We start from the raw sequence: 121,791 nt of genomic DNA, 5'->3' as shown, positions 1-121,791 counted from the left end.
GTTGGGCCAGCAGCCCAGTGAAGACATCGCAAGTCCTTGATTCTCTCTCCCAGTCCAGACTGAGAAATTGTTGGAAATCCATTATTTTAGCTCAGCATAATGCAGACCATGGTAATACTCATCAGCTTAACCTGACTTTTATACATTCTTGCATGTTTTCTTTCTACTTTTTAAGCTTCAAAGTTCTGCATGTGCTGCAATGAGATACCACTGTACACCCTCTCAAACGTTCACAACTTAAAAGACTGACGATACCAAATGCTGGTGAGGATCTGGAGCAATAGGAGCTCATGCATCACTGGTAGAAATATGAAATGGTACAAACATGTTGGGAAACAGTTGGTCATACACTCACTACATGACCTAGAAATTCCACTCCTACATATTTATCCAAAAGAACTGGGAAAAAACCCCAAAGTCCATTAACAGAATGAATAAACCAATCTTGTTATATTCACACAATAGGATACTACTGGCAATAAAAAGAACAAACTGCTGATAAATCCAAAAGCCAGAAGCAAAAAAGAACATACTGTATGAATCCATCTACATGAAATTCTTTAATAGGCAGATCAATAGTGAAGGCATATCTTGTTGTAATCACACTCTAAACTCTCAAATTGGATACTCCAATTATATACAATTTATTCTCCAACAAATCTTCATGATGTCCATGTGGATTTCCAAGTGACTTTTTTTCAGAAATCACGTAGAGAACTTTAAAATCAACTGTATTGAAGTATAAGTTGTAGAACATTTAGAGTGTGTGTGTGTGTGTGTGTGTGTGATGGAGTCTCACTCTGTCACCCAGGCTGGAGTGCAGTGGCGAGATCTTGGCTCACTGCAACCTCCACCTCCCAGGTTCAAGCGATTCTTGTGCCTGAGCCTCCCGAGTAGCTGGGATTACAGGTGTCCGCCACCATGCCCGGCTAATTTTTGTATTTTTAGTAGAGATGGGATTTCACCATGTTGGCCAGACTGGTCACGAACTCCTGACCTCAAGTGATCGGCCTGCCTGAGCCTCCCAAAGTGCTGGGATTACAGGTGTAAGCCTCCGCACCCAGCAATATAGAATATTTCTGTCATCTAGCAAACAAAGTCCTAACTGGAACCCCAGAGGATCTCATTAAAGAAGCAAGGCTAAACTAAGGCTGTGGGTTCCATCCATAGTGCCCTCTTTCTACACACACACAGTTGCCCCTGCAGTTACCCACACCCTGCATCCCTAATTTCTACCCACAAACGGCCGGGCGTGGTGGCTCACGCCTGTAATCCCAGCACTTTAGGAGGCCGAGGCGGACGGATCACCTGAGGTCAGGAGTTCGAGACCAGTCTGGCCAACATGGTAAAAGCCCGTCTGTACTAAAAATACAAAACTTAGCTGGGCTTGGTGGCAGGCACCTGTAATCTCAGCTACTCGGGAGGCTGAGGCAAGAAAATCGCTTGAACCGGGGAGGCGGAGGTTGCAGTGAGCGGAGATCTCGCCACTGCCTTTCAGCCGGGCGACAGAGAGAGCCTCCATCTCGGGGGTGGGGGGGGGGGGGCGGGAAGTAGTAGTAACCACACCACCTGTTGCATAGGGATGTTGTGAGGGTTAAATTAGGTAACGTCTGTGATGTTTGTAGATCAGCACCCAACACTTAGTAAGCCCTCAATTAAACATTAATCATTATTATCAGTGTTGCTACAATTCTGTAATTTCAAGGTGTTGTGGGTTTCAGATCTGCCCACAAGAGGGCACTGGTGACACAGCTCTGCCTCAAAAGGTTTCCGGTTGAAAGACCAGGCAGCTTTGCTTGTGTCTAAGGAACTAAGGGTCCGATTTCTCATGAACTGCTGAACCACAGATTTTAGAGCTGAAAGACACACTGCAAATGATCTAATCCATCATCAGATGTTGCAGTTATAAGCCACAGGCGGGTAAATGTGGACCAGGTGAGTACGACTTACAAAACCAACAGTCACAGGAAAAGCAACTTCACATGCGTTCTCTGTGGAGTTGAAAGGTAGGACAGAAACACCATCTTTCTGGGAATAAAAATGCACCAAAAGTGTTAACAGCAGTGCCAGGCTGAAATGAAAAGAAGGCACTGACGTGTATGTATGTGTGTGTCTGTGTGTGTGAGAGAAAACCAGAGAGAGAAGAGAGAGGTCATGGAGATTTTTTTTTTTTTTTTTTTTTTTTTAAGATGAAAACAACAGATACTGGTTCTTTCTTCTGGACTAGCTCAGGAGACCAAAATATTCAAGATTGTCTTTGACAGGCTAAGCCTGAGAATGTCTTCCACACCCTTTCTCTTCTAAGGGGGAACTGTCCCACTTGCAGCCCCTGAAACTCAGCACCTGTTGGATCCCTCCCGCTCCTCTTCAACCGCACCTGACCCCAGGGTTCCCATTCCTTAACCTGGCCTGGGACATTCAGCTCATCACCTGGTCTGAAAGATGCGTTGGGCCACTGAGATCCCTGCTTTTCAAGATCTAAAGGATCAGAAGATGGCGTGGTGAGCAGTGGGAGCACAAACTAAAACTTCAAGGAGCAGAAAGGCCGCAGGGTGACCTGGTGGCCTCACACAGGCCAGCGCATGAGGGAGCCGGCCTAGGTGTCAGCCATAGAGGAGAATATGCCCACTGCAAGAAGCAGAAGGGCTGCGAGCCGACACCAGGCTGTATGCCCCTGGAAGAACTGGAGGAGGTAGCAGGGCACCTAGTCCATCCCTCATTCCCCTTTTTGAAGCAACTTGTTTGGGTCTCTAGTTTCCCACAACTAAATTCCATACAGAGAAAGTTGTGAAAGCGTGATCCGATTGAAAACCACGTGGCAAAGGAACATTGTGTTTATGTAGAGACATCTCATTGTAAGAGAGCCTGCAGGGGTGTGTGTGGAGAGGGAAGAGAACAGGAGATGCTACTGCTGCTGCTCCTCCTTCCCCTCTTCCTTGTCCTTTTCCCTCCTTCTCTTCCTCCTCTTCCTTGTCTTCTTTCCCCTCCTCCTCCCCTCTTGTCTTTTTCTTCTTCCTTCTCTTCCTCCTCTTTCTCTCCCTCCCTGCCTTCTTTCTTCCCCTCCTCCTGTTTCTTGTCTTTTTCCTTCTCCTCCACTTTCTTATCTCCTTCCTTCTCTTCCTTAACTCCTTCTTCTTCCTCTTCCTCCTTCTCCTCCTCCTCTTTCTTTTCTTTTCTTTTCTTTTCTCTTTCTTTCTTTCTCTCTCTCTCTCTCTCTTTCTTTCTTTCTTTCTTTCTTTCTTTCTTTCTTTCTCTTTTCTTTCTTTCTTTCTTTCTTTCTTTCTTTCTTTCTTTCTTTCTTTCTTTCTTTCTTTCTTTCTTTCTGTCTGTCTCTCTCTCTCTCTCTCTCTCTCTTTCTTTCTTTCTTTTCTTTCTTTTCTTTTTTTTTTTGAGATGGAGTCTTGCTCTGTCTCCCAGGCTGGAGTGCAGTGGCACGATCTCAGCTCACTGCAAGCTCCGCCTCCCAGTTTCACGCCATTCTCCTGCCTCAGCCTCCGGAGTAGCTGGGACCACCGGCTCCCGCCACCACGCCCCCCTAAATTTTTTTTTAGTAGAGACAGGGTTACACCGTGTTAGCCAGGATGGTCTTCATCTGACCTCGTGATCCGCCCGCCTCGGCCTTCCAAAGTGCTGGGATTATAGACTTGAGCCACTGCCCCGGCCTCTTCCTCCTTTTTCTTCTGCTTCCCCTCTTCTTCTTCCTTAGCTCTAAGAGGAATTAAAAAAAAACTTTTTACTTTAAAATTATTTCATAATTAGAGAAAGTTGCAAAAGTAGTACGGAGAATTCCCATACCCTTTTGCTCAGATTCCCCAAATGTTGACATTTTTATGATTAAGGAAATTGTGAAATATTTGTACAATGCAATACAAACCGTACTTGGCCACATTAGCTAATACAAACCCTAATGAGCATATGGCTAATTAGCATATGGCTAATTAGCGTTTGTATTCTATTGTACAAATTTTAACACTTGACAAATGTTAAAAACAAAGTTGAGCAAAAGAGTGGAATCATGGAAGACATTCAATAGCGATCACTTAACATAAATTTCACAGACAAAGCCAAGCATTACGTTGTTTACACTAGAGATCTATCCATAGGTGGTAGAAACATTTTTTGTTTTTGTTTCTCAAAGCAAGTGAATGATGAACATAATGCAACATAGTGGTTGTCACAGGTGGAGGGTGGAGGACAGGATCAGGGAGAGGCACTCCAGATCTTTGAAGGTACTGCTGCTATTCTTTATTATTGACTGATTTGTTTTTAATTTAAAAAATTTACACATAGTAGTATGTATTTTAGGGGCCCATAATGATGTGATATGTGTAATATATAGTGATCAGATCGGGGTTAATTAGCATATGCATCATCTCAAACATTTATTATTTCTTTGTATTGGGAACATTTAATATCATCCTAGCTATGTGAAGCAATATTGTTAACTACAGTGATTCTACAATGGTATAGAACACTAGAGCTTGTTCTTCCTGTATAGCTGTAGTTTTGCATCCTTTAACAATCTCTTCCCCTCCCTCCCTCACCTCTACCTCTCCCAGCTGCTAGTATCCTCTGTTCTGCTTTCTACTTCTATAAGAACAACATTTTAAGCTTCCACACATGAGTGAGAACATGTGGTCTTTAACTTTCTGTTTCTAGCTTATTTCACTTAACATAATGTCCTCCAGTTCCACCTATTGTTGCCACAAATGACAGGATTTCATTCCTTTTTATGGCTGGATAGTATTCCATTTTGTATATGTGCCATGTTTTCTTTATCTGCTGTTGTACACCTAGGTTGATTCCATATCTTGGCTGTTGTGAAAAGTGCTGCGATAAACATGGAAGTGCAGAAGTCTCATCAATATACTGATTTCCTTTCCTTTGAATAAATACCCGGTAGTGAGACTGCTGGAGCATATAGTAGTTCTATTTGTAGTTTTTTGAGGAACCTCTACACTGTTCTCCACAGTGGTTGGACTAGTTTACACTCCCACCAACAGAGTGTATGAGTTCCCTTTTCACCTCATCCTCAACAGCATTTGTTATTTTCTGTCTTGTTAGTAATAGTTATCCTAACTGGAGGGAGATGATGCTTCATTGTGGGTTTGATATGCATTTCCCTCATCCGGGAAATTAGTGATGTTAAACATTTTTTCACATATTTGTTGGCCATTTGTATGCCTTTCGAGCAAATGTCTGTTGAGATCATTTACTCATTTATTAATTGAATCGCTTAGTTGAATTAGTTGAATTTTTGCTGTTGAGATGTTTGAGTTCCTTGTATATTCTGGATATTAACCCCTGTCAATGAATACTTTGCAAATATTATATCCCATTCTGTAGACTGTCTCTTCATTCTGTTGATTGTTTCCTTTTCTATGCAGAAGCTTTTTAGTGTAATATAATCTCAGGTGTTTATTCTTGCTTTTGTTGCCTGTGCTTTTGAGATCTTATTCATATAATCTTTTCCCAGATCAATGTCGTGAAGTGGTTCCCCATTGTTTTCTTCTAGTAGTTTTATAGTTTCATGTCTTCCATTTAGGTCTTTGATCCATTTTGAGTTGATATTTATATAGGGTGGGAGGTAGGATTCTAGGTTTTCTTCTGCATGTGGATATTCTCTTTTCCCAGCACAATTTGTTGAAGAGACTGTCCTTTCCTTAGTCAATGTTCTTGGTACCTTTGTCAAAAATCAAGTGGCTGTAGATACATGAATTGATTTCCAGGTTGTCTATTCTATTCCATTGGTCTATGTGTCTGTTGTTACACCAGTACGATGCTGTTTTGTTACTATAGCTTAGTAGCATAGTTTGAAATCTGGTAATGTGATGCCTCCAGCTTTGTTTATTTTGTTCAGGATTGTTTTGGTTATTCAGGGGCTTCTGTGGTTCCATACAAATTTTCGAAATTTTTTTTCTATTTCTGTAAAGAATGTGATTGATATTTTGATAGGGATTGCATTGAATCTTTAGATTGCTTTGGGTAGTACAAATGTTCACATTTGTGTGAACTTCTCTCTGTGTTGTATGTGTGTGTGTGCATATTGTACTTCTGAGATGTCTGAGTTGAGGATGCGAAATGAAGTTTTTTACCTCCAAATATTTTTATATTTCAATGAGTATTGCTGAAAGATAAGATATTCTTTTACATAATGAGACTTCAGTGATCAAAACCAGAAAATTAACACTGGTATGATAGTATTATGTTTTTAAAAATCTATACATTATTCAAAATTTGCCACTTGTGTTCTAATTCAAAATTTGCCACTTCTAATTCAAAATCACACATCGCATTTTTTGTCGTAACCCTTTAATCTCCTTTAATGATCCCTCAGCGGTTCCCTTGTATTCTAAGAGTTTCTGGACCTGACTTCTCATGCTTTTATCTTCTGCTAGGTTTCTACACCTGTGTGTGCCACCGTGCTTTGGCCTTGTATCAGATACAGGCATGAGGCTCATCTCTGTCACCATTCCCAAAAAAGGAATATGAACATACCATTTGTGAGTTTAGGAAGCTCACTGCAGATGTGAAATCCCATGAGAAGAGACCACATGGCCCATTGCCAGGCCTCCTGCCCATCTGGGGCCAGTGTGCTTGTCCCTTCACACAATGCTGCCTCTTGAAGTTTATGCATGCTACCATTCAGGCTTACTTACCTATCTGAACTGTCATTCATTTGTGGAAGCTGAAGACTAGGAGTCGGAGTTGGATCAGGCAGCAGGTGTGGTGGGTAGTGGGAAAGGTGGCTCTGTGGTCAACCAGCGTGACTGGTATACAAGCAACTTGTTAAGCTTGTCCAGACCCTGCACCCATGTGGGTGACCGCCCCTGCCCTGCCTTCTACTTTATCAACCTCATTGCCTATAGTATTTTGTTTTTCCACATACCTCATGCATGCACTCCTGAAATCACACACTCCTGAAATCGTGATATCATCATCACCAATCATTGCATCACCTCTGAAACCTCAACTCCAAGCCTCTCACCGTCTGAGCACTATCCTGTTACCTCCAGCCCATTCACTCTTCTCGCCTCACTCAGGCAATTTGACATTTTTGAGCCCTTGATATCTTGAAACTTGTGCTCTCTCACCATCAATAACCCTATGTATTTCAGCCCCTCCAACCTCATTTTTCTCTACCCTGCCCTGCTTGCTTTGTTCCAGCCATGCTGGCCTCTCTTCTATCCTGGGAGGCGTCTAGCTTGTCCCATTTTATGGGCTTTGTACTTGATGTCTCCTCTGCCCAGAATGTTCTCCTTGCATTATTTTTGGTTTTGGTTAAAAACACTTTTAAACATCTAGTTAATAATTAATCCATACATTAATGAATTATTAATCCATAAATTAATGAATTATTAATCCATAATTATAACTTATAATAATAAAATAATTTATATTCTTATTTATAATAATATAACAGAAGCTAATCATTATATATAAAGACAAAAAATTTATAATAAATATATTTATAATTAATGAATTATTAATCCATTAATTTATGAACTAATGTATTTATAAAATGCACATCACATTTAGAGAACAACAACATATCTTACATTCATGGACCTGCTAACCATTTCAGTCATTTACCATAAACTCTGTGAGTTCCTTCCTGATCTCAGCCCCTCTCCTACTTAGTCTGAGATAAACATTAACCTAAGTTTTGTCTTGAGATTCTCTTGTTTTTCATTATAGTTTTACCACATCTGTTTCTATCTCTAAGCAATATGTTGTTTGTATTGAATGTTAGTGGAATCACAATACTTCTGCCACTTTCTTTTTCACTCTGCTTTATGTTCTTAAGGTTCATCATGTTTGTGTGTAAAGCTGTAATTCATCCATTTTCACTGCTGTGTAGTATTTCATTACATCAAAATACAATTATCTGTTCTACTGTTGATGGACATTTGAAGTTTTCCAGCTTTTTGCTATTACAATAAACTAAACTTTCTGAAACATATCTCCTAATACACATGTGCAAGATTGATTCCATATAACTAGGTATAGACTTATGGGTTCTAGGATGTGAGCATATTCCTTTTCTCTAAGTAACATAAAATTGATTTCAAAATGGTTATACCAATTTACAATCTTATCGTCAATGAAGAAGCATTCCTATTGCCCTATACCCTTGTCAATATTTGGTATCACCTAACTTTTCAAGTCTTGCCAGTCTGGTAGGTATAAATGGTATCTTGTGGTGCTCTCACTTGCATTTTGCTGATTATTTGTCATGACTTCTGCAGGGCTAGCTGCTTCTTGTCATTCAAATTTGAGCTTAAACACCTGGAGTCATCTTGTCCTTCTTAACTATATCAACCTATTTTAATTCCCACTATCTGATATTTTCCTCCCTCTCTTTTTCAAAAAATGTTTGTTGGTCTATTTTAGTTCCTCCTTACAAAGCTTGTAGATAGTGGCTGCTCGATAGATACTTATTGACTATTTATTAAATAAATAAAATGTGCTAACTTTAGTTCTGTTCAGATCAATACTTGCTTTCTTCCTGCTTGGTATGTGTTATTTCATCTTGCTTTCAGTTTCATCTTATACTTTCTCCATTGTCTTTTACTTTCCATTAATGTCTACTTTTGTGTTTATTCTCATTCTTGCTAACTTCTTTCTTCCCAGAGAGGTCTCTCTCTTGCTTCCATGCTTGTTGCCAGACTTGAAACTTCAGGAGAGCTTACTTACATTTTTCAAAGTCAGCTTTTCAATTTAATAACCCCTATACCTAGCTCCCACCCTGCTATTTGCCACCCCTGGGCCTTGGTCAGTCAGAAGCAGCCTGACTCTAGAAGACACAGGAGACAAGAGCCAACAAAAATCATCAGTCATTCAAAGCATCTGCCAAGGATCCTAAAAGAAAGAACCCTGAGGGTCCCTAACTTTTGTTAGAGGTGCTACACTCTAGAAGCAAAAGGACGTCTTGTCTAGAGCTCATTTCAATGTAGCCTTCCCTCACGTTTCCTGTCAAATTTCACAACTTTGATATTGCAATAGCAGCAAATTAGGGTAAATGTGTGTGGAAGATAGAACCACATATCACCCAACAAAGTTTTAAAGATGAATGAGGCAAAAATATAACTTGTCTTCTGAAATAGTGAAAGTAATCTTTTTTGTGATACCTTTTATGAAATATGATCTCGTGTTACTTCTATATTTGAAATTATGTAAGACAAAAATTCCATTTTCATCATATATTTAAATATTTTTTAAAAAGATTGTTTTATGTTGCATAAGCATGGCAAATTAACTAAATGTGCTTTCCCCCTCCCTCCTAGAACTTTAATAAAATATCTGTAAAGGAAGTAAAAAAATACAAAAGTCCAAGAGGACAAAGTGGATTGAATATGAAACAGCATCTGGTGAGAAAATTTTCAACAGAAAATTTGATTGATGGAAGATTTGTAACAATGTTGGTGTCTATAGAGGGGAAGTTTGATGGGAAATGAGTGATTCCTCTTCAGAGGCACAAAAAGGCTTAAAACAGGTGTGAGATACCATGAGTCAAAGGTGGGAATGGGGGCATTTTCTGGAAGGCTGTATGTGGAGTGGTTAGACATCCTCCCCTGTCCTCATGAAGCTAGGCAAGTGCCCTCTCAGAGCCCAGGCTGGAGTGCAGTGACGCGATCTCAGCTCACTGCAACCTCCACCTCCCAGGTTCAAGCAATTCTCCTGCCTCAGCCTCCTAAGTAGCTGGGACTGCGGTTGCGTGCCACCATGCCTGGCTATTTTTTTTTTTTTTGAGACAGAGTCTCACTCTGTCACCTACACTGGAGTGCAGTGGTGCGATCTCAGCTCACTACAACCTCTATCTCCTGGATTCAAGTGATTCTCCTATCTCAGCCTCTTGAGTAGCTGGGATTACAGGCACGTGCCACCACACCCGGCTAATTTTGTATTTTTAGTAGAGATGGGGTTTCACCATGTTGGCCAGGCTGGTCTCAAAGTCCTGACCTCAAGTGATCTGCCTGCCTCAGCCTCCCAAAGTGCTAGGGTTATAAGCAGGAGCCACGGCGCCTGGCCTGGAGGTTTATTCTCTATGGAAACTGAACTTGAGAAACTCAGGAGAATCATGATGAACGTGAGTGAGAATAGATGGGTACAAGTTGAAAACAAGGAAATTAACTTACAATCTGCACATTGAATAGTAGACTCTCAATACCCTCCCACAACGCTCTGCTTTAAGGAAGCTAGCAGTCAGGATTACAATTCTCCCCATCCCTGGGGAGATTGGAAGCATCTTCTCTAGACTATGTGAATGAATCTAGAGAAAACATCTCAGGCACCACCATGTGGAGGACCCTCTGGCAATGAAGAAGTTGATGTTCCAACTGGTCTCCCTGTGGTGGGTCCTACAACCATACACAAGCTGACCCTGCAATTCGCTTCAAGCTTGAATATGATTAATAGTCAAGACTGCCAGACATTTGTAGGTAGCTTCCAAAATGAAAGAGCACTAGAAAAAAAAAAGGACAGAAAAAAATAGAACATGAAGAAAAAATATCAGGCTGAAAACAGAAAAAAAATACATTAATTTTAATATTCTGTGGTGGGGGGAGTGAGGGTGAGTCTCATAAGGGATAGCATGAGGGAGATCTTTGTGGCGATGACACAGCCAGGTGGGAAGGGGTCCCCAAAGCAATCCCAACTGACCGGTGCACTGGAGTTCCGCCGTGTGCACTGGGGAGGAGCTTGGCCCCTCCTCTTCCTGGGTGGAATCTGGAATTCAATCTGCGAGGCGGGAAGCACACTAGCAGGGACTCTGGATTTGCAGAGAGGCCCTGTTTCCCTTTTTTCCTTTTTGCCCAGTAAATTCCATTATTCTCACCCTTCAAATTGTCTGTAAGCCTAATTTTTCATGGCCATGTGACAGGGACCTCGTCTTTAGCTGAACTAAGGAGAGAGTCCTACAACAGTGATGTAACATAGAAATATACATGCGCATTGCTCCAGTATCAACTTCCTGATTTTGATATTGCATTATAAGTATGTAAGATGTAACCATTGGGGGAAACTGGGTGATGGGTACTTGCGACCTCCCTGTACTATCTTTGTAAATTTGAATCTATAATTATTTAAAGACAAAAAGCTAAAACAATAAATATCCCCAGTACATTAAGATATTGCATCTAGAACAAGAACCGCTGTTGGATGTGGTTTGTTAATACTTTGTTGAGGATTTTTGTATCTATGTTCATCAGGGATATTGGTCTGTAGCTTTCTTTTTTGTTATGTCTTTGCCAGATTTTGGTATCAGAGTGATGCTGGCTTTGTAGAATGAGTTAGGGAGGAGTCTCTCCTCTTGCATTTTTTTGGAATAATTTCAGTAGGATTGGTACCAGCTCTTTTTTGTATTCTGGTACAATTCAGCTGTGAATCCAACTGGTCCAGGGCTCTTTTTGGTTGGTAGGATTTTTTTATTACTGATTCAATTTCAGAACTCAATATTCATCTGTTCTGGTTTTGATTTCTTCCTGCCTCAGTCTTGGGAGGTTGTGTGTTTACAGAAATCTAGAGATTTCCTCTAGATTTTCTAGTTTGTGTACATACAGATGTTCATAATAGTCTCTGAAAAGTCTTTGTATTTCTGTGGGATTGGTTTTGATGTCACCTTTGTAGTTTCTGATTGCACTTATCTGGATCTTCTCTCTTTTTTTCTTTGTTAATCTAGCTAGTGGTCTATCGATCTTGTTTGTTCTTTAAAAGAACCAGCTTTTGGTTTTGTTGATCCTTTGTGTGGATTTTGGGATACATGAAAAATAAAAAGAAATATTTCTTTGAGATTAAAAATGAGACATTTCTAAAAAGTGAGAGAACTGAAAGATAATATTGAAGAAATCTCATGTAAAATAGAAGCAAAGTTAAAGTGATAGAAAATATGAAAGGAAAGAAAATTAGAAAATCAGTCTAAAAAGTGCTATAGGAGCTAATAGAAGTATCATAAGGAGAAGTAAGAAAATAGGAGGAGAAAATTATCAAACAATAAAATGAGATCATTTCCTGTAATTGAAGTCTTGAGTTCTAGGTGACAGGACTCACCAAGGGTCCAGCACAACAAATGACAAAAGACTGTCAAAACTTGCCATTATGAAATTACAAAACACAAAAGATAAAGATTCTAAAAGCTTCTAGAAACAACAACTCACAAAAGAGTGTGAGTCAGACCAATAGCAGACTGCTGACATCAAAAGTTGGGAGACAATGGAGGCCTTTCTTCAAATTCTGAGTGACAATGATCTTCAATCCAGAATTCTGGATTCTAATATACCACATACACTGATATTAGAATCAAGGCATTTTCTGACATACACATCCTCAAAACAATGTTCTCCCATTTACAAGTTATTGAGAAGTTACTGGAGGATGTGTTCCACTAAGACAAAAGAGTAAGCCAAGAAAGAGGAAGGTAAAATAAAAGATCTAACACAGGACAATGGCATAAGAAAAGTCCTGAGATGACAGTGAAGGAAAGTGGCAGGATAAAACTTGTATAACCAACTTGGGAAGAAAACAGTCCAAGCTGAAGCAGGAGGACAGAGGACCCCAGAGAAAACACAAAAAGTAATTGATGCAGTTGAGTATCTGGAAAATATTACCAATGAGTATATAACAATGATAAAAGAACATTAAGAAAAATTAGCCACCGGTGCATAAAGTATCACAGATGAAAACAAGCAAATGCTTATTCTTAGTAAAATGGAGGATTATATGATAAAGAGACCTAGTCATAGTTCACAAGTCATGGACGGGGGATGATATTTGACTTCACCAAAAGCTGTGTCATAACTATACCAAGGTAATGTTAGGAGGGGAATTGGGAGTAGGAAATGTAATAGGTGAGTTTTTTTCTACAATGACAGAAAGTCAATAAATACTACCTAAACCAGATAGAACAGAACATTTATAGTTTAAGCATTTATAGTTAATCATTTGGAAATATCGAGGTAAATACCAGTAGAAAGAGCTAGAAAAGTCGAGAGTGGTTGCTGCTGGAACAGGATGTGGGGAGACAGGGCATATGGCTATGGATTTCATTATAAGACTTTTTTTTTTTTTTTTTTTGAGACAGAGTTTTGCTCTTATTGCCCAGGCTAGAGTACAATGGTGCTATCTTGGCTCACTGCAACCTCTGCCTCCTGGATTCAGGCGATTCTCCTGCCTCAGCCTCCCAGGTAACTGGGATTACAGGTGTGTGCCACCAGGCCCAGCTAATTTTTGCATTTTTAGTAGAGACAGGGTTTCGCAATGTTGGTCAGGCTGGTCTTGAACTCCTGAGCTCAGGTGATCCACCCCTCTCATCCTCCCAAAGTGCTGGGATTAGAGGCGTGAGCCACCACGCCTGGCCAGCCTTTGAAATTTTTTTTTTTTTAAGTTTTAAAACTATGGATCTATATGTGTTTAAAAAATTAATATTGATAATGTCACCAAAATCTGTATAAGTATTGTGTGTAATTAAAATAAATAAAATAAAAATTAAAATCACTTAAAATAAAAATGAAGTAAAACCTCATGTTTCTATTGCATTGCTATAAAGAAATACTGGAGGCTCGGTAATTTATAATGAAAAGAGGTTTAATAGGCTTACACATCTGCAGGCTGTATAGGAAGCATGGTACCGGCATCTCCTCCTGGAGAGGGCTGCAGGAAGCTTCCAATCCTAGTCAAAGGTGAAGGGGGAGCAGGCATGTCACATGGCAAGAGAGTAAGCAAGAAAGAGAGAGGGAGGACATACCACATTCTTTTAAACAACTAGATCTTGCTTGAACTCAGAGCAAGAACATGCTCATTACTATGAAGAGAGCACCAAGCCATTCATGAGGAATCTTCCCCCATAACCCAAACACCTCCCACCAGGTCCCATCTTCAACATTGGGGACCACACTGCAATATGAGATTTGGAGAAGACAAACATCCAAACCATATTCTGTCAATTACTCAAAATTAATTTTCACCGGAACTTCAATAAACATTCTTTTTATCTCTGTACGTGAAATATAAAGGAATGATAGAAATTAAGACCAAACAGCTAATCCAAGAGATTGTATTTTTAAACAGCAATTTCCTGAAGAATCTTGTGGGATCGTCAGTCCAGCTTCCCCTGTCTTCTTCTCTATTGTATTAAATCTATGTCTTCAATGAGATTATTTTTAACATTTTCAGTCATCAAGAAAACTCCAAGTACGTTCAATCTATTTACTTCAGAGAACAGACCAATACATTTAAGACTTTAAAAATATCAATAGTTGATATACAAAAGGACAGGGGCCACTTCTATCTTATGTGTTTCTGTAATCCCAGGTCTAGAACTGTGCCTGGTGCATTGTAAACACTCAATAATTTCTCATTGGGTCAATGATTATTATGAACCAAGGAAGTCATTTGACCAGAAGATCCTATTCTCTTTGCATTACGCTTCCTCAGACTTTTAACAAATGCACCAAAGTGACATTCCATATTTCTGACTTTAATACAGGTTTGGTTTTTGCCAATTAAAGAAATTATTTCATTTTTAAGGATTACAACAAATAAACCACTAATCTGTCACTCTTCCAAGTCCGCCTGAAAATAAGACTAGTTTCTCTTGCACGTGCATTGCCCAAGTTTCATGCTACAGAAATCTGCCCTCCGCAGCCCTGCAAGTGTGAGTCAGTGGAGCACCAGCCGCATCCTGTGGCATGCCACACTTATTTTCTGGCATCTGCTAATCTGATGAGAAAGGGAACCTGACCTGAGGGAAGGCAATCCATTGGCCAGCCAGCAACCTCTGGTACATTAAAATGAACTGAGCCAGTCGAGTGCTCTGTCTTAAAAACTTGGACTCAGATAAGGAGAAATGTAGTCAATTTGTGCTAGTGACAAACACGGAAAAGATCACAGGACAAACACGGAAAAGAATAGAGTAGGGACTGTAAGAAGAAATGGCTGTGTTCCAGTCAAAGTTACAAAGAAGCGGAAACTGAGTAAGTAGAGCAGTTAGTACTAGGACAAGAATAAAAGAACCCAGATTGTAGATAAAGTCGTACCAAAACTAGAGCCCTAGAGGGTATGCCAAGGTGTAGGAATGTCTGAGTGGCAGCTCAAGTCCCTAGAGCAGCCACAGATCTAGAAACCCTCTCTCAATCTAGTCCCTATAACAGTTTTTGTTTTAAAATTTCAGAGACAGTTAATCTTTCCTATTTGTATCTTCATATAAATTCCCTTAACTTGAGCTATCTGGAAGAGCTTATGTTGCTTGCAACCAAATGAGTCTTACCAGAAGTAACTTGGAATACGTTATTGAGGCTGCGTCATTTTGATGTTGACAAAGATATTTTTGTTGTGGGTTTCATACAAGTAGAAAAGGATAGCAAATGCAAATGCATATGCAGATAATATTGTGGTACAAAGAGGACAGCCAGTACAGAAAGTATTGATTTCCCTAGGCAAGTGAATGGTAGGTATTCTCTTTCTGTATCACAGGAAATCACATCGATTCTCTCGTAGGTTGAGGGAGATATATACTCTTTCACTGTTGACTCCAGGTACCTGGCATAATGCCTCACACATATTAGTTGCTCAATAAATAGTTGGGGAATGAGTGAATTCTGGTGTGTCCTGACTGCATGTTATGAGAAAACAGGTGCAGCAGTATTTTATTTGCTGAAAAGAAAGAAAGGGGGCCGGGCATGGTGGCTCACACCTGTAATCCCAGGATTTTGGGAGGCTGAGGCGAGTGGATCACCTGAGGTCAGGAGTTCGAGACCAGCCTGGCCAACACGGCAAAAACCCCCGTCTCTACTAAAAATACAAAAATAAAAATTAGCCAGATGTGGTGGCAGGTGCCTATAATCCTAGCTACTTGGAAGACTGAGGCAGGAGAATCGCTTGAACCCAGGAGGCAGAGATTGAAGTGAGCTGAGATCACACCATTGCACTCTAGCCTGGGCGACAAGAGTGAAACTCCATCTCAAAGAAAAAAAAAAGAAAGTAAAAATTCACATATAGGCCGGGTGTGGTAGCTCATGCCTGTACTCCCAGCACTTCGGGAGGCCAAGGTGCGAGGATCACTTGAGCCCAGGAGTTCGAGGCTGCAGAGAGCTATGATTGCACCACTGCACTTCAACCTGGGTAACAGAGCAAGATCCTGTCTCAAAAAAATCCCCGAAAACAAAAAAAGGACATTTGTCAGGAGTCATTGCAATGGTTGCTCATTAACTCATTATTTATTTATGAAGCAGCTTATGCTGGTACTGTGTTTGAGGCTAGGGCTAGAGAGCAAAAAAGCCATCAGTGGTCCTGGTCCTCAAGGAGCCTATGACCAGTAGGTATCACAAGAAATTGAATACATGATTACACGGGCTCTGAGTATGTAAAGGAATGAACAAGGTGCCACAGAAGCATCAAAAGGGGAAGTTCTAATCCAGTCAGGAGGCCAGGGAACTTTTTTAAAAAAAAATTTGTCGGTATACACCCCATAGCAAGTGTATATGTTTATGGGGTACATGAGATATCTTGGTACAGGCATAACAATGCATAACAATCACGTCATGGAAAATTGGGTATCCATCCCTTCAAGCATTGATCCTTGGTGTTACAAACAATCCAATTATATTCTTTCAGTTATTTTTTAATATACAATTAAATTATTATCGACTATAGTCTCTCTGTTGTGCTGTCAAATACTAGGTTGCATTATTTCTATTTTTTTGTACCTATTAACTATCCCCACTTCTCTCCCCTTCCCGCTGCCACCTCCCCACAACCCTTCCCAGCCTCTGGTTACCATCCTTCTATTCTCTATGTCCATGAGTTCGGTTGCTTTCATTTTTATATCCCACAAATAAATGAGAATATGTGATGTTTGTCTTTCTGTGCCTGACTTATTTCACTTAACATGATGACCTCCTGTTCCATTCATGTTGTTGCAAATGACAGAGTCTCATTCTTTCTATGGCTGAATAGTACTCCATTCTTTTTTATGGCTGAATAGTACTTTATTTTCTTTATCGATTCATCTGCTGACAGATATGTAGTTTGCTTCCAAGTCGTGGCTATTGTGAACAGTGCTGCAGCAACACACGGGAATGTAGATGTGCCTTTGATATACTGATTTCCATTCTTCTGGGTATGTACCCAGCAGTAGGATTACTGGATTGTATGGTAGCTGTATTTTTAGTTTTTTGAAGAACCTCCAAACTGTTCTCCATAAGAGTTGTACTAATTTACATTCCCACCAACAGTGTACAAGGGTCACGGAATGTTTCTTTGAAGAAGTTATGTTTAAGCTGAATCAAACAAATTAGTTAACTGAAGTCAGGCATGGTGGTTCACACATGTAATCCCAGCAGTTGGGGAGACCATGGTATGTAGATCACTTGAGCTCAGGAGTTAGAGACCAGCCTGGGCAAGATTGCAAATCTCCATCTCCACGAAAAAAAAAAAATTTAGCCAAGCATAGTGCACACCTGTAGTCCCAGCTACTCTGGAGACAGAGGTGAGAATATAGCTTGAGCCCAGGAGATAGAGGTTTCAGTGAGCCGAGATCACACCACTGCACTCCACCCTGGGCAAAAACCAAAGAAACAAACAAACACCAACGTAAAAAGAAAATTAGTTAGCAGAGGCATGATTCCAGCATGTGTAAAGGCCTGGGAACTGGAAAAGAGTGGCCCATGTGATGAACTGGAAGAAACCCAGAATGATGCAGTCATAGACTGTGAGATGAGAGTGGCATGAGATGAGGCCAGATGAGGCTGAGCTGGAGCCAGAACAATCATGCTGAGAAAAGGTGTTGGAAACCCACTGAATAACTTTTTACAACAGAAACTGTATTTTATTAGGTATTTTAAAACATTTTATTCAAAAGACATGTTTATTTTTAATTAACACATAATAATTGTACATATTTATGGAGTACCTAGTGATATTTTGATACATATGATGTGTAGTGATTCAATCAGAGTAATTAGCACGTCTGTTATTTCAAACATTTATGATTTATTTGCATTGGGAACATTCAAAATCCTGTCTTCTAGCTATTTGAAAATATATATCATTGTTAACCAGAGTCATCCTATACTGCTATAAAACACTAGAACTTGTTCCTCCTATTTGGCTATAATTTCACGTTCTTTAACAAGTCTCTTCCTCTCCCCCTCTTCTCTTTCCTCTAGTAACCTCTGTTCTGCATTTTACATCTATGAGATCAACTTTTTTTCAGTTTCCACATATGAATGAGAACATGTGGTATTTAACTTTCTGTTTCTGGCTTATTTTATTTAACACAATGTCCTCCAGTTCAATCCATGTTGCCAAAAAGGACTGGATCTCATTCTTCTTATGGCTGAATGTATTCCATTATGTATATATCCTACATTTTCTTTATCCATTCATCTGCTGCTGTACACCTAGGTTGATTCCATAGCTTGGCTACTGTGAATAGTGCTGCAATAAACATGGGGGTTTAGCTGTCTCATCAGTATACTAACTTCCTTTCCTTTGGTTAAATACCCAGTAGTGAGACTGCTGGATCATATGTTAGTTTGGTTTGAAGTTTTTTGAGGAATCTCCATACTATTCTCCATAGTGGCCGGACTAGTTTGCATTCCTGCTGACCGTGTATATGAGTTCCCTTTTCTCCTCATTCTTACCAGCATTTGTTAGTTTTTGTCTTTTTGATAATAGCTATTCTAACTGGGTGAGATGATTCTTCACTCTGGGTTTGATTTGCATTTCCCTCATCAGAGGAATTAAACTAATTAAATAAAACTTTTTTTTAAAACAAATTTGTTGGCCATTTGTATGTCTTCTTTTGAGCAATGTCTGTTGAGATCATATGCTCATTTATTGATTAGATTGTTTAGGGGATTTTTGTTGTTGAGATGTTTGAGTACCTTATATATTCTGGATATGAATCCCCTGTTGATGAATAGTTTGCAAACATTGTATCCCATTTTGTAGACTGTCTCTTCACTCTGTTGATTATTTCCTTTGCCATGTAGAAGATGCTATAATCTCAGATGTTTATTCTTGCTTTTGTTGTCTGTGCTTTTGAAGTCTTATTTATACAATCTTTACCCAGACCAATGTCCTGAAGTGTTTCCCCATTGTTTTCTTCTGTAAGTTTTATACTTTCAGGTCTTCCATTTAGGTCTTTGATCTATTTTGAGTTGATTTTTACATAGGGTGAAAGGTGGGACCCTGGTCTTTTTCCTTCTGCATATGGAAATTCTGTTCCCAGCACCATTTATTGAAGAGACTGTCTTTTTCCAGTGAATATTTTTGGCGCTTTGGTCAAAAATCAGTTGGTTGTAGATACATGGATTAATTTCTAGGTTGTCTATTCTGTTCCATTGGTCTCTCTGGTTTTATGCCAGTACCATGTTGTTTTGGTCACTATAGTTTTGTAGTATATTTTAGTGTCTGGTAGTGTGATATCTCCAGCTTTGTTCATTTTGTTAACGATTGCTTTGGTTATTCAGGGTCTTTTGTGGTTCGATATACATTTTAGAATTATTTTTTCTATTTCTGTGAAGAATGTCATTGGCATTTTAACAGAGATTCCGTTGCATCTGTATATTTGGGTAGTATGGTCATTTTAGCAATATTCTTCTAATCCATGAATATGGAATGTCTTCCCATTTTTTAAATGTTCTCTTCAATGTCTTTCATAACTATTTTATAATTTTTCTTATAGAGATCTCTCATTTCCTTGGTTAAAATTTATTCTGAGGTATTTGATTTTCTTTGTAGTTATTGAAAATGGGATTGCTGTCTTGATTACTTTTTCACGTAGTTTGTTGTTTGTGTATAGAAGTATTAGTGGATTTTTTATGTTGATTTTGTATGCTACAATTTCACTGAATTTGTTTATCATTTCCAAAATTTGTTTTGGTAGACTCTCTAGGTTGTTAAATATATAAGACTATATCATCTAGAAATAAGGATAATTTGACTCTCTCATTTCCAGTCTGCATGCCTTTTATTTCCTTTTCTTGCCTAATTACTTTGGCTAGAACTTCCAGTACTATATTGAATAAGAGTGGTGAGAGTGAGCATCCTTGTCTTGTTCCAGTACTTAGAGGAAAGCTTTCAGCTTTCTCTATTCAGTATGATGTTAGGCTGTGGGTATATCATATACAGCCTTTATTGTTTTGAGATACTTTCATTCTATACTTAATTTACTAAATATTTATTATGAAGGGAAGTTGTATTTTATCAAATGCTTTTTCTGCATCTATTGAGATAGCCATGTGGTTTTTGCCCTTCATTCTGTTGCTGTAATGTATCACATTTATCAAGCTCAATCAACATTTGCATATGTTGACTGGGCACAGTGGCTCATGCCTGTAATTCCAGCACTTTGGGAGGCCAAGGCGGGTGGACCACTTTGAAGTCAGGAGTTTGAGACCAGCCTGGCCAACATGGTGAAACCCAACCCCATCTCTACCAAAAAAATACAAAAATTAGCCAGGTGTGGTGGCAGGCACCTGTAGTCCCAGCTACTTGGGGAGGCTGAGGTGGGAGGTTCCGTTGAATCCAGGAGGAAGAGATTTCAGTGAGTCAAGATCGTACCACTGCACTCCAGACTGGGTGAACAGAATGAGAACCTGTCTCAAAAAAAAAAAAAAAAGGTCAACATTTACATATGTAGAACCATCCTTGCATCCCTGGAATGAATGCCCCACTTGGTCATGGCGTATGATGTTTTTGGACGTGCTGCTGGATTCAGTTTGATAGTATTATGTTCAAAATTTTTGCATCTATGTTCATTATGGACACTGGTCTGTAGTTTTTGTTGTGCCTTTATCTAGTTTTGGTATCAGAGTTAAGTTTGCCTTTTAGAATGAGTTTGGAAGAATTTTCTGCCCTTCAATTTTTTAAAATAGTTTGAGAAGAAGCAGTCTCATGTCTTCTTTAAAAGTTTGGCAGAATTCAGCTGTGAAGCCATGCAGTCCTGGACTTTTCTTTTTAGGGAGACTTTTTATTGCTGATACAATATTGTTACTCATTATTGGTCTGTTCGGGCTTTCTATTTCTTCTTGGCTCAATTTTGATAGGTTATATATGTCCAGGAATTTCTATATTTCCTCTAGGTTTTAAAATTTATTGGCATATAGTTGTTCATAGTAGTCTTCAATGAGCATTTGTATTTCTGTGGTATCAGTTGTGATGTCTACTTTTTCATTTCTGATCTTGTTTATTTGGGTCTTCTCTCTTTTTTTCATAGTTTGTCTAGCTAATGGCTTGCCAATTTTGTTTATCTTTTTAAAAAATCAGATTTTTGTTTCATGGTTCTTTTTTGTTATTTTTAAGTCACAGTTTTATTTCTGCTCTGATCTTCATAATTTCTTTCCTTATAATTTTAAGTTTGATTTGTTCTTGGTTTTCTTTGAGATGCATCATTAGTTTTTTGTTTTTTTAAAAAAAATTTGAAATCTTTCTTTCTTTTTTTTTTTTTTTTTTTGAGACAGAGTCTTGCTCTGTTGCCCAGGCTAGAGTGCAATGGTTCAATCTTGGCTCACTGCAACCTCTGCCTCCTGGGTTCAAGCAATTCTCCTGCCTCAGCCTCCTGGGTAGCTGGGATTACAGGCATGCACCACCAACTGGCTAATTTTTGTATTTTTAGTAGAGACAAGGTTTTATCATGTTGGCCAGGCTGGTCTCCATCTCCTGACCTCAGTTGATCCACCCACCTTGGCCTCCCAAAGTGCTGGGATTATAGGCATGAACCACTGCACCTGGCTTTTTTCTACTTTTTTGATGTAGCTATTTACTGCTATAAACTTGCCTCTTAATCCTGCTTTTGTTGCCTCCCACATGTTTTGGTAGGTTATGTTGCTATTTTCATTGATTGCAAGAATTTAAAAAGTTTTCTTTTTAATTTCTTTCATTACTCTTTGGTCATTCATAAGCATGTTGTTTCATTTTCATGTATTCGTATAGTTTCAAATGTTCCTCTTGTTATTGATGTCTAGTTTTATTCCAGTACTCAGAAAAGATACTTGATATGACTTCAATTTTTTTAAAATTGAAACTTGTTTTGTTTCTAAACACATGGTTAATCCTGGAAAATATTCCATGTGCTGATGGAAAAAATGTGTATTATTTAGCTATTGGGTGAAATATTCTATAAATGTCTGTTAGGTCCATTTGATCTAGGATGCTATTTAAGCCCAATGTTTCTTTGTTAAATTTTGTCTAGATGATATATCTAACACCGTCAGTGAGATGTTAAAATGCACAGCTACTGTTGTATTGGAGTCTGTATCTCCCTTTAGATCTAATAATTTGCTTTATATATCTAGACTATCCAGTATTGACTGCATATATATACAATTGTTATATGTTCTTGCTGAATTGATCCCTCTATTATTATATAATGTTCTTTGTTTCTGTGTAGCTTTTGAATTAAAGTTTGTTTTATTTGATATAGGCATGGCTACTCCTCCTTGCTTTTGGTTTCCATTTTCATGACATATCTTTTTCTGTCCCTTCACATTAAGTTTGTATTTACAGGTGAAGGGAATGTCTTGTAGGCAGCATATAGTTGGGTCTTACCTTTTTTCAATTTGGCCAACCTATGAGATTTAACTGAGTAATTTAACACATTTACATTCAAAGTTATTATTGATAGGTGAAGACTTATTCTTATCACTTTATTGATTTTTTTCTGGTTGTTTTGCATATTATTTATTCCTTACTTCTTCTCACTGTTTATTTTTGCAGTTTAGTCATTTTCTGTAGTGATAAAGTTTGATTCCTTTTTTTTCTCCTTTGTGACTACTGAATGAGTTTTAAGCAGGGCAATAATGTGATTAACTTTACATTTTGGAAAACTGACTTTTGTTTGCTTGTTTTTGAGATGGAGTCTCACTCTGTCGCCCAGGTTAGAGCACAGTGGCGCAATCTTGGCTCACTGAAAGCTCTGCCTCCCAGGTTCACACCATTCTTTTGCCTCAGCCTCCCGACTAGCTGGGACTACAGGTGCCCACCACCACATCCGGCTAATTTTTTGTATTTTTAGTAGAGACAGCATTTCACCATATTAGGCCAGGATGGTCTCGATCTTCTGACCTTGTGATTCACCTGCCTCGGCCTCCTAAAGTGCTGGGATTACAGGCATGAACCACCACACCTGGCTCTGACTTTTGTAGAACTATATAGAAAGCTAGCTAGAGTAGGGGAAGAGTTCACGTATATGGCCATACCACTTAGTAAATTATCACAATTGTTCAGATAAGAGATAATGACGGCCTGGAATGGAATAGCGGCCGTGGAACCAGAGACATTGGAAAGACATGTAAGAGGTAGAGGTAGAACTGACAGGACTTTGTGAGTTATTGGAAGTGGAGCATGGCTATGAAAACATAAAACACTTGAACCATTAAACTTAATCCATATCCTGTATGTGTGTGTGTTGGAGGAGGTGGGTATACTGTCAGCAATAAAAAATATATTTGCTTGGGGGTAAATAATGCTACTTTCATTGACTTCATAATAGCTGTAGTTTCTGCTTTGCTTTTTGAGGTAAAGCAGTCCTGACTGGGCCATGAGGCTATTGAGGTAAAAGCTTTGTTGTACTTACTAATACAAAGAAGAATGCACTACTAATTATATAAATGCAAATCAAAACAACAATGAGATGCCATCTCACACTGGTCAGATTGGCTATTATCAATAAGTCAAAGAATAACAGATGCTGGTGAGGTTGCAGAGAAAAGGGAATGCTTATATACTCTTGGTGGGAGCGTTAATTAGTTCAACCATTGTGGAAATCAGTGTGGTGATTGCTCAAAGAGCTAAAAACAGAGCTACAATTTGACCCAGCAATTCCATTATTGGGTATATACCCAAACAAATACAAATTGTTCTACCATGAAAACACATGCACATGTATGTTTATTGCAGCACTATTCACAATAGCAAAGACATGGAATCAACCTAAATGTCCATAAATGGTACAGTGGATAAAGAAATGTAGTACATATATACCATGGAATGCTATGCAGTCATAAAAAAGAATGAGATCATGCCCTTTTCAGAAACATGGATGAAGCTGTAGGCCACTTTTGTAAGTAAACTAATGCAGGAACAGAGAACCAAACACCACATGTTCTCACTTATAAGTGGGAGCTAAATGATGAGAACACATGGACACAAAAATGGGAACAACAGACACTGAAGCCTACTCAAGGGTGGAGGGTGGAAGGAGGGAGATAATCAGAAAAAGATAATGATTGGGGCCGGGCACGGTGGCTCAAGCCTGTAATCCCAGCACTTTGGGAGGCCGAGACGGGCGGATCACGAGGTCAGGAGATCGAGACCATCCTGGCTAACACGGTGAAACCCCGTCTCTACTAAAATACAAAAAAAATTAGCCGGGCGAGGTGGCGGGTGCCTGTACTCCCAGCTACTCGGGAGGCTGAGGCAGGAGAATGGCGTGAACTCGGGAGGCGGGGCTTGCAGGGAGCTGAGATCCGGCCACTGCACTCCAGCCTGGGCAACAGAGCCAGACTCCGTCTCAAAAAAAAAAAAAAAAAAAAAAAAGATAATGATTGGGTAGTAAGTTTAGTACCCAGGTAACAAAATAATCTATACACCAAACGCCCATGACACAAGTTTACCTATATAAAAAACTTGGACATGTGCCCCTAAAACAAGTTTTTTTGTTTTGTTTTGTTTTGTTTTAAATAAAAGATGAATAGAAAATACAAAAAAAAAAAAAAAAAAAAAAAAGAATGATAGTGTAAGTTAGAGCCTGTGACAGATAACCTCCATTTACTCCTCCATATCTACTCACTGCCTGTCTCCACTTTGCTGTCTGCCTCAGGAGGTAAAGGTGTAAGTTCTGTGTCGATAGATCCCTACCCTTATAGCTTTCAGGAGGGTCTGGACAATTAGAAACCCTGAAAGGAGACCTAAGAGGGGAAGGAGAGGGAAGTCATGACAGTTGTTCACCCTGGTTTTTACTTGTGAGGCTGCCTTGGGATGGTCATGCTCCTTAACCGAAGGTCTCAGCATCTTTCAAGGTAGTTATTCTACACAGATCTCTCTACTTTTGGGTTTTGGAAACTTTCATTCCTCTCATCCCTTCAGGCTAGGGAGTAGTGAGAGTTCTGCTGCTGCTAGTCCAGGTTCCTCCAGCATCTCATGATCAACAGTTCCCTGTATATACCTTTGTGAGCATACGACATTTATGTCTGCCTCCCTACCTCTAAGTCTCCAATCCTGTTGCTATGGATGATTTGCAGAGAAGTGTGTGCTTCTGCTGTGGAGCTGTACTCATGCCTAGTACAGAATGTGGTGAAACTGAAGGAACAGTCGTGTGGGAGCTTGAGGAGCTGTGGACCCAGCCACTGCCCATACCATCAAAGTGAGTCAGTGGATCCATGAAAATGTGCATGAGGGGCAACAGGGTCTGACCTACATCAATCTTCAGAGAGGAAACCTGGCTAATGCCTCATGCCAATATCTCTTCTGGCCATCCCTAACTAGAAACACACAGGAAGAGAATTCTGAAAAATAGAGTTCAGCTTAGCAAACTTGACACATAAAACCACCACAGGAGTGCTGCCATTATTCATTTTTAACGTTTCTCATAATATTTCTAAGACACCAAACTAAGATGATGAATTAAAGGTTAAGAAAATGTTTGGTTTTAACAAAACCTTAGAACTGTGAAGGAAGTGACCGGAGGCTGCCAACTCTGGTGAGAAAACTTCGGGATAACAAATTTTCAAGCCTCAAACACAGCAGAATCTGGATTTTACCTTAAGAGAGAAAAATATAGGAGCAAAATCCAATACACATTTGAAAAATTTTATCCATTTGCTTGAAGAAGTTGTGAGAACTTTTACCATATCTTTGGGCACATAGGGAAAAAAGTCATCTGTGAAAAGTAAAAACCCTGTACATTATATCGAAATATGTCCTGTTTGCATGCATTGGGAAACTCAAGCCAAGAGATGAACATGCATAATGAGCCACAGCCATTGAATTTTTAGAGTTCTGACCAAGTCATATGAAAGTTTTTTATCACTCAAGACTAATAGGACTACCATGGGAAAAAATCCCTACTAAATATGAGTACAATAAAAAAAAATCACTAACCCAAACAGGAAATCATACACTATGAAGGAGAGTCAGCATGCATATCAAACGGGAGGTCAGCACATTGAGAATTTGAAATAACAGGATAATCTGAAAGGCACTATAAAAGAAGCATATTTGTAATGATTAAATAATTTTAATAGGATTAGAAATCATAAAAGAATAAGTGCTCTGAAAAAGAGGGTTGAGAAAGAATCAAATAGAAATTTGAGAAATAAAGTCATTAAAAATAAGAATTCAGTTTGTGTATTAAACATCTTATTAGAAACAGCTGAAAAACTGGAAGATAAATATAAGGAAATTATCTTGAATCTAGCACACTAAAATAAATAGGTGGATATGTAAATGAGAAGGTAAAAGACATGGAAGACTAAAGAAAAGGCTTCAAATTACATCTAGCAGGAACTCTAGAAGGAGAGCATAGAGAGAATGGGGGAAAAACTAATGAAGAGCCATTAGCTAAGAATTTTCAGGAAAGAAACAGAATGTGGCTTTAATTTGAAGAAGCACACTAAATACCCAAGCATAATAAATAAAACTAAATTCACACTAAACATGTCATGGTGAAACTTTAGAATGTTAAAGACAAAGAGCAAATATTAAATGCAAGGAGAAGATGCACAGGTTACCAAGAAAGGAATAGTAATGAAACAAAAAAAGACTTGTTATTAATAACAATAGATCCCGAAGATGAATGTCAAAGTGCTGAAATGAAATAGCCATCAGCCTAGAATTCCATTCTCAGCTAAATTATACTTTTATAGGTGAAGTGAAATAAAGGCATTTTGTACATAAACACCTGTCACATAAGATAACTTTTTCCTGTATTGAAAATATATTTGCTTTTTTGGCTGGGCACGGTGGCTCAAGCCTGTAATCCCAGCACTTTGGGAGGCCGAGACGGACGGATCACGAGGTCAGGAGATCAAGACCATCCTGGCTAACACGGTGAAACCCCGTCTCTACTAAAAAATACAAAAAACTAGCCGGGCGAGGTGGCGGGCGCCTGTAGTCCCAGCTAGTTGGGAGATCCGGCCACTGCAATCCAGCCTGGGTGACAGAGCCAGACTCCGTCTCAAAAAAAAAAAAAAACAACAAGGAAATATATTTGCTTTTTAAAATTAATTTTCTCCCATAATATGCTTTATACGTATTAGTATTGCTGATTTAATTCTCTGAAGAAAATAAAAGCTGAGATAAAAAACACCAACTTTCCCAAGATTACTAAACAAATTGAGGATAAAAAACCTTGGATTATTATGTTCTGAACCACAGATAGAAAAATATCAGAAAGATCTTTCCTTATCACAGATATACAACCTGTATTAGTCAGCATTTGTTAGGTTAGGTTGCAGTAACAATTCCAAAATCTCAGGGACAATGACAAAGGATTATTTTTTGCTTACAATACATGTCAGATAGGGTTGGCTGTAGCTCTGCTGTACATGTCTTCTTCATTCTGGTTTATAAGCTGAAAGATTCACCCCTACCTAGGAAACCCCCTTCCTTCCCCCGCAACCCCCACATTTTTTAAGAAAAGAAAAAAAGCCATCGCTGAACTATGCAATGATTTTTGTTGTTGTTGTTGTTATTGTTGTTGTTGTTGAGATAGAGTCTTGCTCTGTCACCCAGGCTGGAGTGCAGTAGTGCAACCTCCACACCCTGGGTGCAAGCAATTCTCCTGCCTCAGTCTGCCTAGTAGCTGGGACTACAGGCACGTGCTACCACACCCTATTTACCACACAGCTAATTTTTGTATTTTTAGTAGAGACAGGGTTTCACCATATTGGCCAGGCTGGTCTTGAACTCCTGACCTCAAGTGATCTGCCCGCCTTGGCCTCCCAAAATGCTGGGATTACAGGCGTGAATGACTTCTAAAATTTCTGCTGAGGCATGATATAAGTTATCTGATCACATTCCATTAACCAAGGCAAGTCCTTGGACTCAAGTCTTACGTAAATAGTGGGAAGAAATGTATTCCACAGGAAGGCTCATGGCAGTAGACCTGGATGTATAGTTTTCTTACAGGGAGAGTGTAAATAATCTGGAAAAAATACTGCAGTCTATCACAGATCCCGAAGATAGTTTCATCATTTGTATTTTTACAAATACTTACTGGATACTATTCCTGTCTGTGAGGCAAGAACAACCAGCTGTCATTCTCTAAAACTTTTCTGATATTAAACACATATTCACCTCTGAACTTTGAAGTTTTTTCTACATCAGCATTATTCAGAATCTGATCCAGGAACTACTTGCTAACAATCTGCAATGAGATGATAAGATTGTGCCAGGAAGTCAATCAACACACTGCTTCCTTCATCACGAAAGCCTTGCTACAAAAAATCAAATGGCAGCAGAACTGAACAGCGCACTTACTGATGTAGTTGGTTAACATTTTGGTTTAAGCTCCTTATCTTGCCATGGATAGGTACCAAATACTCTGTTGACTGACAGAAGTCGACAAACTATGCTTTGAGTGGCACTGTTCTGCAGCACGGTGGTTTTACCCATAAGACCATTCAATTACAGAATTTTAGAACTGACAGGTGTCTTAGACACCATCTAGTCCAAGTTCCTGGTTTCACAGCTGAAGATCCTTAGAACCTGAAAGTTTTGGCAAACTTCCCAGTCACGTTGTGGTTGTGATGCAATAAGAAGTAGAGGCCAATTGTCCTGACTCTTTCCGATCACCAGCGTGTCCTGAAATTCCTGAAGGAAGAAGAATTTCCTCTGAGGTTCCTGCTGAGTCATATGCAGGTTCCATCTGATGTGGAGATTCAGTAGAAGGGGCCAGTTTGCCTTCTAATGGCGGCAGCGTGTGGAGGATAAGCCTGGGCTTACATGGCAGACAGATCTGGTCACGTTCCAGCTCTATCTCCTACTTGCAGAATGTCTTTGGGAAAATTACTTACATTCTCAAAGCCTTAGATTTTTACTTTGTCAACATTCCTTGAAGACTGCTGTGAGGATGAGATATGCTAAACTGAAGACTCTGGTGTTCCCTTTTGTGGTAGGGAGAATAATAGCCCCCCAAAGATATCGGCATCCTAATCCTTGGAACCTGTGACTATGTTATGTCACATGGCAATGGGAGACTTGAGGTTCCAGACTGAATTAAGATTGGTAATCAGCTGACCTTGAGATGGGGAGACTATCTGGGATCATCTGGGTGGGTCCAATGTTATCACAATGTTCCTTATAAGAGAGAGGCAGAAGAGAAAGAATCAGACAGACAGCAGCATGAGGAAGGCTCAGCCTGACATTGCTGGCTTAGAAGATGGAGGAGTGAGGCCATGAGCCAAGGAATGCAGGAAGCCTCTAGAAGCTGGAACATGTCCCTGCTGACACCTGGACTTGCACCTAGTGAAACCCATTTCAGACTTCAGACCTCCAGAACTGTGCAGTAATAAAGCTGTATTGTTTTAAGCCACTGATTTGTGGTAATTTGTTAGAGCAGCGATAGGAAAGGAATTCACCATTCATCTGAACATTGTTATTGCCTCCCTAGAGCAATTGTTACATCATCTTTTGGAAGATACAGCTTTTTTGAGGATACATTTTATAGTGGTATTATTTGGCAGAATCTGCCCTAACACAAGCTAGCCAAGGCAGGAAGTCTGCTTCTTTAGAGGGCATAGTTTCTCTCTTGCTGTTTCAAAATCCTTTTTAGCTATTTTAGTCATAGCTGGTCAAAAACAATGGTTTGCATTTAGGGGTCATTGCACTTGGGAATTTAAATGTACTCTAAAATAGCTGATAATCTGATTTTTTCCTCTTGCCTGATCATCAATTTTAGTTAGAGCCGCAGTCTTTCTAAAAGTGCTGCTCTTTTGCACTGTGTCAGACACTATTTGCCAGGAAAGAATTGAGGTTACATGGTGCCTGGCAGTGGTGGCAGACAGTTTGTGGTCTCCACACCTTGCAACACTCATCATCCTGTTCGATGCAACTCTTTGACGCAGTGTGAAAGGCACTGCAGCAAGAGGAGGCGTCTCTGTTTGACCTATTTCCTCATATTTGAGCAGAAGTATTAGGATTTGAATGCTTGATAATCACATATTCACTAAGTTGCATAAAATTCTCAGCATGCACTGACACAGTAACACCGGTGATGAGTCTGTTAGAAGAAGAGAAAAAACACAGAGTGAGGCTCAAACCAGCTTTGACACATACATACCCACATGCTTCCTATCACGCGTTCTGGACTCTTAGCTTCTCTTGATAACACAGATGCTAGCGCTGAAGCTCTGACTGTTGAGAAGAGGAACAGAGCAAGCTTCTTTCTGGTTCCTCAGAGTAAAGAAGCTGTTCCTTTTTCTGGAGCAAACCATAGAAGTGTGGGAGGGTCTGACACTTTTAGATTTTCCCTTTTCTAAGTTTCTCTTTCCTTTTAAAAACAAAATACCTATGTCCATTTCCAGGAAAAATAGTGAAGCATTTCCTCTTTTTATTTAGGATTTGTGCTATACTTACTGCCTACAAGACTCAGAAGGACTAGAAAATCGAACAATTGGAAAACAGAGAATTTAAAACAAAGACCATTAAAATAACCACAAAAAGACACCACTTTCCCATATGAAGACATTAAATATTTCAGAAGACAATCCTTAATGTCTTGCTTAGTGTGACAAGTGTTCTTGTAGTGGGAAGAACAAGTATGTAGCACACTGGGAATGTACGCTAGCAGGAACACAGTTATCAAAAAACAAATTGGCTTCTCGTATGAAAAACCTTAAACATGCTTACATTTATAACCTTGAAATTACACTGTGTGGAATCCACTCTTTTTTTTTGAGATGGAGTTTTGCTCTTTTGCCCAGGCTGAGTGCAGTGGTGCGATCTTGGCTCACTGCAACCTCCGCCGTTTTAAGCATTCTCTTGCCTCAGCCTTCCAAGCAACTGGGATTATAGGCACCCCCCACCACACCCGGCTAATTTTTGTATTTTTAGTAGAGACGGGGTTTCACCATGTTGGCCAGGCTAGTCTCAGACTCCTGACCTTGTGATTCACCCGCCTTGGCCTCCCAAAGTGCTGGGTTTACAGGCGTGAGCCACCGTGCCCAGCTGGAATCCACTTTTTCTTAACTCTACTTGCTTCAGTTTACTGACCTATAAAACAGAGATATTAATAGGAGCCATTTCATAAAGTGATGTGAGAATTAGATCATAGATAACTGGCACAGTGTGTGCCCGACAAATGTGAGACATCACTATTAATAAAAAAGTAAAAATATTTTTAGGCAAAAATTATTACAGCATCGTGGCATAGAAATTTAGGACACTGATAGCTCCATGTTCTGGAGTGAACCTGCAGCCCAGGTTCCAGGGGTTTTGAGGTCCTTGGGTACACATTGTGAAAAAGTACCCACTTGTTACTGCTGCATCTTGAGTTCCTGTTTCAAAAAGTCCCAGAAAGAAGCTCAGCCTCTGCAAAACAAAAACCTGGTTGAATCGGGAGATGCCTGCTGTGTTGGAGATGAAATTTGGGGAACTCTCCTCATTCCCATACTTAAAAAACCTGCCCAGGGAGGAGCCTGTTTGCCATTTTCTGAACATGCAACATTATTTTATTTTATTTATTTATTTTTTTGAGACAGAGTCTCGCTCTGTCACCCGGGCTGGAGTGCACTGGTGCGATCTCGGGTCACTGCAATGCCCACCTCCCAGGTTCAAGCGATTCTCCTGCCTCAGCCTCCCAAGTAGCTGGGACTATAGGCATGCCCAGCTTTAATAGAGACGAAGTTTCACCATGTTGACCAGGCTGGTCTCGAACTCCTGACCTCAACTGGTCTGCCCGCCTCAGCCTCCCAAAGTGTTAGGATTACAGACATGAGCCACCGTGTCCGACCACATGCAATATATGGAGAAGCATGAACAGCGACTGCACCTGTGTGGCCTAGACTCCCCCTTTACTTACAGTGACTCAGCTATCCAGCCCAATTAAAGCCCCATTTTCACTTTTGTTATGAAAGGCACCGTTTTGGGGAACTGGCTGTCTTCCTTACTTGTTGCAAGTAATAAAATCCCCTTGTTAAATCCTCCTTGGTTGTGGTCATTGGACGGCCACCCACCAAGAGATCATACCTGCCCATTGTGTGGGTAACAAACATAAAACCATTTGAAAAGAGCTCCGGCTGTCTTGTGAGCTTTCCACCCACCCACTTCCCACTAAGTTCTGGAATAGGTCTCTTTGGACGTCTGAAAGTTATGTAAATTGGTGATCACAATTTAATTCAGAGTTATAAGAAAAGTTAAGGACATCTTTGATATAAGAAAACTACACATGTTATTTTTATGGATTGCTTTGGGGGCATACAGTGTGCTTCTGAAGGAACATTCTAGGGTGGACTCTGTTACCTGGAATTGTGTGGTTAGTGTGGGCTTATCAACCTTCACAGTGGGCTCTCTTGTAGAAGTCTATTTCTCTTGTACGAGTCTGAGTCTATTTGAAAGTTTTCAAGGGCTTTGAAAATGGAAGCTTCTTGGTTCTTAAGGAAAGGGGGTCCAGATTGTTTTGGGCTAGCCATGATTGGGCTGTGGTGATTGGGCTGTGGTGTAGACGAGCAACTCAAGCTCTGTTGTGAATGAAGGGAGAATACAGCTGTTTAGGAAAGCTGTGAGAAGGGCGTGCAATGAAACCCACAGGATAGAGAGGAGGGAGATGCACCAGTGGCTGTGGGATAGAGACTTAGTTTTCTGACACTTGAGTGAGAGGGAATTGTCAGAATGGGGAAAGAGGCTGTCCATGCAGTGTGGGAGTGGGACAGCATGTTGGGAAGGGTAGACTCACAGGAGGCCTCATGCAGGGTCCTCTTCTCATGTGCTCAGGAGCTGCCTTGAGTAGTGTCTTCATCACTGACCACCCAGCCTTCATGCATGTGGAGGTCTCCCTCACCTCCTCCAGACTATACATGGACCTTGGCTCCACCCACCCCTCTGCCTTACCAGTTAACTGACTAGCAAAGTGACCCCAAGCAATGCCACAATCTTCGTCATGTGGACAACTACCCAAGATATCTACAAACCCCAAAGGGGACCCTCATAGCTTAGTGTTTTCAGAGTTCCCTGTCCTGTGCTTGCGCCAGAAGTCCTAGTGAATTGAGCAAAATTTAGACCCTCAAGTTGGGACAGTGCTTAACAGGATTCCATCACCTTTTTAAGGTAATGCTGTTTTTTTGTTTTTGTTTTTTGTTTGTTTGTTTGTTTTTTAGAGCTAGGGTCTCCCTTTAGCATGTAGGCTAGAGTGCAGTGATGCAATCACAGCTCACTACAGCCTCTACTTCCTGGGCTCAAGCAGTCCTCCTGCCTCAGTCTCCCAAGTAGCTGGGACCACAGGAATGTACCACTACACCTGGCTACTTTTTTATTATTATTTTTTGGAGAGACAGGGTCTTGCTTTGTTGCCCAGGCTGGTTTCAAACCCCTGGTCGAGCAATTCTCCTGCTTTGGCCTCTCAGAGTGCTGGGATTACAGGCTTAAACCACTGCAGCTGGCCTTGTTTTCATACTTTTAAACTTATTTGTCTTACACAGGACACCTTTTACACTTGCGTCTGCTGAAGACTACAAATAGCTGTAATTCCATTTGCCCTGTATAAAGTGGGGGACAAGGGGATAAACCTAATAGCTATGATGATAAACACCTCTAGCATCATCATGAGAGGAATTCAGGTGGAATCAAAATACAAGAACAGTTAAGGGTTCTTTGAGCTTTGCCAAAAGGAATACCGTAGATCATTTCTTTTTTTTTTTTTTTTTTGAGACGGAGTCTTACTCTGTCGCCCAGGCTGGAGTACAATGCTACTATCTCGGCTCACTGCAACCTCCGCCTCCCAGGTTCAAGCGATTCTCCTGCCTCAGCCTCCCAAGTAGCTGGGACTACAGGTGTGAGCCACCACACCTGGCTAATTTTTATATTTTTAGTAGAGACCGGGTTTCACCATGTTAGCCAGGATGGTCACGATCTCCTGACCTCGTGATCCGCCCGCCTTGGCCTCCCAAAGTGCCGGGATTACAGGCATGAGCCACTGCACCTGGCCCCGTAGATCATTTCTGAGTCTCTTTTTGGTGTATTGCCAAACAGAAAAGGAAAATAAAATTGTAAAGTTCCAATTAGGCAATTTGTTCTGGGATGTATGACGTTACAGAGAAATGCCCTTGTCGGAATGCTGTTTCAAGGATAATCTATCATCATGCTTTCTGGGCTAAGAGAATGTCCAGTTAAGGTCAGCGGGAAATCTGGTGTCCCAGCAGATATTTCCAATTAGATAATGACTTTGTGAAACTGTCTGTATCTGGCCCAGGCCTTATGGAGACTATTGATCTGCTTGTTGAGCCAAATTTTGCATTACTATAAATTACTTGGGCAATGCTTACATCTTATTACCTCACTCCTGAATTAAAAGTGTCTGACAGAAGCAAGAGTGACCCAGGGATCAAAAAGTACAGTTGGCGAGCACCTCTTTTTAGTTAAAAAAAAAAAAAAAAAAGAATACAACCCATAAGCTATGTGCAATTGGGCGAGAGAAAAGTACAGGAAGAAAATCAAACTGACTATTATTTGTACAGTTTCGGGTAAGCCCATGGTTCTCACTAAGCTTTTTATAATTATGGCAAATGGCTTGTCTGAGTTCCCGCGGAATATACCAATTGGCCTCAGGAAGTTTCAGCTTAAAAGAAATCTAGTAGTAATAGTTTTCTGGAGACGCCTCTGACTTCTGCAGAATTTCTTAACATCAGCTTTCTTTATTTGAAACATAGCGAAAATTTAACTTGTTTAGATTTTCCCAGTCATCAAACAAATGTATGTGTTGTTGTTGAAATGTTATGAAGGGGTCAGACATTCTAAAACTGATGTGGCACTGTTGAGTAGACTGATTCTTATTCTTCTCATGCTCTAGGCATCAGGAAATAGCCTTTCCCACATTGAGGGGCAATCGTGGAGGAATTCCCTCAAAAGGGACAGGTAGCTCCAGTTCCTGGGCCCACACATTGCCTAGGGGCCACATGGGGACTGAGGGAGAACGCAATGTGGCTGCTTTTTTTTTTTTTTTAGCAAGTAGGACCTAAACAGGGGTGAGGCATGGGAGGCAGAATGGAATAACTTGGTCCTTTGTCTCATGGCCCTTTATACCAAAGGCCAGTTCCTTCCCTGCCTGTGCATGAAATCTCTGGTGGAGCCCAATGCTCTACCTGCTTTTTTGTGTCATAAGAGCAGTATCATTGCAGCAACAAAATGTCCAGTCCAGTGTAATAATCACACTCCAAGCTCTTAAGCAGGTGAGACCAGTACTAAGTCGGACAGGAGACTAGAGTGAGGTAGAAGTGGTGATCAGCTGCGTCTGTCACCCCCCGCCCCCCAGTCCCATCTTGCTCACCCATTGACAGGCTGTAGTTTCTGACCCTTTCAGAGTGGTGCTCCAGGGGCAAAGGAGATTAGGAGAAACTGGCACAATCTTGCGTCATGATCTGGCATTGTGTCATTTGGGTCTGGTGGATGCTCAAGGCCGATTGTCTCCGGACAATCCTGTGGGTTTCTTGAAGAGTCTCCTAAACTCACCCCACCAGGAATCTCCCACTGCAGCTCCCACCATCCTGGTGGTACTTCCTTCAATTGCCACTTTCTGTCCCCTCCATTAAGCCCTGCACCTCCAGTAGTAGATCCCCCTGTAGCGTTTGGCTCAATCCCCAAGCAGACCTCCTAAAGAGAACCCTCTCAGGGTGACCCCAGGCCTGATCCTCCCTCTGGTCCACCTGACTCAAGGGAAAGCTGACACATCCTTGCCTCTCTTTGGGGTCTTGCTGCTTGTGCCTAAGCTGACCTGGGTCTGTTCTTTTTACTTGGCCATCTTAGGCCAATAGCCACAGTCTCCTCCCTTTCGATTTCTGTGTATGTCCTGCGCCAGTGCCATGTTCCTGAGCTACAGGGAACACATTAAAAACTCATCAAGCAGACCTTTGAAGTCTCTCCCACTTGGCTGAGGGAAAGGGGAAGCAACCACCGTGATTCCTGGAGCTTTAGTTCTGCAACTGTTCTCTCTAAAGGAATTAATTTTTGTGTCTCTTCAGGTCTTGGTGGACCTCCCACACACCTCTTACGTGTTTTTCAGATTTCTGGAATATATGTGTTTTATATATGTATGTGTGTGTGTGTGTGTGTATATATATGCCACACAGACACACACACACACATATATATACACATATATATGACTAACTCACAAAACTAGTTTTAACCACCTTCTTTCCAAGTTCTTTACAACATATCATTCGTGAAACTTATCATCTTATTTTAAGCATTTGGCCCCCAACTAAAATGAAGAGAATGCAAATCTTATTTTAGTATCCTGTTTGAGTTGCTAACCATGACCAAACAAGAGCTTAGTAACCTAAAAAGAGGTCGTATAAAATGCACTTGTAAGCACTAACATGTAAACAAAGAGAAGCTTAGTCTGATAGGTTATACTGACAAAGATTCAGGTGCACATCAGGGCCTAGCAGGCAAGAGTGTCAGGATTGATTAGGAATGTCTATAGTAAGCTGGAGAATATGATGATACCTGGCTAGAAATTCACCATCCCAGTAGATGTTGGGAGACTCAATAACAAATCAGATTTTGCATGCAGTTCCCAGGTTTTCCTGGTTTGCTGATTTAGGACTTTTTTTTTTTTTTTTTTTTTTTAAGAGGTATACAGAGATACAAAAAGGAAATATAAGTTGACCAGAAGTGTTGATTTCTCCCTGGCCAGTAGGTCATATAGACCCGTGTCTGGGGAGGTGGAAAGGCCCAGCCCCCTGCCCCACCCCACAAGTGAGATCACAAAGAAATCAGTTTGCTCAAGTTTTCTCCAGCCTCACATGTAAATCTGACTTATAACAGGTTTAGAAGATAGCCAAGAGCCACTTGAAGGGAAAAAGGAGTGAGTTAACAACAGATTTCTCCAGTAGGGGGAGTCTAACTCTTTGCTGGTGTCATTGATTAGTGTCTAAAGCAGTATCTGTTAGGATTAGATTTGGCTGGATAAAACAGAGATCCAAAACATCAGTGACTAAAACAAGATAAAAATCATTTTCTCTCACATGTACAAGGTAGGGAATACCAGGTCTGATACTGTGGCTCTATGATGCCATCGGGGGCATAGGCCTCTACTCTCTTTATTCGCAAGGTCACCTTGTAGTGCAAAATGACCGCTGGAACCCCAGTCATCCTGTCTGCATTTTACACTGGAAGAAAGAGTAAAGACAAGAGGGTAAGAAAGATCCTCCCTCAAATCAATCGCCTCCCTTTCAACAACCTTCCTGGAGTCTGACACATACTTTCACTCATGTTATTGGCTATTGTATAGTGGCCAGATTTAGCTACAAGGGAGCCTAGGGAAAGTAGTAGTTTCTACTAGGAGGCAATTGGCCCTATCCAAAAATTGGATTCTGCTCCTAAGGAGGAAAGAGAGAAAGAAAATGCCATGGGTCATCAGTCTTCTGCACCACACAGGTAATACTAGAAAAACAATGGCTTTCAAATTTCTCCCCTCCCTAGGTACATGAAAGTGCTTTGCAAAACTCTGAACTGTGTAGGCAAGGTAACTTGGTTTATATTGGTATGTAAGAGTTTGAAGTGATGCAAAGGCAGCACATTATTTGATGAGAGATTAAGGGAGGAAATTAGGAGTATTCAAATCATAGTGTCTTTTTCTCCCAACAAATGACTGTATATCTGATTTAAAAAAAAATACATAGTCTGGCATCTCTTCTGAGTCTGACAATAAATCAGAATATTAAAAATGGTGAAATCGTTTACACAACATATTATTGGAGTCACTTTCTGGTTTTGAGAATTTATTCAGCTGAATAAATCTGTAGAAAGTTCCTGCTATGTGCAAAGCACTGTGCCAGGAGATACGTAAAATTGGCAGAATGAATAGCATATCCTATTTCTTAAAAGAAAAAAAGTTATAATCCATTAGAGTATACATTCCATGAGGATAGAAAATTTTATCTGTTTCATTCACCGCCATAACTGAAAAGTATAAGATAGTGTCTGGCATGGAATGGGAATCCAGCACGTATTTCTTAACTGAGTGAATGAATGAATCCTAGAGAATACTGATCTGCCACTTACTTTAAAAAAATAAAAATATCTTGGGAAAAAAAATCAGTTTGAAAGTATGTGTATGTCAGTTTTTAGAAAATGAATATGTTTCTGAGGAATAGTACATTAAATCATATTTATAGCTGACAGTTTCAAAGTGTCATATAAAGATTTATTTCCTAGAACAAATAATCGTTTTATAAAGAGAATAATTACCTTTGTTTACTTGACAAATCTGGATTTTTAAAAATCTGTCACATTTGTATAAGGTGACCTAAAGTCCACTTTAGTACCGAGAAGAGAACAGAATATGAATTAAAACTAACTCGTAGTTTTGCAATATCAATCCTATAAAACTATTTTTTCTATAAGAAATCTATAGGTTTAGTGAATTGATGAGTGAAGTAAAGCTTTTCAAAAAAAATTTCTTCCTCCAGAGGATGCAAATTAAGCAAATAGTCCTAGAAACTCCCCTTTCTCCCTCATGCTCTACATCCAATCTGCCAATTTTATATTCAAAACATTTTTTAAAATTTCTGCTCCTTCCTACTACTACTGCCATGCCTGGTTGGAAACCTTAACATCTTCTCTGAATTTCCTCCGTACATCTACCAGACTAATCTATTCAGAATACACATTAGATGATATTATTCCTCAGTTAAAACCTTTCCGTGACTCCTTAACAGCTAATAACAGTCCTTACTTGGTACGTGACAGCCTTGTGACCTGGCCCTGTTTATTTCACTATTGTCTCCCGTAATTCTCTGCCATGCATTTTACAACAGCAATATTGCTTTAACTAATGCTCCCTCAGAAAGTGAATCCCTGGCGGTGGCTCTGTGCTGTTTCACTGTGCTTCTGTGGCATGCTGGGCACACCTCTGTCATGGAAATTCCACATTACACTTTATGCAAAGGACCTAGCATGGTGCCAGGCATCTAGAAGGTGCTTAATAAATAACTGATGAATTGAACCCAGCTTTAACAATTGTGATCTCCAGAGAACACTAGTTTGGAAGTTTTACCCGATAGTTAATATAGTTGTTATTTTCTTCCACTGTAAAGCAACGAATCTCCACGATTCCCCAGAGCTATACAGCAAAAGAACACTCTGAACCATTTGGCCTCACTGTACATATGTCCTCCTACAACTGTTTTCTGATCAAACACACACCGCATTTCTTGATGAAAAATAGAACTTCCTGATATGTCCTAATGGAAATATTAAAGAGTGGCTAGGTAGTCAAAATGAGTTGGTATTCTTGATTTGTGGATGTATGGATTTCTGAGATTAATTACATTTAGACCATTTGCATTGCTTGCTAGCTAAAGGAATCCCATTTAAAGATTAGAAATGCTTAACTAAGCACAGCTTGGAGAGAATATAAAGAATCAATTTTTGTCATTAGTCTCTACCTCCTGTCCCTCCCCTAAATGTAATGAAAACAACGAATGAAAAAATCAGAGATCCTCAACCGACATTCAATCATTTGAAAAGGTCATTGTGCTTATCATTTAAAAGTAAAAGAAACTGGGAAAATGCATGTTTAAAATCTATTTTAGAAAAACAAACCGTAATGTCCTTGAAGGCAGCCATCATGGTACAAGAGAAAGGAGGATGGGCTGGGCAGACACAAGTTCTGACATTAAAAATAAAAGCTACCCTTTTCTGAGTCCGTACTCTGTGCCAAATCCTGCATCAGGTGCTTTGCAAGTCCTGTAAGGAGATGAGGAGCCTTGGATTGTGACTTATTTATTTATTTATTTATTTATTTATTTATTTATATTTTTGAGAAGGGCCTTGCTCTGTTGCCCAGGCTGGAGTGCAGCGGCACAATCATGGCTCACTGCAGTCTTGACCTATCGGCTCAAGCGATCTTCCTGCCTCAGCCCACAAATGTCTGGGACTACAGGCATGCACCACCATATCTGGCTAATTTTTGTATTTTTTTGTAGAGATGGGATTTCACTATGTTGCCTAGGCTTCTACTTTACCTTATTGGAAGTGAGGACCCTGAGTCTGGGTTCTGGAAGGGGAAAGAATCAACTCCCATCCGCTCACCTCCTCACCCCCAGGGGCTGCCCAGGTTGACTTGTCCATCTGCTGAAGAACTCCACATGTATTTGTGACTCTGTTGGAGGGTTGTTTTTTTTTTTCCTTTCTTTCTTTTTTTTTTTTCTTTTTGAGACGAAGTCTCACTGTGTCGCCAGGCTGAAGTGCAGTAGCGTGATCTCAGCTCACTGCAACCTCTGCCTCTTGGGTTCAAGCAATTCTCCTGCCTCAGCCTCCTAAGTAGCTGGGATTACAGGCACCTACCACCACGCCTGGCTATTTTTTTTTTTTTTTCGTGTTTTTAGTAGAGACTAAAATAACAGGGTTTCACCATGTTGGCCAGGCTGGTTTCAAACTCCTGACCTCATGTGATCTGCCCACCTTGGCCTCCCAAAGTGTTAGGATTACAGGGTTGAGCCACCGTACCCGGCCTGTTGGAGGCTTTTTAACTGGGTATTAACCCACACTTGTGGGAGCGGGGAGGAGAGAGAATTTTGGGAGGGACCAAGCGTCAGTAGAAGAGGTGGTTGGCCTGGAGAGGGCATAACCACCACCACTACAGAAGGGAACCTCATCTTGCCCTCCTGAGTAAGCAAACTCCATGGCGTCAGCAGCTGTCCTCCTGAGCCTGCAGGAAGCCAGGCCCTTGGGTGGTGGCACCACGAGCTCTCATTGGTGCTGCACCAGCCTGGCTGCCTTGGTTGAGGTTTGGTCCTTCCCCATCCCTAACCCCACCCTGTCTCTGGCAGACAGTGACACCAGGTAATATCTTTAAATCGTCATTCATGGTTGGTTGGTGGTGGCAGTTTATGGGAGTCAGATTATCAGGGTAGAGGCTCAGGCTGCATGACGTCAAAGACGTGAAAGTAAAGCACTGCCTTGGTGGGTAGCTTATGTTTAAACAGTGATACCAGTAAGCTCCTTTATTTTATTTATTTATTTATTTATTTATTTATTTATTTATTTATTTATTTGTTTATTTATTTTTTGAGGCAGGGTCTCCTCTGTCACCCAGGCTGGAGTGCAGTCTTGACTCACTGCAACCTCTGCCTCCTGGGTTCAAGTGATCCTCCCACTTTAGCCTCCTGAGTACCTGGGCCCACAGGCACACACCAACACGCCTGGCTAATTCTTGTATTTTTTGTAGAGATGGGGTTTCGCCATGTTGCTCAGGCTGTTCTCGAACTCCCAGGCTCAAGCAATCCACCCACCTTGGCCTCCCAAAGTGCTGGGATTACAGATGTGAGTCACCGCGCGTGGCAAGCAAGCTGCTTCTTGAGTGCCTGCAGCTTGGAGGATATTTAATATCCCTTGTGAGGTACACAGGATATTATACAACCCTTAGATTCCAAGCACAAAATGATAATCCCTAGTGAAGGGGGCTCAGAACACCTTGCCCTGCCTTCTCATCCTTGCTTTTCACCACAGTCAACTGAGAATGCCCACTCCACACAGAACTCTGATAATGGACAAGAGGACAGAGAGCAGGCAGAGCTGGCATCCAGTTTGTCAGAACAAGGCAGAGTATTCCATGGAGATATATCGGGCAAAACTCTGAGCTTGGAAGTTATATGGTTTTTTTTCTTTTTTATTTTTGAGACAGAGTCTTGCTCTGTCACCCAGGCTGGAGCGTAGTGGCACCATCTCAGCTCACTGCAAGCTCCACCTTCTGGGTTTACAAGATTCTCCTGCCTCAGCCTCCCTAGTAGCTGGGACTACAGGCGCCTGCCACTGCGCCCTGCTAATTTTTTTTTATTTTTAGTAGAAACGGGTTTTCACCGTGTTAGCCAGGATGGTCTCAATCTCCTGACCTTGTGATCCGCCCATCTCGGCCTCCCAAAGGGCTGGGATTACAGGTGTGAGCCACTGCGCCTGGTTGGAAATTATACTTTTTGAGTAAATGCATAAGCATAATATCCAAAAAAGATGCAGACAAAAACCGCAGACTGTATTGTTTTTACCATAAAAAACATGGATCATAGGGAAGTGAATTCCCCAATGACTGAATTATCACGATCATGATCATCACCTTAGTGAAGCTACACAGTATGTTACCGGATGGGAGACTCGAGCCGGTGTGGCTCTCAGTTCTCTTCAAACCGAAGTAATCCTAACCACAATCCAAAACAGTTTACGTGGTATGGGAAAGGGAGATAAAACAAATTAATTGTAAGGATTATAATCATTATTATAGAAAAACAAAGTTACAAGAATAGCTAAGAAGTTTTGCATAAGGAAAAGAATGAGTTGGAACTTGATAAATCAGATATATTGAGGCTTGGTTTTGGTTACAATAATTAAAACAGTGTGGTATGGGCATTAGATAAACAAGTTAATGAAACAGAATAGAAAGTGGAGGAAAAAAATGGCCTAACCATGTAAGAATTTAGTGTATCATAAAGTGGCATTTCAGATTGGTAGGGTAAAGATTGAGCAGATAATGGCTGAGGGCACAGCTTCCCAGAATTCTAGAAAGACTTGAATTTTGGAAGCACGCATCGCGTACCATGCTGAGGTAATTCTGAGGTGAATCAAAGACGAATTCTGAGGTGAATTAAAGATAAAAATGTAAAATAAGTAAAATTTAGGTCAATATGTAATTTGAGGATTGAAGAAGGACTTACTAAGCTTAGCAGTAAGAAGACACACAAAAACTAGATCGATAGATTTTATCATCTAAAATTTACATTTTTCTTTACATCAAGAAATCTCACTTCAAACAGGCAGGCAGTAAACTGAGAAAAATATTTTCATCACACATGACAGAAGGTTAATACTCTCTTTATCCATATATATATAAGCTGTTACAAATCAATAAGATGAACAAGCCCACCAATAGAAACGTGAGAAAAAGATGTAAAAGGAAAAATCAGAAAAGATCATAGGATCATGATTATTCCACATGGAACCCAAATCAACTTTATTAGTAATAAACAAAATCAGTCACATTGTCTAATTGGCAATGAATATATTAGTCAATTAATTAATACCAGTAATGTGGGCTTAGGCAAAAAGGGCATTTTATACACTACTGGTGAAGAGGTAAACTGATATGAAGAACAATTTTATCATACAAAATTTATATCAAGCCGGGCACGGTGGCTCACGCCTGTAATCCCATCATTTTGGGAGACTGAGGTAGGCGGATCACCTGAGGTCAGGAGTTCGAGACCAGCCTGACCAACATAGAGAAACCCCATCTCTACTAAAAATACAAAATTAGGCAGGCATGGTGGTGCGTGCCTGTAATCCCAGCTACTGGGAAGGCTGAGGCAGGAGAATCATTTGAACTCGTGAGGTGGAGTTTGCAAGCGAGCAGAGATTGAGCCATTGCACTCCAGCCTGGGCAACAAGAACAAAAACTCCATCAAAAAAAAAATAATTATATCAAAATCAAATGAAAATGGGTAGAGATTTTGGCAATGATTTAGTTTTAGAAATTTTCTTTATCAAAATGTTGTTTATAATGGAAAAGAAAATGAAGGTAATTTAATTAGAGAATATTAGATAAGTAAATTGGGCACTTCCATAATGACATATCAATATTGGAATGTAATAACAGAAAGATATTTGTGATATATGGTTGAGGAGAGAAAAAAAGTATCACCATTATACGATCCCATTAAAAGTTAAAGCATTTTTTATTTTCCTAAGAGTAATACATAATTATATTAAAAATTCAAACAATCAGAAGTTCATCTAGCCAAAAGCAAAGGACCCTATGATCAGACCCTAGATTCTGTTTCCCAGACACGACCGTAAATTCATTGTTTACCCTTCAGGTGGCTTCTCTCAAGCTTTTTCTTTGTGTATGCAGACGCTTGTATGCACACATACTCTGTTGCAGGATGACTTTGCAATTCTCTTGAGTATTTTACAGACGATTTCCATTATTCCTAGTCCCCTTACATGTCTTAATTTAACAAAGCACACTTTGCACTAGGAGTGAGAAAAAGATAGAAAAAAAAGAATGAAAGAAAGGAACGAGGAGGGCAGGAAGGAGGCTGGAAAGAGAAGGAATGGAAGGCAAGCAAGTCAAGGAATAGGAAGGATAAAAAAGAGCCTGCATACTGAGATGTTTTCAACAACAATCAAGAAAACCTAGAAACAGAAGCATTCACTCATCTCTCTTCTTTCTCTGGTGCTCCTAGAGTTTTGGAAGTTACAGGTAATGTGGGGCCTATGGTGATGACCCAGTGGCTTACACTGGTTGATATGTGAATGTTTAACCAGTCCTGCAGCTGGGCACAGTGACTCATGCCTGTAATCCCAACACTTTGGGAGGTGGAGGCAGGAGGATCTCTTGAGCCCAGGAGTTCGAGACCAGCCTGGGCAATATAGCAAAACCCTGTCTCTACAAAAAATAAAAAAATTATCTGGATGTGGTGGTGCCTGCCTGTGGTCCCAGCTACTTGGGAAACTGAGGTGGGAGGATCCCTTGAGCCTAAGAGGCTAAGGCTGTGGTGAGCTGAGATCGTGCCCCTGCACTCCAGCCTGGATGATAGAACAAGAACTGTCTGAAAACAAAGAACAAAACAAAGCAAAACAAAAACCAGTCCTGCATTCTTGGGATCATTTTTATAGATGAGATCGTCAGTGATGATGATGTATAGTTGAGCCTAATGAGAAGATAATGAGGTATGTTACAACAACACCTACCTCTCTTCAATCAACACTTTGGTGTGAGCGTTCTGACCTCTGGAGAACAGTGATTCTCAATCTTAGCAAGTATTAGAGTCACCTGGAGACTGGATAGTAATTAAGATTCCTGGATAGTATTCCCAGAGATTTTGATTTAGTAGGTTGGAGGTAGGTCTGAGAATCCATATTTTTAACAAGTGTATGAATGACGCTAATGCCGTTCTTAAATTATATAATGCAAAAAAAAAAAAAAAACAACCTACTGGAATAAGGAAAATTCTTCTATAAATAGCTGCATGCTTATAGGTACTTAGTGTTTAAGTAAAGGCAAGAAGCTGGTTAACAATATTTGGGCATCTGAAGGAAATTAGTACGAAATAAACTTTTCACTATTAAATATTTTTTGAGCTGGGTAAAGTATGCTGGTATTACCTATTTAAAAAGCAAATACATATTTTTTCCTAATTCCGAATTAAATATAAATGAACATACCTTTTGACCCAGAAATTTACTTCCAGGGAAATGTACCACAGATATATGTAAACATGTGCAAAGGACAAACTTATTCATCACAACATTTTTTTCCAAGCAAGAGGTTAAAAAGTTAAAAGTCCATTAAGTAGTAAACTAGTGAAATAAGCTACATATGTTACTCAATGGAATAATATGAAACCATAAAGAAAGAATATAAACTAATAATGTACTGATCTGGAATAACCTCTATGACATAATTTGAATGGAAAGGTGCAGAAAGGAGTATATATTATGCTAATATTATACAGATAAGGAAGAAATATATGTATATGTCAGCATACATATGCATAAGCTATCCTGGAATACAAAATGATTGATATCATTGGTTGTCTCTGAGAAGGGAAAAGGATGCCAGGCATCAGGGTTAAAGAAAGAATTTTTATCCTATATACCCTTTTGTACCTTTTGACTTATGTGACTATGTTACCTAGTAAATATTTTCCAAAAACTACTTGGTAGATATCTTTCCATTTAAAGAAACAGAGTTATCTAATTTTTAAATAACTGAATGATATTGCCTCGTATGGATTTACCAGATTTAACCAATTCCCAGTTGATGAACTCTTTGAATGTTTCCAGTTTTTCACTATTGTAAATATCCCAGTGGTAAATATACTTGAATATATTTTTAGACATACATGCAAGTATTTTTTAGCAGAAAATTATTAGACTTATGGTAAAAAAACAAAAATTAGGCTGGGCGCGGTGGCTCACGCCTATAAACCCAGTGCTTTGGGAGTCCCAGGTGGGTGGATCTCCTGAGGTCAGGAGTTTGAGACCAGCCTCAACATGGAGAAACCCTATCTCCACTAAAAATACAAAATTAGCTGGGCATGGTGGTGCATGCCTATAATCCCCGCTACTAGGGAGGCTGAGGCAGGAGAATCGTTTGAACCTGAGAGGCAGAGGTTATGGTGAGCCGAGATCACATCATTGCACTCCAGCCTGGGCAACAAGAGCGAAACTCTGTCTCAAAAAAAAAAAAAAAAAAAATTAAATTTTGATTGTTATAGCTATATAAATATTAAGCTCACCTTTTTGTTGTTACTGTTACTTGTAACAGCTAATTGGATGTTAGGAAGTTTAGAGGTCTCTGACAGTTCCAGTTTTAGCTGCCCAAAACACTTTTTCTTCCCCTAATTTTCAGTTCTAGAATTTTTCTTTCTTGTGGAGAATCCAATTAGCATGTTTTGGGAGGGGCTAATTCTGCCTTACCTAGTTCCAGAGATGGGCATGTGACTCAGGCCTGGCCAGGGTATGCCATCCATGAAACTCCAATGATTTGTTTGGATTCGTGACCCAGGTTGAGCCAATGAAAATCATCCCTAATGTATTTTACAGTAACAGTTGGGATAGATAGTGTGTTTTCCTCTGAGGTTCCTGAGATTCTTGTACATGAACCTGGAATGATTAGCGGCCATCCATATTACTTGGATATGAGACAAAATTTTTAGAAAGTATTGGTAAGAGATAGATGATAGATGATGGATAGATAGATAGAGTGAGCTAGATTAGACGGAAAAATAGATAATGCCTTGATGACACAATTTGAGTCCTGAATGAGTTATGTGCCAGGAGGCACATGCACAACATATATAAATATATAGTAGTTGTTGTTGTTGAAAATCTCATTCTTTGCTGGTCATATATACTATAGATATTTTCCCCAGTGTGCTGCTTGTCTATATTTTTGGTTATTTTTGCTCGACAGACATTTAAAAAATTTTTACATGGTAAATTTGTTCATCTTTTCTTTGAGGTTTCATTACCCACTTAAAAAAAAATCTAAATCTGATTTTTTAAAGACCATAGTTATTTATTTTCATGCTTTCAACTTAGACCTTTAGGTCTAAAATTGGAAATTAATCTTTGGTGTGGTGCGAGGCAGATAATCCCAATTTTTAAAAAAGAGCAATACATTATATAAATGTGTGTATACACACATACACATGTTGAGATGATTATCTCTGGCTTTCATTGGGTGGTGGTGTAGCCGAGTACCCCATTTTTAAAAGGAAAAAATGATTTTTTTTTCTTTTTCCTTTTCCCCTAGTTCCTACCTAGCTCTTTAGGAATGCAATTATAACCTTTACCTTCTCTCCATCCCATCAGGTGTGGCAAGCTTATCTATGTGTTTACTTAGAAGCTCCAGAGACCAAAACTTGAAGCAAATCAGGCCCCTCTGGAACTCTCACCCACTAGGAGATTGCCTCAATTTACAACATAGCTGCCTGCCATGGCACCAACCAGACCACATGATAGATAAGACATCTTAAACATGTCACGCAGACCCCACACCTCCTCCCCTCCTCCCCACCCCATTTAAAAGCCCTTGTCTTCTGCCCTGAAGGCTGAAGTGCTATCTCAAGGCAGGAGCCTGTACTACTTCCCCTCGGGTAGCTCTTGAATTAAGTCACTTTTTTTTTTTTCCGCCAGACCTTGCTCTTGTTATTCAGACTCTGCAAGCAGTGGATGACTGAACCTGAGTTACAGAGGCATTACAAGGAGGATTTTGTTTTCTTCTTAGGTTTAGTTGTATTTTCTAATATTTCTATTAAGGGAGGAGACCACCCCTCATATTGTCTTATGCCCAATTTCTGCCTCCAAAGAAAGAAGTAAAAACTAAAAGGCAGAAATGAAATCCACAGGCAGACAGCCCGGCGCCGCACCCTGGGCCTGGTAGTAAAGATCGACCCCTGACCTAACAGGTTATGTTATCTACAGATTACAGACATTGTATAGAAATGCACTGTGAAAATCCCTATCTTGTTTTGTTCTGATCTAATTATCAGTGCATACAGCCCCCAGTCACCGTACCCCGGCTTGCTCAATCAATCATGACACTCTCATGTGCACCCCCTTAGAGTTGTGAGCCCTTAAAAGGGACAGGAATTGCTCACTCGGGGAGCTCGGCTCTTGAGACAGAAGTCTTGCCGATGCCCCTGGCCGAATAAACCCCTTCCTTCTTTATTTCGATGTCTGAGGAGTTCTGTCTGCGCCTCCTTCTGCTACATTTCTTGGTTCCCTGACCGGGAAGCGAGGTGATTGGTGTCTGAGTTTTGTCTGCGGCTTGTCCTGCTACACTATAATAAATATGTCTTACTTTCATTAAAAAATACTGTAAGTTACTTTTTTGGAAGATCTATAAGAGATCACTCAGATTCAAGGTTTATACTAAGCATGAAGAGATTGGGTTCTAGGTATATTTCATATGTGTCTAAGTATCTAGGCATATTTAGTTTTGAAACATCCCTCAGAATTTGTCATTTCCCTTGAAAGCTATTCGTTTTTTATTTCCTATTTCAATGTGAAACTACTCAGTTAAACCAAAACTCAACATGTTTTGAATAAATAAATAACATATTTCTTCCCCAAGAAATATTTGAGGAACAAGGGTATTAATAAGCTATATGCCACAGGGAGTTAGTATTATTTTCTTCATCTTGTTTTCTAATTATGAGTATATTACATTTTAATGAATTAATTTATCATACTATAAATATCCCTTTCTGTATACATGTGTAATATGGTAGTTACTTCTTTCATTATAAATAATTTTATTCTTACCCTGGAGAATACAGTGTATATTTATCAAGCAAAGCAAAGTTTACCTGATTCTGCTGAAAAATGAAACAAAGTCTCAAGGAAAAGCATGTAAGCATCGCAATTTATTGAAATCAATAGAAAAATTATTTTGCCTGATTTATCTTTATTTAAATGATATCACTAAAAGATACACACAAACATGACATAATGTATTTTTCTGACATTAATGATAAGAGAGCTGTGTAAATTTAAATCATTTCATATCACGAAATTTAATTAGCAATGATATTTGAGATTTAAGTGAACTGCGTGTAAAAGATACGTGAAATAATTCTATGCCATTGTAAAGTTGTTTGTATATCAAAATGCCCTTTTATCTTTCTCTTACCAAACGTTAATTCTTAAAGGAAGTTTTACTGTATGCAAATTCTGCTTTGCAATGTTATTTTGTAAGTTGTATTTTATTTTCCTGTTGGGCTATCACTGTAGGCCTTGGTAGATGCTGGTGCTAGCCTACAGAATCAGGCTAATGTCCAGTTTCTCAGCTTTAGGAAATGAAGTGCAAGGTAACAATTCAAGACTGTACCAGTTCTCTAAGAACCTGGGAAATTAATTTAAACAAACAATTGGGGATAGAATTAATCTTTTATTCCCCCAAACAACCTACAATTGAGATGGTAGGCACTGGTCAGATTTCCGCAGAAATGCACAAGCATTGAGCACTTGGATGTGTGACGTTGAAGCTGTATGCAGCACAAACCCCACTGATGACTCTGCAATGCTATCTCGTCACTTAGTATGGATGCATGAAAAGACTAGTAAGATATAACCCATTTTGCAAAGGATTCTAACATTTTTCCTTTTATAGTAAACAGGCTCTGAAAGAAATTTTCTAGATCTGTATTCAAATCTAAAGGCTTTACTAATCCTCCTTGAGTAATTATTCTGCAACAATTCCCTAACAATCACAAACTTTCATAAGGAGTTAGAATTACAAAGATAATTCATATGAGAAGACACTTATATCTTCCAAACAGAACCTCTACTTTCAAAGAGATGAATTACTATATGTAGATATATATGTAGTAAAAGCCAGTAAAGTTTATATATACATATGATAAATCATTGTACTATAATTCTTTTGACAACTCCACATCTAGAGCTATTCTTCTACTAGGACTACCATCTAAAATAAAACTGCTTTCCTTTATTCTTCTATAGCAAGAAGAAGAACAGACATGAAACATAACTGGAAGCTGTGATGCTCCAAAAATATCACAGGATCGGATGACACGAAAACCTTCACCAAACTTGGGACCATGACACCATTCACACCTGGATGTGCTGAAATGTAGGAAACAGCAAGTCAATATTTAATACATTTTTACTAAAGACTTTGTGCTACGCAAGACTCTAAACAGTATAAAATACAGCCCTTATCTTCATTGAGCTTACCACCTAGATGAGTGCTACCCCTTAAGTGAAAGACTAAATGCTAAAAGACCTAAACAATACAGTAGATATATTTATAATTCAATCCTAGCTTTTTAAAACAAAAAAGTATATATGCATAACAAGAAAAAACTCTAATGATAGATCCCAAATTGAAAATAGTTATTATTCTTGGGAAATGTGATCACAGGGGATTTTACGTTTCTTAATAATGTGTTTATTTTCTAATTTTTTATAATAAACATGTAATTTTTTATGATACAAAATAAATATATCATTAAAAAAAAGGTACTATCATAACCCAGTATAGAATTAGAGTCCATAATGTATTTTTAAATGGTTAGAAATCAGTTACAAAATATTAATCCATTAGTACATTAACAGTACAGGAATAGACTATTCACAGAAGAAAAAAATGAATATCAAGAGAACATAGGTAAAGCTTCTCAATCTCCCTAGTAATCAGGGAATACAAAATAAATTAGCAAAGAAATACCATTTCACAACCATTAGATTATAAGAATATGTTTAAGTATTTAAACAAACTATAAAACCATTAGAAGAAAACATAGGGGAAATGCTTCAGGACACTGACCTAAGCAAAGATTTTATGGTTAAGACTTGAAAAGCTTAAGCAACAAAAATAAAAATAGACAAATGGGACTAATCTCAAATTAAACACCTTCTGCACTATTAAGGAAAAATCAACAGAATCAACAACCTACGGAATGGGAGTAAATATTTGCAAAGTATTCATCTGACAAGGCACTAATGAATATATGAGGAACTTAATTCAACGGCAAAAAAAAAAAAAAGAGAACCAATCTGATGTTAAAATGATCAAAGAATAGATATTTTCAAAAGAAGACATATAAATTGGCCAATAAGTATATGAAAAAATGCTCAACATCACGAATATTTAGGGAAACGCAAATAAAAACCATAATAAGATATCTTGCCCCAGTGGGAATGGCTATTATCAAAAAGATAAAAAGTAAAAAATGCTGGTAAAGATGCAGAAAAGAAGCAACTTTCACACACTTTCAGTGGTAAATGTAAATTAGTACAGCCGTCCTAATGGAGTATGGAGGTTTCTCAAAAAACTAAAAATAAAACTAACTTACTATCCAGCAATCTCATTACTGGGTATTTATCCAAAGCAAAGGAGATCAGTATATTGAAGGGACATCTGCACCCCCATATTTATTGCAGCACTATTCACAATCGCCAAGACACAGAATTGACCTAAATGTTTACCAACAGATGAATAGATAAAGAAAATGTGGCATATACATACACTGGAATACTATTCAGCTTTAAAAAGAATAAAAGCTTGTCATTTGTGGCAACAGGGATGATCCTAGAGGACACTATGTTAAGTGAAGTAAGTCAGGCACAGAAAGGCACTCACATGTGGAAACTAAACACAAATTGAGCTCATGGAAGTAGAGAGTAGAATTGTGGTTATTAGAGGCTGGGAAGGGTAAGAGGAAGAGGAGGATAGGAGAGGTTAAAAATGGAAAAAAAATCACAGGTAGATGGGAGTTTTAGTGTTCTATAGCACTGTAGGTGAAAATAGTTAACAATAAATTATTGTGTATTTTCAAAAAGCTAGAAGATTTTAAATGTTAACAACACAAAGAAATGATAAATAAGGTGATAGATATATTAAGCTGATTTAACATTACATACTAAATACATGTATTGAAATATCACCCTGTATGTTATAAATATGTATAATTATATGCCAACTAAAAATAAAAGAAAAAATAAAAACAAACAAAAATTTCTATCATTCGAATGCACTAGGAAGTCTTCTCACCCCATTCTCAATGGAAGTGGATTCTCTGTCTGAGGTGATACAATGTGGGTAGAGAGACAGAGAGAGGCAGACAGCAATGATAAGTTGTACAGGACAAAAATGACATACATAGCTGCTAATTGAGAGGGCAGCCATTGAAGTGAGAGCAGTAGCTGAGCTTGGAGTGACTTTAGTGCAAGCCCACAGCTGAGCCGCAATCCAAAGAACTCAGCAAAAGTAGGACAGTACCGAAATTTTCAGTAGTTAGAAATTCAGGATTAAAGCCAAGGGTAGACATTGGAGGATGACAGTGGTTGGGTGACAAATCCCTCCCTCACTGTTCTTATTTTTACTAATATCACAGTCGTCTATGATGAGATTGAACCCGTAGTCATTTTTCATCCTCCCTTTCTCACTTGGCCCACATACCAAGTATGTTAATTTTACCTCCATAGTTTGTCTTGTTGCATTTCCCACCTGTACATACCCTTGCTTATTACTCTGGATCAGTCCCTCCTTACCTGTTATGGACATGAGTGTTTTAACTGACCTCCACCCAGCTTGCCCTGCACTAGTCCATCTTTGACATACTGCCAGGTCTATTTGTACTATTTGGACTCAGTGACTCTCAAGGCCTGAAGAAGAAACTTCCAATGCATTCAGTGATCTCTAATGGACAGCTAGCTAACTCTATTTATTTCTTCTCCGTCTTTATTTTTTTATGAAATGGAGTCTTGCTCTGTCGCCCAGGCTGGAGTCCAGTGGAATGATCTCAGCTCACTGCAACCTCTGCCTCCTGGGTTCAAGTGATTCTCCTGTCTCAGCCTCCCAAGTAGCTGGGATTACAGCATGTGCCACCACGCCCAGCTAACTTCTGTATTTTCAGTAGAGACAAGGTTTTGCCATGTTGGCCAGGCTGTTCTTGAACTCCTGACCTCAGGTGATCAACCTGCCTCCACCTCCTAAAGTGTTGGGATTACAGGTGTGAGCCACCATGCCTGGTCACCACTACTGTTTTTTTTGTTTTGTTTTGTTTTGTTTTGTTTTGTTTTGTTTTTTGAGGCAGATTCTCACTCTGTTGCCCAGGCTGAAGTGCAGTGGCACAATCTCGGCTCACTGCAACCTCCGCCTCCTGGGTTCAACTGATTCTCCTGCCTTAGCCTCCGGAGTAGCTGGGACTGCAGGCATGTGCCACCATGCCTGGCTAATTTTTTGTATTTTTAGTAGAGACGGGGTTTACCACATTCGCCAGGATGGTCTCGATCTCCTGACCTCATGATCTGCCCGCCTCAGCCTCCCAAAGTGCTAGGATTACAGGTGTGAGCCACCGTGCCCGGCCCACTACTCTTTATGGATGTTTTGTTCTGGCTAAATATTCATGTTTCTCTTTGTCCACATCCCTCTTCCCATTTTGTTTCCTCTTTCTGGAATGTCCCTTGAACACAAGACATAGTTCCAAATTTTACTGGTCCTTCAAGACCCTTCTCAAATACTATTTCATCCCTGTATCTTTCCCCTGTGTCCCCAACTATTTGTCATTAGCTCCTCCTCCAGCTGCTTTTATTTATAATTCACTTGTGTCAGTTTTTATTTACATGAAAATGAGTCCTTGTAAAATTTCCAAACAATATAGATATATAGAGAAAAACACAGAGATTCCTGCTTATTCCTCTCTTCAGTCACTGCAACTCCTCTCCCTAGAATAACTAAAGCTCTTGGCTTGGGTTGCCCCCTCCAGCTCCTAGATACGTAACTGTTTCTTACATAAATGGAATCTTTCTCACATGTGTGCTCCCTCACTCTGTATGTATGTGTCTGTGGGAATAACTTCCTTTTTTAATTTAATGAAATATCTTGGACAACTTTCCAAGTCAAAACATTTTTTTGACTTGGAGAGTTTAATGAAATGTCTTGGACAACTTTCCAAGTCAAAACATGTTTTGACTTGGACAGCATTTCCAAGTCAAAACCTAAGAATAAAACTTCATTCTTATTAATAGCATCATAATGTTTTATAGTATGAATATGCCATAAGTTATTTTACCACTCTCTGACTGATGCAGTTTTAGGCTGCAGTTATAATCCGCGTATCTAACTTTGTGTTTACATGTAACTATTTCTGTAAGACAGATTCCTAAGATTTAAGGTGCTATTTTAAAGACTAAGAAACTGTCAAATTGCCTTCCAAGAAGCTTTCACCAATTTATAGTACCAACAATGATACATGATGATAGTCATATTTTCGGTCATCCAAAGCTAGCACAATATCAATCTTGTAAATTTTGATAAAATAGGTAGGTTAAAAAAAGCTTGTTGCTATTTTACATTGCAGTTTCTTGATTACTAGTGAGATTTCACATTCTTCATGTTTATTACCTGTGTATTGTCATCCATGAATTTCACATTCCTATCACTTATCTACTTGTCTATGGTTTATATCTTTTCTTATTGATTTATGAAAGATATACAGTAGTGTCCTCTTATCTAAGGTGTTGCTTTCCACAGTTTCAGTTACCAACTGTAGTCCAAAAATAATAAATGAAAAATCCCATAAATAAGCAATTTGTAAGTTTTAAATTGCCCACCTGGGACAGGAATTGTATCTCTTTGTCCAATGTATCCACATTGTAGACTCTACCCATTGTTGCCCTCTGAGTTATCAAATCAACTGTTGTGGTACTGCAGTACTTGTTTAGGTAACCTTTATTTTACTTAATAATTGCCCCAAAGAGCAACAGTAGTGATACTGGCATACTGTTATAATTGTCCTATTTTATTATTAGTTATTTTATTAGTTATTATTGTTATTATTAGTTATCTCTTACTGTGCCTAATTTATAAACTTTTTTTCTGTATAAATGTATGTTTTATTTAAAAACAGGGATATTGAAATGTATTTATGTGTTACAGCCCTTACAGAAAAATGACAAGTTTTATAGTCCTTTTATTTGAAATTCAGTGTAAATCGATCTTAAACTATAAAATCATAGTTGTTGGAGGGTTTTTTTTTTTTTTTTTTTTTTAGTTTAAATGATGTGAAAGCATTTGTTCCTTTCAAAAGCTTCCATGCCTTTGCATGACATATTCTCAGTAACTTATTTGCTGGTAACTAGAGTATGTGAGACTGAGTGACTACAATATGCATATTTCAAGAATTAGCTTCCCACTACATTATAATACATTTCCTAGGAAAGCTGTTGTATTTTTCAGAGCCTTTTCCCATGTCCCTCATTTCAGCAGTCACAGTGTTGCAGTTTTACTTTGTTTCAGAGGGGAAGGCCATCTTGTTGGCATAAGGAGGGCAGAAGATATAGTCTGCACTCTGGTCTCTTCCCTACAACCTAAAAGGGAGAGGTGTTGAGGCAGATGGGCTGGGACTAGACTTTTTGGTAGTCACATTATATAGCAGATTGGGTAAGAAAGGTGGGTTAGGTTTTTTCAAACTTCAAATAGGACAATGAGGCAAAAGCAATAACCATACTATAATGTTCAAACAGAAGTAGTTAAAATGTAGTACAGTTATCCCTTGGTTTACATGGGCGATTTGTTCCAGGACCTTCCACATATACCCAAATCCACACATAACTCAAGTCCTGCAGTTGGTCCTCTGGAAACTGAGTATATGAAAAGTCAGCCTGCTCTATAAGTGGGTTTTGTGTTTGGTTAATGATACATTTTTGATTCGTTTGTGGTTCCCTCTCACAGTTCAAACCTATGTTGTTCAAGGGTCAAATGTACTTACTGCTGGATTATGAGATAATGAGTAAATTATTTTTACTTGGCTACTTAAAACTTCCTATATTTTCTAAATTTTCTTCAGAGAGCTTTGTTTGCTTGTTTTTTAATCAGAAAAACATTCCTTGCACGCCAGTTGTTAGAGAGATGAAAGAGAACAGGGTGAGTACAAGGGCAGGCCAGACCTGGCAGGCTGAAGACAAATGGGAACCAGGGCTCATTACGAAGGCCAGAGAGGGAAAACGAAGTTCAGTGAAGCACTAGGCCTCCCCGGCGTATGGCTGTGAAGTATGCTTCACATATACTGGTTCTCCTTTCATGCACTGATGGTTTAGGCCAGGTAACAAGAATCCCGCTTTGCTTTTTGCTCCATGTCAGTCCTCGTGACGTTGATGCATGGCATTAATGCATTTTCACCATGACTTCTTCATACTGTTTTTGTGTCAGTAACCCTTCTGTTATGTTTTTACTTTCTTCAAATTCGGGTAACTCAACTGCAATGTAGCCTTCAGTGGATGGCTTTTCTTGAAGAATAGATGGCTTATGGAGAATGTTTTCATTCACTTCCATCGAACATCCTCTAACACAACTAGATACAGTATATGCTTCGCCATCTGAACAGTAGATCTTACAGAGAGGTGCAAGTTCTGTTAGAAACTGTGCCCCCCGCTTAAATTTCCCAGAGACCTTGTTCTGAAGTCTGCTACAGTTGGTACTGATCTGACAGGGAATGCTTTTAATTGTTTTTCCACTTTGAAGAACTGGATGAGATTCTGCCAATGTGGTGACACATATTCGGTTAGAGTGCTGTGGTATACAGTGGTCCTCACAAGATTTTCCTTTGACATCTGATTTGTACCAGCGAATGAAGTATCGATCCACAAGCAAAGGTATCACTGGCTCTGCGGTTTCACGCTTGGTAGCCATGGTGACCTCAGGCGCCACCACCCCTATAAATTAAAATTTATCATAGATATGCATGTATAGAAAAGCACAATGTATATAAGGTTCAGTGCTACCCATGGTTTCAGGCATCCACTGGAGGTCTTGGAATGCATCTCCCAAGGATAAGATATGACTACTCTCTCTCTCTCTCTCTCTTTATATGTGTGTGTGTGTGTGTGTGTATATATAGTAATAATATATATATTATTCAACTATTTTAAGCATTGCAATATCTTCTTCCAGTTAATGGCTTGTCTTTTAATTTCATTGATAGTATCTTATATTTATGTAAATATTACTTTTGTCAAATTTATAAAACTTTGCTTTACTGTTTATATTTTTTGCATTGCGTTTAAGATATGTCTGCCTACCATGAAGTCATAGAGAGCCTTCTGCACTTGCTTGTAAAAGCTTTAAAGTTTTGCTTTTCATATTTAAATCTTTAATCAAAATGGAAATGATTTTTTGTGTGTGTGTCTGATGGTGCTATATATATAGCAGGAATCTGATTTTATTGTTTTTTCCTTGTGGATGACCAAATGTCTCAGCATCATTTATTCAAAAGTCTATTCTTTCACTACTGATCCACAGGGCTATTCTGTCAAATGTCAAGTTTTCCCACATGCATCAGAACAAAATAACTGGGCTGTTTTCTCTTCCATTGGTTGGTTTGTATTTCCTTGAACTTAATACCAACCTTTATTGCCTTCTCTAACTTTGTAGTAAGTCTTGATGTCTGGTGGGCAAGCCTCTTATGTTAGGCTTCTTTTTCAGGTTTCTTGTTTGTTTTTTGTTTTTTTTTGAGACGGAGTCTCGCTCTGTCACCCAGACTGGAGTGCAGTGGCTGGATCTCAGCTCACTGCAAGCTCCGCCTCCCAGGTTTATGCCATTCTCCTGCCTCAGCCTCCCAAGTAGCTGGGACTACAGGCGCCCGCCACCTCGCCGGCTAGTTTTTTGTATATTTTTTAGTAGAGACGGGGTTTCACCATGTTAGCCAGGATGGTCTCGATCTCCTGACCTTGTGATCCGCCCGTCTCGGCCTCCCAAAGTGCTGGGATTACAGGCTTGAGCCACCGCGCCCGGCCTCTTTTTCAGGTTTCTTTTGGCTATTTTGGAGCCTCTGCTTTTCCATATACATTTTAGAATAAGCTTATCAAGTTTCTGAGAACATTCTATTGGCATCTTCACCAGAATTGCATTGAATTTATAGCTCTATTTGGGAATAACATGTGTTTTTAGTACTGAATCTTATTATCCCTAAGTATCTATATCTCTTCCATTTAATTCAGCCTTCACTATTTTATAAAGATTTAGCTTTTTTTCCATAATGTTTCGCACATTTTTCACTTAATATATTTATACATTAGGTTTGTTTCTTCCTATCATAAAAAGTATCTTTTAAAAATTATATTTCTGTTTGATGTCTGGTTTTAGTTATATTTTTTAAACCCCGTATTTGTTATTAGGATTTCATAGAGATCATGTTTGTTTACCTACATATTTTCCAACTGCTTTTCTCACCATTCCTTCTTGCCTCTCAGAACTTGCTTCCGGAATCATTTTTCTTTTGTCGATGTACACCCTTTGCAACTTCCTTTGGTGAAAATTTATTGGGAGCAAATTCTGTTTTGGTTTATATAAAAATACCATGTTTTCTCTTGTTCTTGAAAGCTTTGCTGGGCAAAATAATATTTTTTTCCAGTCACTGGTCCACTGTTGCTGGCAGTTGATTTGTTGTTTTTTGTGATTTTTTTTTTTTCCTGGCTGATTTTAGGTTCTTATCTTTGTTTTTGGGGTTCTTCAGTTTTACCACAAGGTATTTTACTTAGCTTTTATAGAGCTCCCGATGATGTCTGTGAATTCACATCTTTTACTTCTAAGAATCCGTAGCCAATATCTCATTGAATAATGACTCCCACCATTCTCTCTGTTCTCACTTTCTGGGTCTGTAAGTGTATGTTAAATCTTGTCCTTTTTTCTCCAATCTCTTTACCTCCTGTCTGCATATTTACTATAATTTCTTCAGATCTCTCTTCATGTGTATATAATCTGCTGTTTAACTCACGCATTGAGTTAATGTTAACTATTATTTTTTAGTTTCTAGAATTTCATTTTACTTAACATTTCTTTCTCATGTTTTTCTGGTCACAGTTGCAATACTAACATCCTAGGTCCTTGGAAATTAGTATCTGTTTGATTGTTTGGCTTTTTTCTTGGTGGCTTGTTTCCTCATATATTTGGAAATTTCTTTAAGCTGTGAGCTAATATTCATTTGAACATAATTTTCTGGAACGTTTACAGTCTAAATGGAGGATGTCTCTCTCAAAAACATTTTTTTCTGCTGGGAGAGTTAGTTCACTGCTCTGGGACCATTAAGCCTCTTTTGGAGTCCACATTTAATTCAGGAATCTCAAATTCAGCTTCCCAAGTACCTTGTGGTGAATCCAAATCTCATGATCCCATATCTGTTTACCACACACAAGTTAGGTTATAATTCTTCAAAAAAATTACTGCCTTTGTGATTTTTCTTACTTTCTCATGTGCATTCACTAATATTGACATCTTAATACATGAAAATCAAAACCTTCTGGGCCTAGTTCCTTTTTCATTGGTAGATTTTTAACCACTGTTCAATTTCTCCAATAGTTACTAGGCTGTTTAGGTTTCCTGCCTTTTATTGAGTCAATGTTTATAATTTATATATGCCTGGGAAGCCATTTTACTTAGGCATATAGCAAATATTTGTTAAATTAATAACCTAAGCACTGATGGCCAGTAATTCAATAAAAGTGGTCTTCTACCGTCTGAAGAAAGTAAGCGACAAGCCTAAGTGGACTGTAAGGTTGTGGGAGTTTAAGTCCCCTGGTCTTGAGATTAGGCAATGATTCCAACGCTGGTCATTGATACCGTGAGGGAGGTTACTCCATGCATGCCTGCTCTATTCCTGGTCTCCATGACGTCACAGTGGAGTGAAACACCTCCCAGAATAGTGTGCCTGGAGCCAAGTAATTTTTTTGGAAGAATCCACTTCTATGAACTCAGAAATTCATAGAAAAGATTTATGCAACAGCCATATAGACAACTCACATTTCACACTGGATTTAAGTAACAACTTGAGAATATCACACAATGGGGTCGGATTCAGACTACATTATTATACCTGAAGAACTGGGTGGAGCGATGTGAAGAATTGTGTGTATGGTTTTGTGTGTGTCATGGAGTACGTGTGCGTGTTAGTGACACTGTCATCTAAGCCTGTAAGGAAGAACGTTTTAAATGCTTAAAGATATATTTTGGTTAAAAGGGCTTCAGCATTTGCTCACCAGTTTAGTAACTTCTGAACTTCTACTGGGATCTTATCATAAAATTCATGTAGTTTATTTTGGACAATGAACAAAGAAATAATTTGAGTAAGTTGTTGTGGATTATTCAAAGAATTCTCTCTCCAAAAACAAGGATGAGTGAAATTATTCTCAAACTGAATTTTTGTCAGGTTAAGCTTCAAAATTCCATGTGGGAAAAAATACAGCTCATTCCCATCAACGGTCAGTCTTTCAAGTGATCTGTAAATAAAGGACACCATACTTTAAAGGTATTACACAATTCATAATATTAAAGTAAAATTCTGCCTCAATCGTTCTTAAAAATTGGCATCAAACCTAGTACCAATAAAACACAAGTATGAATTTAAGTAATTCTTTAGAATCAATAGAATTAACTTCTAAAGCAACTGAACCAATATAGTATTATGCAAATAAGTGCATTTGAGCGAATAGCACAGTTTAAGTATATAGTTTGGATTTTTGCAATATGTCATCACTATGGAACAAAAAATATCCACAAACACAAGACTAATCAATGTCATATTACATAAAATATAGTATAGTATGATTCACAGAATATATTTTCATAGACAAATTAAACATCAATACATATATATTTTTTCATTCAAGCCCAATCAAATTGTGAAATTTATGCTATCAAAACATATTATGTGCTATTTTGTGCTTTAACTTTTCATTAACTGGGTCCTCTGGGTTTTTTCTGTGTCAATTACTTCTAATAACCCTTATTCTTTATTCAAACAGAGCCAACATTACTGATTTTCTTATTTTCATTTGCCTCAATGGTATTTTTGTACAGTCATGTATCTCCTTTCTAATTAGTCCTAGAAGCAGACAGAAAAGAGTCTATTCATGAGAGACCCATCAAAATCAAATCGAAGGCTGGTCCAACTTGTCAAACGTATTAGAGGTGAAAAGGCTGATATATGAACTTTAGGAAACAAATTGCTGAGGGCCTCTAGATTCTCATTTACAGTCTAGTTTCACATCTTATATCCACACAGTGTAACTTATTTATGACTCCTGCTGATAACATTAAAATGTGATCAACAAGGATATTTAAAACAATGAGGCTAGGAAGATGGCACCTCAGCTCTCTTCATCCCTCAACCAGAGTTTGACTAATTCACCTCTCATGGTCCGAAAAAGGTGAGCAAGATCCTGGACTCTGCCACAGTCCTGAGAGAGCTGGCATGGCCACCTTTTTCTTCTGCACAAATCACAAGCCTAGGGGCCAGCAGGAGAGAGTCCTACTCTGGTCTGAATGTTTCTGTCCCCTCAAAATTTAAATGTTGAAATCTTCACCTTAAGTTGATGGTATTTGGAGGTGGGGCCTTTAGGAGGTGACTAGGTCAGGGTGGGAGCCCTCATAAGTGAGATTAGTGCCCTTATAAAAGAGATTGAGAGACCCCTCACCCCTTCTGTCATGTGAGGTTAGAGTGAGAAGATGGCTATCTATGAGGAAGGGGGCTGTCACCAGACACCACATCAGCTGGGGCCTTGATATTGGACTTCCCAGCCTGTGGGAAATAAATTTCTGGTTTTTATAACTTCCCAGCCTATAGTATTTTGTTATAGTAGCCCAAGCTGAGAAATACAAACTCTAAGTGGACAATCACAATGAGCGTGGCACACCCTAGGCAAATGCTAGTGAAGCTTCACCACGGCTCACCAGAACAGCCATGGTGAGGCTCTCCCTGTCTGAGTTGGTCTACCTTGGAGGACATACCCGTTTAGCTGCCTCCTTCCCCTCAATGAGTTCTAAGAGAGTTAGGGGGAGACTAAACTTATTTTTTTCTGTTTTGTTTTGTTTTTGAGATGGAGTCTCAATCTGTTGCCCAGGCTGGAGTGAAGTGGCCTGATCTTGGCTCACTGCAACCTCTGCCCCCTGGGTTCAAGTGATTCTCTTGCCTCAGTCTCACAAGTAGCTGGGATTACAGGCGCCCGCTACTGCCACGCCTGGCTAATTTTCGTATTTTTAGTAGAGACAGGGTTTCACCATGTTGTCCAGGCTGGTCTTGAACCCCTGACCTCAGATGTATACCACCATGCCTCGCTAATTTTTTAATATTTTGTAGAGATGGGAGTCTCACTATGTTGCCCAGTCTGGTCTCAAGCTCCTGGCCTCAAGTGATCCTACCACCTCTTTTTTTCTATCTTATTAATTTTGGCATTCTATTGTACTTCCCTAATCTGTTAGTGGTTATCAGGCAATCCACCTGCCTTGGCCTCCCAGAGTGCTAGGATTACAGGTGTGAGCCACTGCACCTGGCCGCTAAACCATCCTTAAAGCTAGAATAGCTCTGTGTTGAGACAGCCTTGGCAGTTGAGCATCCTGGGGTGCAGAGAAGCTTCCTCCTGGTCCACCACTCACTTTCTTAGCATTCTGAGTGGTGTTCTGTGACTGCCATTGGACTTGCATGGAAAAAAGAGTGGCCAGAAGAGAAAAACACATAGAATATACAAAGCAAAGGTCCTGGGACAAGCACCTTCTGTGGAGGGATGGATAAAAAGTTGGGGAGGGGGGGTAGGCAAACAAGATTCAAATACAGCACACACAGAGATGTTCTGGAACCAAAATGCATGATTTGTAAAACTAAAAAGTTAAGTGGATGAATGAAAGAAGAACATGGTCTTCATGGGGATCCAAATTAAAGTCAAAGACAAAGTAGAAGAAATATTTCAAAACAAAAAAAGAAAGAAAGAAAGAAAAACCACGAGGAAAAATCTAGTACCATGGAAGACAGATTTAGGAGATCCAACATGTAAATATAGGCATTTTAGGAAGAAAATATGAAACAGATGAGGAAATAGTTAAACATAACCAGAAAAGAGAAGTTTGAGCTGGCTGATTAAAATAATTCACTGAATTCCAGGAAAGACAGATTTTAAAAAAGACAACTTGTAAGCATAATCTAATACAATTCAGAAAGGTCAAAGATTATGGGAGAATCTTAGTCTTTCCAGTTAAGAATAAAAGTCACTTAGGGAGAAAAAAGAATCAAACTGGCATCAGGTGCCTCCCCAGCACCCTGGGAACTAGAGGAGGACACAATCATGGAGGTTACTGTGAAACACGCTGAATGCAAGCTTGTCCATTCACTCCGGACATCATTTATTTGTCAGGGTTAAAGATTCCGAGAAAAATTACCTATGGATTCCATCTGAGGAAAATACTTAAGGAAAAAAGCTAAACAGCCAATGAATCAAAAGAGACACGGCCAGGTTCCAGGTGACAGGAAAGGAGTGAAACAGCTGTAAACAATGAGTCTTGAAATACATACAGACAAATATAAAAGGAGAATGAACTAAAATGCTTGTAAGATTTAAGTGCTAAATAAACATTCTTTAATAAAAAGAGACATGATGCAAAGGAAAATACTAATGAGAATCTGAAACAAAAGTTTCTAAACTATTTCAGCAAAGCCTAGAGTTGGATAAGGGGAAGATGAGTTTGGAAAGAAAGCAGGAAAATAACAGTGTTCTAAAGGTCTCAACGAACAGCAGAAGGCGGCAGCAGTGGGGAGATAGACCATCATGGTGGGGGAAGTAGTTTTTATTTTGCCTTTGTAAAACATTAAAGAAAATGTGTTTGATTATGAGTTTGGGAAAAGGAAAGATCGCCACTAACAGATTAGGGAAGTACAATAGAATGCCAAAATTAATAAGATAGAAAAAAAGAGGTGGTAGGATCACTTGAGGCCAGTAGCTTGAGACCAGACTGGGCAACGCAGTGAGACCCCCATCTCTACAAAATATAAAAAAATCAGCGAGGCATGGTGGTGTACACCTGTAGTCCCAGCTATTCAGGAGGCTCAGGCAGGAGAATTGTGGGAGTCCAGGAGTTCAAGGCCATAGTGAGCTATGATCGTGCCACTGCACTCCAGCCTGGGTGACAGAGTGAGATCCTGTCTCTAATAAAAAGAGAATAAACAGCATCCTAAAAAACTAGGTAGGAAAAGGGGAAAGTAAATAAATACTAAGTACAAAGTAAAATGAAAAGCAAAAAATTAAATATGTTGGTCATAATAAATATGAACAGGCTGAATTCTCCTACTAAAATATAGAGATTCTCACATAGGAAATTAAATAATTGATTTAAATATTTTAAAAGCAGAGGTAAAATTATCTCATTCTGCTAAATGGAACATTACGTTCCTAGGAAACAAAATAAAATGCAGTAAAACTAAATCAGAACTAACAGGAGAACTTGGTTGCATAAATTAGTTTTAAGTTAATATAAAGAAGTACATAGCTTTTCTCTATTCTGTGCTGAAAATAGTTAGAAACAAGTGGAAATAAGAGAAATATTACATTACATTCATAGTAACAATCACAATTATAAAACACTTAGAAAAGGTTATTAGGAAAAATATGAAGTGACTCATAAATTCTTATGAAGAACATAAAATGAGATCTGAAAAAATGAAAAAAATGTTTTAGAGTGGAAAAATTTATCATCAAAAATATAAATTCTCCCAAATTTATGACTAAACTCTATGCAATTGCAATTAAAATTCTAACTTTGTGATTATGTGTGTTGCTGGATGTGCTAGAAATTACACAAAATGATCATAAGGATTATGTTCTAAAGAGAACAGTTAAGACACTATTATTGAAAAATAATCTCCCTACTAGTTATTAAAAACTATTCTGAAGTCACAATGAAAACAGTATGATACTGACCTATAAGGACATAGGTAAACCAGAGTTTTATTAATGTTAGAACTGAAGCTTTGCACACAAATTATATTTTGTATTATTAGCATTTTGCGTATATGTATTTCCTTACAAAAAATAAATGAAACAGTAAGAGTCACAGGTACACACAGAGACAAATGGACGTAAGTAGCTTATCCATTCTGTTAAGTAGTCATCTGTACTGTTCTTTAAAACCTGAAAATGTTATGTCTTAAAAATACTGTACACCAATCATTCAAATTACATGTTTGGTAAACTTTGTACTTCATAGATTACATTTTATGGCTATTAAATAAACGAAAGGACTCAATTTTCTCCATCACAATCATTATTAAATATATAATTAAGGGGCATATAACTTTCTATGTACTTCCAAAATACCTGAGTTTCTGAATTTCATTTGGAATAAAAGTAAGTTCATTATAGGAAACATCAAGTTCTTCAAGATAAGACAAGGAAAATAACCTTAAATAGAAAGAAAAAATTGATTGTAGAAATGATTATGTATCATCACTGGGAATAAATAAGTACTTGAGTAAGTAGGCAGGAGTATAGAAACCAGATTTCTAAGATCTTGAAATTTATATCCACTTCTTTTCATTATAGATGGTGTAATTACTGTGAAAATTCCTAAGAATTACTCATCTATCCATTAAGACCAGTTTGAGATTTTTGGAGGAGACAAGGCCCTATTTAGAAAAAGTCACCTGAGAAGTTTTCATTATCACTTACTTTTGTTTGTTTGTTTGTTTGTTGCATTAGTTTCCTAGAGATGACATAACAAATTACCATCATCTGGGTGGCTTAAAGTAACAGAAATGCATTTTCTCACAGTTCAGGGGGCCAGAAGTCCAAAATGAAGGTGTCAGCAGGGCTGGTTCCCTTCGGAGGCTCTGAGGGAGAAACTGTCCCTTGCTTCTCCCCCAGCTCCCAGTGGTTGCCTGCGACCTTTGGCATTCCATGGCTTGTGGTAGCATAATTCCAACCTCTGTCTTTGTCTTCACATGACTTTCTTATAGAGACAATAGCCATCGAATTTGGGGCCCACCCTTAACCAAGTTAGTATAAGTATGACCTTATATTAACTAACTGCATCGGCAAAGACCCTATCTCCAAACAGGGTCACATTCTAAGGTTCTATATGGACATGAATTTCTGAGAGATGCCAGTCAACCCACTACAATTGCATTAAGACTTTTCTAGTAAAATACCTTTGATCTTTCTTTCCATCAAGACAGGTACTTAAAGGTGAGAACCAAAGAATACAAACAGTCTGTAAAAACATAGTTGTGCTGTCACAAGCTGTGACTCCTAGGGGATGGAAGTGGGAATTGCTTCTTGAAGACTGGAATTCAAGGCCTCAGTATCGTAGTCATCATAACCCCTAGTAAACACCCCCTTCTTTGTATGTGCGGTTCTCAAAGACTTTCTTGTTTTCCATATAAATAAAAGCTGAAAAGTTATTTGTATGATTTTTAAGGCATCATGAGCAGAATTTTTCACTAACTTCTTACTATCTTAACATGGCATATAAAGGTCCTCATGATCTGGTCCCATGCTACTTGTCCCCCATATTCCTCTGTGGTCCAGCATTTATTTGCTAAACTTCCCTGAATTAACCAGTTATCACATATCTCTAAATAACACGTAAAATTTCCCCAAGCTTGACTCTTTGATCATTGTCATTTCATTTTTTGTCTTGGCTCAGATATCATCCAACAAACTCTTCCCAAATCCTTCAGACTGGGTGAGATGCCTCTTCTGTACTTCTCTGCTTACCCTCTCATAGTACCCATCACATTGTGCAATAAATGTCTGCCTCCTAAAATTATGAGCTTCCAGAGGACACGGATTCAATTTTATATTTCTATATATCCAATGCCTTACACAGTGTCTAGTACATGGTAAGTGCTGAGTAAATCATAACTGAATGAAAGGAATGGTGACCCCAGTTAATTTAAAATAATTTGCTCTGAGAAGTTAATGAGATTGACTAGGAAAACAAAAGAAATGCCTTTTCAATGCAATGTTCATCTCTGACTTCTTATCATCTCTGTAAAGAAAATGTTAATACCATTTGCTCTGTCTTTCAATTCAATATCATATCATTTTCTTGCCTCAGGCAGTTTCTGGAGTCATTCTATCTTCCCGTATTTCTTTGGCTCTGGCAACCTAGTTTAGTTCCAGGCTTTCACTATGGATGACATATTCCTGCTGACTGTGAGATGTAACAGGTGTAGGCAGCACTGAGGAAGCTGAATAGGTTCTAGAGTTGAAGTTTATGTCATTTATATATGGTTTTTACAGAGAAAATCTGTTCCGACACCCTCAGTTTGGTCTGATACTCTATGCCCCATCAGTACCAAATCTATCACATTTTTTAGTATATGTAAAATTTTTTACATTTATTTCATTGCTTTATTTAGTAGCATATTATTGGCCAATGAGCTGCTTAAACTAGAGCCCTTCTGTTAGCTTGCAAGATTAGACTAGCATTAATAATTTCATGTATTATCAGCAATGACCACCACACTGATATAAATATTTATTAAAAGCCAACTATATGGCAATTTAGAATGATCTTTTACCATACCAATATAGGATTGTTGTTTTTCACAGATTAAAAAAAATGGAAGCTGTAAGAGGTTAAGCAATTTATCCAATTTGGTATGAAATAAAATGTAGCTCTCCCTTTTCATCAGATATGTGGAGGCAAGGCAATTTAATCCCCTTCTTTAATAAATAACAATATGGGGAAATAAATGTGTACAATTTCAGAATCTGCTCTTAAGACAGGGCTTTCAAGTAGGCTGTTAGGTTCTTTTTGTTTCAAGTAGTTTCTCTTTCCCAAAGAACGTACCTGCCAATTAAAGCAAATTGAGTCAAACAAGTAAGGCAAAGATTTGACTCCCTTAGTTGAAGTAGCTATTTTCTATGTCATTTGTCTCCTGCTATCCACTGAGGAAAAGATAAAGACTTTTTGTTTTAACCTTTGCCACAGTTGTTTCTGCATAACCTCAGGGCATGAGTCTAAAACCTGTCTCTGTCCTTTACTTTTCTTCACCCCACCTCCCTTTTTCTCCTTTTTTTATCTTTTATCTTTTCTACAAAAGCTTTAGGAAGAGAAAAAAAAATTTGGATTTTTGAAGTGATTCATTAGCTTCATTTTATAAGAGAGTTGAAAAGACAAATCAAAGAGCTTTTTATAGTAATAAAGTTCCAAGCATAACATGGGAGTGTCCATCCACCTGCCCCCAATAGGAGGCCCCTGTTCTTCCGCAGAAGCTGAGCTTTCCTGCCTCCATGCTGCCTCACACAGTATGCCCTAAGCAGCTCAAAGCAAAACCTTAGGAACAAAAATGTAGGCCTCAGTACATGTGTGCTTTACTCAAATAGAATTTTTATTTTCTTTATTAACTTCTAATTTGCCCTACATTGAAACAATCGTTACATAATTTCAAAAATATTGCACCTTTTATTTTATTTTAGAAATAAAGGAAAAGAGACAAATCTGGGAAAATAATTGAAAGGATTTTTAAAATAATTTACGTTTTTTTTTTTTTTTTTTTTTTTTTTGAGATGGATCTCATTCTGTCGCCGGGCTGGAGTGCAGCCGCGTGATCTCAGTTCACTGCAACCTCCAACTCCCCTGGTTCAAGCGATTCTCCTGCCTCAGCCTCCTGAGTGTTACAGGCACGTGCCACCATGCCCGGTTAATTTTTGTATTTTTAGTAGAGATGGGGTTTCACCATGTTGGCCAGGATGGTCTTGATCTCCTGACCTCGTGATTCGCCCACCCTGGCCTCCCAAAGTGCTGGGATTACATGGTGAGCCACCATGCCCAGCCAATTTACAAGATTTTCTTACCTAATTTTTGTAACATCCTTGAAGACAAGTGTTAGTTTTCTAAACTTTCAGATGGAAACTGAAGTTAAGAGTAGGTCAGGGTCTGGCACGGGGGCTCACGCCTGTAATCCCAGCACTGTGGGAGGCCGAGGTGGGCGGATCACGAGGTCAGGAGTTCGAGACCATCCTGGCCAATATGGTGAAACCCAGTCTCTACTAAAAATACAAAAAATTAGCCAGGCATGGTGGTGCATGCCTGTAATCCCAGCTACTCAGGAGGCTGAAGCAGGAGAATTGCTTGAACCTGGGAGGCAGAGGTTGTGGTGAGCCAAGATCCTGCCACTGCACTCCAGCCTGGGCAACAAGAGCAAGACTCTGTCTCAAAAAAAAAAAAAAAGAGTAGGTCAGTAGCTTGCCAGAGTCTATTGCACATAAGGGGCAGAGCTTGCCTCTGAAAGTATCTTGCTTTTTCTACTCTATCACTTTGAGTCTCATGAAACTTAGCAAGATCTTGTTAGGAATGCAAAGATAACAGTGAAAGTACTCCATTATACTTTTAGTAAAACTTTGAGAAGGTACCAAAATAATAAATCTGGGTAAAAATATGTATGCATATTTTAACATACGGAAACTATAAGAAAAAGACTAATAATGAAAAGAATTAAAAAGACAATCTTTTAAATACAATACTTAGCCACCAAAATAAACAAGAGTTTCAACTCCCCACAAGAGTTGAAATCTTTGACTGGTTTAGTTTTAGTTTCAGTTTAGCTGTTACTGCCATAACAAATTGCAACACAAACAGTGGTGTACAACAACACAGATTTCTTAATTATAGTTATATAGGTCAGAAGTCTGCACAGGTCTCACCCTACGAAAATTAAGGCATCAGTAGGACTGCATTCCTATCTGGAGGCTCTAGAAAAATCTGTTTCCTTACTCATGCAGGCTGTTGGTAGAATTCAGTTCTTTCCGGCTGTAGAACTGAGGCCCTTGTTTTCTTGTTGGCCGTATGCTGAAGGCCATTCCCAGGTTTTCAAGCTGCCTCATTCCTTGACTCGTGGCTCCCTTCCTCCATCTTCAAAACCAACAAAAGCAAGCCAAGTCCTCAGGTGGTATCTGACAGATGCTTCTGCATCCCCTTCCATTTTTAAGAGCTCATGTGATTTGATTGGGACCACTCGACTAATCCAGAATAATCGCCCTACTTCAAGATCAGCTGATTAGAACCCTTAATTTCATCTCCAAACTTAATTTCCCTTTGCCCTGTAATATAACATATTCACAGGTTCTGGTAGAATACAAACATCTCTGGGGACCATTATTCTGCCTATCACAGTTCATCCCTAAAGATTCACCTCTATCCCACATGCAAAATACATTCACTTATCTCAATCTCCTGAAAGGTCTTAACCCTTTACAGCATCAACTCAAAGTTCAACATCTCATCTAAATCTCCAAAGTCCCATATCTCATCATCTAAATCAGGTATAGGTGAGGCTCCAGATATAACCCATCCAGAAGTACAACTTTTCTCCATTTGTGGATCTATGAAATTAAAGAAACAAGTTATCTGCTCTCAAAATACATCTGTGAGACAGGCATAGGATAAGTTATAGATATTCTGGTCCAAAAGGGAGAAAATGAAAGGTAAACAGGAATTACCAATCCCAAGCAATTCTGAAATAGGACTGAGTAAACTTCATTTGGTTTCCAGGCCTGGGAATAATGAGCAGTAGCTCCCAGCTCTGCCGCCTACTTTCCAGTTTCTGCCCTCCTGGCTCCTGGCTCTGTCTTTTGGAATCACATCTCCACCTTCTGTGCTCCTGGCTTCATCCTCCCCGGTTCCTGGCACCACCCTCTGAATCATCCTCCCTTTTTCATGAAAGTTGGCACACATATTCAGCTGTTTCCTGACCATGGAATTTTGGAGATCTGACAGCGTTTTTTCATTTCATACTGTCTTTGTCCTTAATACACTCTGGCAACATTTCTATTAGTATAAAATCTTCAAGAACCTGTTGGGGTTCCCATGTATTTCATGGGTATCATTCCATAAGACAAAAGACTTGTCCACAGATTTCATTCCCAGTTAATCCCATTTCTATTTTTGACTTTGCTGAAATGGCTGAGGCCATGTGACATGAGGTCATCATTAAAAAGGAATGGAATACTAATATATACAACATGGGTGAATCCCCAGAATTTATGTTGAGTGAAAGATGTCAGACTCAAAAAATCATTTGTTGTATCAATCAACTTTTAGAATTTTCCAGAACAGTCTCAGCTAAGCCCACAGCATCGTCTCTCAAACATTCACTTTTCTGTGCTCTGTTCTTTTCCATTCCTCTCAATATCAATACTAAATCATCACAATTTTCTTTAAAATTTCTTTTCAATCATTATTCTTCTTGCTCTCAAAGATTATCTGAAGTTATTTCATAGTAATCTCTCTCAACTGATGCATTATAGGAGCTAAATAAATCTTTGCTGACTAAATGAATTTCCTGTTTTCTTACCCTTATAACTATATATTTTACATGTTCATTTTTAGGACCTACCTCCAGTTTTAGAAGATAAGGGTTACTCCTCCTGTTCAAGACCAGAATCTCCACCTGAGCTGATGACTTCTTCCCCTCCCATCTCCTGTGAAATTCTGCATCATCTATCATCCTTCCACATCTTCCATCTATTCCCTATTGGTTTCTTTCCAACATCCTGTAAATATGCCTGAGTCTTTAAAAATCTAACAACAAAAATGTTTCTAAGATCTCACATTCTCTATAGCTTTTATCTAATTGCTCTTCTCACATTGCCTCTAAAGTTCTACAAAGAATGGTCTACACTATTACCAATTTCTCTCTTCCCATTCCATCACAACCCACTGCAAGCTGGCTTTTATTGCCATCATTCCACTAAAACTGTTCTCACTTTTACTCTTACTGAGCTTCTCTATTGTATTTGACACTGTTGGTCATCCTTCTTTTTCAAAATAATCCACTTCCCTGACTTCCATGATGCACTTGGTTCTCTTTATGCAATTTGAGGCTTTTCCTCAGTCTTTTATAATTTCTTCTTTATCTGTCTGTCTTTGAAACACAGACGTTTCTCCAGAAATATCTCCAGCACGAAACTCTCCTGTGAGGTTAATATGTCTAAGTCTAGATTTGTAATGGAAAACAGAAATCTAAAACCAACATGTTAATCTAAAACAAAACTCATTATTTTTCTTCATTCAAACCTCCTCAGCCTTGTCACTCTTGTGCTTAAAAAACAACCAGTGGCTTCTCAATGCACTTTAAATAAATTATAAATGTCTCACCTGACCCTCAAAGCTTCATGGGATATAGTCCCCATCCAACTCCTAAACCTCACCTGGGTTTTACTCTAAGCCATGCTGGCTTCCTGTAAGCCTTTGAGGAGTCCAAGCTCTTTTTACCTCACATGTTATTCCCACTGCATGAATATTCTTTTTCCTATTCTTGGCCTGGATTCATAAACTTCTGCTTAAATGTCATTTCCTCAGATACGCCTTTCTTAGTGACTCAATTTTTTTTTCTCCTGACATCATATTGTTCTTTTCAGTCAAAGCCCTTAGAATGTTTTATATTTATATATTCATATATTTATTATGGCGTTTATTAAAATGCCTGTATCCTTCTCTGGATTCTAAACCCCATAAGGGAAAAGATCATGCCCCTTTCTTTTAACAATCTAAACCCAATGCTTGGGACAGAGCCCAGTATTTAATAAATACTCAATAAATATATTTTACATGATTGAATTGTTTCACTCTAATTAGAAATCTGGGTGTTACCTTGAATGGACTTTTTTTTTTTTTTTACTTTGATTCTTCTGTTCCTTATAACCTCTGTGTCTCAATTCTAGGTATTACAGGTTTTACTTCAATTTCATAACAATTCATTCCTTCTTCTCCATGCTCACGACCATTGCCTTGGTCCAAGTTCTCTTCATCTCTTGCTTGAACTACTGCAATGGCTTTCCAACTGATCACCTTTAATTCTGTTTATCCCCTCACATCCATCCTCCACACTGCCACTAGAATAACCTAAAATGTAAGTTTGACTCTACCACACACTTATGGAAAACCTGTAAAGGTTTCTCACTGCATACAGCATAAATTCTTTACCTTCGTTCACAAGGCTTCCCAGATAATCTGTACCATTTATTACCACTTGGCATTGCCCTCTAAGCTTCAAAAACAGCAAACTGCCTGTATTTCCCATCTCATGTTATACATGCTGCTTCTTTTCATATACGTTGTAACTTTTCATTGAAGAAATATCCACCCTATCATTGGCCCAAATATCCTTTGTCGTCTCTCCTGTTTAATCTACCTAATTCACACTCAAACATCTTTGGATCAAATACCACATCTTCCAGGGAACCATCTCTTACCCTTAAGAATGGGCTACATGTAACTCATATATTTTACTGTGTACATCTCCATTATTTTACTTTACTCAATTGTATTCAATTATCTGCCTTCCTTTTAGGTGGTGAGCTCCTAGGAGCACACGGTATTAAAATAGATGCTTCATGGACATCTGCTGAATTAATTACAAGAATGAAAGTATAACAGTCAAAGTGTATCAGTGCAATTGCTTGTGATGGTAATAATGTCCAAACTCCAGAATTTACATGGAGCTAGAATATCTCAAATATATTACATAATTGTTTAGTTCACTAAATTTCACTCAATTTAATTCAGTTACTGATCTCTAAGTCTCACCACACTGTGTGAGGTCTTCTTTGCTCAGCAAGGTAGAGTTCTGACAACAACCCTTAGATATGAAGAATTCAGCACCTTCATTCTTCACTGTATAAGTACCCTCCTGGTGAGTTTTCATTGAACAAGCTTTGCAAATAAAATTTTTATTATGTCAGAGCTTGCTTGAAGTCTTTGAGGCCAATAAAGTTAAGTTTTCCCCATTATGTTTTTCATTCTTGGCTTTAATATGCTGTCACTCTTTCCTTGTTATTTAATAATAAATAATCCTATGTTATTTAATAAAAATACAGTGCTTTTAGAAACACTAATATTTTTTTTAAAATAGCTTCCACAAACTTTTTGAAAGTATGAATAATCAACAATTCATACTTATTTGCCCAATATCTAAACAAGGAACAAAATGTTGACCTTTTAGTTATAATCACATTTCACTTGCTTTAGGAATTTATTTTGCTTAAATGGTAGTTATGATTATTAAAAGTGTATAATTATGATTATAGATTTTTCAGTAGGAATTCATGTTTAGATGCTGTATATGCACATATTTATATAGAAGTAAAATACCCTATGTAACATTCTTACTTATTTAGTGTTTATTCTTTCTTTTTATACGTGTGATGTGTAATGTGTGATATGTATATGTATTTTACACAGAAATGTATAATTTTTTAATATAATTTCTTATTCTTTTAAATAACTGAATGTTTATGAATGTACAATTTGTTAGATCATTAATTACAAACAATACCAAATGAACATCTTTATAAATGAATTTGGATGCAATTCCTTAGTTACCATAAATAAAACTTTTATTTTGCAAAGTATTATTCAACTATTTATGAGTCCCTTTCTCTTTGCGCTTAGAGATTCAATTTGTTAAATTCTAATTGGAATAAGTATCTTGTTTGACATTTGGTTAAGGTTTTGGTTTATAACTTTCATTAGGAGTTAAATAATTACTAGTCCATACGTGGGAAGAAATCCATCTCTTTTATGTCCAAATATCAGCATTCCTATGGAGTTGAAAGGGTCTTAGATATCATATAAGCCAATCTTCTTAGTTTATAGATTAGGAAATTGAGGCCAAGAATGGTTAAATTACTTTCTCCAGATCAAATATATAATTATCATCAACTTTAAAGCCAAAGGTCTAGATTTCCTCATTCCAAATTCAGTGCTCTTTCCATATCCAAAAAAAGGCTGTCAAGAGATAGATGCAAGACTCTCACCTGAACTGCTTTAGATAATTCCTGTTAATTTAACCCATACTCAGATAACATATTTCTAGATGTATAGTCACTAGACCCATATTAATTGCTCTGTATGTGGCTGGTAGGATTGTTTTTAACACCATAAGAAGCAGCATATTAGCTAATTGGAATAGAATACGAATTACTAAATAGAAGTTACTAGCTGCTTTCAAAGGGGAAATCGATCTTTTTCAAAAATTATAAATTATTTTCTGTGTTTATAATCTCAGACCATCAACCTTACCCAGTTGGAAGAACAGTAATTAAATTAAAAGCAATGGTGAAAATTCTAAGGAACGCAAGTTGTTGAATTTCAGAAGGAATTTCTTTGATAGGATTATTTCTCAGTTTCAGTATTTGTAAATTTTTAAGACACAATATCTGGGGAACAGAAAAGAGAAACAAACATGAGCAGAATAATAAAGTATGCAAATTATTATTTGTTACCTTTTATAAACTCTCTGAACTAATGTAGAATCATTATAGCAACATCAATTGGCTATATCATGAACACACCCTCGGTCAACCTTCAAAACAAGTGACCAGCATTAATATGTATGATATGGTGAAATAGTGATATGGCATGATATGGCAACCACTGTACTCATACAACTTTGACTCAAGAATGGTCCTTTTCTAAGTGTGAAAGTCACCCTTTCTGATCAAGCTCACGGTTTCATATGAGGCAATCACGGAATAATGAAGGAAGAAGGAGATATCTGCAGAACCAGGAAGATAGGTGGAATTAACCTTAGTCATCAGAGAAGTGTCAGATATCATAGCCAGATTATTTTTGATATCACGGTAATTTCATATACACTGATTTTTCATGTGAAGTTTTAAAAATAGAATAAACCATTTAAATCTATTATCTTCCTCTTAAATGTATACAAATTTTAAAAAGAAAAACAAATAACTAAATCTATGATCTTTACTTGATTAGTATATTTCTCTCTGGTGAATATTAAGAAGGTCTTATATTAGTTCTCTTTAATATTAAATTCAACCTTGTTATCATCATAAAGGTCCAAAATTGGTGGAGTACAGCAAGTTCATTCGTGTAATCAGGAAGCATCAGTCTCCATGTTTGCCTTTCTTTTCAAAATTATTTTGGCTCTTTGTAATCCTTTGCATTTTTATACACTTTTTAGGATAATGGAGTCATTCATATTTTCTAAAGTCCCTTCTTGTGCCTTTGTAAGAATGTGTTCATTTCACCTAAGTTATTTAATTAGTTGGTATACAGTTATTTATAGTATTTTCCTTAAATCTTTTTAATTTCTATAAGGTCAGTAGCGATGTTTCTTCTTTCATCCTTGTCTTTAGTAACATAAGTCTTCTGTCTTTTTCTCTTATGAGTCTACATAAGGTTTGTCAATTTTGTTGATTTTTTTAAAGTAATAACTTCTGTTTTTAAATTTTCTCTATTTTTCTATCTTCTATTTCACTAATTTCTATACTAATATTTACTGTCTCATTGCTTATTCTTTGTTTAGGTTTAGTTTGCTCTTTTTTTCTAGTGGCTTTACATGAAAAGTTAGTTTGAGATATTTCTTCTTTTTTAAAAGATTTACATTTACAGCTATACATTTCCCTCTGAGTACTCTGTAATGCAGCTCAGAAATTTTGGTATGTTGTGCTTTCATTTTCATTTATCTAATAATATTTTCTAATTTCACTTATAACTTAATCTTTGACTCACTGGTTATTTAGGAATATGTTGCTTAATTTCCATGTATTTGTGAATTTCCAAATTTCTTTCAGTTTTTGGTTTATAATTTAATTCCACTGTAGCCAAAAACAGACTTTTGTGATTTTTCAATCCTTTTAAATTTATTGAGACTTATTTTGTAGCCTAATATACGATTTATCCTGGAAAATGTTCTATGTGAACTTGAGAATTGTGTATTCTGCTGCTGTTGGTTTGAGTTAGACTCTAATACATTCCATACAGATTTATTAGGTCTAATTGGTTTATAGTGTTGTTCAATTCTATTTCCCTCTTGTTCTTCTGACTAATTTTTCTATTCATTATTGAAAGTGGGATATTGAAGTGTCCAATTGTTACAGTTGAATTTTCTATTCCTCCAATTCTTTTGGTTTTTGTTTCATATACTTTGGGGGTTCTGTTACTAAATAAACACTTGTTTATAATGTTCTGTTATCTGATAAATTGACAAATGTCCCTTTTTATTTCTAGTAACTTTTTTTGCTTTAAAATATATTTTGTCTGATATTAGTATAGTCTCTCCAGCATTTCTATTGTTGCTGTTTGCATGATATATATTTTCTCATGCTTTTCGCTTCAACCTCTTCAATCTTAAGTGTGTTTCTTTTAATCTTAAGTGTGTTTTCTGCAGACAGTGTATCACTGAATCTATAAAAGAACTTGTATAATTTTGTACAGTCTATCTGTATCTTTTGAATGGATTGTTTGATATATTCACATTTAATGTTATTATTGACATGATTGGATTTATATCTGTCATTTCACTTTTAGCTTTCTATATGTCGTATGTTCTTTTAATTCCTCCTCTACTACCTTCTTTTGCATCAAGTGAATATGTTCTAGTGTAACATTTTATGACTTCAATAAGTGTTTTTAGTATGTTATCTTGCGTTATTTTCTTAGTGATTGTTTAGAGGTTATAATATATACCTTATCAGAATTTACTTCAGATTTATACTAACTTAATTCCAGTGAGATATGAAAATGTTCTTCATACACATTCAATTCCTTCTTCCTTTTGTGTCTATAATTTCCATGTATATCATATCCATATATGTTACAGACCTAACAACACTTTATTATACTTAGTATTATATTTGATTTTATGACTGTTTAAGAATCTTAGAGAAGAAGACCGAGTATATGTATATAGAGTTTGCTATATTAATCTTTATTTAACATTTCTGCTTCTACCTTCTCCCATCCTAAACTATTTTAGTGGACACTGCACTCTGCCTGATTCAACCATCTTGAATTTTCCATGAAACTGGTAATAATTTGAATCACCCCACTTACCTCAGTCCCCAGCCTTCTATTTATTGCCTTTATGCCATGCTAACAACTGGGCCTCATCAGCCTGTCCCCAAAACAGCCCCTCTAAGCCTAGATAGTACCATCTTCATTGGAATATTTTACCTATAGCTATATAACACAGACCTACATTTTAATGACAAGTTGATCTCTGTCACTTTAATAATGAGCACTTCATATCTTACATGTGACTAGCCCTCTTGTCTTCACACATTTATTTTTTAGTGGATGGAATTCTCTTTGGCAGATACACAAATATTACCTGTATCTACTTAGAAGAAAAGTTAAATTAGTGTGAATAACTCAGATCTTTATATTCCTTGGGAATTCTTGTCAATTTCTCCCAGTCAAATTAATAAAACTGGTGTTACATATTAGAAAAGAAATAATTTCTCCAATTGAAAATAAAAACATGATATTATAGAGAAAGTATGGAAAATATATGTTTTCAATAGTATATGATTGAAATAGGAAGAAAGTACATTTGCCAAAAATCAACTCGCTGAAAGACAATACTCTGGAAATCAATTCACAAAACCACCAATTACCCAGTATCAATGAAACAATGACTAAAGACACTAAAAACACAATTTGTCCTAATTATTCATAATGATTCATTCACCTAAAATGATATTAAATTAGCTAATCCCATATCTGATTATCCTTCATACATTTTATTAAGCAGAATATTATATTTTATCCTTTGGTAATTAAAACTTGTTACAACACTACATGTTTACTTTGCTTTTAAAGCTTCCAATTAGAATATAAATAAGGTTTATTTTAGATTACATTCAGAGTTAGAAGAATAAATATTTAATATACATTACAGAATTATGAGAACACATTTGAGAGCCTCATTATAACATATTGTTTGAGGATTACATCATGGGACTTCCTAAGAAAGATGTACTGTACATTTTGTGCTTCTGAAAATAAGCCATTCAAAAGATGCAATCCAAAGTACATTTACAGCACTTTATAGTAACTTCGAGGTATTAAAAGATGTCTATTTTTATTATAATTATTATACACAATAAGTTACAGCAGTATATAACAATAAAAATGGACTCACTTCTGTGGGAAAGTAACGAAGATCATTAAATGACAAATTAAGATATATCAACTGGAAAGCTAAAGGTGTTAAGTCTGGACAATGTAGTATAAAAAAGCCCTAAAAGAAAGTGACAAGAGATAAGAAGTTAATCATTAACAAGGCACAAAATAGTTCATACAAGAGTAAAACAAAATCAGCACATAATTTGAATGAGAATGTTTTACACAACATACTAACAAGCCTATACTCGTCATCCATTCATTTTTTTTAGTCTGTCGTGTTAATAGTTTCTTTGGTATGTAAAAGATGGAAGCAAAATAGAAACACTATGCATTAGGTTGTTCTCACACTGCTATAAAGAGATATCTGATACTGGGTAATTTATAAAGAAAAGAGGTTTATTTGGCTCATGGTTCTCCAGGCTGTAGAGAAAGCATGGCAGCATCTGCTTGGCTTCTGGGGAGGCCTCAGGAAACTTACAATCATAGCGGAAGGTGAAGGGGGAAGCAGTCTTACATGGTCATAGCAGCAGGAAGATCAGGGAGGGCTTTAAAACTAAGAGATCTCATGAGAACTCGCTTGCTATCAGGAGAAGAGCAAATCCATCCCCATGATCCAATCACCTCCCACTAGGCCCCACCTTCAGCACTGGAGATTACCATTTGACATGAGACTTGGTGAGGACACAGATCCAAACCATATCAGACTAAGTATTTGTGTGTGTGACAAGTGTAGTATTATATGCGTGACAGAATTAGTTCAATCACTAACAAGCAAACATTGCTATGTGCTGAAATATAATTGAATCTATTTTATATATAATTATTTTCTTTACCCCTTTTTATATCTCTACCTTTATTTCTCTGATTTCTATCTGTTAATCCAGCATCTACCTGAAACTTCTTGTTAAATGTGCCAATTTCTGTAATGTCTTCATTGTCATTCAGTTTAAAACATTTCTGATTTCCTTGGTGCTTTCTTTCTTGACCTAATTTTAAATTAGTGTGTTGTTTGATTTCCAAACACTTAGTGCTTTTTAATATTTACATAAATATTTAGCACAAATATTTGGTACTTTTCTAGATATCTTACTGTGACTTCTATTTTATTTCTGTTGTGGTATGAGAACTACAATATTTCAATCTTTTAAAATTTCCTGAGATATGTTTTATGGCCCAACATATATCTTGAAATTGTTCTATGTGCACCTAAAAAGTAATGTTTATTCTGCAGCTATTGGATGTATCATTCTATAAATGTTAATTAGGTCAAGTTAGTTTCTGGAGTTATTTCAGATCTTCTGTATCTTTACTGAATTGTTTTTTACTACACATATCAATTCTTGATCAAGATATGTTAAGTCTAATATCTAGTTATAATGGTGAATTGTTCTACTTCTCACTTTAGTTCTGTCAAATTTTGATTGATGAATTTTGAGGCATTCTTATTATATCTATACACATTTAGATTGTTCTGTCTTCTTGATGAATTGACCGTTTAAACATTTTCACACTTCTCTTTATACTTGGTAATACTCTTTTTCTTTAGTATTATTTTCTACTTAGTCAGCTAATACAGCTATAAGAGCTTTATAATGCCTACTGTTATCTTTTTCCAGTTTTACTTTTTAACCATCAGTGCCTTTATTTAAGTACGCTTCCTGTAAATAGCAAATAATTGAGTGGTACTTCATTGGCCAGTTTGACAATCTCTATTTTTTTATTGTGATGTTTAACCCATTTACATTTAACAAAATTACTAATATGTTTAGGCTAAAGTTTACCATTTTGGTGCTTTTTTCTGTTTGTCTGATCTGTTTCTGTTCTTCTATTCTCTATTCTCCCTTTTTTTTTTAGAGACAAGGTCTCGCTCAGTCACCCTGCCTGGAGTCCAATGGCACAATCATAGCTCAGCAAAACCTCAAATTCCTGGGCTCATGTGATCTTCCTCAGCCTCCTGAGTAGCTAGAACTACAGGTACATATCACCATTCCTGGCTAATTTCTAAACAGAAAATTTGTAGAGACAGGGTCTTGCTATGTTGCCTAGGCTGTCCTCAAACACCTGGCATCAAGGAATCCTCCTGCCTTGACCTCCCAAAGCACTGAGATTACAGGCATAAGCCACAGCACTCAGCCTTATTCCTCTATTCTTTTCTTGCCTTCTTTGCTGTGAACAGACCATTTGTTCAAACATCATTTTTTTTTAAAAATGACTTTCTTGTTATTCTCCTTAGTGTTATTAAAAAAGTGACTTCTTTAAAGATCACAGTATGTGCCTTAACACAACCACCCTTCAAAAAATATTCTACTACTTCATGATTAAAGAATCTTTCAATATCAGCACCATAGAAAAGGGTAAGAAAAAAAAGAACCTTACAATAGATTACATTTAGCCCCTTCCAAACTTTTGTACTCCTGTTGTCAAATATTTTGCTTTTATATTAGCTATAACACCCACAATATATGGTTAATGTATTTATTTTAAATAATCAGTATTCTTTTAAAGAGATTTCAAGATTGTTTTAAAAGGTCCTTTATATTCACTGATGTATTTACCACTTGTGGTGCTATTCATTATTTCTTAATTAACTAGGTTTCTATTTGGTCTAATTTTTTTCCTTTTTTAACTCCTCAGGCTTTTTTCCAACATTTCTTGCAGTAGAGATAAGCTTGAGAAAAACGAATTCAGCTTTTCTTTGTCTGAAAACATCTTATTGCATATTCATCTTTTAGTGATATAAGATTTATTCTTTATCAATGAAGAGTTTATAACTTTAAATAGTTGTTAGAAACACAGTCTTAATGTGCAAAATAGCAAACAAATTCTTTAAAGCTTATAACCAAGGACCGGGTATGGTGGCTCACGCCTGTTATCCCAGTACGTTGGGAGGCCGAGGTGGGTGGATCACCTGAGGTCGGGAGTTTGAGACCAGCCTCTCCTCTTGATTTTTATACGATGGCCCTCCTTGTCTTACCATTCTTGACTTAAAGTTTACTTTATCTGATATAAGTATAGCTGCTCATGCTCTTTTTTGGTTTCAGTGTATGTGGAATATCTTTGTCCATCCCTTCATTTTCAGCCTGTGTCTTTATAGAGAAAGTGAGTTTCTTATAGACAGCATATAGCTGGGGCTGATATTATTTATTTATTTACTTATATTCAAGGTTTTTATTGATACGTAAGGGTTTCCTGTTGTCATTTTGTTATTCGTTTTCTGCTTACTGTGTGAATTTTTTCTTCCTTTTTACCTCTCTTACTACCTGACTTTGTGTTTAAGTAATTTTCTCTAGTAATATGTTTTGATTCTGTGCTATTACAGGTTTATGCTTTGTGGTTACCATGAGGCTTACAAAAAACATGATATAATAGGTAATTTTAAACTGATGACAACTTAACTTTGCTCACAAGGAAAAGCATCAAAAACAAACTCCACACTTTAATAGCACCTTCTACATATTTTGACTTCTTGATGTTTCAAATTACATCCTTCCATATTGCCTATCTCTTAACCAGCTGTTGCAATTGTTGTTTTTAATAGTTTTGTCTTTTAGTCTTCATATTTAAGATGTAAGTGGTTTACTTACCACAATTACAGTATTAATACATTCTGAATTTGTCTAGTTTTCAATTTTCTTATTTTCAGCAGTGAGTTTTATATTTTGAAATGTTTTCTTGTTACACCTTACGGTCTATTTCTCCCAGATGGAAGGACTCCCTGTAGCATTTTTTTGAACAGGTTTGGTGTTCATGAGTTCCTTCTGCTTTTGTTACTTGGGGAAAGTCTTTATCTCTCCTTTGTGTTTGAAGAGACACTTTAATGGGTATAGTAGTCTCAGTCGAGAGGTGTTTTTTTTTTTTTTTCCCCTCCCCTTTAACACTCTCTCCTAGCCTGCAGGGTTTCTGCTGAATAAGCTGCTGAAAGCTGTACTGGGGCTCTGTTGAATGTCATATGTTTCTTTATTCTTTGTGCTGCAAATATTCTTTCTCTTTGATTTTTGCTAATTTGATTATGATGTACCTTGGGAAATTCCTCCTGCATTGAATCTAATTGGTGACCTTTGAATTTCCTGTATTTGGGTGCTACTGGTTATCTCCAGATTTGGGAAAATCTCAGCCATTATTTCCTTAAATATGTTTTCTAGGTCTTTTTTTTTTTTTAATTTAGCTTTTATTTTAAGTTCAGGGATACATATGCAGATTTATTATATAGGAAAACTTGTGTCATGGGGGTTTCTTGTACAGATTATTTCGTCACCCAAGTATTAAGCCTAGTACCCATTAGTTATTTTTCCTAACCCTCTCCCTCTTCCCACCCTCCACCTTCCAATAGGATCCAGTGCATGTTGTTCCCCTCTATGTGTCCGTGTGTACTCATTAGTTAGCTCCCACTTATAAGTGAGAACATGCAATATTTGGTTTACTGTCCCTGAGTTAGTTTGCTAAGTATAATGGCCTCCAGCTCCATCCATGTTCCCACAAAAGACATGCTCTTGTTCTTTTAAATGGTAGCATAGTATTCTATGGTGTATATGTACCACATTTTCTTTATCCAGTCTATCATAGATGTGCATTTAGGTTGATTCCATGACTTTGTTATCACAAAGAGTGCTGCCATAAACACACGCATGTGTCTTTATAATAGAATAATTTATATTGGTTTGGGTATATACCCAGTAATGGGATGCTGGGTCAAATGGTATTTCTGTTTTTAGGTTTTAGAGGAATTGTCACACTGTCTTCCACAATGGTTGAACTAATTTACACTCCCACCAAGAGTGTATAAATGTTCCTTTTTCTCCACAACCTCAACAGCATCTGTTATTTTTTTCGTTTTAGTAATAGCTATCCTGCCTGATGTGAGATGGTATCTTATTGTGACTTTGATTTGCATTTCTCTAATGATCAGTGATGTTGAGCTTTTTTCATGATTGTTGGTCACATGTATGTCTTCTTTTGGAGTGTCTGTTCATGGCCTTTGCCCACTTTTTAATGGAGTTGTTTGTTTTTCTCTTGCAAATTTGTTTAAGTTCCTTATAAATGCTGGATATTAGGCCTTTGTCAGATGCATAGTTTGCAAAATTTCTCTCCCATTCTGTAGGCTGTCTGTTCACTCTGTTGATAATTTTCGTTGTAATGCAGAAGCTCTTTAGTTTAATTAGACCCCATCTGTCAATTTTTGCTTTTGTTGCAATTGCTTTGGTGTCTTTATCATCAAATCTTTGCTCATTCCTATGCCCTAAATAGTATTGCCTAGGTTGTCCTCCAGGGTTTTTATAGTTTTGCATTTTACATTAAAGTCTTTAATATATCTTGAGTTAATTTTTGTATATGGTATATGGAAGGGGTCCAATTTCAATCTTCTGCATATGGCTAGCCAGTTATCCCAGCACCATTTATTGAATAGGGAATCCTTTTCCCATTGCTTGTTTTTGTCAGCTTTGTCAAAGATCAGATAGTTGTAGGTATGCAGCCTTGTTTCTGGGTTCTCTATTCAGTTCCATTGGTTTATGTGTTTGTTTATGTACTAGCACCATGCTTTAGCCCTCTAGTATAGTTCGAAGGCAGGTAGCATGATGCCTCTAGCTTTTCTCTTTTTGCTTAAGTTTGCCTTGGCTAGTCAGGCTCTTTTTTGGTTCCATATGCATTTTATAATGATTTTTTCTAGTTCTGTGAAGAATGTCACTGGTAGTTTAATAGGAATACCATTCAATTTATAAATTGCTTTTGTCAGTATGGCCATTTTATTAATATTGATTCTTCCTATCCGTGAGCATGGAATGTTTTTCCATTTGCTTGTGTCATCTCTGATTCCTTTGAACTTTGTGTTTCGTAGTTCTCCTTGTAGAGATCATTCACATCCTTGGTTAGCTGTATTCCTAAAGATCTTATTCTTTATGTGGCAATTGTGAATGAGACTGTGTTCCTGATTTGGCTCTTAGCTTGACTGTTGTTGGTGTATAAGAATGTCTGTGATTTTGGCACATCGATTTTGTAGTCTGAGATTTTGCTGAAGTTGTTTATCAGCTTAAGGAGCTTTGGGGCTGAGACTATGAGGTTTTCTACATATGGGATCATGCCATTTGCAAATAAGGATAGTTTAGCTTTCTCTCTTCCTATTTGGATGTTCTTTCTTTCTTTCTCTTGCCTGATTACCCTGGTCAGGATTTCCAATACTTTGTTGAATAGGAGTGTTGAGAGACGGCATCCTTGGCTGGGTACAGTGGCTCACGCCTGTAATCCCAGCACTTTGAAAGGCCGAGGCGGGTGGATCACGAGGCCAGCAGATCGAGACTATCCTGGCTAACATGGTGAAACCCCGTCTCTACTAAAATTACAAAAAATTTAGATGGGCGTCGTGGTGGGCGCATGTAGTCCCAGCTACTTGGGAGGCTAAGGCAGGAGAATGGCGTGAACCTGGGAGGTGGACCTTGCAGTGAGCCGAGATCGCACCACTGCACTCCAGCCTGGGCAATAGAGCGAGACTCCGTCTCAAAAAAAGAGAGAGAGAGAGAGAGAGAGAGAGAGAGAGGACATCCTTGACTTGTTCCAGTTTTTAAGGGGAATGCTTCCAACTTCTGCCCATTCCGTATGATGTTGGCTGTCAGTCTGTCATAGGTGGCTCTTATTATTTTGAGGTTGTTCCTTCAATACCTAGTTTATGGAGAGTGTTTAACATGTAGTGATGTTGAATTTTATTAAAAACCTTTTCTACATCTATTGAGATAATCATATAGTTTTTGTTTTTAGTTCTGTTTGTGTGATGAATCACATGTATTGATTTGCATGTGTTGAACCAATCTTGCATCCCAGGGATAAAGCCTACTTGATCATGGTAGATAAGCTTTTTGATGTGCTGCTGGATTCAGTTTGCTAGTATTTTGTTGAAGATTTTTGCATCAGTGTTCATCAAGAATATTGGCCTGAAGTTTTGTTGTTGTTGTTGTTGTTGTTGTTGTTGTTGTGTCTCTGCCAGGTTTTGGCATCAGGATGATGCCGGCATCACTGAATTAGTTAGGGAGGAGCCCCTCCTCCTCAATTTTTTTGGAATAGTTTCACCAGAAATGGTACAAGCTCTGCTTTGTACATCTGGTAGAATTCAGCTGTGAATCTGTGTGGCACTGGGCTTTTCTTGGTTGGTGGGCTATTTACTACTGATTCAGTTTTGGAGCTCATTATTGGTCTGTTCAGGGAATCAGCTTCTTCCTGGTTCAGTCTTGGGAGGATGTATGTGTCTGGGAATTTATCCATCTCTTCTAGGTTTTCTACTTTGTGTGCAGAGAGGTGTCTGTAGTTGTTTCTGATGGTTATTTTTATTATTGTGGGGTCAGGAATAACTTCTCCTTTGTTATTTCTAATTGTATTTGGATTTTCTCTTGCTTCTTTATTAGTCTAGCTAGTGTCCTATATTACTAATTTTTTTTTTCCCCATAAAAATCAACTCCTGGATCTGCTGATCTTTTGAATTCTTTTTTGTGTCTCAGTTTTCTTTAGTTCAGCTCTGACTTTGGTTATTTCTTGTCTTCTGCTAGCTTTGGGGTTGGTTTACTCTTGCTTCTCTAGTTCTTTCAGTTTTAATGTTAGGTTACTAATTTAACATCTTTCTAACTTTCTGATGTGGACATTTAGTGCTATGAATTTCCTGCTTAACATTGCCTTAGCTGTGTACCAGAGATTCTAATATGCTGTATTTTTATTCTCATTAATTTCAAAGTACTTCTTTTCTACCTTAATTTCAGATTTACCCAAGAGTCATTCAGGAGTATGTCATTTAATTTTCATGTAACTGCATGGTATGAGTGATTTTAAAAGTCTTGACTTCTATTTTTATTGTACTGTGGTCCAAGATTGTGTTTGGTATAATTTTGGTTATTGATATGGTGTGCCTGTGTCCCCACCCAAATATCATCTTGAATTGTAGCTCCCATAATCCGTGTGTCGTGGGAGGGATCTGGTGGGAAGTAAATGAATCATAGGGGTGAGTTTTTCTTGTGATGAAAATGAATAAGTCACATGAGAGCTGATGGTTTTATAAAGGGCAGTTCCCCTGCACATGCTTGCTTGCCGTCATGTAAGACATGTCGTTGCTTCTCCTTTGCCTTCTGCCATGATTGTGAGACCTCCCCAGCCATGTGGAACTGTTAGTCCATTAAACCTCTTTTTATTTATAAATTACCCAGTCTCGGGTATTTCTTCATAGCAGTATGACAATGTACTAATACAATTATTTTTCATTTGCTGAGACTTGTTTTGTGTTCGATTACATGGTTGATTTTAGAGTATGTGTCATGTGGAAATGGGAAGAATTCTGTTGTTTTAGGGGTAGAGTTCTGTAAAGGTCCAGATCCGTTTTTGTCCAATGTTGAATATCTTTGTTAATTTTCTGCCTTGATGATTTGTCTAATGCTGTCAGTGGAGTGTTGATGTCTCCCACTATTCATTATGAGGGAACCTCAGTCTTTTTGTAGGAATCTAATTTGCTTTATGAATCTGGCTGCTCCTGTATTGGGTGCAAATATATTTAGGATAGTTACGTCTTCTTGTTGAATTGAGCCCTTTAACATTATGTAATGCCTTTCTTTGTCTTTTTTAATCTTTGTTGGTTTAAAGCCTGTTTTGTCTGAAATTAGGGTTGCCTGAAATCAGGCCCATCTGGTCCTGGATTTTACTTTGGAAGTTTTTTGTTACTGACTTAATCTCATTACTTGTTAAATGTCTGCTCGGATTTTTATTTGTTCTTGAGTCTGTAATTTGTGTTTTTCTAGAAATGTTTCCATTTAATCTAGGTTATATTATTCATTAGTGTACAATCATTTAAAGTATTCTTTTACAATCCCCTTTATTTTTGTAAGGCCAGTTGTAATATTTCAATTTTCATGACTAATGTTAGTTATTTGTACATTCTCTCTCTCTTTTTTACTTAGTCTAGCTAAGGATTTATTTATTTTGTTGATCTTTACAAATAACCTACCTTTGTTTTCATTAATTTTCTCTACTGTTTTTCTATTCTCTATTTCATTTATCTCTGCTCTTATCATTATTGTTTTCTTCCTTCTGTTAGCTTTGGGTTTAGTTTGCTCTCTTTGTTCAAGTTTTTTAAAGTGTAAAGTTAAGTTCTTAATTTGAGATTTTTCTTCTCCACATACCCCTTCGCCATATGTACCTATAGCCTTCTCCCAAGATTAACATCTTGTACAACATGTTGGTATATTTGTTATAATCAATGAACCAACACTGGCACATCATTATCAACCCAAGTCCATAGTTTACATTATAGTTCACACCTTGTGTTATATGTTCCATGGGTTTTCAAAATGCATAAGGAAATAGACTCATCATTACAGTATCATACAGAATCACTGCTCTAAAAATCACCCGTGCTTCTCCTATTCATCCTTTCTTCCCTTCTGCCACAACCCTGAAAACCGCAGATACTTTCACTGCCTTTACACTTTTGCCCTTTCCAGAATGTTTTGTCGTTGGTTTTGTTCGTTCCCTTCATTACAGCCTTCTTTGTATTTAATGAATTTTCTGTAGTGTGCCACATTAATTCCCTCCTCACTTCTGTTTGTGTATGTTTTAGTATGGTTTTTTAGTAGTAGTTACTATGGGATTGCACTTGGCATCCTAAGTTTACAACAATCTAGTTTAGATTGATACCAAATTAACTCTAATGGCACACAAAATCTCTGTTCCTATACAGCTTCATCTCCCTTCTGTTTTGTCACAAATTAAATCTTTAAACATTGTGTGTCCGTTAATATACATTTATAATTATGTTTACACACTTGTCTTTTAAGTGATATAAGAAAGAAAAAGTAATACAAACTGATAACCAAAATAATACTGACTTTTATATTTACCTATGTAGTTACCTTCATCAGAGTTCTTTATTTCTTTTTAAGACTTTGAGTTGCTGTCTAATGTTCTCTCACTGTAGCCTGAACAACTCTCTAGCATTTCTTGTAGGGCAGTGTACTGGCAACAAATGCCCTCGGCTTCTGCTTATTGGGGAATGTCTTAATTACTCCTTTGTTTTTGAAGGATATTTTCTGGTTATAGACTTTTGGTTGACAGATTGCTTTTCTTTCAGCACTATAAAGATGTCATCCCATTCCTTTCTTGCCTCCATAGTTTCTGGCAACAAACTCGCTGTGAATTTCATTGTAGAGCCCTTGTACATGACAAAACACTTCTTGCTTGCTGCTGTCAAGATTATTTCTTTGACTTTGGCTTTTGACAATTAGATTATATGTCTCATTGTGGATCTCTTGGCAATTATCCTTCTTGGAGTTGATTGAGCTTCCTGGATGTATAGACTTGTGCTTTTAATTAAATTTGGAATATTTGGCCATTATTTCTTCAAATATTTTTTCTGCCCTTTCCTCTCTTTCCTTTTTTCCAGAGACCCCATTAAATGTATGTTGGTATACTTGATGATGTTCCAGAGGTCCCTTAAGTTCTGTTCATTTTTCTTTATTTTTTTTTTCTTTCTGTTCTTCATACTTGATCATTTCAATTTACCTATTTTCTAGTTCTATAATTCTTTATTCTGCCTAATCAATATTTCTAGTATTGAAACTTTCTAGAGAAGTTTTCAGTTTGGTAATGTAGTTTCCAGCTCCTGAATTGTTCTTTTTTTTTTTCTTTTGTCATTTCCATCTCTTTATTGAAATCACTGTTCACGCATTATTCTCCTTATTGAAATCTCTGTTCACACATTATTCTCTTTAGCTCTCTGTCCATAGTTTCATTTAGCAGTTTGAACATATTTAAGACAGTTTATTTGAAGTCCTTTTTCCAGTAAGTCCAATATCTGTGCTTCCTCAGAAGTAGTTTCTATTCCTTTAGTAGTTCATAAGCATGATGATTGGCTTTTTATGCTCATGAATAAAATATTCCTCCCTCAAGCCTTTTTATGACATTGGCACATTACCCATCTGATGTGAAAAAATAGAGCTTCTGTTAGTTTCTTCTGTGAACAAGCCATATTTTTTGGATATTCCATAATTTTTGTTAAAAACTGGAACTGGACGTCTTAATCATTATAATGTGTTAACTCTGGAAATCACATTTTTCTCTCTCTTTGGGGTTTGTTTTGTTGTTTTGCATTCTATTTCTATTTTTATAGAATAGAAATATATCAAATATACTGCCTGATCAAATCTACTATTGAAATCTTCCAGTGAGGTTTTCATTTCAGTTATTGTATTTTTCAGCTCTAGAATTTCTGTAGGCTTGATATGAGCTATAGCTATTGAGTTGTTTAATAATTTTCTAAACTTTTTTTTGTGAAGTCTGTATTCTTTGTCACATATTTTCTTTAAAATCTCTGCTCTTCTAACTCGTGTTCAGTTATTGTTTTGACAGAGATTTCCTTACACAACAGAAGACAGAGAGAGGAGGAGAGGGAGAGAACTCCACCTTTTCAGATGGACTGTGTGCTAAGGCACTCCTTCAATGCTTAGCCAGGCCATTTACAACCGCCTTTGCCTTTACTTCCTGCTTGTACTGCATTTAGAGGTCAGCCAGATGTGAAAGCTTAGGGCCTTCTCAGGTCTTTTCTAAGAATGTGTCTAGCCCCAGCCAAGCATTTGGCTTTCCAAATTTCCCAGTATATATGAATATTATTTTAATGCCCTAATTTTTCAAAGAAACTCTCTGTAGCTTTTCCTATTTTTACAAATTTCCTATGAGTTAGAACTTACCTCAAAATAAAACTTAAAATAAAAAAGCATAGATTTTGAGGCCAAAAAGTTCTGAGTTCAAACCCAAGCTCTACAACTTGCTTACTGTGTGATCTTATACAAGTTACTTTCATTAAGCCTCAGTGTTCTTATCTGAGGATAAAGATTATAATACTTTACATAATTATGTATTAGGAGTAATGTGTACTTGGCATGTAGTGGATACTTAACAAATGATGACTAATATTATTGCTATTCATGATATTGAGCTTGTGTTCAGTGAAAAGCCATCCTAATACTAGATTTGTCACAAAGCCAAAGATTGCTAATAACTTAAAAATACAATAAATCTGAATTCAAATTCTCTTATGCTAAGTAATTTTAAAAAAGCACTGTGATTGACTTGAACCTCAGAATCTTTTTAAACTGAAGGCAAACTAGGAATATAGGTTTTGAGATGCAATTTGAATGTGTTCCTAAGAAATCTCTATTGTAATAGGAAAATTCCCCTCAATACCATGGAAACTAATCTATATTGGGAAATCTAAAGCAAAAATAATTGATAATACAGGCGGACACTGTCATTAAAAAGATCCAGCATACCTTCAGATTAAGTGCATTTCTTCCATATACTTGACAGTTTACTATGGCCAGGTTGGTCATGGCTGTTATTGTTTCATATCGTGTTGCTGCAACAGTCTTAAAACCTTCACCACGTACAATGTGTATCTCTGATTCTATTTTTTCAGTTTTGGTGAGACCTAAATAAACAAAACAAAACATAAAATTTAAATGTGTTATCACCTAGAATGAAAGTTAAGAAGTATTTATCTTATGATAATATTGAGTTACCCTAAGGGCTTAAGTGTACACATCCTCTGGCAGGGATTCCCCATAGCCTTCATCTACCCCAAACTCAGTTCTGTTTGCCAAATTGGGTGTTGTTTTGTTTTGTAATTTTAGGTGCACCATTAACTTCCTCAAAGTAAACCATATGCTCACAGATTTCTATCTGGATAATTTAGTTTCCATCAATATCAGTCTTTGCATACTATGTGTAAAAATATTTTCTTAAAACTTACTATGAATTACATAAAGAACTTCTTGGCTCATAAAATTAATAGGCAACATCATGTAAGAATACCTCAGCAAGACATCAGCCTCACTTTTTCCTTAGTATCACTTTCTTAGTAAAAGCTACAGAGAGTTTCTTAGTATAATTCAAATGCCCTATGTAACTAAACTCTTCCTTTAGCTTGTAGATCCCCCGTAGGAGACAAACAAACATCTCAGGAGTAAGCCAAAGAAAGACCATCTAAATTTAAATTTACTTTATTATGACCCTATAGGTTTCACCTTCCATCAAAAATGTCCCATGCAAGTATACACCAAATGTGGCAGGAAAGTATTTTAAAATTTTATATAATATATTTTACTTTTGCAGCCAGTATTGCTGCATTGTTTGCAGAAACATATTTTATAATGTCAGTAATTTTTATGTTACTGCTTCGATGAGAGAAAATCAGCATCCTAGAATGAAGAAAACAAAAAAAGGTTTTTAATTTCTAAAATAGAACCTCTGTGCCCATTTCAGATCAAGAGATGTGAAAGCTTGAATAAAGAAAGATATATAATGTAATATAGAGATACCTTGGCTTGGGAGAAAGAATAGAGCAAGAAGGAAAAGAGAGTGAGTTAAGACATAAGTCTGTGGCCTGCTCCCTGCTCTAAGCCCAGGCAGTTGGTTGTTGAGTAGAAATGAGGAAGATGGAGATGAAGAGGAGGTGATCTCTCAAGAATCTGGGGATTCTTAAATTTTCTAAGAAGGAAACCACCAGAGAAGAAACTCAATAAAGCAAATAATGGCAGCATGACATGGAAGAGATCTGGAAGTTAATTTACATCATAGACAAGGATACAAAAGTTCTGGGAGGAATGGCGGGTTATGGTTGGAGTGTTCTGCTGTATATAACCTTTTACTAAATCCAGCTATTTGAATTGTTAATTTGGTATATTATTTTTATTGTTCTAGAATTTTATTTGACTCATTTTAAAAAACAAAAATACCAGTTCTGTGGTGAAATTCTCCAATGATCTCTTTGTTTTCTTGGACATATTAATCATAGTTACTTTTAAATCCATTTGAAACTCTAATATCTGAATCAAATATAGGCCTGTTTTATTGCCTGTTTCTTTCTACTGTTTTTCAGATATTTTATTTTATTTTTAGAAGGTGTTGTAATTTTTTAAATTTAATGCTGGACTTCAAAGATGAACTATTTTAAGAAGTCTGGAAAATATGCCCTCTCTCTCTTTCTTTCTCTTTCTCTCAGCATGTTAGGTTTTCCTTGATTAGGTAGAAAACACCATTATCAAGGATTGGTTTGAGCTTTGTTAGGGCTTGGCTATTTTAGTTTTGTCTTCTTTCCTAGAACATCATCTTTATTCCTAAGGTATGGAATTTCAACTGAAATTCCAATGTGTTTACAAAGGCCCCAACACTTCAGCAGAGCTTGAACTCTATTATACATCTTGTGCAATCACAAAACTCTATGATCAATTTCTTATCTTCTCAGCTGATGTTTTCTACTGCATTTCTTGGAATCTTGTTCTATACATTCACAGCTTAGAAGTCAGCTAGCACCCTTGAGGGAGTTTGTATGCAGATTTTTTGTAGGAGACTGTGATATAGTTTGGATGTTGTCCTCTTTAAATTGCACGTTGAAATGTAAACCCCAATGTTGGATATGGGTCCTGGAGGGAGGTGTTTGGGTCATGGGGGCAGATCGCCTATGGCTTGGTGGTGTCCTTGTGGTAGTGAGTGGAATTCTGATCTTGTTTAAAAGTGTGTGGCAGGCTGGGCACAGTGGCTCACGCTTGTAATACCATCACTTTGGGAGGCCGAGGCTGGCGGATCACGAAGTCAGGAGATCGAGACCATCCTGGCTGACAAGGAGAAATCCTGTCTCTACTGAAAATACAAAAAATTAGCTGGGCGTGGTGGTGGGCGCCTGTAGTCCCAGCTACTCGGGAGGCTGAGGCAGAAGAATGGCGTGAACCCAGGAGGTGGAGCTTACAGTGAGCCGAGATCGCGCCACTGCTCTCCAGCCTGGGCGACAAAGCGAGGCTCCGTCTCAAAAAAAAAAAAAAAAAAAAAAGTGTGTGGCAGGCCAGGTGCAGTGGCTCACATCTATAATCCCAGCACTTTGGGAGGCCAAGGAGGATAACTAGAGGTCAGAAGTTTGAGACCAATCTGGTCAACATGGTAAAACCCTGTCTCTATGAAAAATACAAAAATTAGCTGGGTGTGGTTGTGCATGCCTGCAATCCCAGTTACTCAAGAGGCTGAGACAGGAGAATCACTTGAACTTGGGAGGCAGAGGTTGCAGTGAGCTGAGATTGTGCCACTGCACTCTGGCCTGGGCAACAGAGTAAGACTGTCTTAAAAAAAAAAAGTGTGTGGCACCTCTCCTTCACTCTCTCTTGCTTCTGCTTTTGCAGTGTGATATACCTGCTCTTGTTTTGCCTTCTGCCATGAGTAAAAGCCCACTGAGGCCTCCCCAAAAGCCAAGGGAATGCCATAACTATGTTTGTATAGCCTTCAGAACTGTAAACCAATTACACTTCTTTCTCTACACATTACTCGGTCTTGGGTTTTTCTTTGTAGTAATGCAAGAACAAACTAACACATAAAATTGGTACTGAGGAGAAGGGCACTGCTATGAAGATACATAAAAATGTGGAAGCCACTTTGAAACCAGGTAACAGGCAGAGGTTGGAAGAGTTTCTAAGGCTCAGAAGAAGACAGGATGATGAGGGAAAGTTTGGAACTTCTCAGAGACTGGGTAAACAGCGTGACCAAAATGCTGATATTTATATTGACAGTGAAGGCTAGGCTGCCAAGGTCTCAGATTGAAATGAGGACCTTATTTGGAACTGGAGCAAAAGTTACTCATGTTACGCCTTAGCAAAGAGCCCTAAAGATCTGTGGAAGTCTGAACTTCAGAGTGATGACTTGGTATCTGATAGAAGAAATTTCTAAGCAGCAAAGCATTCAGGATTTGGCCTGGCTGCTTGTAACAGCCTATGTCCAGATGTGGGAGCAAAGCAATGACAAAGTTGAAATTTATATTCAAAAGGGAAGCAGCTTGTAAAAGTTTGGAAAATTTGCAGCCTGGCCATATAGCATGGAAAGAAAAAGCCTTGGGAGAGGGATTCCAGCACGCTATAGAGTAACCACTTGCTAGAGAGATCTGCATAACTAAAAAGGATCCAAGTAGGAATAGCCAAGAAAATGGGAACAAGGCCTCAAAGACATTTCAGAGACCACTGTGGCAGCCCCTCCCATCACAGACCCAGAGGACCAAGAGGACTGAATAGTTTCGGGGGCCAGGCCCAGGGCACCACTGCCCTGTGCCACCTGAGGGGGCTGCTCCTTGTGTCTTGGCCATTCTGACTCCAGCCTCAGCTCAAAGGACCCCAGATACTGCTTAGGCCGCTGCTTTGGAGAGTGCAAGCTATAAGCCTTGGTGGCTTCCACATGGTGTTAGTCCTCAAAACCTGCAGAATGCAAGAGTGAAGGAGGTTTGGCAGCCTGCACCTACATTTCAGAGGATGTAGAAGAAAGCCTGGGTGCTCAGGAAGAAGCCTGTCACAGTGGTGGAGCCTTCACCGAGAACCTCTATTAGGGCAGGATGGGGGAAATGTGGGGTTGGAGCCCCCACACAAATACCCCACTGAGGCATTGCCTAGTGGAGCTGTGGGAAGTGGGCTGCCACCCTCCAGACCCCAGAATGGTAGCACTGCATGCAGCTTAAATCTTGAGGCTGGAAAAGCCACAAGTACTCAACTCCAACCCATGAGAGCAGCCACAGGAGCTGTACCCTGCAAAACCACATGGTTGGAGCTGGGAAAGGCCTTGGGAGTCCACCCCTTGCACCAGTGTGCCCTGGATGTGGAACATCCAGTCAAATATTACTTCAGAACTTTAAGATATAATGTCTGCCCAGCTGGGTTTCAGATCTGTATACTTTCTACATTTTCATTTTCTGTTATAGGAGTTTCTAGAAAAAAGAAAAAAACTGGGATGAGTTTGGATACTTGTAAAAATTCATTTGAGGGTCTTATGACTTCAGTATGATCGTACATCGTTTAATGGATTGCAATTATCCATGAAAATGAATAGGGTCTGTAGCCCCTTTCTTTTTGCCAATTTCTCCCTTTTCGAATGGGAATGTTTACCCAATGCTGGTACCCCTCCCCCCATTGTATCTTGGAAGTAAATAACTTGTTTTAATTTTACAGGCTTGGAAATAAATAACTTGTTTTAACTTTACAGGCTTCTAAGTGGAAGGGTGTGATGGTTAATACTGTCAATTTGATTGAAGGATGCAAAGTGTTGTTTCTGGGTATATCTGGGTGTTTCTGGGTGTTGCCAGAAGAGATTAACATCTGAGTCAGTGGACTAGGAAAGGAAGACCCGCCCTCAAGAAGACCCACCCACAATGTGGGTACCACTCCACATTGTGGGATGTGTGTACCACATTGGATGTCTGTACCATCCAATCAGCTGTCAGCACAGCTAGAAAAAGCAGGCAGAAGGTAGAAGAAGCTGACTTGTTGAGTCTTCTGGCCTTCATCTTTCTCCCATGCTGGATACTTCCTGCCCTAGAACATCAGCCTTCAAGTTCTTTGGCTTTTAGGCTCTTGGACCTACACCAGTGGTTTGCCTGGGGCTCTCGGGCCTTTAGCCATAGACTGAAGGCTACACAGTCGGCTTCCCTACTTTTGAGGTTACGGGATTCAGACTGAGTCACTACTGGCTTCTTTACTCCTCAATTAGCAGACGGTCTATTGTGGGACTTTACCTTGTGATGGTGTAAGTCAATTCTCATTAATAAACTCCCTTTCATATATACATATATCCTATTAGTTCTGTCCCTCTAGAGAAACCAAACTAATACAAAGGGACATGCCTTGTCTCACATGAGACTTTGTACTTTTGAATGAAGCTGAAATGAATTGAGACTTTTGGGGAACTATTGGCAGGGGATGATTGTATTTTGCAATGTGAGAAGAACATGATATTTGAGAGGCCAGAGGTGGAGTGATATAGTTTGGATGTTGTCCCCTCTAAATCTCATATTGAAATGTAACTTCCAGTGTTGAACATGGGGCCTGGTGGCAGGTGTCTGGTTCATGGGAGTGGATCCCTCATGGCTTTGTGCTGCCCTTATGATAGTGAGTTCTTATAAGATCTGGCTGTCTTAAAGTGTGTGGCACCTGTACCTCACACCACTCTCTCTCTTGCTCCCACTCTCATCATGTGATGTTCAAGCGCCCACTTTGCTGTATACCATGAGTAAAAGCTCCCTGAGGCCCTTACCAGCGGCAGATACCAGCACCACACTTCTTGTATGGTCTGCAGAACTGTGAGCCAATTAAATCTCTTTTCCCTATAAATTATCCAGTCTCAGGTATTTCTTTATAGCAATGCAAGAATGGCCTAACACAGACTGAATCTCACTATGTTACCCAGGTGGGCCTCGAACTCCTAGGCTAAAGTGATACTCCACCTCAGCCTCTCAAGAACTGAGACTACAGCTGCGCTCCACTGTGCCCAGCTTGTATGCAGATTTTTTGATTCACCTTCCTTCAATTCTTGCCTCGCCAAGATTTTCTCCCTCAAGTCCCAAATATATCGGCTGCTCTGAAGTCTGACTGCTAGCTCCTCAATCCACTAAAACCACCACATTCTACTTGTAATCCATTCTCCCACACCACAAACACCCTCAGGCAAAAGGCAAGGCAAAGGCAGAGCTTCCTTTCTTTCAGGAATTGTAACATCCACATTGGTTACCGTCCAGTTCTACTCAAGTCACGCCCACATTTGTTACTGTGCAGTTCCTTCAATAGCGACTTTATATATTTTTGGCAGCTTTAATAGTCGACTTTGGTAAGGTTAGTTCAATACAAACTACTTAGTAATGGAAAAAACCTAGAAGTCACCAGGTTATTTAAAAATGTGTCCAATAATTCTAATACCAAATAATCCTGTGGATATGTTTCTACTGTTTATTGTTTCTGCTAGTTTTCATTCATTTTGTCTTTCTCTTTGTGTGCCTGGTAATTGTGAATTATTTACCACACACTATATTTGAGAGATTGTTTGTAGACATAATGTAAATCTAGGATGGTGTAATCTTTCTTCAAAGATATTTTTCATTTTCATTTGTTTCTTCTAAGTAACTAAGGTCAAAGCACTTATAACAGTGCCTGGCACATGGCAAATAGTTAATTCATATTTTTGTATGTCTGTTCACCCCACCCAGATTAAGAGTACATCAGCTTTTATATTCTCAACATCAATATGTTTGGTTCATAGTCAATATATTAAAAATAGCTGCTCCATAAATGACTTAGGGATCCGAAAATGAAGTAAGACATATGTGTGTTATGCATGTGTGACTCACACACATAAACACACAAAATCATTCATAATTTTTTAAAGATATAATATATACAGTTTCTAAAAGAATTGCATAAATCTAGCATTTACCTTCAGGTGGTCTTGGTAGGATTTGCTTTGGGACACTTTCTACATTTTCATGTTCTGCTACAAGAGTTTCTAGAAAAATGAAAAACAAATGGGATGACTTTGGATACATGTAAAAATTCCTTTGAGGGTTTTATGACTTCAATATAATTGTTCATCATTTAATGAATTCCAATTATCCATGAAAATGTATTCATGAAGGCATCTATCAGCATTGGCAGTCTACTTCTGGAGTTCATCTAGATCACCTTTTGAATGACTGTGTATTCTCACTGCTTCTGTATATTAGCTTTTCTGATCCTTTGAATTCCCTTGTTGGTTCCCATCATCACCATCAGAATGGAGTACCCAGTCTGGCCTTGGCAGATCTGCAAGGTCAGGACTTCTGTTATTGCCCTATGGCTCAAGTATTACATGGATAGATAAAAGGTGATTCCATCCTCCCACTCTGCAAACCCAAACAGGGAGGGGTACCATTAGCTTGCATGCCTTCTCTCCCCTTTGCTCTACTTGACTCTGTAATTATACCATGTTCAGATCGTATTTACCTATCACAGACTGCCTGTGAGGTTTTCTTGGTAAAATTGGTGTTGGCAAGGAAACAAAACCTGGAAATTGAGTAACTTTTAGTGTCAATGTAGCAGTTGGTTTAAAATGTTCAGGCCACTGTCCTTCTGGTTTCACAGATACAGTTGTACGTAGAGGGCTTGGCACTCTTGCACTTAAATCTCTCGAGATGTGCTGATAAGTATCACCTGGACTCTCCAGTAAAGGTTGATGCTCAGGGTGCACAGTCTCAAGTTTGTGAGTGATAACTAAGCCAGGAGTACTTTCAGGTTTGGAAAACTTGGAAGAAAGAATTAAAATGTTTTCTAGCTTTTTTTCAGTATAAACATCTTTCATAGTTTTCAACTTTCTGGAATTTTCCATTTTGTTTGTTTGTTTCCCAAAAATTCGAGTAGAAGCTGAATGACAACGTGGAAAAAATATGGAACCAGTAGCAGTATCTGGAATCTGCTCATAGACATGCTTAGTAGGTTTTTGGGGTGATGAAATTGCAGTCACTCTTTCTTGTACACAATGACCAAAAAAGATATTTTGGATATTGATAGGTGTTAATGATTGATTTCTTAAAACATCAGGAAAATGAGTTTTATCCGTTTTAATGGAAGTGGTTTCATCTTCAGTGAATGTTACGTGTAGTGACCCAGTTTTACCAGTTTTGGCTAAACCAAAAGAAAAAAAGAAAAATTAAATTGTATTTATCAATATGTCACAGACAAAATATCTTAGCATTCACAACTTTTCTTTACCCACTCACCCCTTTCTCACCTTCTAAAAATGTTTCTGTATACACTTGCTCAGCTACCAGGATGTGTGTTGACATGACTGGTATAAAGTTTGAGTGAGCAACTGGAGAAGTGAAAAGGCTAAATTGTATTAGATTTTTAAAGGGTAGAGAACTATTCTTGGAGGAACAGAATTGGTAGAGAGAAGGGAAGATATAAGCTCCAATAATAGACTAGATTTTTGAGAGTTTATCACTAAAACTCTGGCAATAGGGATGGATACAATTGATGAAGTTTTGCTATTTATCATACATCATTAGCTCTCCCTTATTTGAAATTTCCTTGACCAAAGATTTACATTTCTTTTAAATGCCAGACGTCAGACCAATGTGTCTTTTGAAGATGGTAACAATCTGATAGTGGTTACAGGTGCCATAAGCTCATTTAGATTATAACAACAAGTATTCTTTTCTATCTCACATCCAGAAAATGCACTGAGCTTGCATTCTTAGGCAGGAATCATATATGCCTTTTCTTTCCTATGCAACAGAATGTGAAATGACATTTTTCTGTTCCCTCAGCTGAGTGCAATAAATGATGAGGATCTGTACATTCAAATGAGATAATAGATTCCTTAAGGCAAAATTTGCCAAGGGGTGGCCAAAATAAGTCCTTCAGCACTTCACCCTTCACCCATCTGTTGTTTATATGGGACGGCTGGAGACTCATCTGAGTTTGGAGAGAGTATCTCCTCTGAACAGAGCTATTGGAGTTGTATGCATTTCCCTGATTTTTCCCTCCCCATTGAGGGTGTAGGAGGGATGATGTCCCCTATCTCAAACCAAGTGAGGGGGACTTTTTATAAATAAGAGGACTATATACCACAAGGAGAAAGTAACATCTCACTCTTCCCCTATCCACCTCCCACACTGATACCTGCAGAACAGCAAAATGTATTGGTTTATCCAGTGCTGTTTCCTGATCAGAGTAATATAAGGGAATCATTTTAACTACTTGACTTGTATCTCCTGACATTTCCGTGGGGTACAAGACTGATGCTGATTCTCACTTTAATTATTAACTTTTTAACAACATAACTCTTCCCCACACCTTGCCCCACTTATGGAGGAACCAAAAACTATAATATGAGTTGAAAAAGAGAGTAGGGCCAGGCACAGTAGCTCATGCCTGTAATCCCAGCACTTTGGTATGCTGAGATAGTAAGATCACCTGAGGCCAGGAGTTCAAGATCAGCCTGGGCAACATAGCAATACTCCTATCCCTGCAAAAAAAAAAAAAAAAAAAAAAAATTAGTCAAGTGTGGCAGCATGCTCCTGTAGTCCCAGATACTTAGAAGGCTGAGGTGGGAGGGTACCACGAGCCCAGGAGACTGAGGCTACAGTGAGCCATGACTGCACCACTGCACTCCAGCTTGGGTGACAGAGCGAGACTTTGTCTAAAAGAAAAAAAAGAAAAGAAAATGGAAAAATGAAAAGAATAGAAAAAGAGAGTAAAAAAATGGGGTGGAAGAACTGATCAGGCCCCTCCTTCCCTTGGCTTGTGTAAGAATTAGCAGGCCTAGGTTGAGCTGGGAGAAGGGACACAGTCTGATTATATACTATATGGAAGTACTAATTTAGATGAAACAAGTAATTTAATATCTGAAAATGAATAGAGCTAATTGACAAAACTGACTAGAAATGCTTTTAGAGAGATACATGTGCCACGTGAGTTTGAAGGACAGTGGTAAGAAAATAATGTTTGCTTCCCACTTAAGTGGAACTAATTGAAGGTAACCGATTCAATAAAATAGCTACACCAATATATTTAAGTTCATTTTCTCTCTATTAAAACAAAACACATTAACACAGCAAACACTTCAATAGACTCCAGAACTCCTTCCAACTACCACCATCTCACCATATTTATCCTTCCCTTTAATGGCAAACTGAAGTAATTTATACTCATTAGTTTGATTTCCTCTCCCACCGGCAGAAGAGTCTCTGTACTCAGGCTCACACATAGAGAACAGGACATCTCCTCCTCCTCCACACACCCACTTCTGCTGCTGCTGCTGAAGGCTGGGGCAGGTGATCCAGAGACCGGCCTGACTGAGGTTCTAAGTAGTGACTACAACCTCACAGTGTAACATGGCCTGCATGCCTGGGATCTGGAGTGAAAGCAAGGTTCTTCCTCCCTGACACATGGCACTATAGCACTGCTGCTGCAGAGAGCAGAAGAACCTGAGAACAGCATGTCTGGAGCTGTGGGTGGTGACCCATAGCACAGCCACCACCAACATGAGCCCATACCATGCAGGACCCAGAGGGTCATTCCACCACCTCTACTGCCATGACCCATAGCACAATTGTTTCCCAGGACATGAGAATCTGTTCAGTGACCTAGCCCACTGCTGCCACTACCAGCAGCCATGCAAGCCACCTAAGGCCCAGGAACTGGCCCACCAGTAACCACCAACACAGGTGCCAGCATACACCACTCTGGGGAACAAAGATAGGTAGAGTCAGCCTACCCTTGGGGCCTGTCCCCAGCACAACTTCACCATAGCCTTCACTAATAATTGCAGCCTAATCCTCTAAGGAAATCACAAAAAGCACTAATGCTATTTACAGCCAAAGAAATCATACAGAGACTACACTACTACATGCACCCAGAATCAAAGTCAAAGTGCCCTACCTAACCAACACCACAGATACATCTTCAGAAAAAAAGTCCTACCCTATGGAATTGAATTAAAAAATAGGAAGATGCAACTGTTACACCAGATACACAGATATCAACATAAAGACACAGGAAACATCAAAATACAATGAAATATGTATTATTTCCCTTTAATATGAAATATGAATTATTGTTTTCCAAAGGGAAATAATATTTCCAAAGGAAATTGTTTTCCTTTGGAAAACAATAATTCTCCAGCAATAGATCTTAATCAAAAAGAAGTTGCTGAAATCCCAGAAAAATAATTCAAAATTTCAATTTTAAAGAAGCTCAGTTAGATACAAGAGAATTCTGGAAAATACAAAGAATTCAGAAGAATAATTCAGGACATGAATGAGAAATCTACCAAAGAGATAGATAGATATTTTTAAGAAAGACCCAAATAGAAATTCTGGAGCTGAAGAATTAATTGAAGAAAATATAAAATATATTTGAAAGCTCCAATAATAGACTAGATCAGGCAGAAGAAAGAATCTCAGAACTTGACGACACATCTTTTGAAATAATCCAGTCAGACAAAAATAAAGAAAAAGAACCTAAAAGAATCCACAAAGACTTTGTGACATTTGGGACAACATAATGTGATCAAATATTCAAATTATTGGCATCCCAGGGGCAAAGAGACAAAGGAAGGACTATAAAACCTATATAATTAAATAATAGAAGAAAACTTCCCAAGTCTAGCAAGAATTGTAGACGTTCACATTCAGATATAGGAACTTCAGCAATCCCTAGGCAAACACTGCAAAAATGTCTTCCCCATGGCACATTATAGTGAGACTGCCTAAAGTCAAAGATAAAAAGCATACCCTTCAAAAAGCAAGAGAAAAGCATCTAGTCACCAATAAAGAAACCCCATCAGACTAACTAACAGTGGATTTCTGTTCGTTTTTTGTTGTTGTTGTTGTTGTTTTGTTTTGTTTTTGGTTTTGAGACAAGGTCTTGCTCTGTCGCCCAGGCTGGAGTTCAGTGGCACAATCTCGGCTCACTGCAACCTCAGCCTCCCCATATTCAAGCGATTCTCCTGCCTCAGCCTCCTGAGTAGCTGGGATTACAGACCCACACCACCATGCCCAGCTAATTTCTGTATTTTTTTTTAGTAGAGACGGGGTTTCACCATGTTGGCCTGGCTGGTCTCAAACTCCTGACCTTGTGATCCACCCACCTCGGCCTCCCAAAGTTCTGGGATTACAGGCGTGAGCCACTGTACCTGGTCTTAACAGTGGATTTCTTAGCGGAAACTTTACAGGCTAGAAGAGAATGAGGTGATATATTCAAAGTACTGAAATTAAAACAACAACAACAATAAAAAAAAACTGTCAGCCAAGAAGAGTCTATTCAGCAAAATTATCCTTCATAGATGGAGGAAAAATAAAGTCTTTCCCAGAAAAGCAAATGCTGAGGGAATTTGCTACAACCAAGAGAGACCCTATGAGAAATGCTCAATGGAACAGAATCAGAACCCTGAAATAAAGTCACATACTTACAGCCAACTGATCTTCAGCAACACTGACAAGAACACTGGGGAAAGGACACCCTCTTTAATGAATAGTGTTAGGAAAATTGGACAGCCATATTCAAAAGAATGAAACTGGATCCCTATCTCTTACCATATACAACATATAACTCAAAATGGATTACAGAGTTAAACTTAAGACCCAGAACTATAAAATCACTACAAGAAAACCTAGGTAAAACCCTCCTGGACACTGGTTTAGGAAAATAATTTATGACTAAGACCTTGTTGAGTGGGAGAAAATATTTGCAAATTATCCATACAACAAGGGACTAATATCTAGAATATACAAGGACCTCAAACAACTCAACAGAAAAAAAAAAAAAAAAACCCTAGGAAACAAAAAATCCCCTTAGGCATGACATGAATAGACATTTCTGAAAAGAAGACATACAAATGGCCAACACTTATATTTAAAAATGCTCAACATCACTAATGATTAGAGAAATACAAATTAAACCATAACGAGATATTATCTTACCCTAGTTAGAATGGCTGTTATTAAAAAGATAAAAAATAACAGATGTTAGTGAGGATGCAGAGAAAAAGAAACCCTGAAGGTATGTGTTCTCATCAGCTGTTCACTATACACCTGACAACCTTCCACTCTGAGTACAATATCAGCCTGGCCATTCCATGTTGCTCTAGGGGCCTGCTTTGGCAACCCCCAACAAATAAACTATATTGAAAACATCCAAGGCCTGAGATGGGTTCTAGAAATCTTCAGCCCTCCACAATCATTCACACCAATGTCCCTTTCTTTCTTCCAATAGATCCCAACTCCCCAGCAGCAATGCGTTAACCTCTGCTGGCTCAGAACCAAGTCTTGAACTTGAAGACAAAATCTGAACTTTGATCAATATGGCACTTGAGAGACAGTAAAATATCACAGTCCCATATACTTATGAACCCCTCTCTTCAAACCCAATGTCATGAAAACAAAACAGGAAAATAAAAATTTAAAAAAGGTTTTCCCGTGATCATCACTGCCATAGTCCTAGTCTTCAGAGTTAATTTCCCATTGGTTTTCTGATATTGTCATACCATGTTTTCACTGAATTATCAGAATCGGTATTAATTCAGATTTCTTAGTTTGGCATATAAAAATCTAAGTGAACAGGAACTACTTTACGCTATCTTTTTGTGAGACGACTCGTTACTTTCCAATAGGAAGCCTTAGTTACTGCAATTATTTCTGACAACCAAAAAGGCCTAATTGCTCATATATGACTTCATTTCACATGTCCATCACGCTATGTGGAATATCTTATCAACCAGTTCAAATCATTTTTTACTTTCAAAGTCTACCTTAAACCCTGTGCAATCCATCCTTCTTTGATAATACAACACATATTTATCATTCTCATCAATTCATTCAATGAACATTTAACACCTACCATGTGTCAGCTGTACACATAGTGCTGGGGGTACAATGATACAACACAAACCTTACTACCAACAGATATCTCACAATTTAGTATAGAAACTAGGCAGGTAAACAGTTATAATAAGTCGTTCGTAGGGGTAAATATGGAATACTATGGGAGAAAAGAAAAAGGCAGTCTTATTGGGTGGAGAAGCGATGCTTAAAGAACTTTGCCCAACATGCAGGGTGAGTCAAAGCAGGGTGTGGTGTTGCCTCACCTGGGAAGCACAAGGGGTCTGGGAACTCCCTACCCTAGTCAAGGGAAGTCATGAGGGACTGTGCCGTGAGGAATGGTGCACTGCAACCCAGATACTACGCTTTTCCCATCATCTTCAAACCCCTAGAGCAGGAGATGCCCTCAGGTGCCTATGCCACCAGGGCCCTGGGTTTCAAGCACAAAACTGAGTGGCCATTTGGGCAGACATCGAGCTAGCTGCAGAAGTTTTTTTTTTTTTTCATAACCCAGTGGTGCCTGGAATGCCAGTGAGACAGAACAGTTCACTCCCCTGGAATGGGGCCTGAAGCCAGGGACCAAGTGGTCTAGCTCAGTGAATCCCACCCCCACAGAGCCGGGCAAGCTAAAATCCACTGGCTTGAAATTCTCACTGCCACCACAGCAGTCTGAAGTCAACCTGGAACACTTAAGCTTGGTGGGGGGAGGGGCATCTGTCATTACTGAGGCTTAAGCAGGCAGTTCCCCCCCAACCCCCGCACAGTGTATACAAAGCTACCAGGAAGTTCAAACTGGGTGGAGCCCACTGCAGCTCAGCAAAACTGCTGTAGCCAGACTTCCTCTCTAGATTCGTCCTCTCTGGGCAGGGCATTTCTGAAAGAAAGGCAGCAGCCCCAGTCAGGGCCTTATAGAGAAAACTCCTATCTCCCTGGGACACAGCACCTGGGGAAAGGGGCAGCTGTAGGTGCAGCTTCAGCCGACTTAAACGTTCCTGCCTGCCAGGTCTAAAGAGAGCAGCAAAGCTCCCAGCACAGAGCTTGAGCTCTGCTAAGGGGGACAGACTGCCTCCTCAAGTGGGTCCCTGACCCCCATGCCTCATGACTGGGAGACACCTTCCAGCAGGGGTCGACAGACACCTCATACAGGAGAGATCCAGCTGGCATCTGGCAGGTGCCCCTCTGAAACAAAGTTTCCAGTGGAAGGAGCAGGCAGCAATCTTTGCTCTTCTGCAGCCTCCACTGGTGATACCGAGGCAAACAGTTTCTGGAGTGGCCCTCCAGCAAACTCCAGCAGACCTGCAGCAGAGGGGCCAGATTGATGGAAGGAAAAAATAACAAACAGAAAGGAATAGCATCAACATCAACAAAAAGGATGTCCACACAGAAACCCCATCCGAAAGTGACCAGCATCAAAGACCAAAGGTAGATAAATCCACAAAGATGAGGAAGAACAGCACAAAAAGGCTGAAAATTCCAAAAACCAGAATGCCTCTTCTCCTCCAAAGGATCACAACTTCATGCCAGCAAGGGAACAAAACTGGATGGAGAATGAGTTTGATGAATTGACAGAAGCAGGCTTCAGAAGGTGGATAATAATAAACTGCTCTGAGCTAAAGGAACATGATCTAACCCAATGCAAGGAAGCTAAGAACTTTGAAAAAAGGTTAGACGAATTGCTAACCAAGAATAACCAGTTTAGAGAAGAACATAAATGGAGTGATGGAGCTGAAAATCACAGCACAAGCACTTTATGAAGCATACACAAGTATCAAAAGCCAAATCGATCAAGCAGAAGAAAGGATATCAGAGATTGAAGATCAACTTAATGAAATCAAGGGTGAAGATATGATTAGAGAAAAAAGAACAAAAAGGAACGAACAAAGCCTCCAAGAAATATGGGATTATGTGAAAAGACCAAACCTACATTGATTGGTATACCTGAAAGAGACAAGGAGGATGGAACCAAGTTGGAAAACACTCTTCAGGATATTATCCAGGAGAACTTCCCCAATCTAGCAAGACAGGCCAACATTCAAATTCAGAAAAGACAGAGAACATAACAAAGATACTTCTCAAGAAGACCAATCCCAAGACCCATAATTGTCAGACTCACCAAGGTTGAAATGAAGGAAAAAATGTTAAGGGCAGCCAGAGAGAAAGGTCAGGTTACCCACAAAGGGAAGCCCATCAGGCTAACAGTGGATCTCTCTGCAGAAACACTACAGGCCAGAATAGACTGGGGGCCGATATTCGACATTCTTAAAGAAAAGAATTTTCAACCCAGAATTTCATATCCAGCCAAACTAAGCTTCATAAGCGAAGGAGAAATGAAATCCATTACAGACAAGCAAATACTGAGGGATTTTGTCACCACCAGGCCTGCCTTACAAGAGCTCCTGAAGGAAACACTAAATATGGAAAGTAAAAACTGGTATCAGCCACTGCAAAAACATACCAAATTGTAAAGACCATCAACACTATGAAGAAACTGCATCAACTAAAGGGCAAAATAACCAGCTAGCTTCATAATAACAGGATCAAATTCACATATAACGATATTAACCTTAAATGTAAATGGGCTAAATGCCCCAATTAAAAGAGACAGACTGGCAAACTGGATAAAGAGTCAAGACCCATCAGTGTGCCGTATTCAGAAGACCCATCTCACATGCAAAGACACACATAGGCTCAAAATAAAGGGATGGAGGAATATTTACCAAGCAAATGGAAAGCAAAAAAAAAAAAAAAAAAGAAAGAAAATAGCAGGGGTTGCAATTCTAGTCTCTGATAAAACAGACTTTAAACCAACAAAGGTTAAAAGAGACAAAGGGCATTACATAATGGGTAAAGGGACCAGTGCAATAAGAAGAGATAACTATCCTAAATATACCCAATATGGGAGCACCTGGATTCATAAAGCAAGTTCTCAGAGACCTTCAAAAAGACTTAGAATTCCCACTATAATAATGGGAGACTTTAACACCCCACTGTCAATATTAGACAGATCAACAAGAGAGAAAATTAACAAGGATATTCAGGGCTTGAACTCAGCTCTGGACCAAGCAGACCTAATAGACGTCTACAGAACTCTCCACCCCAAATCAACAGAATATACATTCTTCTCAGCACCACATTGCACTTATTCTAAAATTGACCACATAATTGGAAGTAAAACACTCCTCAGAAAATGCAAAAGAACGGAAATCAAAATAAACTGTCTCTCAGGCCACACTGCAATCAAATTAGAATTCAGGATTATGAAACTCACTCAAAACTGCACAACTACATGGAAACCAAACAACCTGCTCCTGAATGACTACTGGGTAAATAACGAAATTAAGGCAGAAATAAATAAGTCATTTGAAACCAATAAAAACAAAGACACAACGTACCCAAATCTCTGGGACACAGCTAAAGCAGCGTGTAGAGGGAAATTTACAGCACTATGCCCACAGGAGAAAGTGGGAAAGATGTAAAATTAACACCCTAACATCACAATTGAAAGAACTAGAGAAGCAAGAGCAAACAAATTCAAAAGCTAGCAGAAGACAAGAAATAACTAAGATCAGAGCAGAACCGAAGGAGTCAGAGACATGAAAAACCCTTCAAAAAAATCAATGAATCCAGGAGCTGGGTTTTTTAAAAGATTAACAAAATAGATAGACTACTAGCCAGACTAATAAAGAAGAAAAGAGAGAAGAATCAAAGAGACAGAATAAAAACACTGATCCCACACAAATACAAACCATCAGAGAATACTATAAACACCTCTACGTAAATAAACTAGAAAATCTAGAAGAAATGGATAAATTCCTGGACACATACACCCTCCCAAGATGAAACCAGGAAGAAGTCGAGTGCCTGAATAGACCAGTAACAAGTTCTGAAATTGAGGCAGTAATTAATAGCCTACCAACCAAAGAAAGCCCAGGACCAGACAGATTCACACCCGAATTCTACCAGAGGTACAAAGAGGAGCTGGTATGATTCCTTCTGAAACTATTCCAAACAACAGAAAAAGGGGGACTCCTCCCTAACTCATTTTATAAGGCTAGCATCATCCTGATACCAAAACCTGGCAGAGACACAACAAAAAAAGGAAAATGTCAGGCCAATATCCCTGATGAAGATCGGTGTGAAAATCCTTAATAAAATACTGGTGAACCGAATCCAGCAGCACATCAAAAAGCTTATCCACCACGATCAAGTCAGTTTCATCCTTGGGATGCAAGGCTGGTTCAACATATGCAAATCAATAAACATAATCCATCACATAAACAGAACCAATGACAAAAACCACATAATTATCTCAATAGATGCAGAAAAGGCCTTTGATAAATTTCAACATCCTTTCATGCTAAAAACTCTCAATAAACTAGGTATTGATGGACTATATCTCAAAATAATAAGAGCTATTTATGACAAACCCACAGCCAATATCATACTGAATGGGCAAAAGCTGGAAGCATTCCGTTTGAAAACCAGCACAAAACAAGGATGCCTTCTCTCACCACTCCTGTTCAACCTGATATTGGAAGTTCTGGCCAGCACAATCAGGCAAGAGAAGGCAATAAAGGGTATTCAAATAGGAAAAGAGGAAGTCAAATTGTCTCTTTTTGCAGATGACATGATTGTATTTTTAGAAAATCCCATCGTCTCAGCCCAAAGTCTCCTTAAGCTGATAAGCAACTTCAGCAAAGTCTCAGGATACAAAACCAATAAGCAAAAATCATAGGCATTCATATACACCAATAACAGACAAACAGAGAGCCAAATCATGAGTGAACTCCCATTTACAACTGCTACAAAGAGAATAAAATACCTAGGAATCCAACTTACAAGGGATATTAAGGACCTCTTCAAAGAGAATTACAAACCACTGCTCAAGGAAATAAGAGAGGACACAACCAAATGGAAAAACGTTCCATGCTTATGGACAGGAAGAATCAACATCATGAAAATGGCCATATTGCCCAAAGTAATATATAGATTCAGTGCTATCCTCATCAAGCTACCACTGGCTGTCTTCCCAGAATTAGAAAAAACTACTTTAAATTTCATATGGAACCAAAAAAGAGCCAATATAGCCAAGACAATCCTAAGCAAAAAGAATGAAGCTGGAGGCATCACCCTATCTGACTTCAAACTATACTACAAGGCTACAATAATCAAAACAGCATGTTACTGTTACCAAAACAGACATATAGACCAATGGAGCAGAACAGAGACCTCAGAAATAATGCCACACATCTACAACCACCTGATCTTCGACAAACCTGACAAAAACAAGCAATCGGGAAAAGATGTCCTATTCAGTAAATGGTGCTGGGAAAACTGGCTAGCCATACACAGAAAACTGAAACTGGACCCCTTCCTTGCACCTTATACAAAAATTAACTCAAGATGGATTAAAGACTTCAACGTAAGACCTAAAACCATAAAAACCTTAGAAGAAAACCTAGGCAATACCATTCAGGACACAGGCATGGGCAAAGACTTCATGACAAAAATGCCAAAAGCAGTGGTAACAAAAGCCAAAATTGACAAATGGGATCTAGTTAAACTAAAGAGCTTCTGCACTGCAAAAGAAACTATCATCAGAGTGAACAGGCAGCCTACAGAATGAGAGAAAATTTTTGCTATCTACCCATCTGAAAAAGGTCTAATATCCAGAATTTACAAGGAACTTAAACACATTTACGAGAAAAAAAAACTCCATCAAAAAGTGGGTGAAGGATATGAACAGACACTTCTTAAAAGAAGACATTTATGTGGCCAACAAACATATAGAAAAAAGCTTAACATCACTAATCATCTGAGAAATGCAAATCAAAACCACAATGACACACCATCTCACGCCAGTCAGAATGGTGATTATTAAAATGTCAGGAAACAATAGATGCTGGCAAGACTGTGGAGAAATAGAAACACTTTTACACTGTTGGTGGGAATGTAAATTAGTTCAACCATTGTGGAAGACAGTATAAGGATTCCTCAAGGATCTAGAACCAGAAATACCATTTGACCCAGCAATCCCATTACTAGGTATATTCCCAAAGGAATATAAATCAGACTACTGTAAAGACACATGCACACGTATGTTTATTGCAGCACTGTTCACAATAGCAAAGACATGGAACCAACCCAAATGCCTGTCAATGACAGACTGGATAAAGAAAATGTGGTACATATACATCATGGAATACTATGCAGCCATAAAAAGAAATGAGCGTGTACTTTGCAGGGACATGGATGAAACTGAAAGCCATCATCCTCAGCAAACTAACACAGGAACAGAAAACCAAACACCCTGTGTTCTTACTCATAAGTGGGAGTTGAACATTGAGAACACAGGGACACAGAGAGGTGAACAACACACACCAGGGCCTGTTAGGGGGTGGAGAGTGAGGGGGGAAAACTTAGAGGATGGGTAAATAGGTACAGCAAACCACCATGGCATACGTATACCTACGTAACAAACCTGCACGTTCTGCACATGTATCCTGTTTTTTTTTGTTTTTGTTTTTGTTTTTTAGAATAAATAAAAAAAAAAATTTCGAGCACTTACTATGTGCAAAGCCCTTTGTCAAGAGCCTTTGGAGCAAGAGAGCTCTGCTTTCCCCACCAAATAAGGAACCATCCAGCCCAAAATGTCCATAGTGCCAAGGTTGTGAAATTCTGTACTAGAAGATAAACTTTAAACAAAAGATGAATAGAGAAACTACAAGATAACTGGTAATCTTGAGCTGTAAATCTACATACTGTATTATTACAGAGCAGATTGTAAATGCAGAACATTCTAGAAATGTAGAAATGATGATGTAGAAATCATGTAACAAAAGTTGGGAGAGAAAGTAAGAGAGGAAATTGTGGCAGTATTACAGGTAAGTTGAGTTACATATTGTTAATAGCCATAGGTCAAAAGATGATAATTTAACATTATAAATCAAGTTATAGACTAGGTATATTTGAACAGTATAAATGTTGACACTAAAACTGCAATCAACTAAAATCAGATGGAAGAGGAGACTAAGAAGGGGAAAATGAGAAAATATGCTAATTGTATTGCTTATAATAAGGAGGGAATAGAAACTATACACAGAAATAGAGGATTAAGTATTATATAAAGTTATAGTTAGAAAAGCGACTCATATTTACTTCATAGCACTTATCACAGGGTAATTTTACATTTACTTATATGATTGATTGATTACAATCACTATCCCAGTGGGTAACTAATGAAGGGAACTGGTAAGGTCCGTTTTTGCTCACTAAATATATTCAGTCCTCGTTATTTGTGGTAGTTCTGTTCTGCAAACAATGAATTACTCATTACTCAACCATTTCTCCTAGGAGAAATATGGGGCTAGGTTCCTACAAACTTCTGGTTTCAACATTTTCATCAATTGATCAACATGTAATTTTGTTTTATATTTGTTTCTATTTAAAGACACTTTAATAAATATATACAGTTGATTTGTTAACATTGAACTCAGGGCCAACAACATTACTCATGCCTGAAGGAAGCTTATCTAACACATATCTTGTTCTCTGTAAGGCCCATCACAGCCTTCTTGTGCTCAGGAACACTAGACAGTACTTCAGCACTATGCTTGGGGCCCACAGTGAAATCACTAAAAGCACAAAACATTCAAGAAACATAGCGCTAAACAGACAGGGAACACAGTACCTGTTTACAACATGAGAGCTGAAACAAGAAGGCAGAGGTAGCTTTGTTCCACCTCAGATGGGGGCATGGGTGTTGAGTGACTCAAATTTTTCAGTGCTCTGCACACATCCACGCACGACTGAGAAAGCCCTATGAGTACCAATTCTGGGGTTAGAAGTAAATTTTATCGATGAGGTAAACTTGAACCTACTAAGTCCACCAATAAGTATCAATAGATGCATCTGTAGGCTTGAATTGGATGCTTTCATCTGACAACAAACATTTATAAGTTATTAGTGAGTGTATTTATTGCGATTCTGAGCTGTGCAAGTCAAGGAATTTCTATGAAAGATACATAAATGTTAATACACATATCTGATTAATATACATACCTGTACGGGTTTTTATCTCATGTAAAGATGGCTTAGTGAATTTTGGAGGTAAGGGTCTTCGAAGAAGTAGTGGGGGCTTTCGCATTTTAATGAATAGTAAGTGCTGTTTTTCATAATCCTTGGTGTAAGTGAGAATTGAAAAGGTTTTGAATATGTTTGAATTGTTGAAAAATAAGAATTTAGATTACATCTTAATGAAAATCATTCTGTTGCAATATTCTACTGAATCCAAGCAGAATTCCTTTATGGAAAAAAAGAGGGTAAGAAAATAATTCTTTAAAACTTCTATTAATAGAAAGAATCCAGTTAAAATGTAGGGTTATAAGTAAACATATAATTTTAAAAATATGTGTATTATTACTACCCAGGATCCTTCTACAACTTTCCATGCTAGTACAAAGTTCAATTTGCCAATGCTGTTTCAACTAGTAAACACTGATTTTTCAGAATAGTCGAAATGACATTTTTTTCTCTCCCTCCAAAATGTTATCACTATAAATGTAGAAAGAATTTGGTCAGAAATGTGTAGACGATCTCTTCCTTAGATAAGCCTCTGAAGACCCACCATATCTAACCATTCACAAACAAATTGTCTTCTTTCTGTAATGGCTTGTTTTTCAACCACTATGCTTGGGCCAAAACCATTCAATCCTAAAATAAGACAGGTTTCACTATAATGAGGTTTCCCAGGGCTGCTGGATCCCAACTCATGCTGTTTAGAAATGATGCCACAAGATGCACCCCCAAAATGTGCTTTTAGTTTGCAGGGCAACATCAAAAGTGCCTGGCACGGCACTACTCCATTGATAGCCTAGAAGGGAACACCCTGGAACTGCACAAATGGGCCGTTTACCGCCAAAAGATAACTGCACACAAGCGCTCAAGGTGTACTCCCTGGTCATATATTCCACTCGATGCTGGAAATCTCCCTTCCGTAGTACCCAAAGAGGTGCACGGAAGTGCTGGACTCCCACACTACTCTTTAGGATAATCAGCTGCTTCCCAAACCAACTGGCTTTTCGTCTCCTATTTCCTATTCCTCGGAATGTAGGCAGCGAGGTAAAGGTCCAGCGAGGTGGCGGGTCTTCCTGCAGGAGGCTGTTCCCGAAGAAGCACCACGGATCCCCACCCTCTAGGAGGCCAAGGAGACACACCCTAGCAACCGGGATCCGCTAAGCCAGCCCAGCCACTTGACGCGCAGGCGCGGGGGCGGGACCGGCGGGGCAGGCACCGGGAGGGGAGGGGCCCGCCCAGCCCAGTGCGCGGCGCGCGCGGAGTCCTCTCGCCTTACTCAGCCGCCCTGTGGGGCTGCAGGGGAGGCTGCGGGCCGTGGGGGCCGGAGGAGAAGCCGGCTCCACGTGCAGCTGCTGTACGGAACGCCGTGGTGACAATTGTTATTACTATTCTTCTGCTTAATGGCAATGACCACTATTATTTATTATTTACTTCTCTGGATTGCAGGAGGCTTTACTTGGGTGTCTAGCATATGGGCTGGCATTCTTTAGCGCTGCAATTTTGCGCAGCCGGGTCCCGGGGCTAATTTTGCAGTGCTCTCGAAAAGCGGGCATTCGGTTTTCTTTCTCTTCCTTTCATGCAACCTGTTTTGTCTTTCTGATCCTTTAAAGTTCCTGGCTGAGGCTGGATTGTGTAGAAATAAGGGCATTAGGGATCCAAGCGGGCTGTAAAAGAAACCCATTTCTCACTGTCATCGTCCTCTGTTCCGGTTATCATATTGTGAAGTGTCGCCTCTGTCATGGTGTTGATGAACCTGTGTGTGCGGTGATCGATACATCGTGTGTGTTTGCAAAAATGTGCGTGTTTCTCTGGAGATGTGAGGGGCAAAGAGCACTAGAAAGAACTTATCTGATAGAGGCGGAAATCCGAACTCAGAAAGTAAACTAGGTAGAGCTTCCTTCCAGGTTTGTTTTTTTTCGAAGTACAAGTGCAGGAACTTTATAATAGAAGTTGGAAAATGAGAGACTTCTGTATAGATCTTTCTAGCTTTGGGAATCTTTCAAGATTCACACCATAACCATGTCTTCCTTTTTCTCCTAAGTAGCAAATGCATTTTAAAACAATGAAAAAAATAGAAAAGTTTAAACAAAAAACTAATCAGACTCTGGAAAATACTTTGCAACTCGTTTCCCTTTATAGTGCTAGTGTACTGTTTCTTTTCATCGTAAGATTACTGTGTCCCAATTATAGTGCTGCCCCAGACTATGAATTTATTTCCACTTTGGCTGTATCTGCACCATAGATTCATTAGTTTCTCAGAAATACAAAACTGAAAACAAAAGGCAGCTCTGATGGCTAAGATTAGTCTCAAGTAATATATATCGGGCATATTTTGTAAATGTGAAAAAATGTTTATATTTTTAAGCATAAAAAGTGGCATAAATTGAGTCAGGTACCTATGCTCTTCAAGATCATTGGAACCAGGAGAACTACGGGAATTGAGTTTTACTGACTGACGTTTGGCCTTTAAAATGTATGCTTTGTTTTGCGTAGTCGAAAGCAAGCCTTCTGAATGCTTTTTCAAAAAATGCTTTGTCACACGTGGAATCCGCAGGCATCCAGGTTTCATTCCTTGCAGATCTCTTCCAGCAAGTATGAGGCTAAAACCTCGGGCGGTTTAATATGTAATCTTCTCAGGTGTGAATATTTTGTTTTCTGTTTCTACCACTTAGTACCAAACATTTAGGCAAATGAGATAGTTATTATGAAAATTAAATCCATGGCTTGGTATGTTTTATATGTATATATGTTATTCTAACACATCTGACCCGCTTTGTCTATAGAAATGATGTATCGGTGTAGGATGGGTTTAGACAGGACAAATGAAATTCAATTTAGATTATTTTATAGTTCTTATGTTTTTGAAAATATTATCCCCTCAATTTTCTTCTTTTGTAAAATAATGTGTTTTTGAAATAATGAATAGCTCCCTTTTTTATTTTAAGGGTCTGCTTTTTCTGATGTACGCACAGTCAGCCTATTTATTTGTTCCATCCCCTTTGCAGTTTGGCAGAACCTTGTGAAGAAGCTTCCCAAACTGAACCACAGTGCTTTCATTCTATTAGCAAATTGTACTAAAGATGCCAGCGTAATGTTGAGTGCCAAGGTTATAGGCATCCTGCATTTTTTAAATGTTGCTAAAATGAGATAAAAGCCTTATGCAAAAGCAACCGCAGGCACCCCGCAGGTAATGCTATCGATTTCCCTAATAAGTGGGAAATGCTTGGGGAACCTTAGATTTGCTCTTGGTTCTGTTGAAATGATGTAAAAAGTGTTGCTAGACATCTTCTTTATTTTCCATAGACCTGTCTCTTATTTATCTATTTACCTTTGAAATAGGACAGAGGTTTACTAAACAGTTTGGCCATTATAGTTTTAACCTAATATTTTACCTTATGGAACTAATGGAGTAATTTGTGTTTTTATGTTCATATTAGTTTTAAGTACTGTTAAAGAATGAATAGTTACTTTTGAGCACATATTTGTTCAACTACCGAGTCTCCAGTGTAACACAGGGCACTAAAATGCTTTTGAGAAAGAGGTGTTTTATTGGTCTGAATTTACCTGTTTATATTAATTATATGTATGGGGAAATGTCTTCTTCACCAGTCACAGTGGCTTAAATGTACCCACTTATTTCATGTGTTTTCATGCTGTTGCCTAGAGAATCATTTTATATTTTCTCAAATGTTAATAAAGATATTTTGAAGAAGCTGCTACTTTTTTTATCCCCATATTTCACTGTAAAGACAAACACTTCCATTTTTAATTATTTTAGCCAGTTATTTCTTTTTGTCTTTCAATGTGATAGTTATTTCCTTTGTTTGAACCAGAGATACTGGGATTCCTTTATAAAAATTACTAATAAGGAAATGTCATGCAGCCTTTATCATGGAATTAAAAAAAAAAAATCCAAACACAAGGAAAGGACAATGTCTGTCTGTTTTCAGAAGTGCCTTTATGAATTTAGTCATTCATTCCAGAATCATTTATTGGAAACCTACTATGCATAAGTTACTTCACTAGGTGCTAAACTTTCAACTTTATTAAAACAACTTATAATGATTAATTTGAGGCTTTATAATTTAGACATCGAAATGAAATTTTAAATCATTTCCAAAGACTACACTTATCTGTATTATAACTACTTGAGGGTTTTTTTTTTATTTTAACAATTTTTTATTATATTGCTTTGGTAGACTAGTGTTGTTTATTCACACTCCTCTGATTCTCAGAAACATTTCTGAGTTTTTTTTTTTTAGCTGCAGTGATCATTTTAGACTGTCTGCAACCAGCTAATATTAGATATTTGTATATATTGTATGATTGTGTCCTTCACCAAAAAAAGCTAAATAATATTTGTTTCCTTAATACTGGACACTTAAGCATGAGCAATGTCCATTACTATGCGGAAGGCACTGTTTTAAATGTTGATTTTCTTTTAGCTTCACAATTATTCCATTAATTGAGGATGCTGGCATCTGCATTAAATTTCAAGCACAGGAAGTACAGCACAGCTCTACCCAGCTGGGTTCACATTTGGCCGCCGCTTGTCAGCTCTGGGCCCTTGGACCAGCTACTTAACCTAAGCTCCAGGGGTTTCCTCATTTGTAAAACTGGGTTAAAATGGTACTTACCAAAGGGTCTTGTGAGGAGTTAAAGAGATAATCTGTGTCAGGAGCTTAGTTCTGTGCCAGTCACAGAGTCAGTGCTCCGTGGATGTTGTTAGAAAATTAAAATAAAACAGCACGGTTTTCCGGTCTCCGCACCCCTGCTTTATGTGATGATAGTCTATGTTAATTGAAATGTTGAAGGGCTGTACATCCTGGGCATTTATCCACAACATTTATCTACAACATTTCACATTTAACCTTCCTAATGTCTCCAAATGTTGGCAACTCTAGTTTGCAGTTCTCAGACCGTGGCACAAATGCTGTGCTCTAGGCGGTGTCCTACATTCTGTCACAGGTCTTTATACTCCTCTGGGCGGCACAGGAGCTGTGGGAGAGCTAGTGCCTGAAGGAGTCCCGGTACAGTGATGTAAGGAGGCCTTGACTCTCCCCCACGTGAGTTGGGTCTGCGAGCTGCCCTCACCATTGATTCAGCTGGGCTGAACTGATGATGAATTTCAACCGGTAACCCAAGGAAGAAAGCCTCTTTGTTCTCAGCATCTTCCAGGCCACTTGGTGTGCCTAACAAAGGTGAAAAAGGGCTGCAATGTGAAGCTCCTTGGAATGGCTAGAGGGAAAGGTGTTAAATGCACATGATCTTTCTTAGGTTTTTTTCGTAATGTGCACACCGGACTTTGATAGATGAGTCTGAGTCCCTGTACTGGCTGGGATTTAGTCCTAAACTTAAGAGGAATGTGTACCATATCAACAGAGTGTCTGAGCTGCCTGCTCTTTATTCAACCCTCAGCAAACACCTGTAGCAATTAGAACCGCAGGTGAGAAAAATGCTTTGTAATGACTTATTCTTCATTCTAGTGTCAACATATGACCTTAAACAGTAGATATGATTTGCTTTTCAAACCTAGCATTCTGCTTATGCCTACTGCCCTATGGAGTATTTGTTTTATTCATAAGTGTATGAGGCTGAAAGTTGTGTATGGGAGTAAGGGCAGGACATGTTAAGAGTCCATTGTATTCTGTGGGTTGAGTGTTGGTAAAGAACTTGCATTTCTTATACCAGAACTAGACAACTAGAAGTGTAACTCACATTTCAGTATCATATAGTTTAGTATGCTGTTGACAGTTATGCTACGTTTCTGACAATTGCAATCTCCACTTTATAATATGTTGCCAAATTTATAATATGTTGCCCAATTTATAATATGATGGCACATTTTATCAGGGTAGAATTAAAGTTTCAGGACATTGCTTCTCTCTGCCCTGCCCCAGGTAGCAGAAAATTTCTTCATTTCTTTTGCCAGGTTTTCCAGGTGAGGCAATACCCAACCAAGGAAAAGAATATAGTGTCCAGCTCTATTCAGAAGCCATGGGGAAGGCAGTTTGTGGGGCTTTATTCTTCTCCCCACTGCAATTCCAAGAAAGCAACTATGCTTGTATGAGTTTGACATACTAGGCTCTGCTGTTTGAAGAAAAGTTTCTGTGGCTACAAGAGATTGCATGCAAACCACCAAACCAGATGGCTTTAGGTGTTTTCAGCCTTGAGACAGTCTGTGTTTCTGCTTCTCATTGGATGGTACCTTGCCCTGGAAAGGTTTCTCATGGAAAACTTGCGTGGCCATTGCTGGGGTACCTTCCTTGTGCCTAGGAGCTACACACACACCGTCACTTCCCAAGCCATCTGAGTTAGGCTCAGTAGCAGCTCTGGGTCACCACTGCTCTCAATGGGAGCAAAGGAAGCCAGAACGTTCCTTTCTTCCCAACTCCCTACTCTCTCCCAAACTCACAACATTAGAAGGGATTGCTTCCAGAGGATTTGTAACTTGGTGTATCACTTTCCCCAAGTGTTCCTACTTAGGAAAAGAAAAAGCAAAGCGCCTCACCCTGTACACTCACTGACTGAGGACATTGGCAGTACATAGTTGTTAGACACTTGATGTCCCCAGTGAGGGTAAAAAGAAGATGGCACTAATGGGGTCAATGATGATAGCAGCTTTCTAAAAGGAGTTAAAGTGAGAGACCACAGGGGTTGAAAGTGGAACCATGAGTATAACAAATCCGGTTTGGCACCATTTGCTTAATAGAAATCAGTTAGTTAAAAACCAGAAGGGCCGGTTTTGCTACTCTTGTACTGTGCACTGTAAGACAAGCTGTGATGAATTAGAATGGCTATGATTTCTACAGCCATACCAGAGGGCTAGAGTTAGTTGGCCTAGTGTGTATCTTAATAAATATATTTATGTTTCATACTTTCATGGGACAAAGAGTCAAACATAAATGTTTTCTGTGAGCTGTAAAAGTATGAGAGCATTGAGGGTTTTAAGAGCTTCTTACAGTCATGGAGATGTGGATTTTAAAGGCCAGCATTTCCTGAGTGAGTTGCTGACATGTTCTGGCTAAAGGATTAAGGAACCCCAGAAGGGAATGGCTCCAGCGAAATGGAATACCGACCCTTATCTCCTGCTTGATCTCTAGACCTCCCTCAGATGACCTCTGCCCTTCAGAAACATCTGCACAAAGGTTAACAGGCACCCTTCTTCCTGGTACTTCATAGTACCCCTCCCAAGTAGAAGGGACAGACTTTTGATGGAACAGGGTGAAGCACAGAAAGTGGGAGGCCACACAGCCATAGTCAGAGATAAGATTAAGATCTTGTCTTCTGAAACTAATAAAATGCTCTTTATAGTGATTTTATACTGTTTAAGTATTTTAGAGATAGGGTCTCGCTCTGTCCCCAGGCTGGAGTGCAGTGGCATAGTCATTAGCTCGCTGCAGCCTCGAACTCCCAGGCTCAGGAAATCCTCCCACCTCCACCTCCTGAGTAGCTGGAACTACAAGCACCCACGACTGCGTCCAGCTCATTTTAAAATTTTTTTGTAGAGCAGAGTCTCACAGTGTTGCCCAGGCAGGTCTCAAACTCCCGCTGAGGAGATCCTCCCACCTCAGCCTCCCAAAGCACTGGGATTACAGGCATGAGCCACCATGCCTGACCTTGTATGTTGTCTTTCGAGAAATGTTTATTCAAGTCCTTTGCCCAATTTTTAGTCAGGTTATTTGTTTTCTTGTTATTGAGTACTTTGAGTTGGATGTTAGCTCCTTATCCAGTATATGATTTGCAGATATTTTCTCCCAGTCCATGGGTTGTCTCTTCATTCTATTGCTTCCTTTGCAGTACAGAAAGAAAACAGCATCTTATTGGAATTAGTATTTGATTATTAATGAGTTTAAACATTTTTTCGTATGTTTATTGCTGAGTGTATTCTGTTGTAAATGGCTTATCCCAGTCCCTTGTCCATTTTTACATGGTAGTATTTTTTCTTCCCCCTAATGGTTTTTTTTTTTTATTTTAATTTTTTTTTGAGACAGGTATTGCTCTGTTGCCCAGGCTGGAATACAGTAGGATGATCATAGCTTACTGCAGCCTTGACCCCTGGGCTCAAGCAATCTCCCCACCTCAGCCTCCTGAGTAGGTGGGACTACAATGCATGCCGCCACACCCAGCTAATTTTTTTTTTAAACTTTTTGCAGACACAGGGTTTCAACATGTTGCCCAGGCTGGTCTCAAACTCCTGGGCTAGAGCGAGCTGCCTGCCCCAGCCTCCCAGAGGGCTGGAATTACAGTTGTGAGCCACCATGCCTGGCCCCTGTATGAATTTTAAGAGATCCCTAACGATTTTTAAGAGATATTATGTATACACAATAGGCCCCGTTTGCCTACTGAGGCTATGTAAGATGAGATATGAAGTGGTTACATATGTGGGCCCTAAAGTCAGACAGACTGGGTCTGAATACCGACACCATCGTTTACCAATTATATGACTTTGGTCAAGTTAACCCTTTAATTCTTAATTTCCACATCTGTACAATTGAGGCAATAATGGCACCTACCCCAGACAGAGTTGTGAAAATTAGATGAGAACATCCTCAGAATGCTTCAACACAGTTCCTGGATCACTGAAAATGTTCAATAAATGTCAACTACTATTTTTTCTCAATGACAATTCGGAAGTACCATACTCATTACTGTTATTATT

The 121,791-nt window shown here is 38.4% G+C and overlaps 1 protein-coding gene, 1 non-coding gene and 1 pseudogene across 2 annotated transcripts; 1 reads left to right on the top strand and 2 right to left on the bottom strand.

Annotated features, from left to right (window-relative positions):
- Positions 1-50,093: 50,093 nt before the first annotated feature.
- LRRC63 (leucine rich repeat containing 63) lies at positions 50,094-114,272 on the bottom strand. Its single transcript, XM_037986709.2, has 9 exons — positions 113,115-114,272; positions 98,677-99,354; positions 98,132-98,200; positions 91,177-91,334; positions 78,906-79,004; positions 75,035-75,171; positions 65,323-65,406; positions 60,220-60,459; positions 50,094-50,307 (listed from the first exon to the last, which is right to left on the bottom strand). The coding sequence occupies exons 1-9, from the start codon at positions 113,197-113,199 to the stop codon at positions 50,094-50,096; spliced, it is 1,764 nt and encodes a 587-aa protein (XP_037842637.1). The 5' UTR covers positions 113,200-114,272.
- On the bottom strand, positions 55,860-56,878 carry LOC103214387 (protein Abitram pseudogene; annotated as a pseudogene).
- On the top strand, positions 89,729-89,832 carry LOC119620144 (small nucleolar RNA U13). Its single transcript, XR_005236608.1, has one exon. It is a non-coding gene; the product is annotated as a small nucleolar RNA U13 (small nucleolar RNA).
- Positions 114,273-121,791: the final 7,519 nt, after the last annotated feature.

The sequence above is a fragment of the Chlorocebus sabaeus genome, chromosome 3 (genome assembly GCF_047675955.1).
Source record: "Chlorocebus sabaeus isolate Y175 chromosome 3, mChlSab1.0.hap1, whole genome shotgun sequence".
Classification (NCBI taxonomy): Eukaryota; Metazoa; Chordata; class Mammalia; order Primates; family Cercopithecidae; genus Chlorocebus; species Chlorocebus sabaeus.
This window is presented reverse-complemented; position numbering and strand designations above follow the sequence as displayed.

Excerpts from the sequence above, each read along its gene's own strand:
- LRRC63 (XM_037986709.2), bottom strand. The coding sequence starts at position 113,199 with ATGCGAAAGCCCCCACTACTTCTTCGAAGACCCTTACCTCCAAAATTC. Across the intron at positions 60,460-65,322 it reads AATGAAATTCAGAAACTCAG|ATCACTTGAAAGACTGACCG; the intron begins GTATTTTGGAAG and ends CTTTATTTACAG. Across the intron at positions 50,308-60,219 it reads GTTCAGAAGTTACTAAACTG|CACATCCAGGTGTGAATGGT; the intron begins GTGAGCAAATGC and ends CCTACATTTCAG.